Raw genomic sequence first — 144,179 nt, 5'->3', positions numbered from 1 at the left:
AACAAATGCTACGGTCAGCGAAGGACAAGAGGGATCCTCTCTCTTCTGCAGGAGTCTACCGGATACCATGCAGCTGTGGACAAGTCTACATAGGGACCACCAAACGCAGCGCCCAAACAAGAGTCAAAGAACATGAAAGGCACTGCAGACTAATTCAACCAGAGAAATCAGCCATAGCAGAGCATTTGATGAACCAGCCTGGACACAGAATACTATTTGAGAACACAAAAATGCTGGACCATTCTAACAACTATCATGTCAGACTACACAGAGAAGCCATTGAAATCCACAAGCATGTGGACAACTTCAACAGAAAGGAAGAAACCATGAAAATGAACAAAATCTGGCTACCAGTATTACAAAACTCCAAAATCAAAACAGTAGATGGGAACCAACACAATGAGGACTTGACTGAACAAAGGATGCCCCCAGGCAAGGGACAAAACATTTCCAGTGCCAATTAGGGTGATTAACTGAAACATTAATGCTGGCTCCCAGTGACAAAGAACTCTTGCCACACCTTGGACTCTACACAGATATATATTCTTTCCTTTCCTGACTTAGTTTATCCATACCTCACAACCTCTGAGGATGCCTGCCATAGATGTGGGCGAAACGTCAGGAGAGAATGCTTCTGGAACATGGCCACACAGCCCGAAAGACATACAACAACCCTGTGATTCTGGCCATGAAAGCCTTCGACAACACAAAGTTATGTTCATTTATTCGTATGGACTTTTAAAGTAATTGGATATGTCAATCAACATCAGGGCTGTTTAAACAAAGTGAGATGACTTTTAAAAAATGGGAACAAACAATATTACACTTGTAGTAGAGAAGTTAAGAAGATAGAATAGGCAGATACTTAATGCACCCATCAGTTTTATTGTGTTGGAACCAAGCATATAAAGAGAAAAAAAGCATGTAATGACTATAGCAATTACTTAGAGAAAAATAGATGTATCTATTTCAATATAAAATTTCGAATACATTTGTTCGCTTAGAAACATCACATTGTGTTTTGTTTCAGGAGGAAAAGGCATCTCTTTTGCATCGTACACAGGAGGAAAGACGGAAGCGAGAGGTATGGTATAACTAGAGCGTTATATTGTAGATGTTGCCATTTGACATTAATTCTGTGTGAGAAAAATTAAAATAAGAAACTTGCCTTAATGGAATTGCAGTGAAAAAGCAAACGAAGAATCTGAAGCTAATAGGAGCTCATGGTTTTAGATCCTGGTTAAACTAAAAACATGGCTAGTATTAACTGTGGGAAAGTTAGTGGTGACATTTCACATAATCACAACTTGGCTGCTAATGGTAGTAACGCTTAAACATCTCAGATGCCAGCACCTGAATACAAAGCATGTGTTCTCCTGCTGTACACGTGTTTAGTCTACTTTAGCTCAGGCAAACTACTGTGATTGTTCTGTCACGCGCTGGGCCTGTGACTGACTGTCTGTTATGTAGGACATATGCTTTACGCCCAGCGGGAAGCCAGGGGCCTAAAAGAAGGGTCGTTGAGGAGTTTTCCTGAAAAGATGGCCTTGAAGTCTTTAAAGAAATAACAAAGTCTTTATTGACGAACAAATAATAAATCTTCAAGGAGTCTTGTCCCACAGGACAGGCGATAAGCTTTGAACAACTGTGAAAACCCTCTTATAACCCCTCCCAGGCTATCTGTTATCTGGGCTTAGCTAGTCTGGGACCCACTACCAACTCCAAGTGCGTCTGGTTGTTGAGTGGACCTACCAGCTGAGGCTTTCAGATGTTTCTGTGCTGTTCTGTATCCTGGGACGGTCAATATCCCTGGTATTCTTTATCCCTGGAGGTCTTTATCCCTGGTATTCTTGAAATAGGAAGCCTTTTACGGGACGAGCTGGTCTATGTCCTACAGCTGAACTTCCCAAGAGAGACTAACTTAAAAATGGCTCCTTCCCTCCCAGAGCCCTGAACAGGGGGCGGAACCAAACTTAATGGTGACAGACAGGTGGCCTGTCCTATGGCTGCAAACATTTGCAGCAAGAAAGTAAAATAGAAGATTCTGGTACAGCTGTACCAGCACAGTGATACAGAAAGTTATAAAACAATTTGCTGGTTTCTTTTATCAGCCTGATGTCTTATAGTAGGGGCTCTTTAGTTAATCTGATTTTGAATTCTTTAATTTTTTTTTATTTCTGATTTACCATGAGAGAAGTTAATTACATCCCTGATTCACACACTTTGCTTACTAGGGTAGTGTGTACCATTATTATATTTTTGAGAATTTGTTGAATTATGCTTTATTACAATTTTCTGTCAGATATGTCTATTACTACTGTCTACATTTTAACTTATATATGTGGATTCAGTGATTGTGATTTTTTTGTTTTTGTTTTTGCTTACACTTTACGAACACTGTTATTGCAACTATAACTTGGCATTGTAACTTAATTAAATATCACTATGGGTGTTCTTTGTGTATTAGATCTAAGCAACTAAGCAACTATGACTAGCAAATAATTTGTTGCTGGGTTACTTACAAGGCTGTGATACAGAAAACGTGTCCCATTAATATAGCACTGTATGTGTGTAGGAATGTATCCTTTTACACAGATAATTATTTTGAAAAGGCAGCAACACTGTCAGGCTTCAAACAATTACAGATATGGGTCAGTTGCAGTATAGGTCACTAATTATCCCTTATCTGTTCTTGGATAAAACATCCACCCAATGAACAAAGAATAACTGTTGTCTGCTATCATTCAGATGTGTAATACGGAAAATGAATAATTATTTCTGATACCATTGTTGACTTTCTTTTTAAAAATAACAATCCAAACTGACTGGCAACTCTCTGTATTGGAGTCTGCTTCTTCCATTTGGTTTCTTTTTTCATTTGCTGCCAGAAGCTTTCTCATTCCCTCCCTTATCTCTCTTATTTGCTACTCTTTTCTTCACATAACTCTCTTAAGCAGATTCTGTCACAGTAGTATGTAAAAACATGAATTCTCCCACAATTAACATGGACTTTATTCTTGAAGCAACTTAAATATTGGAGGCCTATCTAACTAAATAGGCATTTTAGAATTCTGTCTTTTTCAAAGGAACAAAAAGAACATTTCCAAGTATGAAGGATTGTGCAGGAAATCACAGATCAAATTTTTGTCTCTGAATATACATATAATGAAAAAAACCCTAATAATAGCAGGGGAGAGTGATAGAGTAATATCTAAGGAAGTTATCTGCTCCTAGCAAGATTATGCATTTGTCATAGCACAGAAGATCTTGTGGATGCAATAGAAATTTTATACGTAATTAAATGTTTCCTGGTGAGTGAGTGTGACTTTATTTAAACTTTTGCCCTAACTAGCTAATACATAGTATTGACCAGGAGGTCTTTTGAAATGCCCAGAACTGGTCTGCCACAAAACGTACCACTAGTACTCTTCTGCAGTGCTAACGAAAAAATTAAATAATATTGCTTTTGGCGATACCAGTTTAGTCAATCGAATCAGCAATAGCTCTTTCATATTTTGTACTGTTGACTACAATGCAGCAAATTTTATTTTGACCTTTGCCTTATCTCCTTAGGAAGAAAGGAGAAGACTGAAAAATGCGATAATTATCCAGTCTTTTGTTCGAGGGTACAGGGACAGAAAACACCAAGTAGGCACTTTTTCCATGATTGACTTTTTTTAATTGCTTTTGAATGTGGATTACAATAAGATCAACCTAACAGTTGCTGATGTCACTATTCTAGCCTTCCTTCCATTGGGCAGGACATTGGATCAGATCCAACATTTGCTCAGTGTGTAGAGAATAAATTGAGCCTTGAGAAATTTTGCAATCAGAAGTTGTTGCTGTTTAGTGGAATAGGGAGAAAATATGTAGCAGCCATATGACAGACTGTGAAAGAAGTCACACTTCAGACACTCTGTCTCTTCTTGAGCAGACTCTTATTCTATGGACTGGCAGGATAAGTCACAGTTTTGGGCAGGAAAATCACAGTTACAGGTTCCATTTATATTATTATATTATTAAAACCTCATTATTAATGTCTTGTGCTGGGTAGCAATACAGGAAGAACCTGTTATAGGGAACAAAACATGACAGCAAGTTGAAAAATAAAAATGCAATAATTAAGGTTCACAATATTTTCTCTTAAACACCTTTGCCCTCTATATGTATATCAAGTTTTGCATCTCCTGGTCTTACATAAATTACTCCTTGGATTTGTTGCTTTGCTGTGGATCATGATTTTGGGAAGAGGCTTTATGAATACCTGATGTATGTGGGGTCATAGGCATCCAAAATCAAAGCTGGTCTGTAAAAATGTATGCATTATTTTAATATTGAGCATTTTTCTGGTTTTGTTCTTTATTTTAAGTATGCCATTCAGAGGAGTGAATTTGATCGCTATGCTAATTTAACACAGTCTGGAGGAAGCTTCTCCACTGCCAATGGATCAAATCTAACTCTCCTAGTTCGTCAGCTTCTATTTTTCTATAGGCACAATGAGGATTCTAAACGTTTAGTAAGTACTGGGATTTATTAAGATGTTTTTGAAGTCTCCTCAATATTTTTATTATTTTAATTCTTAATTGTTGAAGTAATCTGTATGTGCTTCGTACAATGTTTACACAAAGTCCAGCATTGCACAAATGTACCTCTTGGTGAACAAAGTAGCTTTTAAATAAAGGGTTGATTTTCTGTATGCAAATGAATTTTGAAGGGTAGTATGTTAGACAGTGACTTGATTCATGATTGAATCATATTGGCTATTGGGTTATACCTTCCTTTCTTTGTGCACACTCACGGTTTTCCACTGCCGCTTCCTGATTTGGTCAGACTGTTTTTGACACAACTAAATTGATTTGTCATTACCCAACGATAGTTTGCCCAGTTTAGTTCTTCCTTCTGAATCAAGAAGCAACAGAGGGAATTGTAGAGTGTCCAAAGAGGATGTCTAAGCTGGGTCTCAGAAGTGAGATCATTATTAGGTAATCTGAGACAGTAATATTTCCTTGTGAAGTGGATCATATCGCAAATCAAGCATTTTTTATTCTTTCCTGAAGAGCTGAGACTAGATGCTTGTTTATTCCAAAGATTGTTGTAGACCAGCATGTAGAGTAAACTGGAAATCCCTTGCTACAAATTACGGGTGCACATACTCACTTCTTATAGATATGGATATGCCATTTGTTATTTTCCCTTTTATTTTTGAAGCTAAACTTAATTTCTGAGGAGATTTTTTCAGCATTTGCCTGCAGATGGACAGATAATGATTGTTTGAATGAAAGTGTAGATCTCTCAGTTGTATTGGCAACTTGTTTAATATGTTGCAAAGAGAGTAGAAGAAGCAGGCTTTGTCTTTATTTCATTTGTATCTTATTTCTTTCTATGGATTTAGCATTAAGGTTGCAAAAGACAGGGATATTTATAAATCATTTTAAAACATGTGTCTAATATTTTTCCTTTCCTGCAGATATGGATATGTCAGAACTTGATTAAACAAAATGCTCAGTTTGTGAAGCAGCTTGATGGCCCGGACAAACTTACATGCCTCTTCCAGATAAAAAGACTACTGGGCTTATGCTGCAGGTAAAATACAAAATAGGAGACAAAAATAAAAGCAGTTTACTGCAGAATATGATTGGTTTACTCAAGGCTCAAGGCGATGTCGACATTTGCAGACAGAGAAGTTCTCAAAGTCTTAGTTTGGTAGAACCAGCCAGAGTTGGCATTCAGTTGGTTTACCTTTGAGAACTCGCGCCATGCAGTGTTGGGACAATGGGAGCATTACTAATCATCTATCATGTAAAGAGTGCCATGTTATTTTAGAAAATAAACTGAGAATATGAAATAGTCTGAAATTGTGCAAAATATCCTCTAAAACAATGTTTAGGAAAAACAAATGTTCTTTCTTATGTTGAATCTCACAGTGTAACAAGACAAGTTATTTTATTAAAAAAGGCACTGTTATTCTCCTGTTTATTGAAAAAAGTAGCATGTTGTTGTTAACATTAGTTGTGATATGTTACCCTCATGCTATCCATATCCTATAAAATGTGGGTATTAATATGTCTGAAAGGAAGGAAACACCTACATTTCATTTGTACATATTAACTCACATATTAACTCTATGTTTCGTAGTCATTTTCTTTGACATTTTCTTTACCACCCTGAAATCTGAAAGTTAATTTTTCTGCTTGTAAGTTAGAATTATATTTCTTGTTATATGGCAGAGAAAAAAGCCTCTCTTCTATTTGAGTAAAAATTTTCATTTTGTCAGATTGCTACAGAACTGCAATGATGACAGTCTGAATGTTGCACTTCCTATGAGGATGCTTGAAGTATTTTCATCTGAGAATACCTATTTGCCTGTTTTACAAGATGTTAACAAGGTAGCATCAGTAATTGAACAAATCTTGCACTACGTGATTCAGAAAGGTTAGTGTGAAAATGGCATTGATTGAAGTCTGAATGTGTAACTCCAATCAGTTATATTTTTCAGGCTCATTGAGAATTATCATTATGGATATCAGAATAATATTTAAATCTAGGAAAGCTTGCCATCTGTTTCTAGTTATGTTGCAACTTTATAAGATTACATGTTTTCACAATAATTGGATATTTATACATTGTATAGTAAATGTTTTAAAAATAATTCCTTCTACATTACATATTTCTGTTCTTCCCTCCCCCTTTTTGTAGTTTCTTTTTGTAGATAGAGAGAGCTAATTATTAATATAAGGCTTGCAGTCTAAAATATGCTAAGAAATACACATGAAGCTGAGGAGGATTTGTGATTAAGTATGCATATTGATTACATTGATAGTCACTTTTCAGTTCCTATATTTAAAGATGCATTTGATAAACTCAAATCAAAATATATTCTTTCTCATGCTGGAAGACTTATTTTACTCACTGTTATAGGCGATGTACCCGTGGTTCTGAAATACATTAAAATGTTTATCATTAAGTGTATGATTTAAAATAAATTAAATTTTATCTTCTTTTCAGGATACTATAGATCGCTTTATTTGCTAATAAATAACAAGCTTCCATCAAGTATTGAGTATTCCGATGTGTCTCGGGTTCCTATTGCAAAAATATTGCTAGAAAATGTTCTGAAGCCATTGCACTTTAATTATATCTCCTGTCCTGAAGATGCCAGGTAAGCATTTGAATAGCATTATTTGCTCATGCTAGATTATTGTGTCTACTTAATATAGTGATCCATAGATAGGCCATACTGCTTTAAGTAAAACAAACAAAACGCTCAATAGGATTATTAGATCAGCTTTTCCTAATTTTATTTATTATTGCTAAAGACTTTTAAGCTGTTCTAGTTTGTGTTTTACTTGTTTAACCACTTTATATTTCAATATGTATATATTAATATGTAAAGGATTTTGAATATATTCAGCTGCATTTCCCATGAAAGTAAGGGGGTAAATCGAGATGCAAATTTTAAAACAAATAAATGGGAAAAATTGACTATGAATAAAATAATCAGCAACATATTTTTGGAAGAATGAGGGAAATATATTCAAGACTTGTAAATTGATTATATTGTGAATGTACTATTGGAAAACTGCTGACATTTTTTGTATACGGAAATATCTCTTTACCTGCTGCAGGCAACAGATCTTTGCTGCTTTTACAGATGAGTTTCTGGCAGCACCTTTTACAGACCAGATATTCCATTTCATCATTCCAGCACTTGCAGATGTGCAGACTTGCTTCCCTTATGAACTTTTTCTGAATGCACTATTGTTAACAGAAAGCAGGCGTTCAAGGAAAAGTGAGAGAGCTCCTTGGCTTTTTTACTTTGTCCTGACAGCTGGTGAAACATACTTAGGTAAACAAAATATGTTTATAGGTATCAGTTTGTTGGATATTGCGTTTCAGACAATGAAGTTGTTTGATATTATTATATTTGAACCTTGCTTTTTTCCCTTGAGATCTAAAGTGTTGGTAATGTTAGTGCTTTACCATTATGAAACATGATTCCTATTATGGTCCTTTGGCCCATGTTTCAGAGGACTCATAGCAGTGTATATAGATGTTATATTTAATGGAGATAGACTGGTCATAGGGCACCCAGAAACCTTTAATTTTTTTTAGTTAATTTGAAAATATAGGCTTTCCTGATTTTGAACCCATTTTGTCATAACTTTTATCACAGCAGGAAGATTACAACCTGAAGACCTCACTGAATTAAAGAACTTGAAAAACACACAAACTTAAATGTAATATTCTCTGGGCAGTAGTGTAATTATTTTCACACATACAACCCCCCCCCCCCCCCCCTGGCATCACTTTCAGATGCTTAGAACATGATCCAGGGGTGTGTTTTTCTTTAGCATATTGTTTAGACCTGGAAAGGTCAGTTGCATATCCATATTCCACTTACAATGAGTTCTGTTCCCTTGTGTGAGTCCTATGTTTAGAAACAACCAATAGTAATAATAGTATTTGCTGTATTATAGTTCCCTTGATGAAATGTGTGTTCTGACTTCTGAGTCCAGCATTATTGTTTAGTTCTTTAGTAGCAATAGTGAGTTCTTGAGGCATTTTATAAAGATATCTTTGATGCTAGAAGGTTTGAAAATTGAGTATGTCATGCATCCTTGCAACCATATTCTTTTTACAGCTCTCACATATTTTCCCATATACAGTAGAGTCTCACTTATCCAAGATAAATGGGCCGGCAGAACATTGGATAAGCAAAAATGTTTGATAATAAGGAGGGATTAAGAAAAAAGCCTACTAAACATGAAATTAGGTTATGATTTTACAAATTAAGCAACAAAATATCATATTTTACAAGAAATTGACAGAAAAAGCAGTTCAATACACAGTAATGTTATGTAGTAATTACTGTATTTACCAATTTAGCACCGAAACATTGCAACATTTACTACAAAAACAATGACTACTAAAAGGCAGACTGCCTTGGATAATACAGAACCTTGGATAAGTGAAGCTTGGATCAGTGAGACCCTACTGTACATATATCAAGCAGGATATCAATATTGAAATCATTGGGATTTGATCTAAGTTGTCAAGAACTTGCCCTATTGATTTTAGTGGGATCTAATGTTAGATACGATTATCTGGATGCAACATGTATTTTATAATTTGGGATGTTATGTTGAACATTGGATTTGTTCATTTTCTTAAAAAAGAAAGGATAAACTTTTTAAAAATCATGATAAAGTAATTTATAGGTGATCTTTGTTCAGTGCTTCATTGCTATGTATTTACCTTTTCCTATATAGGATCTCTTTCTGAAGAAGGGCTACTAGTGTATTTGCGGGTACTCCAGATGTTTCTTTCTCAGTTACCCGTATCTACATCAGGTTCAGATTGTCAGGATTCAACTAGTGACTCTGAAGATGAAGAAATTAATAAGACAACTTCCATGCCTGTGAGTATTTATTACAAGCATTTTAAATATGATTTCTAGGGGTACATCCTCCAAAGTGAAATATGGAAAAAAATCAAGGGAGGAGGTTATATTTTGGAGGAGATCTCATATGAAGCTGCTTTTCATCCACAAGTTGGTATGCTGTCAGTCATTGAAAACCTTGAAAAGGAAGTTCATTGAGATTCACTTAAATGTTAGAGTAGTAGTTAGAGGGGGCATAACTCTTTTGAAAGTGAGTTCCAAAGTCTCAGGGCTGCTACTAGGAAAGCTCTTGCATACAAGTGGGACTATTCTCAACACCACATATTAGAGAGGCCATGAAAAATTATCTGTATTAAAATGGGTTTTTCAGAACCCAGTCACCGGCTGTGATTACAAAAAATTAAAAGCATGACTTTTGAATTGGACTCAGAAACTGGTAACTAGAACAATTAATGCCATTTATTCAGATTTTCTTATCCACACGAGCATCTGGTAGCTGCATGTTGTATCAGTTCTACTGCCACCAAAAAGCAGTGAATCAGGAGCTCCACAAGTGATGCAGCTGATACTTTAAGGCCTGTCCAATTCCATCCAGGATAGTTGTATACATTTAAACCAGATCAGCTGGCTTCCCATCCTGCAGAGCCTTTTCTGATTGTTCTCCCACTTCATCCGTTAATGTAATTCAGTACTTGTTCCAAGCCTTCTTAATACTCTTGGTGGGGAAAAGAAGTTGAACTTCCTGCCTTCAGTAGATTAATGATGTCAAACCTGAAGTTCTAGATGACTTCTCTCAACAGATGTTGAAAACTTACAGATACAATAGAACCATATGTTACTCTGTACATTGCAGGCAATAAGATAGAGGTGAAATCACCAATAGTATCTTCTGAAATCATCCTTTTAGGAAAGAGACCACTCGCTAGAATTATGCCTTCTAAGTCTAGGCTAGACAGATAGTGCAGGCACCATTAGTGAAACACTTAATGAGTAGTTTTATATCATCACACGCACATCATCCAGTTATTGATACACAGCAATGGCCAGAATTCTTGTGATATGTAATCCAGAATTGAACACAGCATTTTAAAGAGAACACAGTCCATGGTCTGTCTCAAGTAGACTTTAAGCTCCATGTCTTCAAACATGTCCATTTACTATTATCAGGATATTAAAGAAATCCTATAATGACAACAGTGAAATTAGAGCAGGTATCTTGTGCTATAACTCTGCATTTTTTTATCAATGAAATATATTACCCAATAGACTCTTAATTTAAGTTTACTTTGGCTCTGTTCACAGGTGGTCTGTTTACAGGTATATCTGCATTCAGTGAAGAGCACAAAAGATTAGCCCTGTGTGTTTGAATAGTGTAGATATAGGCCTCATTGCACAGTTTCCAGGTGTTTTGTTGCAGGTTGCTTACAAAAGGTTTTATATGGGCTAGGCACCTCAGTGGCAGTCAAGTAGAACATTACACAGGTGGCTACATAATGTATTGTGATTTATTATGGAAGAGAATGGAATTCTAATGGGGGCTCAGAATGTTATGGCTGTTCAAAAGGATCAGCAGTGAGGTTGTATTTGAAAGCCTTCCTTTTCTTTGTATAGATTTATAAATTGGAATTCTGATTTATCAGTCATATGATAGTTTCATATCATCATGTAGTATTTTTTAAATGAATGTTTAGGAGCATGTAGACTGAAATGTTGAAAATTGATTATTTTTAAAATGTGAAAGTTATTTTTATTACAGGGAGATGGAAGAATATCAGTCCAGTATATAACTGACGAATGTCTTTCCAAGTTGGATACTAAACAGCAGACAAACACCCTGCTAAATATGGTTTGGAGGGATTCAGCTAGTGAAGAGGTCTTCACCCTAATGGCTTCCATCTGCCACACACTAATGGTGCAACACCGAATGATGGTGCCAAAAGTCAGGCAAGTGCAAAAGATTTGTGAATTCTTCACAGTAATATCAGTCCTAGCTAATATGGCAAGTGCTAAAGGGTATTGTAGGTTGAAGCTGAAAACACACACACACACACACACACACACACATACACATGTATGTGTAGTGCTTTGTTAGTGATAGCTGGCCAATAATAACAACAACAACAACAACAACAACTTTATTTGTATTCCGCCCTATCTCCTGAAGGGACTCAGTGCGGATATTGGTTTCATTTTATTTTGATGTTAGTTTAAAGCTTGCTGCCTAGAAACTTAAAGATTGAACCCTCAAGTGAGTCTTTTCTTATACCAGAAACTCAAGTGTCTAATGCATTATCATGAAAAAAACTATCCCAGAACATTTAAAGTATAAAATGTATCTCACTGTTTTACCAAATTGTATTAGTAACATATAATGAAAGTATATGTCTGTTAGATAAAGGCCATGCTTGCTTTGGACTGGACTGTTCATATTCAGTTCAAAATGAAATGCCACAAGCTTTCTGAAAATTTCAAGTTGCACTGTTTATATAATAGGAAGATGAAGATTTACAGATATTTTAGCCAGAGTACACATAATTATGCAATTTTTGTGAGCTTAAGCAGACAGTAGATAACAAAGAGCAACCATATGCACATAATTTAAAGGTTGTAAATAGTATTGATAACTGCATTTCAAGAGAGGTGATGGATGTTCACAGAAAACTATAAAATCACAGCCTTCATATATAAGAGGCTAGTGAATAAGAGATTTATTAGGAGGATTGAAGTTATAAATTAAAATGTGAGTTTCCATAAAATAGTAAATGCATAAGAGATAAAGTGGTGGTGGGTTAGCATGTAAACATGTGACTTAAAATGTCTCGATATGATGCCTCATGAACTTGAATGAATACTGTAGTTGTTTTCTTAATCTGTTTATCCTATTATGCTTATATTATTGATGTACTCTGATTTTTGTCTGTGTGATTTTAATATGTTGTAAGCCGCTTTGGGTCCCTTGAGGGAGAAAAGCGGGATATAAATAAAGATTTATTAGTTTTAATTAAAAATGTGCATGTTGCAGCTGTGGCCTGATAATTTTGAACACCTTATAACTGGCTTTTAAATTCTAAATGTGTATGATTGTTTCAGTGGTATTATGTTTATGTTTTATAATGGTTATTCTGTACAATTTTGTGTTGGTAATTGAATGCTACACCTATGTTGGAAACCGCTTTGAGTCCCCTCGGGGAGATAAAGCAGTGTACAAATAAAGTTTTAGTATTATTATATAACTGGTAATTGCAGAGTGAATAATGCCAAGTTGCTGGGAAGAAATGTATCTGGTATTTTTGGAATGCTGTAAACCACAATTAGTTCAAACTGCTTTGTAAACAGTGGTAAAGAAAACTAATTGGCAGTGCCTTGTTTAACCTACTGGTGTTTATGGCTTTTCAAGGAAGTAAGATGTCAGTGAAATGGTGATCACTTGATTAGGGTAATTAGTTCTTTGTCACCTAATTGCATTAGAGCAGGATGTGAGATCTGGAGATCATAGTAGAAGCTGAATTGTATACCTTTCTTTATTGCAAAGGGTCTGTTGCTTTGAATAGCAATTACGGGATTTAAATGCACCATTGCTTTGACTTTTGGTTTATTGGTGAATGGTATAGAAAAGGTGCTTAATTAGTGAATGCTCTATAGCCTTAATTGTATTACACTTCCTATTTCCTCCAAGGAGATGTTCTTAACTTTTTGCAGTGCTTAGTAGTAATTTACTGGTTTGCTTCCAGATTATGCAGATGGTTAACTGAATTGATATTGTGAATGTGTGTGTATTAAATTGGCAGTCTTTATCTATGACTCACTCTAACTCAACCCTACAACCAGGGATCTACTTCTCTATTTTTCTCACCTTGGTAGGATAACAAAGGGAAGAATTCTGGAAGGTTCATCTGTACCTTATTGCCTTGTGTCAGCATAGGTATGGGATATAAGGAGGGCAGGGAATATCAGGCTTAAAATCTAAAATGAGAATTGACTACTTCATCTGTAAAGTATACCTTTTGAGTGCATGTGTAATGAAAAGGTATGAAACCTCAAGGGCGTTCAGCAAAAATGGCGAGCATCTTTTCTTTGCTTTTTTGTTACCATGCTACGATTTGGTTGTGCAGGTTGCCTGTTGCCCCAAGGGAAGACATTTTGTTTTCTTAAATAAATTGATCTTTAATACAGTTTGGTACATGTGAAAGCTGTTTCTACTCTGCTCATGTGTTACAATGCCTATTTTTATCTAGAAACAGATATCTATAAGCAACAGTATTCTCATGAGAGCCATACACTGCCAATTGTTCGCTGTAATTCCCGCTCTACCTTCGCTGTCTCCTTACTGTGTCCACAATGAATGAGATGGGTGCCCAGTTCCCTTTTCAACTCTTAATAATTGTGCCCTGTTGCAACTATGAGTTACCTACTTTGTAATGTTCTTTGTATCATTTAATGATGTTACCAGTTTAACTAGTCCAGGAGACTGAATGTTCTTTCTTCCCCTGACTATTAAGATTTTGCACCTTTACCAACATCAGGCACTTCCTTGGTGGGTAGGGGAAGGGGGTGGGATGGGATGGGATTGGAGAGCATGAGGAGGGATGCTCTCCAATCTCTCCTGCAGGAACTTCACACCTCTTGCCCAGGTGAGTGAGGGAACTCTGTGCCCAGCCATCCCACCAGTACAAGTATTAGTGTGATGTGTAAAATATTGCAGGGTGGCTAGAGATATTCACAGTTTTTCTACTTTCATGAGACTCTCAACCCGCGAGAAAATGGAGGGGCTGATTAATTAAATTTGGGTCTGTCTGAAGCTTGATAATAAACTTGTAATCCTGTTATCCTTCTGTTGTGTAATAGACACATTATTATTATTATTATTATTACAATGGGAAGATAGGACTCTAGAATATAAAGCATCTCTGGGGACATAAGTAAATAATAATAATAATCATCATCATAATAGCAACAACTTTATTTTTATACCCCGCCTCCATCTCCCCGAAGGGACTCGGGGCGACTTACATGGGGTCAAGCCCAGGTAAAAACAATAACAACATAAAACACATCAAATGGCAAAACCACACATAATTATAAAATTTTAAACATTAATATATAAGGATAAAATGATAAGCATTAATAAAACATGATCTAAACACAAAAATAAAAATCATAAAAATGAACTGGGCAAAGTGCGCCAAGTGTATTTTGTAAACATGAGGTAGTTGATAAAATGCTGCAAATTCGTGAGATAACAGCTTCATGCAAAATGATTTTCACCTTGTAAAAGCATTTCAAAATGTGTCATGAAATTATTATTCATACCAGGAAAGAAAGTCCTTCTTGTTAAAATCTGCATGGTATAGTAATTAAATATTTAGAGAGATGTTTATGCCTGTTCAGAGAAGAAATCCCAGAGGGCCATTAGAATAAAAGCTACAATCATTTACAATTGTATACCAGTAGCTAACTTAATCTCTTGTAATTGCAGTCACATCTGTTACCTTCTACCTGTGGCACCTTCCAGTTTAAAGGAAGTGTCAAAATATGCTGCCCTGCTGTAGTGACCTTTATCCAACTGTATGCATCTGTCTCATTCTATTGTATTCTCTTCATTAACTTAAATGGTCTCAGTGGGAAACTGGACCCGATTTATAACCTAGACTGAAAATCTTCCCTTTAACTAATTAACTTATAGCGGTGCTTCAGCTAAATAAAGCTTAATGGGTCATTTAATTTCCCTCCTTGCACCAGAAAGAATTTGGCAAAATACCCTTCTGCCAAATAAATATAAATCATGTACCCTTTGTGAACAATTAGATGGCTGCTTAGAGAAGCTGTAGAGCTCACATAAATGACTTCTGTATAAAGGGACAGAGCTACATGATCTTTTGATTTTAAAATTGTAAAATAGATATGTCATACTATGAAGAGGGTTGCTGCAACCCTAGCAGTGATGAGTGATACTTCATCACCCACCATTCTGTGTTTTATTTTTTTAGAAAACGTGTTAGATATTTTTATTCTCTTGCAGTTGGTGAGTCTGAAGGTTTAAAATATTAGCTAAATTTAAATTTCAAACAAGAAATACTTCTAATAATACTAAAACAGACCTAGTATCCAGTGATGTTCATTTTTTATTGAAGTCTTTATTGTAAAGTACAAATAATACAAGTGGGGAACTATTATTTACAAACTGGGGTAATGCCATTTTAGGATAATATGTGTTGAGAAAGATTATCTTATTTATTAAATTATCACACATTTATAGGAAATGATACAGTAATAGATTTTCCTTTGTTAAGGGTGTTAAACCTTTTTTTTATAGAAGAATTGTAAACTTACAAGTATCCTCAAGGGCACTCTAGTCAGAACCAACATTAAATATGCCACTAGAAACAGATTCGTGGATTTTGTGGACCCTTCTTTTTTGGAGGTACATGCTTTGTAAAGTTTAGGTGGGCAGCTGTCTGGAAAAACCACAATCCCCAACATCCCATGTGGAGTAGTGCTAAAATATATGAATGAAAAGGAATTTACAAGCAGAATATTAACAGTTTTTACATGTTTGAATCCTAAAAATATTTAGGAGGTGTTTCCACAACCTTGGTTTTCATCTAGTATTTAGTTCATAATTGAAAGTATTCTACTTTCTTAAAATAACCCTAGGTTTATATATCATCAAATTTGGAATGGCTCAGTTATGATTGGTGAAACACCGAGGAACAGGTTAATTAAGCAGATCACCTCTGATTAGTTTTGGTATGACAAATGAGCACTTTCATTTTTTAAAACAGTCTGTTTTAGTGCATAACAAGACTAGTTGACTAATTTTGAAAATAATATTTCATAAATATTGCTTCTCAATAAATATTGACAGAAAAGTTAAAAGACTTGTGTCATGTTTTGTGTGTTGGGATTTTTTCTTCTGAGTGCTCTTTTTCTTTTTCTACTTTAGACTTTTATATAGCTTAGCTTTTAATGCCAGGTTCCTGAGGCATCTTTGGTATTTAATCTCCTCAATGACAACACGAATGATTACTGGGTAAGTATTGCTCTCTTTAAAAATCGAAATATATATAGAGACGTGTTACTATGCAGAGAGAAATAATGTCATGGGAGAGAAAAACTGTACTATTACCTCACACTAAGTTGTGAATTATCAGTTAATAGAGCTGCAGCATTTGAAAAGCATTCTGATTGACTAAAAGGTACTTGGCATTTAAATAAACTACAAGTCTATTTTAAAATTACTTTTTATTTAAGTATCCATGCACACTGAATATGCCAAGTACTCTCTTGAGATATATTCCTTCTGCCTTGTATGACAGAATTCTGTTTTTTTTCCTTTAGAATTGTGTGTGCACAGTTCCAAAAGTTCTTAATATTATTTTAGTACATGCAAATTGTCAACAACAGTTTTTGAGGGATGGGATGGGACTGTGCGACATTTTTCAGGCCAGCATTGTCCTCTTGGCTCGTTCTCTTTCCTCTCTCTGTGCGGTCATGCTTGCTTGGCCTTGCTGATTGGTAAATGTGGTCTTCCCAATTATTTACTGGGTATGATTGTTTTTTGATTGGTTGCTGAAGACAAATGGAGACTGTCCACAGCTTGATATCCATGGTTTCACCCATACTCCAAGAAAAAATTTCTTCTGCCTCCACTGGGTCTTTCAGTGTGGTTATATGGTATGTTTCCAGCTCAAGTGTAGTCAAGATATAGGGTTCACTATTATCCTGTGAGGGAGCTTGGAATATACCACAATGGATAAGGAAATTATACTGTGCTTTTTTGTTTGTTTGTTTGCTTGCTTTGCTGTTCTACTTTTTTGGAATCTTTCAGTCTTAATTTTAAAACATATTATGCTGTAAAATATATGTGTCTGATTTTTTTTGGTAAAACTACTTTAAAGATTTTCATATTCCTCAGCTATTTCTTATATATGTAATTTTTCTTTTTCTCTCATTTGGATGGGCATGGTGACATTTACTTTGTGGATCTTTTGTTGAATGAAAGAAGGGATGTAATTATATATTTTCTTTTCTTTGTTGATGTTGTATGGATGTAGATTTGTAGAGGATGTTAGGATAGCTTGATACCTTAAGAAGGATTATATGCTTGTCACTTTGACTTTTGCCACAGCTAGGGGACCAAGAGATGCTGGGAAATCACACCCACTGTTTTACAGGAAGAACAGAATAGTAAAGTAAAGGGAAGGCCAACCTCGCTCCATCTGCCTGCCAGAGTGAGAGCTGCTACTCTGGTGCATACTTTTCCATCCTCATTATTTCTTTTGTATGATATTTCTTAGATTGTGAACTTGTGAGCTAGAGCTGTGTTATCTTTCAGTATCTGTATAGTGCTTAGAAAATTTTGGCTCTTCATCAATGTCGAATAGTTATATGGACATTCAAAAATCTTTCTCCTTGATCAGTCAAAGTTTATTTAACTGGTGACAGTCCTTTTTCCCTTGGTAGAATTTCAGCTGTAAATTAGCAACAGCATATTTTGGCAGAAATTAACTTGAACAAGTGGAATTATATTTGTTACTTTCTCAACATATTTTGGCTTAATAAATGCTGATTAGTAGTTCTCTCCGTTAGACCTACATAACTACCATTGTGCTCTGAAATCAGCATCATAATCTATTTTCTATTTTGGCTCAACTTCAACATATTCCCCTTTTCCAATTAGAAAGTGGTAGTTAAGACCAAGATCCTTATGAATTGTTACACTAGTTACACTAGCTTTTGACAGTTTTAATACTTTAGTAGTAAGTCTTGCTTCCAGATAAAGTTGCATACTAACTGACTTGAGAACAATCGATAAAATATAAATAGACATGTAAAATATCAGCATTGTTTCAATTGAGTCAGTTCTGCAGGATAAATTATTGGCAAATATATCTTGTATCCTTTTGAAATAATTTGAATTTTTTTTCTAATGGAAAATATTCCATTGGGGCCGGGCTGTGGCGCAGCTGTTGAGCAGCTGCCTTAAATCACTCTGACCATGAGGTCATGAGTTCGAAGCCAGCCCGTGGCGGGGTGAGCACCCGTCAATTAAAAATAAAAAATAGCCCCTGCTCGTTGCTGACCTAGCAACCCGAAAGATAGTTGCATCTATCAAGTAGGAGATAAGGTACCACTTATAAAGTGGGGAGGCAAGATTAACTAATTTACGACCTGGAATGAGGAAGTGCCGTCAGTGTGGATGATGAAGCAGCTGCTCCCCCCTGTGGCCAGAATCGAACATCCCCTCAGAAGAAGGTTAACTTGCCTCTGCGTGTGTCTCTCAGTCTCTGTTTGATGTGTTTATGGGCATTGAATGTTTGCCCTATGTGTGTTATAATGTGATCCGCCCTGAGTCCCCTTCGGGGTGAGAAGGGCGGAATATAAATACTGTAAATAAAAAATAAATAAATATTCCATCAATTTTCAGTTCTTGCATACTGGAATATAAAATAGAATCTTCCAAAGTCTCTTTCCCAGTTATATGTCTAAATTGATCACAGATCTGTGTCTTTTGTTCTGTTAAGGTCGATGGTGCCCCTCCTTCAGGTGATATCACGTGGCTCACCTATGTCTTTAGAAGATTCTAGTCGGATCATCCCTCTCTTTTACCTTTTCAGCTCCTTGTTTAGTCACTCGCTTATCTCTATACATGATACTGAATTCTTTGGTGATCCCATAGACGGTAAGAGCATCATCTTATGTAAACATATTTTTACCGTATGACATACTGAGTGACTATGCTAGAATAATTATATAGTCTTTTTGCTCTCCAAGAATTATTTAGATTAAAAAACCCTCACTTTTATACTGTTTTGAAAGATTCCCTCCACCTGTGTTTTTCCTCTTTGATTTATGTTACTGCTTGAAAATGAAGGAACAATTATTGTTATTTGTGTCTAGATTTAGATTTTAAAAAGCCTTATATAACTTATGACTTAACAAGTCACAGTTAGACCACTCAACGAGGGATAAGCATGAGCCAGAGTCTGTAGTATGGTTTGGTGAGCAAAATTTAAACTCTAGCCTAATTCTAGTCAAATAGCATACCTAATTCTGAACTGCACTGAAAAAAAGATGCAAACATGTATCTTAATTAACATAGATTCAAATTATGAGATTTCCTAGGTTGAGACCAAGAGGGCAAGAATGATTTCCTGTATGTGTTTTGTGTTTTGCATAGTTGTAGGCCAAAGACAATCATCAATGATGCCTTTTACATTGGAAGAACTGGTAATACTATCACGATGTCTTCGAGATGCTTGCTTAGGAATAATTAAATTGGCATACCCAGAAACAAAACCAGAAGTTCGAGAAGAATACATTGCAGCTTTCAGAAGTGTTGGTGTTACCACAAATACAGAAATGCAACAGTGCATCCAGACAGAACAGAAGCGGTGGATTCAACTCTTTAAGGTACCTATAGTGTTTGTTTCTATGTAAGTCAAAAGAAAATTGCAGGGTTTCCTTTTTCTTGCACTTGGAGAATCATAGATAACGGATGTTGAAAATCCAAGTAAGAATAAAGTTCTTTGATTTATTTATTTATTTACAGTATTTATATCCCGCCCTTCTCACCCCGAAGGGGACTCATGGTAAAATAGCAGTATTTTAAAAATAATAGTTTTAAATTATAATACTTACTACAAAACATGCTAGTTTGGCCAGTTCTGATTGTTCGATTGTGTGATGAAGAATGCAGTCATAGCTTTGAGGAGGTATTTCATACTTTAAAAATGAATTGTCTTGTTTAGTTCTCCATTTCTTAAATACGCATTCATTTCTTTTGGTTTTTGACTTCACAGGATTACTGTTTGTTACTTTTTCTGAACATTCTCATTTCTCTTAAACATGATTTGTTTTTCTGAAAGAAGTGCATGTCTACTGTAATTGAGTTCTTATACAGCTAGATTTGGAGTGTAATCCAAACCTAGGCAATATTCTATTGGCTTCATTTCTTGCTTACTGAATTCCTTATTGTTTGGGGTATTGTTTGGAATGTGTTTAACTTTAGGAACTGCTATATAGATTTTTAAAATACCTGTCTATAGTCATAAAAGAACTCTTGCCTGTTTGGCATAGTATGTCAGAAGAGTGTTCACAGCTAAGTTTGTTCAGCAATGTGATCTTTCAGACGTTTCCAAGTAATCACTAGCTTTCTACCCACTTGGATTTCCCCATGGTATCATAAGGTTGGAGAACACTAAAGAGGTGGGGTAGGACCCATCAAGAGTATAACTATTGCGCAAGAAAGTGCTTGACTTGCCATGAAATTTCTGCAGCAAACATATATAGTCAGCTAAAATTACTCATTAAAGGAGTGGAAGCAGAAGAAATACATTTTCCAAATTGAATGCTAGATTTACAGTCCGTTTAATACCGGCGACCTCTCGCACACTAATGTTCAGTTCGAGTCATCAGCTGTCCCTTCAGGTCTTTTATCACTGCTTTTGTCAAGCTATCTATTTAATTGAAAGAAGTTAATTGAATGAAAATGATCAACTAAGCTTGTATTAATATTGCTAATGGAACTTTCTTCTTGGCCATGTTTGGAGAAAGATGTCATGCTAGACTTTAGGAAAGGCCCATTAATGCTTGCACTTAACCTGATGGGCTAATTAAGGAATGCTTATTCATTCTACAAGTCTACAACAGTGGCTATTCTGCCCATTTTACCCGATTTTTACAACACATTTCACTTATGAGCATGAACATTATGGACATTACTAGTGATGAGAGTTTTGATTGTGTTGAATATTGTTCTAATGCATGGCAAAACTGAAGAGTTTATACAAATGTAGCATGTAATTGTAATATTTTATTGAATTGCATGTCTCTTCATTTGCATTTTGTAAGATGCAAAAGAGGTGTATTCTTTCTGTATGTTGAGGAAACATCTTATGTTTTTGTGATGTGCATTATCATATCCATCTAGCTAGCAATTTAGTGATGAAACACTACCACTCAGCATTGGAGGTGGGGGCGGTTTGGTCTCCATTGACATTTTTTATGATGTGAATGTCAAAATTTGGCAGATTCCATATATGATTTTATTATCATGTGATTATCTTTGAAATCCATGATAAATGCAATTCATACCTTGAAAATTCATGATTTAAGGAATTTTTATACAGGCAGTTTCCAAGTTACAAGCAAGCTAGATTCTGTAGAATTGTTCTTAAGTTAATTTGTTTGTAAGTTGGAACAGGTACATGTTTAAAGTGGAGCTCCAGCCAAAAATATATACACTTTCTTTGGATAGCATAACACCCTGTGGTGTTTGTTTTGCTGTTTGTGCCCCTGTTCAGAAGATTTCCTTCCCTTCATTTTCTGTCCCTGTGATACTTGGATTTTGAAAAATTTGGCTTATTGTGGAAACAAGGATTGGTGAGAAAGCATCAGCGGAGACCCCTTTTCCCCATGATAATAACTCTTTCAGGAGTGAATTTCTCTTCCTAGAGGACGGTTTCTCTCACTTTCTGTTGTCTTACCCCCATTCTTAACTATGAGTCACTTGTTAGTTGTATGTTTGTAATTCAGAGACTGCCTGTACATTGATACAGATAATTGTTACTGGACAATGCTGTTGTCTTCATTGTTATCTTTGACAAATTCATCACTTGTTCTATGAAGCTCCTGAAAGACAAACCACCCATGAAAATACCAGCCAAGTGATACTGTCACATTCCTTCTCTTTTTCCCCCTTCACATATTGCCTCTGGAAGAGGGGAGAACTCAGTGTTTTGTGATGAGTATTATCTACTTTGAAGAGTTAACAGGCATTTATAATCCTTTCCTCCTTCCTTTTATGCCCAAGAACTATTGAGAGAGGCAGTAATCATATATCCTCTGAGCAATGTTTGCAGCCTATCAAATAGATAATTCTCTTTCCAATACTTGGTTTTAAATATATTTCAAAGTTATAAAATAGTATTAAACCAGCAAGCTATAAAAAGCCAAATACACAATAAACCCATTCAAGGTATACAATTTCAACAGTTAAATTGATACTAATTTCAGCTATAGAGCTCCCTGTTGTACTACAGCCCTGAAACACCCTTTCACAACACACCTCAATCTGTCCAGGTAATCCAGTAAGTAGAAGTTTATTAAGAGAAGAATAAACATAAGCAAATCTAAAAAAGAGAATCAAAGTCCAAAAGGTTATTTTCAAGATAGCCAAGATTCCAAAATCCTTTCAAATACAGTCTCAAAAGCCAATCCACAGATATATCCATAAACACATTAGCATGAATCCAAGGCAGGCAACCTATGCCACACATGAAACTAAAAACAGGAACAAACTTAGAAACTTGAATATATGAATCCAAAAATGTAGGACCAGGAACCGAGAGCTGTTCACCTGAATATAACATTGCTCTCACAAAGGATTGTCCTGCAGAAACCCACTTAAAAGGCCTCGGTCTCCTCATGACATCATTCCTCACACACCTGCTTTTCCTCTCCTTATCTCTAAGCCGCTGGGAAAAGCAAGTCAGGTGCCTTGACCTGGACAAATATTTTTCTCCCACATTTCTCTTAGCCTGCACTTCTGACAGATTCTCATGAGAACTGATATCACTTTCTCCAGTCTCATGGGAACTGCCGTGAGATTTCAAAACAACTCTCCCCTGGCCACTTCTATCCTCCTCTGGGCCCTCTGCATCTATTCCAGCATCCCCTTCCTAATCTTCTGAACACTCAGAATCTGACCAGGCTACAACACTCCCTTTACAAAGATTTTCCATTTCCTTTATTATAATGTATCTGAGGAGGTTTGCAGATAAGTTTGTCTACATGCTTTAAAGTAGTGACCCTATATATTTAAAAGGGGTTTCTTAAGGAATACTCAAAAGTGGTTTTACCAATTCTAAAACATTCTAAACCTCACCTTAATTTCTTTGAATGTCTTTCAGATTACTTCCCACAGTGTTTGAAACCTTTTACATGCCATGCCTCTCTCAATATATGTAGCTGTAGTCTGACGGAATTGGTCCTTTGATGAACAATAACGTTAACCTGTATCAAATTTTATAAGAGGCTAGATGGTGAAAGAAGTTCAGTATGGTCATACAGATCTGCTAATGGAATCCGTTAAAATGTTTTTTTTCTTGGCAACTGCCCACTAATGCACCAATTCACACACTAAAGTAACTACATACTAGGAAAAAAAACCCATGGGTAACATACTGCCATCATTCTGTCATATTGCTTTGAGACTTGATATAACTTCAGGAAGAAAGTGGATATCTAGTTCAATCTTGTAATCAATAAAAATCCTGGGTCATTACAGGTCTTTTTGAACCTTGTGGAAAGTCTTAGGAAAGGAAACTCTGTAGCATCCCTTCTCTGGCCCTACTTCTTTATCTAAGTCCAATATACACCTGTGAACTAATACAGGTAAATCACCAACACCCTGAAACCAGGACTCATTTAAGAAGGTACTTGATATGTGTGCACTTCTGATTCGTTGGATAATTTTAAATTAAAATCCACATCCTAGTCAGTTGATTTGTCACTGTTGTTAGTTGCTTCCTATTTAACCATGTCCACATTTTAATGTTATTTTATAAAAATAGCTATTGTCCCTTTAGGGCTTAATGTCTTATTTTAAAAAGTCCTCATTCCAGAATATTTCAAACTAAAAGCTGAAGCAAATAAATTTACATTTATATAGAAATTTCACATTTATATAGTTCTTAATAACATTGCATTATAGTATATAAAGAAAATCCACTCTGTTTTTCTAGGAAATAAAAAGCATATTTTAAAATCAATTGTAAATATCAGTGTTAAAAATGTTGTAAAATATTTGCTCATTGTTTAACAATATGTGACTAGGGAACTTGATTGTGACCTAAATCCGAGTGCTTGTTTTAGTTCAAGTAGATTCATGGAGTCATTAGAATCTACATACATACATATATGTTTTGCAGGTTCCCATTGAGTTATTGGAATTGGCCCCACATCTTTTTTTGACTGATCAACATTAAACTTTAATATTACCAGGTCTTAAAGAGGTTACAGGTTAAACTTCCTAAGTTCTATGTAGGTTTTTAAGTACAGAGATATAGGCATCTAATCTGAGTAGATTCTGGCTTCCTTTGGAAGGAATGTTAAACCGTGGTTTTGTCTTAGAAGAATGAGCCACAGTGAGTTTCTGGCTCCCTCTTCTGGTGAGGTGACAAGGAACAGTTTGAAAAGGCTTTTTCCTGTTTGTCCTGACATCAAATGTGAGCAAAGTGGTTATCCTTAACTATGTAAAGCTGACTTCTTTAAACAAACCATAGTTAACCAAAGTTTACGGTTGGGATGCTATACTCAATGGCAGTTATTCTGGTATCTGGGAGCATCTGATCTCTATCTTGCAGCTTTTGACATGGCTAAGGCTTGCTGTAGCTGATTCTCCATGGTTTAGCATCGACGCAAAATGGAGCCATTATATAGGCCTCCATTCTAGATTATTGTAATGAAAACAATCATTTTAGTTATTCTTGTTCTCCTTATTTTTTGCTAATATTTTTATGTTGTAGCATTGTTCTAGTAATGCATATATACAAGTATTGTACGCAAACATACTTCCTTTATACTTTAATGTACTTTTCTGTTTTTTTGTACAGTACCCTATCACATTATTTCTTTCTACAGGTAATCACTAATTTAGTGAAAATGTTGAAATCGAGAGACACAAGAAGGAATTTTTGTCCACCAAATCACTGGCTATCAGAACAGGAAAACATTAGAGCAGATAAGGTAAGACCAGGATGTTTCCTTGTTTTAAAAATTATGGCTGGCATTATGTTTAGCATTTCAAGATTATAAGATGGACTTACAATCTCTTAACTGAAAATTCACATTTACAGTTTCTTAAGCCAGGCAGTGCCCCTAAGTGAAAGGTTTCCAAGGTGTTTCTGATTGGGGCAGTAGAAACTAGGCAGTGTAGCAGATTTCAAAATATATTGTCCTTATCTTTTATAATCTTAAATTCTAAGTGCCTGTATAGGTATAACAATGAATCAGACTTTATGGATTGGGAAGGAAGTATTTTTCTCTGTAAAATAAACCAGAATAGATTTCAGTTAGCCTTTCTGAAGAAAACAAATGGACTTCAAAAAGACTGAATATAGTATTCCTCCAAATAAAAAAAAAGTGATGTTACTTTAATACCCTAAGTTGTCTAAAGAAACATCTCATCCTAAATCATCTCCTGAAGTCATTATGATCTTGAGTGGAGGATTTGTTGTGTGTACCCTAGCTTGCAGATTTCTGTTTTGTCATAGCACAGAAATAGGCCTTCCGTACAGCGGCAGCCACCTTGTGGAATAATCTTCCTCCAGCAGCACATCAGTCCTCACAATATGTTTTAGCTATTCATTGAAAACTTATATTTTACCTTAATAATTTTCTTATTGTGTCTGAGAACTCTTTTTCTCATAAACTATGTAAATTGTATTTTCTGTTGTTTTTTTATTGTTAGTGTAAAACTATTTCAGGTTTTCTATGATGGTGATGTGTTTCCCAAGAAAATATTTTTGGTGATTTAATATATTTCAGTGGTGTTTCAAAATCTATTTCTATCAGGTTACACAGCTTTATGTGCCCTCAGCCAGACATGTATGGCGAGTGAGACGAATGGGAAGAATAGGACCATTACAATCTACTTTGGATGGTAAGATAATGTATTTTTCACTTTGCCTTGGAGATTGAATATGTTTCACCCTATCTATACATTGAGAGCAGATAACCAGAACTTTAAGTTTTCCCAATTTTTTGTAAAGAACATGACCCAGGTAACTTGTTGCTTTCCGGATGTGTTTAATCTACGGCTTCATTCAGTTGTAGCTAGCATAGTTTATGTTGGATAGCAGTGGGAATTGCAGCCAGAACACATCTGTAGGACCATAAGGTTTTCATATGTGGTATAAAATTGCAATCTAACTGTAATTATTGTTTACAATTATGATAGACATAGTACAATGTGAGCATATGTTTGCTTCTAAACAAAATTTCAGACAGTAAGCCACCATTTATTTATTTTGACCACTATATAAACTGAGATTTTAGATACTGAGCCAGAAGGTTCCCCGTTTTTTTTTTAATTACACTTTCACATTGTGTGCCAAACTTAAACTGTTGTTAACCATAATTATGGTTTGTTGAAACAAGCCAGCTTCCTAACCCTTAGATTGAAGCTGGCTTTGTTTCAAACAAATCATACTTAAGATTAATCATGTTGTGGAAGCTAGATGATAATGACCGCAACAACAGTATCTGCCATAACTTCCAATCTCCTCCTTGTAGGGCACAGGCAATGGGTATGCAGGCCTGCATCATGTTGTGATAATCTGTGCTTTTTGATAACAAACTGCATCTTAGAATGTCCAAAACATTTTAAAAGCAAAAGCCAGGCAGTGCCCCAAGTGAAAGGTTTTCCTAGGTGCCTCTGATTGGGGTGCTAGAAACCTGGCAGTGCAGCGGATTTAAAACGGTATTTTCCTTATCTTCTATAATCATACGAAATTCTGTGTGCAAAACAGAAGTGTAAAAACCACACATTGTAAATTAACACCAACTCAAAAGTTTTCATTTATTTATTTTGAATTAATTTTTAGTATACAAAGTAAGGCCTTCAGTTACACATCATGTTCAAACATTACAGCAATAAAAAGGATAGAAAAAAGAGAAACCTTTACTGATAACTTCCAATAAAACATACATATCAGAAGATACCACTGAATCAGGAGGGTGCACCTTCAAAATATTGTGTCATTACAGAGAGACTGCCATTTCAAGACATTGTAGAAAATGGAAAGCATCTTTGTCTAGATTAGGTTTTTTTTTTTTTTTTTTTGGTCAGGAGCAACCGGAGTTGCTTCTGGAGTGAGAGAATTGGCCATCTGCAAGGATGTTGCCCAGGGGACGTCCAGATGTTTTGATGTTTTACCATCCTTGTGGGAGGCTTCTCTCATGTCCCCGTGTGGAGCTGGAGCTGATAGAGGGAGCTCTCCCCGGGTGGGATTTGAACCTGGCAGCCTTCAGGTCAGCAACCCAACCTTCAAGTCACAAGGCTTTTATCCCCTAGGCCACCGGAGGCTCCGTCTATATTAGTGAACTCCCATAAAGTGAAAAAAGATGTGATCAACATGATTGTGAGAAGACAGGCAGTGTGCTTATGATTTGTTTAATCTCACTTGACTCCATGGGGGCTAAACCCAATTAGCGTGAAAGAGCCACTGTCTCACATATGGTCATGTTTATTTGTGCATTTTAATTTACCTAAATAGCAGGCTCTTGAGTTCTAAATGTTCTGTGTATTGATGATTCTATCCCATATTTCTCCTTAAAGATGGAAACGTTGATGGGGCAATGTAGATAAAATTGACTAATTGACCAGAATAATTGAGTTGCTGAAGTTAGATAGTGGTTTACCTTTGCTGTACATGCATTTCCTGTTTTTAAAATGCTTTTAACCATTAGTTTAATTGATAGTATGTATCAAGTGTAGTTAAAAATGTTGACCATAAGATAACCAGTCACTCAGATTGCAAGGGTTTATAATTACGGCATTTGCCAAAACTCTAAGCTCAAGAGAAACATTTTAAAATAGTTCTTGTAAATAATATTAAGCCTAAAAGTGTAACAGCTGTTGCTTTTGATGGTCAGCTATTGCTGCTACTATAAAAACAAATGCCAAAGGATTGCCACTCTGAAAATTGCTTCTTTAATCACACATACCAGCTCTTCCCATTTTTACTTTTATTTTGTTGTTTCTGGAGATATTGTTTAAGCTTGTGAATTGATATTTCATTATATAGCAAGGTACTAGAGATTATGTTCCTTTTGGTGTAGGACATTTTCATTTCCACTATATCAGTTAGATTTTGGCTTCATGAAAACAATATAAAAGTATACATTTTTCTTCAGCCCACATTTTCCTTGTTATGAATATGAGGCCATGACAACTTTATCAGCAGCTCAGAGATGGATGTGCCTTCAAATATCTTTCTGCATATGATGCAAGGCATTCTCCAGATTCCTTTACTTACTGAAACTCTTTGCATTGTAGGTAGTTCCTGGTATCCAGCTTTCAGTTGTACTATGTGAAGTAGAGGTTAAAGTAGATAGGAAAGCCAAATTTGATTATGTGAACTGGAACCCTACAGATCAACATTTAAAATTCTCCTTGATGCTCAGTAACTCATTGAATTCCCTTGATTTAGTCTCTGTGTAGCCAAAGTGTGTCCTGTACTATGTTGTGGCACTGTAGTTTCTAGCATCCTTTCTCATGTGTCTTTTAGTGAGTTCTAACGAAAGTGGCATTTCAGTAATATCTGGAAAGGCTTCACTTTGCACACAGCCTCCACTGTATGATATACAGAGATGAATGGAAGCAATATTATACTGTATTGCACATTAATACTGAGAACACTTCTTTAAATTTCATGTTTAAAGTGGGCTTGGATCCAGCACCTCTTTCTGTGTCAGAGGAACGACAACTTGCAATATTGACTGAGTTACCTTTTGTGGTTCCCTTTGAAGAACGAGTAAAGGTACTTCACCCTTTTAACTCTTGTAGTTTTGGCAGTAATTATGAAGCCTGTGTTTACAGAAGAGATGTTCGTACTGCATGCTTGTGAAACAATTTATTTTTGCCCAGATGAATACAGTACAGTATTCTGCCTGATTTTTTTTATCAGACAGAATATTCATAATTTTAATATTTGAAAATTATACAAGAGAGTAGTGGTAGTATTCAAATGTTCTTCAAATGCATTCTGCTAATTTTCAAGGCGCTGGGCTTTATGCAGTTGGAATATTCTTAGTTTTCTTTCCTCAAACTATATTGTTCTGTTAGTTGCAGGGGACAAGTTGTATTTGAAAAGCAGAAGTCAAAAGCTCTGTTAAGTTTCCAGAGTGTTAGAGCATTTTTATCCTGATCTCAAGTTTGTTATAACTTTGAAAATCTATCAGCACTGTGATATATACGAGAGTATCAGTTTTATGCATTTTTCATCTAAAAACATTAACAAAAAATAAATGTCTAAGGTTCTTTTGTTAGCTTTGCAGTTTTTCAAATATTCCTTGTCTTAATTCTTCAGTATACTGTCATTGTGTAACACAAATCTTAATGCAAGTTGAAATACTGTGGTGTTGTTGCATGTTGAAAATCCATGCTTAAATGGGGTTGCTTTTCTTCTCCCATCCCATTTCATTACTCACTTAATATCAGATCTTTCAAAGACTGATCTATGCTGATAAACAGGAGGTTCAAGGAGAAGGTCCATTTCTGGATGGAATCAATGTCACCATCAGAAGAAATTATATTTATGAAGATGCATATGACAAACTTTCCCCTGAAAACGGTACAGTTTTTATAAAAAAAACCCTAATATACATTTACTGTAATAAAAATGCTTTTCTGGGGAATCCCAGTAAAATCCTAATTATCTTTGTTTCTTAGACTATGAGCCAATTTGATCAGTACATCAAACTGCGTCTTGTATGTTGCAAAGAACTGTACAATGAGTGTCCTAAACCAGAACCAGACTTTTAAAAGTTATTATTCTTTACTGGGACTCCATTCTTTTTAAGGGTTTGTTTTAAAAGCATTGTTTTATTATAAAGCTTTAAACTATTGCATGTTAATTTCTCCTGGGTTTCTGCTATGTGAAAGGATTGGGGTGTTATGTAGAAATAAGAACCATCAAGAGGAAATTTTGCCAATGCACAGTTCATTGTGTGATTCTCTTCAAATAATCTTTAAAAATGTATGCATGTAAGAAGGTGTGTGTTTCCTCATTCGTATGTGACTTGTTTTTCCTTTCTCCAGAACCTGATTTGAAAAAAAGAATCCGTGTTCATTTACTCAATGCACATGGTCTAGATGAAGCTGGTATTGATGGTGGTGGGATATTTCGGGAATTTCTGAACGAACTACTTAAATCAGGATTTAACCCAAACCAGGGTTTTTTTAAGACCACTAATGAAGGACTGCTTTATCCTAATCCTGCTGCACAGATGCTTGTGGGAGACTCATACGCAAGGCATTACTACTTCCTTGGTCGGATGCTTGGAAAGGTAAATAAAAGTGCACATGTATACGTAAAGATTGAGTATTAAAAAACACATGGAATTCAAGTGGAGATTTTTATGGGATGTTCAGAAACAATTTTGTATATGTTCTCTTACTTTTTTTAGATGAACATGTTCATTTTGAGACTGTTTGGACACTATATCTAGTGTAGGCATCTATATAGTGGCATTCTTCATGCTTGACACTCTTGAGTTGTGAGAATTATTTAAAGTGCCATTTATAAGTGGAAGAAATGCACAGTTGAGACCATTAAAGCATTGGGGATGTTTAGTTTAATACAGTTTAACATACCTTTATAGGTGGAATTCACTGAAATAAATCTAAGCAGTTACATCAATCTAAGTAGTTACATAAACAATACCAAGAGACTTTGTGTGGTAAATGATCAGAAATGGTACGAAATTAAAGTTAAACCTAAAATCCATTTAAACAACTTACACATACATGCGTGTAAGTTTTTACATAACAATGCATGAGGGAAGTGTGCTTCAGTAGGCCAAATATAGCAGCAAAAATGAAAAAGAAGCTGTTCCACTTAGAAAATACATTTCAACAGTAGCAAAATTCATAAGCTGTTAATTGTTGTCTAGACCCCGAATACTGAGAAATATATTTACTTGACTTCTGCTTGAGAAAAGCTGAATAAAACCCCTGTAAATTTTGAAATGAAAAAGAACCCAATTGGTAGTCATTTTGAAAGCAGCAAAATATTGTGTGCATTCCATGTTTACACTAGGCACAAAATGACTGTGTTATTTAATAATTAGCTGTAGCCAGGTGCAAAAACACCTTTTAACTGACATGTCTTGAAAAGTGATGAATTCAATGGCGAGATAAGGCACGACTTTTCTATTCAGGGCTTGCCTTCATATTCAGTCCCTTCCAAAATTGTGGTTTTAGCTGGAAACCTCATTGAATGCTTATTCATCCATTTACAAAAATGCTTCCATTTTATCTGTTTGCAAATAATTCCTAAAATGCACCACTGTGTTAATAAAAGCCTTTGTGTAAATAAATTGCAAGTCTAGCAAGGGAAGCAGTCTAGCACCCAGAGCAATTTCTTATTTGTATAAACCCAAAGTCAAAGAGTGTTGCTGCTGAGAATGCTGCTTATATGTTACAGTGTTATCAGAAAACAAATACATTAAAATCGAATAATTGACATATCTTCCCTGTTTAGATAGCTATTTGATGGAGATGGTCCAGTAAATTTTGTTTAGAGTTGATTCTTTCAGCACTAAAAATACTTTTCTAGTTCTTGCTCTGCTTTGAAGAAATTCCATTTAAACATTTCCAATAATTAAAAAGAAAAAACCCTAAAAAGTCTTGTAGTGCTTAACATTTTGAAAAAAGTGTTCTTAACTTCCTAATAATTATTTATAGACAAGATGCAATGATATTTTACTTAGAGTACATCCATTAAATGGTCGTGGCTTGTTAGTCACAGCTAGCATTATTTCCATTAATTTCAGCAGGTGTGCTTTAAATGTGACTAACGTTGGATTTATTTCTTTAGCACCTGTCCCTATTCCCTAATATATCTCTGAGTAGTTGAGATGCCTTAATTGATACCGTGTTTCCCCGAAAATAAGACAGTGCCTTATATTAATATTTGCTCGCAAAGATGCTCTAGGTCTTATTTTCAGGGGATGTCTTATTTTTCCATGAAGAAGAATTCACATTTATTGTTGAACAAAAAAATGAACATTTATTATGTACTGTATAGTAGTTGTCATCACAAACCAGCATAACCAGACAAACTGAATCCTATCAAGAATTTCTTGTTACTACCAATATTTCCATGTACAACACTTTATGGTACGTACATTTACCGATCCTGCATGCTCTGGTGTTCTGTTCGGCGGGCAGGCTTCCAAACAAAAACTTTGCTAGGTCTTACTTTCAGGGGAGGCCTTATATTTAGCAATTCAGAAAACCTCTACTAGGTCTTATTTTCTGGGGATGTCTTATTTTAGGGGAAACAGGGTAGGATTGCCATCAGGATTGCGACAGTGAAACAGTAATCCCATTGAGTTCATTGGAATTTACCTCCATGTGAACAAGTATAGAACTTCATCCTTTATGGATGAATTGATTCAGTTAGTCAACATAAGATTAACAAGATTCTTGGCTGATTGGCTGATTCAGATAAATGTGTCTGAATCAAATCTGCTCCTCAATCAGTCAAGAATCTTGTTAGTCTTATGTCGATTAATCGAATATATAGGACTTGTTCTGATACCTGCAGGTGCCAAGTGCCATCCTAAAAAGGGCATTATGCCTTCTCTCACACATAGGAAAGAGTGCCCTTTGAGGTGCTACAGACCGTATAACACAAATCATCTTTTTTTTAAAAAAATTGTTTCAAGGGGACCAGATAGTCAGTGTGATGTAGTGGTTTGTGCATTGGACTGTGACTCTGGAGACTAGTGTTGGCAAGTCCCCACTTAGCTGTGGAAGCCCTTGGGTGATCTTGGGCAAGTCACTTTATCTTAGCCTCGCAAGAAGACAAAAGCAAACCTTCTCTGAACAAATCTCCAAGAAAACCATGTGATAGGTTTGCCTTAGGGTCAATCATGCCAGAAATGACTTGAAGGTACACAAAAACAAATAATGGAGTCCAGAGTTTGCTACAAAAAAAAAGTAATGAGACTTGAAAATGTGGAGCAAGTTAAGATTTGGAGGCTGCATTGTGCTTTTTCATTTGAGAGCAGTATCAAATAAAAAAAACCCTAGAAATTGTTGTAGGATTTTTGTTTCTTTTAATGAGCATTTTTTTTCTTTTTAGAATCTTCGTCTTTTTATTAAACATTTTCAGTGTTTTTAAATGAGCATTTTTGATGGCATTTGGCAAATTGACCACTCTAGTCCTGTTGATTTAAGAACCTCCATATTGCTGATAACACAAAGAAATTCACACTCTGTAATACAGATAAATAAAATCTAATTCTGAAATTATAGAATTCATTATTATTCAATAATTTTAACCACTAGGTTGAAATTATTTGTATATGGTTATCACAGCCAGTAGCCTTCTATACTAGTTTCTTTTACATAGCCAATTATCTCTTCATTACAAATGACTGAACTTAGGGCTAGCATTTGTACAAATGTTTCCAGCACTGAAAGACTACTAAAAGTGGTGTATTTTAACACTAAATCTTTGAGAGGGAAAAGATTCTATTGATTGTGATATTTATTGGGCCATAATGTATTTAAATTTTCTTTAATGCATATGTTAGTGATTGTTTACTGTGATAAAGTGTAGAAAGGTCTCTGCAAGCTATTCTACATGGAAAGAATTACCTCATGTCAATGGTCACTTCTCAATTAAAAGTTCCATTAGCAGATGATTCCAGCTTCTGGTTTGTGTACTGATTGCATTTTATGGCTCCTAAATCAGACTTCCTAGACAGGGAATAAATAAACAGTTAAAGTATGTGGTAATGGCATCCTGATCTTTTTTTGCCTTTGGAAACACCTAGGTCCATTTAAGTCAATTAAGTTCAGAGTATTTACTGAAATAAATTGTTGTGCTTGAACTCTTATTGAAAATGAGTACTTTGCTGATTTGAAAGTATTGATTTGTCTTGATACATGTCTCCATTGGCTGGATTAATAATAGTTACCTTGGCACAGTTTTTTAATGATTCATTTAACTAAGGTATACTTTCTGCTGGTAATCTTCTCCTAAGAGCACATATTCATTTCTGCAGGAGCTTAAAGGAGTGGTATTTTGTGAATACAAGAATGTTCATGATCTCTGAACATCAGAGTTGTCTGAAGTGCATAAAATATGCCCCCCTCTTATGCCATTTCAGTTATTGGGACTGTTATATGCACAATAACGGATGTTTGAAATATGACTATTGAGCCTGCTTGGAAGTTGAACATATAAATTGAGCAACAGTCTTGAGTCCGCTCAGATCTCTTGTAGTTCTCTAATTAAAAAGCAGTCTTCCCAGTCTGATGCTTTCCATATGTATAGGATTACATCGCCCACCATTTCTATCTGGGATCATTGTACTTGTAGTTGGATCTATCCAAAGCAGTGGTTCTCAACCTGGAGCCCCCCAGATGTTTTTGGCCTACAACTCCCAGAAATCTCAGCCAGTTTACCAGCTGTTAGGATTTCTGGGAGCTGAAGGCCAAAACCATCTGGAGACTGCAGGTTAAGAACCATAGATCTAGAGGACCGAAGAAGACATGGAATGCCTACACATGCTGTTGGGAGATAAAAACAGCAAAATATAGTAGTGGTTTCCATTGTTTCAATCTTTATTGTATAATATTTTTCAATGGTATGGAAAGGAGACGTTGAATGAACATAGGTTGTCTTATTTGTATGTCTGCAATATTAGATCTACAGAAGTATATTTCTATTTATGAGTAATAATTTGTTTGGCATAAAGAGAACAAATGGAAAAATATGTAGCTAAATCTCAGATTTATCAATGAGACAAGAAATGCAGGGTTGATACATTATTTTCTTATGTGGTCAAATTTTACTGTTCACATCCCTGGATCAGACCAGATAAATTCAGGTATTGCTGTTCTGCAGCACAACGGAATTGGGCCAATATTATCCAATCTGTATCTGACATGAATCAGATTACATTCCCCTGTCTGGTTTAACATTTCACTGAATCAGTTGCACAGCCCTGTAGTGAGTATGTGCCTTCAAGTTACCTGTCAACCTATGATTTCATAGGGTTTTTAAAGGCCAGGAACATGCAGAGATGGTTTTGCAGTTCCTTTGTCTAAAATACAGCCTACAGCACCTGGTATTTGTTGGTAGTCTTCCATACAAGTACTAACTAGGGCTGACCCTGCTTAACTTCCAAAATCAGACAAGATCTGATGCCTTTCAAGTAGGGTTCTTGGGACTACTTTTGTACAGGACAGCCTGAATGTGTAGCCCTGATGCAGAATCCCCTCAAATCCCAAATCTGAGAGCAGGCACTAGCCACATTTCTACCAGACTGTGGAGCAAACAGGCCTTACATACTCAGTGCTGGGTTGTCACTTGGCATCTTCTCTATTCATGATAGTGAAGACAATAGACTGCCACAGCAAATTTTGCAGGGATTTGTGAGTTCCTTTAAGTTCTGAAATCTTGCAGGACCCTTCAATCCTGGAAAAAGGCCTTCCTCTTATGAAACACCAGGTATCCTTGACTCTTCAGGAAACCTGGCAACCCTGTGTTTCTGGCAAGTCATAGATGCTGTGTGATTCAGTTTCCCGTCAGGAACTACAGCCTATGCTTACTTTTCCTCATGGAGTAGCAGTGTTGTTCCTATCAGTATTTGTAAACTTGATTCCCCTTTTCTCAAGAGTTTTTCTAAAGTTCTCAGCTTGAAAATGGGAAGGATCAAGGTGAGCTTGACCTGGCTAGGCACACTCCAGAGGAATGAACTTGTGTTTAATGTACGTGCATATTGCATTTTGCCACCTGGAAAGAGTGGTGCTCAACTGTGATTAAATTAACATAGACTTATTGTACATTTGAGAGATGTTAATTGCAAAACTTAGCTTTTACTGTAATTGGAATATTAACTATTTGTCTTAACCTTGTTTCTTTTGCCTTTTTATTTGGAAGAACTTGGCTACAGATTCCCTGTTTAATTAAAACGATAATCAAGATTGCACAATCAAGGTGGCCTAAAAATGTTTTATATAGTTTTTAGATTAAGTTATAAATGTTTTCTGTGGAGTTACCTGAAGATTGATAGAGATGCATTTGAAAAGCATTATTTTTTATTGATTCTTAATGTAGTAAATTACTAAAGTTATTTGGCAGCAAACAGAAATGGCCTATGATGTTGTTCACATTTATTCTCCTGATAGCACCACAATTTGCATTAATTGCATTGCTAGTGCACTCACTTATATTAAAAGGCTTCTACTATAATTAATCCTTTTTATTTCAAATCATTTTGGCACAATTTCCAGCAATAAACACTCATAAAAGACAGACTGTTGAAAAATAACATGCAGGTTCCTTCAATACACCTATTGCTATTTTCCCCTGACATGAAGTTATTGATAGGCTTCTAGGAGCCAGTGTTATATCTGGCTAAGAATTAAGGCCCCTGTGAAAAATGGTAAGTGGATTATTTTGCATAAAAAGTAGACAGTTTCTGAATCTGTGTAATTAACCTGTGTTTAGAAAAAACCTTGATTTATGCCTACATTTGTGTTTCTGTTGCATACATTATGGAAATTTAGTTTATAATCCATTTAGCTGATGTGATCATAGTGTTTAAGGCCATCATTTATTAGTGCTTGTATATTAAATGCTTTAAAGGCTTCAACTTGACTTGTGTTTTAAAAACGAGGGGAAGGGGAATAGTATACAAATGCAGAAGTGTTCAGTAAATCATAGCAGAAATTCCATTTTAATTTCAGGTAGTTTTGACATAGTTAACAAAGGAGCTGTGTTCATGGGTTACTGTTTCATAGCAGCCAGAGAATAAAGGGATACTAGGCTACTTCTGCTATACAGTGGTTAGAAACGTTTATTCTTTAAAAAAAAAAACCCAATTCATTTCAGCCTTATTACAAACTGGCCTTCATCAGGGGCTATGCAATCTTCAAAACTTTCTGGAGCTACAGTATGCACGTTCTGTACAAGTGGGCCATTAAATATTAATAGAAAAACTTTTGACCAACGTTTGTTGGACTCCCTTCTCTTTCTTTTAAAATGCACATTTCAAATCTCAGCCTTCTGTACTCTAAATCATAGCAGACCTTGACTAGTTGCTTGTATGGAAGATATCATACAACAGAGAATGGACAAACGAGGTAGTGTCTTCAGTGAAAAAAACGAGTGGATGTTTTTGAAATGAAAGAATGTGTAGAATACTTCGGTTCTGCCTACATATGAAAATAAGTGAATTAATTTACAATTCTTTTTTAATATCTTTTAAAGGCTTTATATGAAAACATGCTTGTTGAGCTTCCATTCGCCAGTTTTTTCCTTTCTAAGTTGTTGGGGACGAGTGCAGATGTGGACATTCATCACTTGGCTTCACTGGATCCTGAAATGTACAAGAACCTGCTTTTCCTTAAGAGTTATGAAGGAGATGTCGAAGAACTCGGACTGAACTTTACTGTGGTGAATAATGACTTAGGAGAAGCACAGGTAAAGGAACCATTCTTTTCACACTGAATGGGGCTAGTTAACTATTAATTTCACAGTGACATTTGTATTCACTTGCCATTGTGATAAGGCATGTGTGCCACAACTGTTAACCAAAGAGTCAAAGCATGTAGGCTCTGACCATTAGATCCTGTTTGCTTATCACCAAACAAAAAATAGTCTTTTCATATTAGTGCTTGAATATTTGAAAGGGAGAAACTATCATATGATGGCAATCCTGAGAGAAATAAGGTTCAGTAAAAATGCTTTGAATTGATGTTAGCACGTATTTACTTGGATGTGCAGAAAATACTTCTTTATCAATTGTTTCATCACCTGATGACTAATCTTCACAAAGCTAAGATTGGATTTGATTACTTCAAAATGCTGGTATGAGTGACAGAGAATAAGGAATTCTGGTATGCATTCTAGCAATTTCTCTGTGTATGTTCCTTCACATCCCTTGTTGACTCGTGACAATCCAGTGAATTTATTTGGGTTTTCTTAGGCAATGGTGGGGCCAAAGCAAAGTATGGCAGGGCCAGATTTCTTTCTTTCAGTGTTGAAATTTTCCTTCCAGACATAATTAGCATATTTTAATTCTGTAGATGCTTGTTTGTAACTTCTAGTGTCAAAGGTTTCCATAGGTCAAAGCACAATTCAGTCCCATGCAAGATATTCTCTGCCTTCAAAGCACTGTTAGGTTCCAGGCCTTTCTGTCTGCAGAACCCTGCATAGTTCAGTTCTATACAGGGTATTTTAAATTCCCTTCCATGCATCAGCATGAGAAGCCATATCTACCCTACAGATTGAGGTTCCGCGCTCTTAGTACAGAATATAACATTTGTCAATATTCTAGGCAACAAGCTGTAGTTCTAAGTGGTAAAGTAGCCTTTTCCAACCTGGCATTAACCAGATCCTTGAGACCAGAGTTTCTCCAGTTATGGATAACTAGCATTTAAAAAATGAGCCAGGGACCAGTATATGTGTTCCTATTAGCTACAATTGTTTGTTTCTTTTCTTGATATTTTTTTTGTGATCTAGCAGTAGTACATGGACCACACTTCAAGTAGTGATTTAGATCATGCTTTCCAGCATCCTCTTCTCCCATAAGCAGTGGATAAGAGGGATGAGAGTTGCACGTTAATCTACATAATCCAAGTGCAGACCGTAGTAGATAATTGTCAGAATGAAAAAATATCTTACAAATGTAATGAATTTATGGCTTGAAGAAACACTATTGAGCTAAAAATGGACAAAATTTGAATTATGAGATATACTAAAGATAAATTTAGTGTCTCTCATAATTTATCACTTGACTATAGTGTAAATTACAAGATGTGGTAAGTGTTTTTGAAGCTTAATGAAACCAAGTATTTAAATATGTACATTTTTATCTGTGGTCCAGATTATATTAGGTAAACATAAATTATGACTAGTCCCGTTCATTTTGGTGGGGCCTGCATTCATTGAATTCAGGACTGACTCCATCTCATCACAAGTTTGTAATACACAGAAATCCCAGCCATCTTACCAGCCATTAGGAATTGTGGGAGTTAAAGTCCCAAAACAACTGGAGGAGCAGAGTTTGAGAAACACTGCAGTAATGTATAGATTGAGTTGTGCCTCTGATTTGCGGTTTAGTTTGCAAAGATTGGCCTGCATTGAAAAAATGTGTCATGATTTTGTGATTCCATCTTCTGAATAGAAGATTCTTTTGTATAGCTGTTCCTAAGAGTTAGAAGTTGCTGAGACTTTAAAAGTCATCTTTTGACTTAGCAAAAGGTTTTGCCCAAGCCTTGGGTAAACTCAGAGAATATCTTTGGATCCTTGCCATTGCAACTGCACCTAGTGTGTGGTTCTAATAATGTCTTTTGGGAAATAATTTTTAAGAAAGACTATTTCATATCTTAATTGACTGTCTTCATGAGGAAGCAGTTCAGTTGTCAATAAAGAAAAGCTGCTGTAATTTGAAGATTTCCCTCTAGAATAGTGATATTTGTTTTATAAAAGGGCAGAGGGTTATGATAGTGTTTTAGTCTAGCCATGCCAATCCTAATATCGTCTGGCTCTGCTCCAGAAATAGTTCACAACCAATACTTTTTTCAGTTTATTCAAGCCTCTGTTGCTTGGGTCCTATTTGGAACAATGTTTATTTAATGTCTAATTAATTTATGTTAAAATATATAGTACAAAAATAGTTGTGGCCATAAGTATTTTTAACATTGGCTGTTAATATACTTTAATTCCACCTTATTGATAAAGCCGCTGAGAATAATAGTTTTGGAGTAAGTTATTAAATTAATAAATAAATAAATATACTAAGAATAAAAAGAAAGTATTGTATTACAAATAACAGTGAGCCGTTTAAACAGGTATTGAACTTTGTCCTGCATAACTGAGGTCAGACTCCACAGTTTTGTTTTGCCACCTAGTGGTAGATATTGTGAGCGGTTATATCATCTCTCACTGGCAAAATTCAGACTGTATGCTCTTTTAGGCACCAGCTTTTGATCATTGTTACTCTGTAATTTGTATTGATGGTGTTAAATGTTTTAAATTGTTTGCATGCATGCACAATTAATGCATTAATTACTGATTAACAGTAGAGTTGGGGCAGTTTGGATTGCGAAATATTATGAAAAATAGTTCATTGACAAAGAAGCATTGCATTCATTTCATAGAAAATATGTGCATTTTACAGGTGGTTGAACTGAAGCCCGGTGGGAAGGACATTCCTGTCACTAGTGCCAACCGAATTGCATACATCCATCTTGTGGCTGACTACAGGTTAAACAAACAGATCAGACAGCATTGCCTTGCATTTAGACAAGGTCTGGCTAATGTTGTTAATCTTGAGTGGCTTAGAATGTTTGATCAACAAGAAATCCAGGTACGGCTGCATAAGTCTCTTAAGTATTTCATTTAGCAAGATTTTAAAAATTACAAAGGTATGAAATCTTTGTCTGCAACTAGAGAATGTATTTCTTTCCCATCCAATGTAGGTTTTGATATCTGGTGCACAAGTTCCTATTTGTCTAGATGACCTGAGAAATTTCACCAACTATTCAGGCAAGTATACTATGTAATTCAATGAGCTATTTCAACTTGATACAAATAGCACTAATGAAAAGCTTTTCGCATAGTTAATTCTTAGTTATTTCACATTCAGTTTATTTTTTCAAACTGAAATCAATTAATCTTAATTTTCCCTGAATGTACAATATAGAAATTTTCAAATGAAGCATGATTGCAGTTCAGTTTAGTTGTAATAGTTTTATTTCCTTTCGAAAAAATGCAGGTGGTTATTCTGCCGATCATCCAGTGATCAAAATCTTTTGGAGAGTTGTAGAAAGCTTCACTGATGACGAAAAACGTAAATTATTAAAGTTTGTGACAAGCTGCTCACGACCTCCACTCTTGGGGTTCAAGGTATGATGTTTCCTGAATGTTGCTTACAGTTCATAGCAGATTAGTCTGGTTTATTGCAGTCATGATCAAGATATTAAGAACATTTTGTTAATTCCAGGCTGTATTGATATGAATGGAATATTGGGCCCATAAGTATGAAAGCCATTAGTGTCTTGGTCCAAAGCTGAACTTGTAGATTTTTTTTATCAAGTGTTAGAAATATTTAGTACCCAAACATTTAATACTCATCAGTAATGATTATATTTGAGGGAAGGCATTTTATATTAGTATTAAAAAGCTATCAGTAATAATTGTTCTGTTGAGCACTTTGATTCTGTATCAACATGGGAGTGTGTGTTTTATGCCTCATGTGTTTGTTGCAGAGAGACAGTCTACAATAGAATATAGTTTCCTGAAAAGAATGTCCCTAGAATAATACGGTTACCAAATAAATAAGAGGTGGGGTACTGCTGATGTTTTACATAGCCAGCTGTTCTTTTATCAATCAGAGTATCTGTTACATAAGGGTACACAAACTTTGGGTTAATTCATCCAAATTCTACAGATAGTTCGACTCCATTCCACCTGAACATCAGGAAGAACTTCCTCACTGTGAGGGCTGTTCGACAGTGGAACTCTCTTCCCCGGGCTGTGGTGGAGGCTCCTTCCTTGGAGGCTTTTAAGCAGAGGCTGGATGGCCATCTGTCGGGGGTGCTTTGAATGCGATTTCCTGCTTCTTGGCAGGGGGTTGGACTGGATGGCCCATGAGGTCTCTTCCAACTCTACTATTCTATGATTCTATGATTCTATGATTTAATGTATTACATTTAGAGAATGACTTAACTATTTCTACATCAGTGGTGGGATCAAAGCTTGTTGAAGGTACTTTTGACTATACCATAGTAAATCCCAGAGTACACCATACAATATGGCCACTGCAAATGGGGCTTCAAAAATAACTTTCCTTAGTGCTCCGGTGGGATTCTGTATTATTCCATGGATACATGTTTCAAAGCTTTGGCATCAGCAATAAAGTAAATTTGATCAAACTTTTTATGCCATTCATATTTACTTTTTGTTCCTGGTAGTATATGGCTCTACAACATAACAGAATATTAAGAATGATACAACTTGGTTACCCATTTATGGACAAAGTGCCTACTGGGTGACATCTTTTGCATATATTATTTGACATAAAGCTGCAGATGAAAAAGATTGACTTCCTTCATGTATGAGTAAAGACTCTAAAAATGTAAATTGATATCTTAGGTTAATGAATTCTCTTTTATCTAATGCCAAGTGTAGTCATTGTTGGTTCCCCCCACTGTGCAAGATGTACTATTACCATGTTTTGCCCTGGCAGTAGAGAAGGGACCTTCAGAAAAATAGTATAATTCTGGGTGTATAATAAATGTTGCTGCAGTACGTTGAAGATAAAGAACACCATGTACTGTAAGTAGTAATTAGTATTTGCCATGCCATAAGTGGTATCATTTAAGGAAAATATATATATTGGGGGCAGCAATTAGAGCACAGTGTATTCTGTAATTAATTGTGATAGCTGTATTAGAATAGAAGATAATTGGATGTTGCTGTTAAGAACATAACTTTCTAATAGCTTGGCTTCAAAATCTTGTCCATACTACATTATGGCACCTTCACCTCTTCGCTAAAGTTAGTTCAGACTCATTTAGAAGGATGCAGTATGTCTTGAAGTACTTTACTTATAAATAGCACAGTCAAGACTTGCAGTATTTTTTTAAAAATGGGAATCTTCACTGCCAGCAGCTTGAGCTCACAATAACATATGCTAAAGCTAATTAAACTTTAATAAGTTTAATAAATGAGATTGTTACAGACAAAAAAAATCATTAAAGTGCAGTTGGAAACTGTTAAGTTCCAATCAGGTCACACAATAAATTGATGGTGCTTCTCCCTCCCCTTGCATTGCTGATTCCCGTTGCACAGCATTTAATTATGAAACAAATGGCACCCTTGGTTTGACTTTTCCATATAGAACTTCATTTTTAACATTTTTAAAGCTTAAAGTAGGAAAATTCAATTAGCATTTTGAAAGGAACACTAAAAATATAGCATTTTAGCGATGACATACATTTAAAGGCCTCCATTTAAACAATAATTTAACTTAAAATCTCATTAACCTCCCAGCTTTGGTGTTAAGAGTTTTTCTTTCTTTTTTGGCAGTTTCTAAAATGAGACAATCTATTTTCACTCACCAAAGCATTTGGTGATATTAGTGCACTATTACTAAGGAAAGCAAAACTTGGGAAGTGAAGTGCAATGCTTTCTGTAGTTCTGTTGGCAGGACAGATTTTATTCCCAGAAAGGCCTCTTCAGCCAACCTGGTTGGGGCAGAATTGCCTCCAAACACACACTGCCTTAATTTTTTTAATGTCTGCATTGCCAACCACTTGTGTGTTTCTTCCCCTTTCTTTCTTTCTTTGATTAAATGTAACATAGATTAATTACAACTTTTAAGTTAAGCTTTAGGTAATACTTTGTTAGATAAAGGTATGTAAAAAGCAGGAACAAAAACATACGGTTCAGCTAACGTGTGTCAAGGCACTTTCATGCAATTTTACTTTCTCATATTTTCTGGGTATAACACAGATGGGCAGCCTCTTTACAAAAATGAAGCTTTAGTATACATTGGAAAATGTAAAGAATATAAATATAAACGTTTTGTTTAAGCATATCCAAAAAGATTATGATGGCCCACTGGAATATCTTCTGTTTAGTACAAAGTCTTTCTGCTGTGTCACAAAATGCTTCTGCAGTTGTTCTCAGTTTCCAAAGTTATTTCCACTACCGTGAATCAGGAAAGGAAAGTGTTAATGCCTTCAGAACTCCTGGAATTACTCTTTGGGAGGCTGTCTATAATCTTAAACCTGCTGCATGTTAAGGATTACATTGTGAAGTAGTTGATAGGGGAGAAAATGGTGTTTCTTGTTATCCATGCTTTAGGATTTTTCATGTTAATTCCACAGCGAGGAGTGATTTCATTTCCAGAAATTAAGGCTATGTCTTTTTAAAAAATAGTTCTGTTCTGGCCTTTGGAGCATCAAGTATGTACTTGGAAATGCTGAGATGTTCTTCTTTGTGGAAAATTTGTTCTGATTGTTACTCATTCTTTATGGGGTTTTTTTTTGGTCTCCCCAGGAGTTATATCCTGCTTTTTGCGTACACAATGGAGGCTCTGATTTAGAGCGACTTCCCACTGCCAGTACTTGCATGAATTTATTGAAGCTTCCAGAGTTCTATGATGAAAACCTTATGAGGAGTAAGCTGCTTTATGCCATTGAATGTGCTGCTGGATTTGAGCTGAGTTGAACGGAAGTTTTAACCAAACGCTCTGTTGAGGAATTCGAATCAGTGCCTACTCCACGTGCAGCACCCATGCCGGGCAGGTTAAGGGAAACCCACGTAGGTTTGTGCAGCTCATTTTACCTGTCAATATTCGTTAAGTAAGTTTCAGTTTTTACACAAGACATTAATTTGCCATTGTTCATTAGCATTTATATGCATTGACGCTACCTTGTTTGGATCGAGAATAACGAACGCTGTGTGCAATATGGTAGGCTTTCTGAGAAGGAACATATATGGGCACAGTAACATCTGAGTGAATATAACCAAAGATGAAGCTTTGGCTTTGTGCTGTTCGAATACAAATAATACCACAAGCTGGCAATAAAGCAACGTAACAAAGCAACACAAGGGGAAGAGACAGTGTCCTTGGAGCAGGAAGAAAATGGCTAACAAGTGACCTGGAACTTTGAGAGTCTAGAATACGGTTATTCCACCTCTTTTGAAGTGGCAGAAATTGTTTACAAGTGTTTCTGCAACTGCAGTCTGTTGTGACTCGGAAAAAATGCATTTATATTATTACCATGGTAGTCAGTGGTAGGTGTTGAGAGAGAAATTTGTCACTTGTGTTTTTCTTTTTAAATACTTTCAGTAATCTGAATGGGCATGCTTGTTCTTCAGTTACTATCTTAAAAGTGTGTCATGATCAATTGGACATTGTTTAAAAACTGTGTGACTGTCCTTGGTTTTTTTTTACCCCATGACTTCCTTTTCTGTGCCTGTAGAATATTTTTTAATGTGTCAGAATTTTTTGGCATATAGAATATCCACAGTGCTTCTGACTGGAGAGAGCAAATCCTTGTAATAACAATTAAAACATGTTTGAACTGAAGCATCAGGCTTTTATCCTTTCTATTTGAAAATTTGCACATGGTCCCATGTCCTCTTTAGCTTCCTCCCCTGGATTAGCCAGTTGATGTAAAAACAGAGCTGTCCTCTATTGTCATGAATAAGCAATGCGTCTGTTTGCTCAGTTCAGGGATTGGCTTCAATGTTGTGGTGGATTGCCAAGGGAAACATTGTACTCTCATCACAAAAGAGGCCTTTCAGAAATGGTCACAACACTGGGTCAACCTGTGTCTTCATGTGCAATTCTCACTAAATTATTTTATAATATAATTGGAAATAGAAATCATTAGCTGGCAAAATCAAGTGCACCCTTTAACGTCAACTGAAAGAGACCGAAGAACTTTACATTTGGGGGCTGCTCTGTTGGGGGTCCTCTTGACTGAAAACCTATTTTACTGCTGAAGAAGCTCCTGGATTTCACATTTAATTAGCAGTGAACAGCAATATATTTTAAATGTGCAGAACAGCTCTTGGGTGATTTTAAGGTGTTTACTAGTGTTAGTACAAAAATGTATAATTTCACGATCTGGATAAGAAATGAAGTGTTGAAAAATACTATTTGTAGTCTCCATGTACAGAAATAAAGGAATTGTTTTCTTTTTAGTTCTTCTCTAAGCTGTTTTATTTATGGTAACTGTTAAAATGCTCAGCCTCTTCTGTTCTCCATGGTTTGCTGCCTGCCTTGGGTTTCTAAACAATTATGGAACTTAAAACCAGAAGGATGTGTAGAAACCCTTCACCAGGATGTCGGCCTTTTCTTAAGCAAAAACATGGACATCTTCTTTTCGAAAAACATTATTTATGTTATAATTCAAAGTATTAAATATTTTTGAAATTATTTTTCAGCTGAATTCATTTGTTTGATTGCACCTGTCATGTTTGTAAGTTGTAAATGAAAATTAAACTTTCTATTGAATTTCCGCAATATTTCCAAGATTGCGTTGGGGTTGTGCCAAATTATTATAATGTCTGGAAACAGCATTTGTTCTTACTGTGCAAATATAAAGCACAGTGTCTAAAATATTGTCAAGAGACCAAATTGAGTAGAAACAATGAAAAGATTTTACATAATGGGGCAGGACAAGATTCAGGGAGCTTCTTTCAATGCACTCACACTTGAAATGGTTTTATTTCTCCTCTTTGCCCCTATTGGAAATTTCAGAGTTATTTTGAAATGTGGCACCAGGAGCTAGTATACAATAAGAGTACTGAAAAGGATGTTGGATTGACTTTCTAATTCTCTGAATCCATACCATAACTTTTAAACAAGAATAGCTTCTCGCAAACATTCAACTTCGCTGTTACGTTCAGAGACAATTTACTTACTGCCTTGTTACCAGTGTTACAAAGTTTATACTAGTTTCTGGAGAATCTTTAAAGGTAACATTCACATAGAATAATAATGTATTAGAGTGGTCCAACTCATGTGGTGCTTATTAAAGCTGTAATGCCTATGTATATTTACTTATATTCATCTGCACAGATACAAACATAACTTATATCTGCTCATGTATAAGTTGATCTCATGTATTAGGTGAGGGCAAGTCTTTTGGCTCAAAATTATAAATTTTAATATGACCCATGGGTAAGTCGAAGGTCATTCCACAGTGGGAAGCACTAAAAATGTTCTAGGGGAAGTTACCCCTGTGCTGGTACGGCTGTACCAGAACCTTCAACTTTATTTTCTTGCTGCAAATGTTTGCAATCATAGGACAGACCGCCTGTCAATCATCATTAAGTTTGATTCCGCCCCTTGTTCAGGGCTCTAGGAGGGAAGGAGCCATTTTTAAGTCTGTCTCTCTTAAGGAAGCTAAGCTATAGGACGTAGACCAGCTCGTCCTGTAGAAAAGCTTCATATTTCAAGAACATCCAGGGATATAGAATATCCGAGGAATCAGAAACAGAAATTCCAAGAGAAAAGTCCCAAAAGCTCTGGCTGAGAGCTTACAGCCTCTCAGCCTCACAGCTCCTGAGGGAAACAGCCCTAAGTTTCTAAAGACTCAAAGAGAGAACAGCATCACAGATCCACGGAACCCCAGCTGAAACATCTGCAAGCCTTGGCTGGTAGGTCCACTCGATACCCAGACACATTTGGAGTCGGCAGTGGGTCTCACATCAGCTAAGCCCATATTGATAGACAGCCTGGGAGAGGTTATAAGAGGGTCTTCACAGTTATCCAAAGCCAATCGCCTGTCCCTTGGGGACAAGACTCAAAGGGCCAACAGTTTATTAAGGAAACCTTGAAGTGTTATTTGTCTCCTTGAAGATTTATTATTTGTTCATCAATAAAGACTTTGTTATTTCATTAAAGACTCAAAAGGCCATCCTTTCAGGGAAATCCTCAACAACCTTTCTTTAGGTACCCTGGCTTCCCGCTGGGCATAAAGTATACGTCCTATACAAAAGACAATCAGTTATAGGCCCAGCGTGTGACAGAACAACCCCCTTTTTTGCTGCCCTGGCATCCAAAAAGATTATCATGAAGAGAGTTTCTTTTGGGATGGACTATGTTCTTGCCTTTTGCCACTCTATTCAGAGAAGAGAATGGTTCTCTTTGATAAGAGTTAAGGCACAGTCTTCACATTGACCACTGCTCTTCGCTTTGTTATGAATGTTGTATCAATTGGACAGAGGTCTGAGCAACACTCCACATTCACAATGCCTCACAAAACATAGGGGCCCAAACCTATGAAAGGCTGGCTTTTATAATGTTGCTTTCCAGCCTTCCAATGCCACAAGGCGTGGTATGGCACTTGTAGCAGGAATCTACACAAGATGTAGCAGCAATTTAATAGTCCTTTGCTTGTTAGGCATTTGGCGGTTTGTGGCATTAATAAACTTGTGACAGCGTTTTAAGAGAAACCACTGCTAAACCATGGCACTGTTACAGTAATTGTGCAGACCTAGAGTTTATAATGTATGCAAAAATGCAGCAACGTATTCATAGAGATCTAGAGTTTTAATGGCCACTTTTGCATATTGTATTAAGTATAGCGTTATCTGCATTCCCTATACGTTTATCAGGATAATATAAAAGCAGTTTTGTGATACACATACTGGCTGGGTTTCACACCAGTATATTACACAAACTGAGTTTCACAGTGATGTAGTACAGTATTATGACAGCATATACGTGATAACTGCAGGGAAGGGAAATTCCAAGTGTATTAGTACTACTATACCAATTCCCTTCATGTTAATGAAACTGGGAGACATCTACTCTTGCAAAATAATACAGCAACTGCACCCAGGTCATAGCCTAGGTTGGGTGAATCCCTTGCTCTGCATACAATTAGCATATCTACACTATAATATAGTTTGGTATCACTAACTGCCATGGCTCAATGCTATCGAATCCTGGGAGTTGTAGTTTGGAAAAGCACCAGCATAGAGGTAAAAAATCTTGTGAAGCTACCATTCCCATAGTACTGGCGAATGGCAATTAAAGTAATGTCAGATTGTGTTGTCAGATTGCATTAATTCTATAGTATAGATGCACCTAATCAAATTACTAGAGAAAGTTGTGAACTTTGGAATAACCAGTTTTACACATAGGTTACTTTCTGTGAGGGTGCTTAAGAACTACATGATAAATGCATTTGGGGAGGTTGAGATCGGATTACAGGGTACTAACAGGAATCCATGAGAAGGTTAAGAGAAGAACAACCGCTGTGGTTCAAAGACAAATGTGGCCTCAGCTCCATTGTGTCTATTTTTATAGACCAAGGTAAGATGTACTGAATCCACTCAGCCAATGAAAAAGCCGTTTCTGCAGCTGAGGGGAATAAGAGTAGTACCTAGCAGTAACATTTGATTTTCACAGTTTGATTGCCTTTTGGCCCTCCCCTCTCAAATTGTGCGACTGGCTGCTTATCGCTGCACACTGGCACAGCAATCCTAAGGACACAGACCTGCTTCTCTTTATCTTTCCGATCTGCAGTTCCAAAACAGCTGTCTATGGTTGAGTGATATTAGCAAAGATATGTAATAAAGCAATACAGATATACATTTGGTTGGGACTCAGACATTGCCATAAGCAGATTGAAAACTGCACTGACTCGTCTCGCTTACAACAGCACCATCTGTGTAATAGTTGAGGAAAGTAGCAGAGAAGGAAGGAATGTTCATACATCCTATAACTAGCATGAAGAGAAAGTACAACAAACCTTGGGGTGCATCTACATTGTAGAATTAATGCAGTTTGACACCGCTTTAACTGCCATAGCTCAATGTTATGGAATCAAGAAAATGGTAGTTTGGTGATGCACCAGCACTTTGGGAGAGAAAACTAAATACCTGGTAAAATTACAACTCCCATGATTTCGTAATATTGCACCATGGCAGTAAAAGTGGTGTCAGACTGCATTAATTCTACAGTGTAGATGCACCTGAAGTCTTTTTGTGCCGTCCCAGTCCCCATTTCTCCTCGTCCTTTGTCCAGCTAGACTTTTTGGCACCATCTGCTAAAGAAGGATGAAGTACAGCTGGAAAAACATACACCTCTGACATTGGGTTGCAGAGGCATGTCTGTAGTCACCACGCAATAACACTTGAGCAGGAAAAAGGGCAATATTTAGCCAATCCCACTATAGCCTTGTATGCCTCTTACAACTGAGAAGATAAGCAGCCTTTGGAATCCCTTACTCAGCAAATATGGTGAGCAAAACAGACGTTTCCCTCGATTAAATTGGTTTCCTGTAATCAGAATGAACACACACTTGATTGCCATGCTATCACCGTGTTGACATATCTACAAGGATATCTTTTGACTCTGCCAATTAAAAGGCCCCTTTCTGGAGCATTTCCTCCTCCCTGGCAGATCAACACATTCAAGTAATGTCTGAGTGCACTTAAGGACACATTTTGATTTGGAAGGCTGCATCAATCCAAATATTTTGGTTTCAGTTGTGCAAAAGAGAAGGGACACCCCTAACCCTTTCTTCAAAGAACTAGACCGGTTCCCTTTGTTTTAACCTCATCTTAGGTCCATTTTTTGAGCATCACGCCCCTTTAGATGTTACAATAGCCGGGAGAGATGAACTGGGCTATTATTGTTTTGAGAGACATACATGCCCAAGTCACCACATCTAAGCAGGGTCAAACCCGGTCAGTACTAGGATGTGGGGTGGCCCAGGTACACCAGGTACTGTGGGCTATATTTCAGGGGAAGGAACTGGTAAAACCACTTCTGAGTATTTCTTGCCTAAGAAACCACTATTAGATCCATGAGGTCATCATAGGTGAACATCCAACTTGAAGACACAAACACAAAGTACCAAAGGCCAACCATATAATTTCCGCACATAATGGAGAAAAGATCTAGCTATCTCTCTCCAGCTTGGGCAGTGAAAGAGAACAATAAAAAAAGAAAGGAACTGCAGTTAACTTCACATTTATAGGTTTGGGTTTTGCAGAATTGATCAAAGTCTTCTCTAGGTGCAACTCTGCAGCTAATGTGATTCTACGCCAGACTATTTTAATAGAATCTGAAAAGCAACCATAAGCTACATTCATCAGGCATCTAGCAATCCTCATGGGTGTCGGTTAACACTGAGTCTCTTTGGAATTATTGGACTCTTTTATGTTAGAGTTGCACTGAGATCTTGGTCCTCTAAATGAAAACTAGGTAGCAGCTTTTATTTAGTGGTTCGAACCCTCTGGGTCCCCAGGTGTTTTGGCCTACATCTTCCAGAAATCCCAGCCAGTTTACCAGCTGTTAGGATTTCTGGGAGTTGAAGGCCAAAACATCTGGGGACCCACAGGTTGAGAACCACTGGTTTAAAGGATCTGTGCGCTATACAATCAAAACAACTCTTATGGGAAAAATATCTGCCATCCATAAAATCAACTTTCCCCAAAGTAGGTTCTATTCTAGGTCCATGTGGTGTTGCACTCGTGTCCCTGAGATGTAAGACTAATACTGTACATCCCCCATTTAAGAAAGTTTTTTCCATGGAAGGCATTAGTTAAATATACATTGAGATGGTTTGAAATGACTAATGGAATGGCCTTGGATTTGGCTCTGGATGACGAGATTTTAATACTGTATATACTCGAGTATAAGCCGACCCGAATATAAGACGAGGCACCTAATTTTACCACAAACAACTGGGAAAACATTGACTCCAGTATAAGCCGAGGGTGGTAAATTTCAGAAATAAAAATAGATACCAATAAAATTACATTAATTGAGACATCAGTAGGTTAAATGTTTTTGAATATTTACATAAAGCCCTAATTTAAAATAAGATTGCCCAACTGTGATCAAATCATTATTCTCATCTTCTTCAATGTAAATGTGCTTATGTATCCTTTTAATAATAATAGAGTAAAATAATACATGTAATAATAATAATAATAATTAATACAGGAAAATAATACAAGTATAGTAGAGTCTCACTTATCCAACACTCGCTTATCCAACGTTCTGGATTATCCAATGCATTTTTGTAGTCAATGTTTTTAATACATCGTGATATTTTGGTGCTAAATTCGTAAATACAGTAATTACTACATAGTATTACTGAGTATTTAACAACTTTTTCTGTCAAATTTTGTGTTTAACGTGTTTTGGTGCTTCATTTGTAAAATCATAACCTAATTTGATGTTTAATAGGCTTTTCCTTAATCTCTCCTTATTATCCAACATATTCGCTTATCCAACATTCTGCCGGCCCGTTTATGTTGGATAAGTGAGACTCTACTGTAATAATAAATAGAGTAAAATAATAAATGCAATAATAAAAAGATCAGAGTGAAATAATAGGTGTATTAATAATAATTAAAAAATAAAGTAAAATAAATGTAATACATAGTAGCAACAATAATAGAGAAAAAGAATAAATGCAATAATGCCAATAATAATAGAGAAAAATAATAAACGTACCATATATTCTCGAGTATAAGCTGACCCAAATATAAGCCAAGCAGGACCCTCACACAAGTATAAGCCGAGGGGGGCTTTTTCAGTCTTAAAAAAAGGGGTGAAAAACTAGGCTTATACTCGAGTATATAAATTAATTGCTTTCAATATTGCTGCTGGTTTTTGGTTTTAATGTATATGCGTATTTTTACTGCATGTCTGTATGTTCATGGCATCAAATGGCAACCTTTTTGTAAGGCCGCTCTGAGCCCCCCTCTTGGGGTGAAAAGGGCGGGATATAAATGGAGTAAATAAATAAATAAATATTGGAGTAGGGATACATCTACACCAGGCACGGGCAAACTTTGGCCCTCCAGGTGTTTTGGACTTTAACTCCCACAATTCCTGACAGCCAAAGTTTGCCCATGCCTGGTGTAGATGTATCCCTACTCCAATATTGAATGCAGTTTGACACCACTTTAACTCCCCTAGCTCAATGCTATGTGATCCTGGGATTTGTTGTTTGATTAGACACCAAGCAAGCACACTTTAACAGGGAAGGCTAAAGAGCCTGTAAAACTACAACTCCCAAGATTGAGCCGTGGCAGTTCAAAAGTGTCAAAGTGCATTTTCTATGCAGATACCCTCACTGATTTTTTTTTATCGTGTCAGAAGCGACTTGAGAACATACTGCAAGTTGCTTCTGGTGTGAGAGAATTACCATCCATAGAGACCTTGTCCAGGGGATGCCTGGATGTGTTACCATCCTGCTGCGAGGCTTCTCTCATGTCCCCGCAAGCTAGAGCTGACACACAGGAGCTCACCCTGTCTCACAGATTCGAACCGACAACCTTCAGGTCAGCAACCCAACCTTAAGGTCAGCAGTCCAGCCAGCATAAGGGTTTAACCCATTGCGCCACTGTGGCTCCACTCCCTCACTGATTGACTTTGCAGCTTCATGGCTATTCAATGCTATTCAAGCTGCTAATTTACAACATTCACACTTGCTTTACACAGACAAGGGTTCTTTCTCCCACCCTGGACATCCCACAGATATATATATATATACTCCACTTACCTAATCTCCAACAGACTTCTGAAGATGCTAGCCACAGACACAGGCAAAACATCAGGAGGGAATGCTACTGGGATATGACCATACAGCTCAACAAACTCATAGTAACCCGGTACATTGATTCTACATTGTAGAGCACATGTGTCAAGCTGAATGTGGCCCTCCATGTCATTTTACGTGACCCTCCAGATGCTTGCCTACAATTAATGTGTTCCTTATTAGACATCATGACTATTGCTGATGGGGGTTGTGATACAGGAACATTTGGAAGGCTGAAGTTTGTTTCGTTTAGTCAGGATATTGTGGTTTGAATTTAGACACAAGACTTGTGGATATGATGCCTGGAGTTGAAATGTCCTTTACCCTTTCCGCATCATCAGAGCCACAAGGGCTGTTGGGTTGCAATTCTGCCTAGTCTGCATGGAAGATAATAATAAGTGCCAAGAATTGGCTTTCAGTAACATCTGGGACTCAAAATGGTAAAACTAAAGAGCACCAACCCCTATGTAAAGAAATTATAGTTGGCCCTCTGTATCCATGGATTCGCTGTCCATGGATCCAATGGCCCTTTGAAGGCAACCATAAAGCTGATGTGGCCCTGGATGAAAATGAGTTGGACACCCCTGGTGTAGATGCACCCTAAGATTCCAAGAGACCAGAGTTCGAATCCTTGCTCAGTTATGGAAATCCCCTGGGTCATCTTGGCCAACTCTCAATCAGCCTCAGAGGAAGGCAATTGCAAAACCTCTTCTGAACACATCTTGCCAAGAAAGCCCCATGATATGGCCTTAGGGTCGTCTTAAGTCAGAAGTGACTTGAAGGCACACTATGATAAGCAGTACTGGTTAAACCTGTTTTTTCAAGTCTCCTGATAGTGCTGCAATTTTCTGTTTCGGTATCTAATTATAACCCCTCCTTGCCTGCTTATCACATTGGAAACGTTTCTAGTTGCAGATTCAGCACCTTCTCCAACAGGTTTCTTGCCTCTTTCAAATGACATTAAGCAAATACTTTTCTCCACCATCCAGGTGTTTATCTACTTCATGGACATGTCACATGTCACGGACTCTTCAACCATCACCATTAAAATGTGCACCTGTCACCCCATCATCACGTTTTGCATTTATATTAACATTTCATACCAACCAGCCCTTCCAAGGAGGCAGAATCCCATGAATGTTAATGGAGCCTTACGGCTGTTGTGACCAAGTCATTTCCGATGTATGCTGACCCTAAAACGAACCTATTGGGGTTTTCTTGGCAGAATTTAAGGAAGGTTGCCAATGCCCTCCTCTGAAGCAGAATGTGTGTGATTTGCAAAAGGCTACTAGATGGGGATTTGAACCTTGATTTCCCAGTCCAGCATTCAAACACAAGTTTTCGAATAAAACATACAGTCCATAGCCTGCCTACTTATACCAATGCCATACATTTCACAGGGTTCTTTTAAGCAAGGAATACTCAAGTTGGTTTGGCCAATCTCTTTCTCTGAAATACAGTTCCTGGTACTTTATTGGTCTCCCATCCAAGGACCAACCAGGGCTGAACCTGCTTAGCTTTCAAGATTTTTTTTTTTCCGTGTCAGGAGCGACTTGAGAAACTTGTCACTTGAAGGTTGGGTTGCTGATCTGAAAGCTGCCAGGTTCAAATCCCAACCGGGGAGAGCGCGGATGAGCTCCCTTTATCAGCTCCAGCTCCATGCGGGGACATGAGAGAAGCCTCCCACAAGGATGGTAAAAACATCAAAACATCTGCGCGTCCCCTGGGCAACGTCCTTGCAGACAGCCAATTCTCTCACACCAGAAGCGACTTGCTTCCAAGATCAAACAGGATCTTAGTGTATTTCAGCCCTTTCCCAGGAAAGCTTACTCAGAAATAAATGTGTTAGTTGTGATGCCATGAGACTCACTATTATACTGAAACAAGAGTGCATCCACACTGTAGAATTCATGCAGTTTGGTACCACTTTAACTGTCTTGTCTCTATGCTATGGAATCCTGGAGGTTCCAGTTCTACAAGGTCTTGAGCCTTCTCTGCCAAAGAGGGCTGGTGCCAAACTACAAATCCCATTGTATTATTTGTGTCAAATTACATGAATTCTACCCTGTGCATGATGCACCCTAATTGAACCTATGCATGCAATACCACCTTGCGGTCACCAGGTGGCGCGCTGGGCCCAACCCTTTTTCCTTGCGGCAGCGGAAGAGAGCAAGGAGAGACAAGGGGAGGGGAAGAGGACAGAGTTGTATTCCAGAAACTTCCGGAATGTCGTCGCCTCGAGAACTGGGGCAGCCTCCTCTCGCGATAGTTCTGCTCAAACGCGATAGTTCACTCCAGGATGTGGCCACAGAGATAATAAATATAAGAGTGACGCGCCCCTCTTTTGCACAAGTAAATGAAGTCTAAAAGCAGGAAATCAGTACATAACTGTATCCTTTAAGTATCTTTGTATTGCATTATATCTATATCTATTACATCTATATACTGTATAATAATCCCATCGTGGCTCCTGCGACATCACTTGGGAGCCCCTCAACATAGACAATATAATAATAGATAGAAACAATAACATTGTAATGTAATTCAGTAGAGTCTCACTTATCCAACGTAAACGGGCCAGCAGAACTTTGGATAAGCGAATATGTTGGATAATAAGGAGAGATTAAGGAGAAGCCTATTAAACACCAAACTAGGTTATGATTTTACAAATTAAGCACCAAAACATCATGTTATACAACAAATTTGACAGAAAAAGTAGTTCAAGACGCAGTAATGTTACGTAGTAATTACTGTATTTACTAATTTAGCACCAAAATATCACGATGTATTGAAAACATTGACTACAAAAATGCGTTGGATAATCCAGAATGTTGGAAAAGCGAATGTTGGAAAAGTGAGACTCTACTGTATATCTATATCTATTACATCTATATATAATAATCCCATCGTGGCTCCTGAGACATCACTAGGGAGCCCCTCAACATAGACAATATAATAATAGATAGAAACAATAACATTGTAATGTAATATTGCTAATATATACAATAATAACAATGTAATATAATGTATTACAGTAGAGTCTCACTTATCCAAGCTAAACAGGCTGGCAGAAGCTTTGATAGGCGAATATCTTGGATAATAAGGAGGGATTAAGGAAAAGCCTACTAAACATCAAATTAGGTTATGATTTTACAAATTAAGCACCAAAACGTCATGTTATACAACAAATTGGACAGAAAAGGTAGTTCAATACGCAGTAATGTTATGTTGTACAGTAGAGTCTCACTTATCCAACATAAACGGGCCAGCAGAACGTTGGATAAGTGAATATATTGGATAATAAGGAGGGATTAAGGAAAAGCCTATTACAAATCAAATTAAGTTATGATTTTACAAATTAAGCACTAAAATATAATGTTTAACAACAAATTTGTCAGAAAAAGTAGTTCAATATGCAGTAATGCTATGTAGTAATTACTGTATTTACGAATTTAGCACCAAAATATCACGATGTATTGAAAACATTGATTACAAAAATGTGTTGGATAATCCAGAATGTTGGATAAGCAAGTGTTGGATAAGTGAGACTCTACTGTAATTACTGTATTTACAAATTTAGCACCAAAATATCACAATATATTGAAAACATTGACTACAAAAATGGCTTGGAGATAGTCATTAATTAATCAGCCCAGTGGGTTTTTAATAATTTATCCTGTTTTTATTACGGTCTTACCATTTATGTGTTTTAAATGATATTTTTATCTTGTATTGTTGTTTATATTGATATATTGTATTATTGTTTTATCTTTTTATATTGTGATTGTATTGTGTTGCTTATATTTTGTTCTTATGTTGTTTGGGCCACTGCCCCATGTAAGCCGCCCCGAGTCCCTGTGGGGAGATGGTGGCGGGATATAAATAAAGTTTTATTATTATTATTATTGGATAATCCAGAGGCTTGGATATGCGAGGCTTGGATAAGTGAGACTCTACTGTATATACAGTATACTGCAATTTATGATATAGTATAGTATATTATATATTACTAATAGTATTTATTCATTTAAAAATAAATAGAACTAATAATATAATATACTGGTATAGTACAATATAATAATAATAATATGTAATACTAATATTGTGCTATGCTAATAATATAATATATTAGCAATAATATTATAATGTACTTTATATCTTCTATATCTTCTACTTCTATCTACACACATAATAAAAGTGAAAAATGTGTATGTGTGTATGTGGCAGAGATGTCCACTTGCATAGACAGCCTCCCACCTCCACAAACAGCTGTAGTTCCCACTGAGCAGAAGACACCTGTGGCCCTCCCTCCACTGACATGCAGGTTATAGTGAGTGCCATGAACATGTTGCCCAAACCCTGCCCGTGTCCTCCAGAAACACCATTCTGCCCCCCACCCAAGTGAAAACTTTCATATGGGGACAATTTCATTCTAGTTGTTCTGTTTTTCCTCCAGAATAGACATCCCAGGGTTCCTTAATTTGCATGACCCCGCCCACTGCCTCTACCTTAACCCTTTCCTACACTTTCCTACATCATACAGCAAACAAAGAAATTGATCAGCAACTGAACAAGAGGTTTGGGGTGAATTCACCATGATTTACAAGAGTTGTACTTGAACTACATCCAGAGAGCACTGTTTACCCAACCAACAATTGATCTGGACCAAACTTGCCAAGGATGATGGGACTTGGAGTATCTTCACTGATACTGTGATCCCCACCAACAATGGACTGGGACCAAACTGGACACAGAGAAGCCCCATGACCAACTGAACATACTGCAGGGTAGTGAGCTATAGTTCACCTACATCCAGGAAGCACTGAACCTAGCTGACATCAGATCTGGACCAAACTTGGCACACAGACCCAACATGGCCAATGTGCACACAGGCCTGGTTTGGGGATGATTGATCTCAGATCTGCGAGCTGCAATTCACCCTTATCAAGAGAGCCCTGAAGCCAACTACAGATCTGGACTACACTTGGCACACAGACCCAACATGGCCAACTGCAAATACTGGCAGAATTTGGGGGGAGGGGTGTTTGCCCTGGGAGTCTGGGATTTGTAGTTTATCCTTATCCAGGCTGCACTGAACCCAGCCAACAATGGATCTGGACCAAACTTCAGTGATATTACCTAACATCCAAAAACAAACAACAAACTGCCAGGTCCCCAAGCTAGTACACACAATTAAAGTGAAAATCTATATGTGTGTATGTGGCATAAGTGCCCATTTACACAGACAGGCAAGCAGCTACAACTCCTAGTACTGAGGAGCCACCAATGGCCCTCCTTCCAAGGAACACTGCAGGTTATAGCGGGCGCCATGAACATGTCCAAGAGCCCTGCCAATGTCCCCCACAAAACCCACCGCCCAAGTGAAGGCTTTCAAACGGGGACAATATCATCCTAGATGTTCTGTTTCTCCTTCACCAAAGACATTTCCCAGTGTTCCTTTCTCTCTCCATTGTGAAATTTGCATGATCCCGCCCACTGCCTCTCCCTTAACACTTTCCTACCCTTTCTCATGACACATAGCAAACAGAGCGGAATTGATCTGCAACTGAACAACTAAACGTACTGGAGGGGTTTGAGGGACTGACTCAATATGATGGAAGTTGTAGTTGACCCTGCAATGTGACTCCCACCAATAATGGACCTGGACTACATTTGGCACACAGAACCCCATGACTAACAGAGCATATTGGAGGGATTTGGGGTAACTGGCCTTCACATTTGTGAGATGTAGGTACTGGGTTTTATAGTTCACATGCAATCAAACAGTACTCTGATTCCTATTAACAATGGATCTGGACCTAACTTGGCACCCAGAACCCACATGACAAACTGAACCTACTGGAGGGAATTGAGGTGGACTGACCCACAATGGTAGGAGTTGTAGTTCACCGTATAGCCAGAGAGCACACCGAACCCCACCAATGATGCATCTAGAAAGCAAACGTGCCTAACATGACAAACTTTAACCACAGATGGAGTTTCAGGGGGTTAACCTGGCATGATGTGAGTTGTAGTTCACCCACAACCTCATGCAGTTTGAACAATTCAAATTGACTTTTCAAATAATCCGAGCAACGCCGGATACCCAAGCTAGTACAATATAATTTTATTTTATGTCAAAAGTATTGCATATATAAACAAGTATAAAACGGATACAAAGGCTAAATAATTTTAGACCAAAAATGGGCAACAGCGACTGCATTGTCTATAGATTTAAACAGTTCTTCCTCTGTGCATGAGAAAAGGCACTGTTGGCAAGCATACAGATGCTGAGTTGTTTGTTCTGCTCCACAGTTGCACAAGGTGGAGGATTCTTCTAGGTAGTGCCATTTTGCCAGGTTGTCTTTTGATCTGCCAATTTCACTTCTGAGTCTGTTCAGGGACTTCCAAGTTGCCCATTTTTGGTTTGCTCCTGGAGGAAGACCCTTGTGGGGGGGGGGGGGGGGAAGCACCCAGTTGTGATTGTGTGGTTTCGCTGCCCACAGGGATACTCTTGCTGTTGCTGGAGGTACATTAAGCAGAGAGGTGGTTCTCATGAAGCTTTCTCTTGATTTAAGTCTACTGGGAGGAGGCTGATAGCCATGCAGTGGGTGGCTTTCACTGTGTTCAACCTTATTTCTCTCTCAGTTGGCAGCAACTTCCCGTTGCACACAAGCTAGCTTATAAAGTCTATCAACAGGTATAGGTTTGAGACATCCTGTGATTATTCTACATGTCTCATTCAGTGCTATATTATTCACCTTTGCGTGGGTAGATTTATGCCAGACAGGGCAAGCATATTCAGCAGTTGAATAAGACAAGGCCAGGGCTGATGTTCTTATTAGTTTTGGGTCTGCACCCCATGCACGACCAGTAACTTTCCGCAGGATGTTGTTGCATGCAGCTACTTTGTACTAATAATAACAACACAATATTACAATATAGAATAATAATAATATTTAATAATATACTACATTTTATAATATAGTACAATATATTATATAATACTAATCATATAATATACTGGTAGTGTATTATATATTTTGTCATATAATAATACAGTACAATATAATAATATGTAATCTATATATATAAAAGAGTGATGGCATCACGGCAATTCACAAAACAACAAAAGTACAGGCCCCCAACCTCAAAATTTGACAACACAACCCATCATCCACGCCTCAAGGTTGATACAACAAAAAGAAAAGAAAAATAAAGTCCTAATTAGAGGGAGAGCAATAATTTTTTTTATCCAATTGCTGCCAGTTTAGAGGGCTAATCTCTGCCCACTTGGTTGCCTAGCAACCAAGGGACAACCAGGTTTCAGTTAGGGGACAGGCAGATTTAGGCCTCACTTAGACTTCTTCCACAGATTATCTAATTTGCACTGGATTATATGGCAGTGTAGATTCAAGGCCCTTCAACACAGCTATATAACCCATTTATAATCTTATATTATCTGCTTTGCACTGGATTATCTTGACTCCACACTACCATATAATCCACTTCAGCGTGCATTTTATACAGCTGTGAAGAAGGAGCCTCATATAATCCAGTTCTGAGCAGAGAATATAAGATTATCAATATACAGTAGAGTCTCACTTATCCAACGTAAACAGGCCGGCAGGATAAGTGAATATGTTGGATAATAAGAAGGGATTCAGGAAAAGCCAATTAAACATCAAATTAGGTAATCGTTATACAAATTAAGCACCAAAACATCATATTATACAACAAATTTGACAGAAAAAGTAGTTCCATGCGCAGTAATGCTATGTAGTATTTACAGTAGAGTCTCACTTATCCAACACTCGCTTATCCAACATTCTGGATTATCCAACGCATTTTTGTAGTCAATGCTTTCAATATATCATGATATTTTGGTGCTAAATTCATAAATACAGTAATTACTATATAGCATTACTGTGTACTGAACTACTTTTTCTGACAAATTTGTTGTCTAACATGATGTTTTGGTGCTTAATTTGTAAAATCATAACTTAATTTGATGTTTAATAGGGTTATCCTTAATTCCTCATTATCCAACATATTCGCTTATCCAACGTTCTGCCGGCCCGTTTATGTTGGATAAGTGAGACTCTACTGTACTGTATTTACAAATTTACCACTAAAATATCACAATGAATTTAAAACACTGACTACAAAAACATTGATTATGAAAAGGCAGACTGCGTTGGATAATCCAGAACATTGTATAAGCGAATGTTGGATAAGTGAGATTCTTCTTTAATATGAAATAATTACTGGGATAGAATAATGCAGAACAATATAATCTCTAAAACCAGGACAGTAAATAAACAGGGGAATTCCACACAGGAAACAATCAGGGCCAGCCAACACCTCCCAACAAAGTATTCCCATCATCAAAGTCTGGCAAATCCTGTTTTCTCAGGGCCACAGACAGTAGAAGCACATAAAATATCGCAAACAACACCACTCTGAAAACAAGGGAATTCCAGACAGGAAACAATCAGGGCCAGCTAACACCTCCCAACAAAAAATTCACCCAGGGAGGAAACAGCCAGGCTTTAAAGCTGCAAGGCCATTACATCCTAATCATTTTTCCTAATTGCAGCATTCATACTTGCCTCCAACAAACATAAAAAACCAATCAGAAATATTGTATATTCACAAGCTTTAGGAAATAATATCCCCTGATGGCGCAGCGTGTTAAAGCGCTGAGCTGCTGAACTTCTGGACCGAAAGGCCACAGGTTTGAATTGGGGGAACGGAGAGAGCCCCCACTGTTAGCCCCAGCTTCTGCCAACCCAGAAGTTCAAAAACATGCAAATGTGAGTGCATCAATAGGTACTGCTCCGGCGGGAAGGTAACGCCGCTCCATGCAGTCATCCCACATGACTTTGGAGGAGTCTACGGACAACGCCGGCTCTTCGACTTAGAAATGGAGATGAGCACCAACCTCCAGAGTCAGACACGACTGGACTTAATGTCTGGGGAAAACCTTTACCCTTTACCTTAACTACCACCAATTCCTCAATACTTTATTTCCCATACCACCAGACTTCGCCACAGCAACGCGTGGCCGGGCACAGCTAGTAATATAATATAATGTAACAATTGTATATTATATGTTATATGTAATATTTACTAATAATGTTGCACTATAGTGGTATAGTGCAATATAGTAATATATAATACTAATATTGTGCTATTGTTTTGTTCTTGTGTATTTTAAGTTGTAATGTTTTTAATTTTGAGCCGCTTTGTGTCTCTGCATGGAGAGATAAAGTGGGAGACTATATATATAATAGGTAAAGGTGGATGTTGATTAAGAGTTTGCACGTGTGTATGCATAAGATGACGTTATCATATCCCTTTTTTTCCTCTGTATGTTTCCTGAAACCCAGAATTTCCCCACAGCTCTCACCTTGAGACAAAAAGGAGTGAACCTGGAATTTCCACAATGACGTATCACTCTTCCCTTTGTCTAGGCTAGATCTATGGTTAAGGGGGCGGAGCTTACGGCGGTTGAATCGGCCGCTTCCGGCGCATGACGCACTTCCTCTCCGCGGCCCTCAAAGAAGAGAGTGACGGTCGTTGCCGTCAGTCACGGTTTGTCTCCGTTGTGGTCGTTGCTTCTCAGCGAAGGCACGCGGGCCGTGAGGGGAGAGGAAACGAAAAGCGGAGCGACGCCGAAAGGGAATCTCGCGGGTGAGCGTCCATTTTTCATTTTCTCGGTCGAGAGAGCGATTCGGCCTCTTTCCATCCCCCTGAACCGTTCGGGTCTCCTGATTGGCCGTGGGGCACTGCAGGGGGCGGGAGGGGGGCACCAGAGCTGATGCCCCATTGGCTGCTGCGGGCTTCGTTTCCCCCTCGTGACGCTCTTGTCGTCAGGCAGATTCTTTTCATCTGTTGAGGTCCCTTGTTCACCTTCTTACAGGGACTTCAGCTTGGGCTGTCGCTCCTGAACCTCAGATTTGAGGCGTTTGATAAACTTGTTAACTTGTTAGCCTTTCCCCCCTCTTATAGATAGCTTTATGCCAATGTGTGACCACCCCATGAATATACAGTAGAGTCTCACTTATCCAACACTCGCTTATCCAACATTCTGGATTATCCAACGCATTTTTGAAGTCAACGTTTTCAATACATCATGATATTTTGGTGCTAAATTTGTAAATACAGTAATTGCTATGTAACATTACTGTGTATTGAACTACTTTTTCTGTAAAATTTGTTGTATAACCTGATGTTTTGGTGCTTAATCTGTAAAATCATATCCTAATTTGATGTTTAATAGGCTTTTCCTTAATCTCTCCTTCTTATCCAACATATTCGCTTATCCAACGTTCTGCTGGCCCGTTTACGTTGGATAAGCGAGACTACTGTAATAATGTTTTCTAAGGCGAGGAATACTCAGAGGTGGGTTTTTTAAATGACCTACATCGCCTGATGTTCATTGGCAGCCCTTCTGAACTCAGGGAAGGTTCATCTTTTTGAGCTGCCACTCCCAGAATCCTCCAACCAGCCATTTTATGGGTACAACAGCCCAAAAGGACATCTTTTTAAAAATACTTTGGCCTTCCAGGTGTTTTGGACTCTAGTTCCCAGAATCCCTGATCATTCACCAAGGCAGCAGAAGCTTCTGGGAGTTGAGGAAGAAGAAAAGTTAACAGTTTTGGATTGTTTCCAGGGATTTTTATTGAATTGTTTGTTCAATTCTATTTTAATGCTTTATTTATTGTTTTATTTGAGTCGATTTTTACCCTGCTTTTCTCCCACACCAAGGCGAGACTCAAAGTTGCTAACAATACAGTAAGGACATACAAAGTAAAAATGACAACAGATTATAACCCAATAGATTCCTTATAGCAACTTGTTTATCTAAGACTGTCAGTGATAAAGCCCTATTTACAAATAATAATAATGTTATTTATACCCTGCCCCATCTCCCCAAGGGGACTCGGAGCAGCTTACAACAGTGTAAATAACAACAATAATCAAAGTAAAATGATGATAATAAAACAGTAAACCAATAACCAATTTAAATATAATCAACACAAGTAACTAAATAATCCATAAAAGTGAAAAAGTAAACCAAAAATAATAAATTAACAACAGATATCATCCTTTGAAGCAAGAATTAAATATAACATATTTATTAAGATATTTTTACCTTGCCTTTTTCCACAAGCGGACTCAAGGCGGCTTGCAACAGAAGAAAACTATACAAAACAAAGTTAAAACATGGTTAAAATCATATATTTAATACATATTTAAAACCTTTAATTAACTCAATTAACAGCCAAAGTCCCATACTCCTGGATCTAGAGAACTGTGGATCATCTACAATTTTAATTTCCACTGAAGGCCTGTTCAGACATAAAAGTTTTCACTCCTTTCCTAAATGATAAAAGAGTGGGGTCAGCCTGAATTCTCTAGGGAGGATGTTCCACGTAGCTGGAGCCTTCCCAGAAAAGGTTCCTTCTCAAGTATCTTTAAGACACTTTTGGGATGGGTGTAGAGTTGTCAGTAGTCTCTCCACTCGATCAAAGTTGCCTTCCAAGTATAAAGTAGGAAATACACTTTGAATTTTAAACTCTTTTTTTTATTTGTGAGCCATTTTGCATCTCAGCTGAAATGAAAGCAGATATAGATATAACAACATAATAATGATGTTGATGATATTCAAAACACCTGGAAAACTAGAGTCTGGGAATCACTGGGTTATGTATTTTCCTTTAATAGCTTTATAGATTGGTGTGTTTGTGCCTTCCCGTCTATTATGACCCCATGAATTTCATAGGATTTTCTTAGATGTGTTGTTACTGTTATTGTTATTCGTATATTTATTTAAATCCAAGGTAGGTAATGACACTAAAAACAATACATGTACAACACTTAAATAGGATTAAACATTGACATGATTAAAATAAATAGTTAAAACTATTAACATGCCTAAAACCTTATACACCAGTTCTTGATATTCATTATCAGGCCTTCTGGACTTGGGAAAGGTTCATCCTTTTTGACTGCGACTCCCAGAATCTCCCATCCAACTATTTTGTGTTGATTGGTGGATTCTGGGAATCACAGTCCAAAAAGGCATCTTATCCACTTGCTGTGGAAGCTTTTTGGGGAAAACTAACCAAGTCCAGACTCTGTGTGTGTGTGTGTGTGCATGCGCCTTCAAGTTGCCTGTTCACTTATGACGACTGCACGAATTTCAGAGGGTTTTCTATAGCAAGGAACATTCAGAGGTGGTTTTTCAGTTCTTTCTTCCAAAATAATGACGAAGGCTGAGTTTGCTTAGCTTTCAAGATGAGACGAGTTTGTGCCATTTTGGTATGTAGACAGTGGTCTCCTATTAATATACTTTAACACGTGCTGTAGTGTATTGGGTTGTTAGGATTTAGGGTTTTTTTGGGGGGGTGCCTCTTTTTCTTTGCACATTTCAGACAAACAGGAAGGCCTTCTGCCTCAGGAGAGGAAGTACTAAAACTGGAAGATTTGCACCCCTTGGCTCTGTTTGGTAGGCAGGCTAATTTGACTTCTTCAGGAAGACAACAAGGGGTTAATTTTCTAAATCAGAAGTTTCAGCTTAGAAAAGATGGGGACGGGACAGGGGACTAATCTTGGAATGGAAGAAGAAATTTTGTACTTGCTTAGGAGGACTTCAGGGGTGTTTCAGAATGTTAGGCCTTAGAATATGAAAGACAGTGCTTCCCATGGAAGGCAAGTGTTTTCTTACCTTCATCTTTCATTAGGTGTGATTACACACTTTGAGAGATTTGGTATGTTTGTAGCTTAAACCAAAAATGTAAAGCCATGTCTTTAAAATCTATGTCTTTATTATTTTTTATTTTTAAAAGCTGCTTAGAAGTCTTTTGTATAAGGTTCAGTTTCGGTAAAGTGGCAATTATCCCTGTGTAAGTATGTTAGGATTCCTGCAGCCAGTTCTAAAATGTATATTTTTCCAAACAGATGCAACTGAAAACATTTTGGTGATTAAAAATTAATGACTGCCTATATTGTTTGATTTTGTTAGCCTTAAAATTCAAGGACAAGAGATTTAAACAAATAATTATTAAGGTAAGATGGGTGCATAGAATAATGAGGCTATTAGATCTTTTAATCTACAAGTACTACAAATGAATGCAAAACATGTTCTGTACCACTGATGTTAACAAACTATGTTTCTCGATTGGCATTGAGGAAGCAGGAAAAGATTCAGTTGCATAGAGAAATATTCTTCCTGTAATCTGAAGCTCTGAAATCATTTCTGATTAACCATTTTTTCCCTTTTGGCTGTTTGACTAACTTTTGTAGCTATTGATTTTTTTTGTAAGGAAGTCAATTGATGTAACCTTAACTAGTTAAATTACTTCAATGTTTATTGTAAGGAATTAATTTTCCAATTTATATTACTTTTAGCATTTTATAATTAATTTTCAAGTCTAATGTTCCAAACTTTGGGCTAACTGTAGTCGTGGAATTTATGCATGTGTTAACTCAATTGAGCTGAGCAGTGTTGGTAGTTAGATCTGTCCAAGCAAAAGTAAACCCTATCAGAACAACAAAAAGCGGGTTTTGGAGGGTGTATAATGATGCTTTGGAATGCACTGTGGTCCTGATGACATTGAAGGAAAGTTCCTCTCAGATTGAGGAATATATTCATACATTGTTGCTATATTAAGGGCAAAGAAGTTGGTTCTTATAGACAATAGGAAATCTAACTTGGTTCTCTTCAAAGAAATCTAAATCATCAAGTGGAGTAAAACATGGGTTAACAATTAAAAAGGGTCCATATTTATTGCACATATTTGTTGGGGATAAGTGTTCATGGTCTCTATAAAAGAGAAGCTCTGATCCACAAAAGCTTATTCTGCAAAATGTTTGTCTTAAGTGCCATGACATTTCGTTTTAATAATATACACATCTCAAGAGGCATAAATACTGCAGGTCAGCCCTGTTTAATACTTGGATGGGAAATTGCCTACAAATGCCAGGTGCATTATTTCAGAGACTGGAACTGGCAAAACAACCTTTATGTTTTTCTACTCTCAGAAAACCCTATGGGACTCAAGGGGTTGTCACAAATCTATAAATGATAGCAGTCTTCCTCCTTTTTGACATTGCCCTTTTAACATGCAAATGAAAAATTTTGACATTGCTCTGTATACTGCCCCTCCCTCATTTCTGTACTGTTACAGGAAATGACCTTGTTTTTCAAACGAAAAAAATGTTTCAGTTGTTTCTCCCAAAATGGTTTTATAATGATTTTTATTTTTCTGAAAAACTTAAGAGTGTAGCTCATAAATTTTCTCTTGAAATTGGTAAATGTGAGTCATGGTTTAAACTGAGGCCAAAAACTCATTTGAAAACAACATGAATTTTACCTGCTCTTCCTAGGAAATAAGGACTACGAAATATACTGTAGTTAAAATTGCAGAGGAAGATGTTTAAAGAGCAATATGTAATTGATATCAGAGATTTCTTGGAAAAATATTTTGAATGTAGGCCCCTCTGTCTTAAATTAACTAGATTAATACTTGGCAGTTATAAATAATTGGTTGAGATTTTTCAGCGGGAAGTGCAGGTTCTAAATAATGGAGTAAAAAGAAGAAGAGGATAGGCCTTGAATCCCTCAAATTTCTTTTTATGTCAACAAAGCTCTTTCCAGCAGCAGTCTTTCTTCTCTTTTGTGATCTTTTTGGCTCCATTCTCTCTGTTTTCCACCTTCCCTCCATTGCCATAGCTTTCCATTATCCCCTTATCCTCCTCTGCACTTGCCTCCTATGGCCCTTTTTGTTCTATTTTCTACAACCCCCCTTCTTTTTCAGTCTTTGGCATATAGCTATATCTCAGCTGTTGCTTCTTTCTTTCCAGCCCAACAACTTTCCGTCCAGTCAGAAAGAAGTGGCAGTGCTCTGTAGAGGCCTAGTAAGGTGCAGCAAGAGGGCAGAAGGATAACTTAGGTTGAGGAAAATGTATGTTTTAACTTTTTTTTTCTTTTCGTGTCAGGATTGAGCAGTCTGGTCCAATTTAGCAGTAGAGGTGTGCAATTTGCCCAAAAGGCGTGCCATTTCAGGGTCCATTTTCGGCCAACCCCTCGTTTTGTTTACAGGGAAGTTACTTGGATCGGGAGGGGTGTTTCATTCAGCAAAGATTGAGCCCATTGGCTACAATGGGAAACTTTAAATGCTCAATCCTTAGTCATTTTAATGTCTATCTGTGTGAAACCTACCTCAGTTTAAGATCCCATTTACAACTGCAGGCCTGTCAAGTTTCAAAACAATTCACCAATCTACTGGTTTTTTAGAAGTATTTTAAGTTTTTAAAATAAGACAAATCATAAGAGAGGGTTCTGAATTTTAGTTGCTGGTTGTGCCCGTTCTCAGCCAATCAGAGCATGGACATAACCAGGCTTTTTATTGGCTGAAAAACAGAGCGAGAGAAAAACTTCACTTCCCACCATTCTCCGAGAGGAACTCGGAGACTTTTCAATGCTCGCCCTATGAAAGTGCTGCTGGGAAAGCGAGGTCCCAGCAGGGCCTGGGCCCTCTCTGGAGGAGGAGCCTAGGAAACTTTCCAAAAAGAAATGGAGGATGCTGCTGCCTCTGGGGGAGGGAGAAAAGGATGCTGCAATAATCCCATCTTCTCCAGGAGCCTGGCGGCAGACCCCTGCCTCAGGTATATTGCAGGCTTAACTCCTTTCTGTCCAGTGGCCGATAAAATCCGGCACCCTTAATAAGTTTCAGTCAGCTTTTTGGTGCCCTCCTCCCTGTTCTGTATTCGGAGATTAAACGAAACGGACCACCAAATATTAAAAATCATTTCTATTAAAACTGATTCGGGCCCAAGTCTATTTAGAAGTTGGTGTTACTCTGCTAGTATAGGGCTCCTATATTTACTGCCATAATATCTACTCTTTATTCCACATTACTCAGTAGGAAAGAGGGCACAGATGCAGAAACTGTGAGGGAAGGAAGTCATTGTAGAAATAGACTTTCAGAACTGGAAGATTTTGCCCTTCAATCCTCACTACTGTGTGGCTTTGGAAAGAGTGCAACTACTAGTATGGTGTACCAGCAGGATTCTGGCATTTGCAGCTCAGCAATAAATTAACCACAGCAGACCAAACATAGGTGGAGGTTCAAAGAGAAGTTAGATATTGAGGCTAGGGCAATTTTTCCTTCATTAATTTCCACAGAATGATCACGACTCCTTGTTTTATTCAGCGCTAACTACATTAAATTTAGATGTAGTGCTTTCCATGAAAAACTTTTTCTGAGAATATATTGACTATAGTTCTCAGTGCTTTGGCCATCCAGGGATCTGATGTCAACGTATAGATACCAAAAGGATGGTATTTGGGTTAGCAGATAGTAAGCTGAAGTTTACAAAAATGATCAGGTTCATGTTCAAAAGGTCTGAGCAGCACTGAGATACATTGAAAAGAAAAGAAAAATCAAACTTACTAATGAACTGTCCCCAAACTATGTTTGCATGTCATAGTATTCAGTATTGTTGTTACTTAATAATTTTATCCTAGATGAAATATGCCAGAGCTTTACCATAATTGAAGTGACCCTTGTATGAACTGCCCGGGTGAATTCATGTTATAGTATTTAAACTAATTTGTTGTTCCAGAATAAATATTTATTTTTAAGTGAATGACTATCTGTAGAGGGACTGAAAGCAGTTAATGACTACCATTGTTTTTGGTGTCATGAGATTTTTCCAGTCCTTCAAGAAATGGATGAAGTAATTATTTATTACTCTTAAGCAAATGAAGGAATAATAGAGTTATACATTTTTCTCTCAGAATAAATGTTAAGATACTGCATATTTCACAGTAGAAATTCCTGTATGTCCTGTCTGTACTCCATGTCACATTGCAGAATTTTTCTTCCATTTTACAGTGACTAAAGGTCTGAGCTAGATGAAGAAATATACAAACTGTTTCTCCTGGAACTAACTTCTATGTTAAAAGCAGTTGCTGCAACTAAATGTAAAATCAATCATTGGGCTTAATTTGAAAGCTCAAAAGTGATGGTTTGACACATTTTCATTATCTAAACCTTTATAGTCATGATTGTGCCCTTTTTCTTTTGACTGTTCCTTTATTTTGCATTCCTGAATATAATTCATCTTGGGATGAATGTACAAAGTTATTTCATGCAAAATTGCCCATTGGTCTATCGCCATCTCATTTGCCACATGGGTATCTCAGATGCTTGCCAGGTCCAGAATTGAACATACTGGACTTTATGTAGTAACACCAGCATACCACTCCTCATCTCAGATTTGGTAACTACATTATAGAAGAGTATAGAAAGTAATTAAAAATAAAATTACTGAAGGCAGAATTAGATGGATAATGCTTCAGCATAAAAAAATAATGACTACAAATGGAGGAATGATGTTTTCAGAGGAAACACTTACCTTCTCTTGACAATTCCAAGCATAGTATTTTCCAAATGGGGTAGATGGAAAGGCTGCACAGAGTAGAGTGATGTGGTAGAAAAAATGGCATAGAGTACTGCTGAGATCAGGAGTAGGTATTTTGTTGCCCAGCAACTATTGTCTCAGTACACAGTCAGGAAAAAGGCTTTTTCTATTTCACCCTAACCAGTAAAAGTGCAGGAACTGTGGTGGCCATCTTAATTCTGCAGATTCCCACAGCTGAGCTCAAAATATGAATGGCTTTCAGGGTACCCAGAATCCTCATAAATGCCAGTTTACTTGGTTGTAATTATGCTGTAGTTTCAGTATTTGAACTTTTCTCCTATTAATAGAAAGCTGTATGAAATCTATGTGTAGGTGTACTACATGAAAATAATGCTACATATATGTACATTATATTTTGTGATTTCATTCTCTGGGGATGACATTGTGCTCTTGAGTTATTGACTCAGTACTTGTAGTTCTTGCTTTGTGTTTGTGGCACATGATACCAGTCTGGCATAGTATGGTAGATTGAAGCCTAAGCTTCATTATTTGTGAAGGCCTTTTTGTCCTGAAGCAATCTCTTATGCATTCCAAAAGCCATAAGTACATCTTTTGCTATTGTATGCCTACTTTAAGATTAATGTCTTCTGCAAGTAATGGCTGCTAAATTAGTGCTGCAAATTGTATTTACAATTGTGAAAAATTCCAATAGCTTCCAGGTCTTGCATGCTTTATTACTGTGCAAGTCTTCTGAAACAGCTTAATTAAACTGTCAGTACTTCTGCTCATATTTGATGCAGTGTGTATGGTTTCATTTTTGTTAATTTTAGTATGCGTGGAAGCACTATTTGATGGTTTCTTACAGACTGTTATTTAACTTAACTATATCCCCAGCAACTATGCAGAGTTTCAGATACTGGTACTGTAAATTTCTGGTATTGATGAAATAAGATTGAAATTATACATGGGATGCTTGCCTTACCATGCTGTTTCATTCTTTTGGAGGATAGAGCCTTCATAGATACCCTTTGCTTAAATAATAGAACTTACTTTCTATTCTTAATCATGATGTGGAACTTCATTGGTCAAGATATCAATTAGAAACTCCTTCCTTTCTGGCAAAATTGAAGGAGTGTCCTTATATTTACTTTTATAAAATCAGGGTCTAGTAGATACATTTTACTTAGAAATAATCACAGTATACACTTATGTATAGGTTAAGGGCAGGTTTTTGGGCCAAGAATATGGGATTAATATGATCTGTGGATCCTTCTGCAGAGAGGGGAATTGCTAGTGTTGTCTCTGGGCTGCCATCACCATTTTCCCACCCAGGCATTTAAAAGCCAAAAGTGGCACCACAGTAGAGGGAGTTGGTATTTTATTTTGGTTTTCCTGGAATGTCCTAAGCTGTTGCCTTTTACCACTCAGCTCAGAGATGGTTCCTCTTTCTTTCTTTCTTTCTTTCTTTCTTTCTTTCTTTCTTTCTTTCTTTCTTTCTTTCTTTTTTGGTGAAGTGCATTATTTACATTGACTTGTGGATAAGTTGACGAAAGTTTTATGGCTTCTCGGCCTTTTGGCTAAGATCAAGTGTAGTATATATTACTGTATACACAGTACTCTTCTGTTTTTGCGTGGATTACATGAAGCTGGAATTTCTAAGATTCAGTTCTGCAATGTCAAAAGGTTGTTTATAGAGGTATTAAACATGTACAAAATAAATCCAGTTGGCTTATGTGAATCAATATTGACAGTTTGTGTGGCTGTTTCCATCACCTCTTTGAATACAATGCCATATTGATCATCAGTCTTAATTTGTGGAGGTCTTGGCTATACATATAACAATTATCTCTGTTGATTGTAATGGAAAGTTCTGAATTTCTTTAATCATCCTTGTGTTAAGCTTTTCATTTTTCTAAACTTGCTTGAGTGTGTATGTGCGCACACATAATTTTCTGAGATCCAGAATAGTATAACGGTTTGAGTGTTGTACTAGAAATTTGTAGACCAGAGTTCAAATTCCCATTTGGCCATGGAAACTCATTAGGTAACCACACTCAGTCTCATACGAGTGCAAAGGCAGATCCTCTCCAAACAAATTTTGCCACGAAAACCCATTGATAGAGTGGGATGAATTGAAGGCACACAACAATGAATTTTTCAGTCTACACATTCCTTGTTATGCTTTTCCCTCTAATTTCTGGAGTTATTTTTGATTAGTTTTCTAGTTTGTGTCCCAACTCAAATTTCTAGACACAGTATATAATGCTATGCAATACTAGGATAAAATATTGGATAGTTCGTAGATAAAATATTTGATCAATATTCTTTTTATATGTGTACTGTTGACATAATATTTTGATTTATGCCTGTAGTAAATGTTTTCATTAAAACTGTAGGTAAGGTATTATTACTATCAGCCCAATTGTGGTTTCTAGCTTGGAAAATTAGAAACAAGTGAGACAGATACTTGCTCTCATATTACACTTTGAATATAAGTGTAAGAATCACCTGAACAATACGGAACTGCAGATTTTTCCAGTTATGAAGATAGGTAACCCCTCTCTAATACAGAAGAAATCATCTATGTAGGAAAAACAAAGCTTTTGTCACTCTAGCCTTCCATTGCTTTAGATAGACGGAAATACCTCTTTCTATGAAAGTAGCAGGAAAAATAATCAAGACCAGGGTTAGCATTGTTGTTAGATTATACACTGTTATTAGAACTAAGGTGGAGTGAGGATTAAATAAAGAATCATAATATTTTATTTTCTAAAATTTACTACAGGCATAAATTCCACAATTAAAAATCTGGGGGGAAAGGCTTCAGAGAAAGCGAGGAAAAATGTTTTCCCTGAATTGCTTTTTGTTTTCATCAGGCCTTCACATCTCTATTTATAACACACCTCTCAGCCTGGATGGTTCCCTGCTTCGAGCTCAAGTTCATTTATAGTTGACATCATTAATATACAAACTTTCTTCAGATTCATGTTGTCATTATAACAGTATTAAGATCATTGCAAACAAGGAATGCTCTCTTATTTTAACTAGACGTAGAGCAGCATGCCATAGCTGCTGTTTTGTTAGAAATTTTCGAGTCTTATTCATTCTTTAGTTGTCTAGAAGCAATCTCTGTGATTGTTGCAGGAAAAGATTTGGGTCCATTGCATCCGTTTAGCTGAGAAACCAGCTCTGTTTTGCTCTTCCTTTTCTAGAAATGCTTTCATTTAAGATGATTGTTACATTATTACATAATCGTTGACTATTGAGTACTGCCCTTGAATTGCTTGATGGGATTTCCTGAATATGCATTTTTCAGTGTTGAGTGATTTTGAAACAGTCTTCATGACAAAATGTTCTTGTCCAATTATCCTTTATGGTTAAAAGTCAATTATAGAATAGTTTGAGAACTCTTAATTTTGTAAATATCAGTAAAGCCTACATAGACAGTTTTATACATTGTATAAAACATGACATCTAGTATTGCATGACCAGATTTCTTCTTATTCATGGAGGGAAAGGAACTTTCCTGTAACCTCTCTACAGGTCCCTACATATTCAAGGATGAGCAATTGCATGATTTCCCTGGAACACATTCACAAAGGGAGAATTCCGTCCTCAAATTATGTTTATTTTATGGCAAGTTGATTGCAACATTCTATATCAACATGGCAAGCATAAGCTTACCAGTGCCAATATTGTTTCATTTATTGTCAGGAAGCCAGGCATTTCTCTATAATGGGTTGTAAAGGGCATGTCAGTTTGCAAGGTGTTTGAAGCTGAATTCTCCTTTTAGTTTCCCTTTTGCTTTATGTTCATTCTTGTAAAATAATATGGGTTGTGAGGAAACTGAATAACAAAAATTATCTATTTTTTTAATCTGTGATCCTAGTGAGAGCTGGAAATACATTGGTATAAGATGAATAATACTCAAAAGAATCAATTCACTGTGTAGCATGTGGAAATATTTTTCAAGCCCATCTTCACAGTTTCCTCTTTCCATATCCTCCTCCCAGCTTTCCCTCCTCTGCCCTTTTTCCCCCCTTCCTTGCGACAAAAATCTTTTTTCTTCACCTCCCTCACCTCCAAAAGCATTTTTCCCTTGCCTTCTTTACTTCCAAAGCCCCCTTTCCCTCGCCACTCAGGGGGTGCTTTGATTGTGCTTTTCCTGCATGGCAGAAGGGAGTTGAACTGGATGGCCCCTGGGGATTCTGCTCCCCTTCTTCTTTTCTTCCTCTTTTCTCCTCCCCCTCCCCCTCCCCCCCTCCTCCTCTTCCTCTGTACACAGGCTGGGTGGCCATCTGTTTGAGGAGCTTTGATTGTGTTTTTCCTGCATGGCAGAAGGGGGTTGTACTGGATGGTCCCTGGGGTTGTTGCTGTTACTATTATTATCATTATTATAATGCTGGGTGACCATCTAATTTGGGGTATTTTGTGCTTTTCCTTGCACTATATAGTACAGTATAATGTATAAATATTTCTTGGGGCTTCATGAGAAACTTGCTTTAGAAGGGGCTCCACTGCTGAAAGTTTGAGAATCCCTGCTTTAGAGAACCCCTGCTTTAGAGAAAGGAGATATTATAGGAACAGTTCCTGGGGTATGTGAATGAAAGTGGATCTATTTCATTTCTCCTCAGTTCCCCGAGCCTAAAATGGAAAGGACTTCTTGAGACTAGATCTTGCTATGCCTTGTTCATCTTTCTGATTTCATTAACTGATAACTATAAGTTTGGTTGGGGTTTACATGGTTTGAGCCTAGAGCTTTCTTTGTCAAGGTAATTTGTGGATATAAATATTAAAATAAGGCCTTGTTTTTACAGGACTCTCCTACCAAAACTTCATAAAATATGGTGGATTATTACGAAGTCCTAGGTGTACACAAACATGCCTCACCGGAAGATATTAAAAAAGCGTAAGTATTACTCTCAAAAAGATCAACAACTCTTCAGTAATCCCATAATTCTTCATCACTGGCAACACTATGATGGGATTGTAGGTGAAAATCACCAGCACGGTCACATCGCCCACCCCTGCTTTTAGCATTGTGTTGTAGATTTGTTCTGCTTATTTCAATTTATTTAACTTACTTCATAAAATCTGTCTTCTACTCGCTTAAAAAGGCAAACATGATATAGATAACTTGGCAAAAGAGATGAGATCATGGTAGACCAGAGCAACTCCACCCTTTTCCCTCACCATCCCATTTTATCTGCTGTTACACAGAAAAGTTTGCTGGATAGAGCTGAAAGTTACAGGAAGATAAATGGCACAGGGTTGATCCAACCAAGTCTCAGTAATACATTCCAGGTTGCTATGCTCATCGAGGATCATGTCCTGTGTGGCTGCTTTGTCATTGACCAACCTGGTATTCAGTAATAGCAGGTTTGACCTGAGGCTTTGTTGCCAAGGCTAGCCAGTCTACCTAAAGTGTAGGACAGTGTGAGGATAACCAGTAGCCTGTTGAACTTTGTATCATTCTAGCAGGTTAGCTAATAAAATCTGATAACTCTCGCATACAAAAAATTAAACAAGCCACTATGTAGAATGTGAGTATTTAGAGAAACGGACTATCTCTTGCATCCTCTGAAGTGGACATGGGCAAACTTTAGTGCTCTAGGTGTTTTGGACTTCAACTCCCAGAAATCCCAGCCAGCTTACTGGCCATTTGGAATTGTGGGAGTTGATGTCCAAAAAAAGGAGGGTCAAAGTTTGCTCATGCCTGCCCTAAAGGAATAACCCCCTTTGATCTCATTTCCCTCAGTAGAAGCCCTGCAGCCAATAGTATTGCCCCTACAGAAGTTCCACTATTATTTTTTTGTCCCCAGGGATGTTATAGCTGGGAAGGGTGGCATTTCCCAGGCCTCAGTTTGCAAGGAAGCCATTTCAGAAATCTCATAAGAAAGATACATTTCAGCAAATATGGCAGCAGCTAGATAAAGCAACCTGCATGCCCTGTGGAGTTTCCCCTTCCAAAATGTTCTGGTGTTGCTAATAGATCAGTGCTCTAATTCATATAGATAAGTTCATTGTTGCTTTGTTTTGATTGTAAGATTGTGATCGATACCCAGTCTAACTTGTAAAACATAGTTTTAAAAAGATTGAGAGCAAATATGATGTGATTGAAATGTTGCATTGGGAGGTAAGCTGTTTAAAGGAAAAGAAAACTATAAATACAACTATGTAGTAGTACTACAAACAATCCATGTCTCTTCCCCCCCCCCCCCCCCCCCAGAAAAAAATCAATTCTCCAATTGCAGGCCTTCACCTCATTTGTCTTTTCAAAGGATATCTGCCCGGGTTGGGGGTTGAGGGGGCAATTCCATTTGTATGAGCAATGTTACAGTGATATTTAAGGCAAATGTTGACTGTACATTTCATGAACTTTGTTTAGGTGGGTCATTCCTGTCGTTCTATATACAATGCTTGTCTTGACTGAAGTAATTACTAAGGTCAATAACTTTTCAATTTTACTTCAGGTACCGTAAACTAGCTTTAAAGTGGCATCCTGACAAAAATCCAGATAATAAGGATGAAGCAGAGAGGCAATTTAAGCAAGTAGCTGAGGCTTATGAAGTTCTGTCGGATGGTGAGTTATATAATGTTTAACTGTATATCATCTATTCGTCTTGGGAGTAGCTTTGGGAAAGATTCTTTTACCACAGATAAATACAACTGTCATATGTATTTATTGGTTATAGTCTCACCTTCAGAATGTCAGATATTGGGATTTACAGTAGCTGCCAGGGTCAAGCATTAACTAGGATGTTAGAACCCCTTTTGGTTTAAGAGCAGCAGCCATTTGGAAGCACTTTTATTTTCACAGCACTGTTTTGCACCAGATACTTTCATATGGGTCTTCCATTAATTTCTACCTCAGCCTTCTATAGTATGATAAAAGGTGGTTGTGTTTTTTCTGTAGCATACATTGCAGTGTCCTGTTACTATATTGCTGAATTGGGTTTTGTTTTTGTGTAGAAACAGCATTTGAAATTATCATTGCTCTCCATTTTGGTTTGTACATAAACTAGATATAAACTAGATATGCTCTTTTCTAATACATTTTACTCTAAATGTAAAAGTTCTGTGTATTACTTAAAATGTTTATAAGACATCATGTAGTTAATCCATTAGATTTTGAAGGGACTTCAATCTGATTGTAAACTTCATGATGTAAGATTACCTGATTCACCTGCTTTGTTTTTGAAGACAAATGACTAGCCCTTAAACCAAGCTATAGTTGAGCAGCAGAAGAGGCTGTGCCAAATTAGTATAGTGTATTAGAAAAAGCAACTTGCACTTCCAGTTTTTATATCTACACAGTGCAACTTGAGGCCTTCAGTATTAACAATTAAAGGGAAAACATTAGAACTTTGAAGTCTTCATATTTGTGGCAAATGGGTAAGTGTGCCCAAAGAAGAACAGAAAGAGCTAGCATCACCTCTTGCTTTGTTGTCCATGCATCTTTCGAGGGCAAAAGGATCCTGCTGAATGGACCCTATTGGGTTGAGATCAGAACAGCACACATTCTACATTGAGAAACTGCAGCTTATTCTGCAACCATTTGGTAGTATCAAAATCCATAGAAGTAAACGTAAGATAAATGTCTAAGACAGATATGTCAGGATACATCTCATGACAAAATTGATTGCATTTTAACAATCCCTTGTTCTTTGTAGCTAAAAAACGTGACATCTATGACAAATATGGAAAAGAAGGCTTAAATGGAGGAGGAGGTATGTATGCATTGAATACTGTTTTCGCCTATTCATATATATAGTTTTGAATTCCATCTAACTTAAAACATTAACTAGAACATTAGATTAGGACAGTGGCTAGCTAGGTTCCAAACCATATGCAATCATGATATTCAATTGGCATGGAATTTTCTTTGTCTAGCCTTTTAAAAAAATGTAATAGGAGATAAAATGCGAGAACTGTGCATGTTGCCTTTTGACAGGATGATAGTGTAAATGTGTACAGTGTGACTCCTGTATCCACAAGGGATATGGAGGTATACGATAGAATTACACTAGAGGATCTAGTGAGGTCCACAAACACTTCATGGGAAAATATTTTCTGGAGCATGCATAAGTGCATGAATAAAGGGGATGCACTATAGAAAAACACATACATGTTTACACCCCTATATTCATGGGGGATATTTCCCAGGACTTCCTGTGGATACATAAAACTGTGGATAATATGGAACACTTTATTTTTACAATCTGAGCAAAAATAGTTTTTATTCCCCCTCCCCACAGCTTGTCTCCTACAAGTGTATATATCTTTATGTATATATACAGAAATAGTTAGTCTTATCTGAATTTTGAAATCCTGTAAATGTGAAGTTATTCGGGATTTTTTAAATATTTAAATAACAATGGTTGTCTAGCTTAAATATGCCCTTTAAAGAGTGTTAGAAAAGCTTAGAATTATTGACATTTTTATGTTTCAATTTTAAATATTTTAATTAACAAGAATTAATCTGCAGTTACTATCCCGGAAAGGTTTTTTACATGGAGATATTGCTGAGAGCATATACATGATAATGTTTGAAATGTTAATGCATTAATGTCTTTACGAATTTGAAATAAAGAGATTGAATTTGTTTTGTAGGTGGAAGTCATTTCGATAGTCCATTTGAATATGGTTTTACATTCCGGAACCCAGATGATGTCTTCAGGGAGTTTTTTGGTGGAAGAGACCCATTTTCATTTGATTTCTTTGGTATGTACACAGTGGTTAAATATGGGTGTATAAGATTCTGAAATTTGTGTGGTTAATATAAGGTGCTGCACATTTTATTTTATTACTTCTAAAATTCTTCATAAGGTTGTGGTGCCACACCATGTGTATCCTTTTGGTTGTTGCCAAAAGGATATTATATTGTTAAACATCTTAAAATCTGACTTCATTTTATTGTATATCTCTGGACTAGTGTTGGTTTGATTAAATAGGACGTAGTTTATATAAATAGTACTTTAGCGTGTTTCAAAAGTGGTTTACTTTTACCTTTTTTCATTTAAATTAGCTATTATAGTTGGCCCTCTGTTTTCGCTAAGCACCCTTCAACCTGAAAGGGACCATATCAGACACTATTTTTTCATTGCAAATCTTTCTTTGTTTTGATTGAAAAATAATTTGTTCATTTTGGTTTTTGTTAACATGTGTTTCTGCAGGAATTTATGATCTTTAAATTCCCAGTTTCTTAGCATCACAAAGTCACAAAAGGCATATCTGTGTACAAAGCTATGTACCATTTAATATTCTGTGATCAACATTCTGTTGTTTTATATTGAGATTTGCTTACTTTGTTGTTCAGAAGAAGTTTCACTTTGCTGCTGTTGGTTAATTTTTCATTTGATGTGTCACAGACTTTCACTTGCAAATGTAATCAAAATTGGCTAAACAGATTGGTTACTAGGGCTCTTTTAAGCTGGCAAGGAGTTGGTGTTGGCTCACTTACCCTCCACCCTTGGTTTCGATTTAAATGCTAAAGTGTGTAGAACAAGTGCAGACAGATTTGAAATAATCAAACATAAATATTCAGATTCCTCATGCATATACATAAAATCTCAAAACATGAAAGATCTCCTTAATAGATGAGGGGCATGGGGTATGACAATTATGCATTGCCTTTCCCAGATAGAACTATTTCTATTTCTTCTGATTGAGCTACGATTATTTTGTCAGTCATGTATAGCTTGAATCCTGACTGGTCATATTATATTGCATGGTTTTCAGCTTGTGCAACTTGAGGATGTGGACAAGTTGGTTGGACAATTGAGGCCCATGGCTTGCTCTTTCCCTTCCTTCCTGACTCCAGATGTGAGCTGACTTAATGAACATTAGAAGTTAATGCCATTAGAGCTGGTCAGCAATTGAATTGATTGCCTGAGATAGTGGACTCTGCTTCTTTGGGGATCTTTAAACAGGTTGTACTGGTATCATTTTGGAGTGTTTTAGTTGTGTATTCTTGCATGGCAGATTGGACTAGATGGCCATTGTGGTCCCTTCTCCTTGTTTTAAACAGAGGCTACACATCCATCTGCCTAAGTGCTTTGATTATGTCTTTCTGCATGGCAGTAGGTGGGACTGGATGGTCCCTGAGGTCTCTTCCAACTCTGTGATTCTTTGAAAAGTTTTCTTTCACGTTATTTTTTTATTGGTTTTCTTAAGATACATCAATACATCAGGACCATCAATACTCTTATATTTCACACTTATTTCTTTGCATCAACTATATATATGTATATATATTTTGTGTGCTGTTTTATTCCCCTCTGTCCCCCCCCCCCCCCCCCGAGCCACTTCAATTTACATTCTCTTTCCAAAATACCATTTCTTCTTGTGGAGGTAATTTCCCGTCTACTTCTTTTAAACCCTTCTCAATAAATTTCCCCCAAACCTCATCAAAGTCATTTTCCTTCCATACCCCTTTCCTAACTCTTAACCTACAGGTCAACATATCGTTTATTGCTAATTTCCATACTTCTTTATACCATTCTTTGATTTGTATGTTTATTTTACCTTTCCAGTTCCTTGCTATCAACAACCTTGCTACCGTTAACATGTTGTTTATTGCATCCTTCTCTGTTTTTTTATTTTATTTTCTTGACATTAAATAATAACAACAATGCAATACTTGCACTTTTTCCCATCTTCATATCCATTATGGCTTCTATTTCACTAAATACCTTCCCCCAAAATTCATTTACATATTTACATTGCCACCACATATGTACATATGTACCCACCTCCTGGCAACCTCTCCAACAATTTTTATGGTATTTTTATTGATGTTTGCTATCTTTACTGGTGTTAAATACCATTTCCAAACCAATTTATAATAATTTTCTTTAACACATATTGATAAGTTCCTTAAATGTCTTTGATTCCATAACTATCCATTCCACTTCCCTTATCTTAATCCCTAAATCTTCCTCCCATATCTCTCTTAATAATGCATCCTTTATTTTTCCCCCCCTTAATTTCAATTATTATCTTGTACGTTTTGCTGGTTATTCCTTTCATCCTGTGGTATTCTCCCATAACTCTTTCCTTTTGTATCATTTGTTCAAATTGTGTAGGTTTGCTTCCTTTCCCATTATTTTTTATCCAGTTCTTGAACTATTGCTCTAACAGTAAGCAGTGGGACCATGAGAGTTTAATATCTCTAATTCTCTCAGTGTAGTTTCTTTCTTCATGTCCGCTTTTTATCCAATTTCCAATTTTAATTTTTTATCCAAAATATTTTTTAGATTTTTTGGGAATTTCCTATCCATTATTATGGGTGTTAATGTTGAACTTTCTGACAATAATGTTTTCTTGTATCTATTCCAAATTTCTAGCACATTTCTCAACATTGGGTTTTTTATTCCCTTAATTTTTTTCCTCTTTAAATCCGTAAAGAATATTTTTTCCCCTCTACTTCTTCTGAACCTTCCTCCAACCATTCCAACCTCCTTATTTGTTATCCCTTCTATAATTAATCTCATCCTATTTGCTTCATAGTATTTTTTTAATATTGGGGAGTGCTAGTCCTCCTACCTTCTGAGACTTATACCAAAGTTGTTTACTTAACCTGTTTTTCTTGTGAAAAGTTCTCTTTGATTTGGAGGTACAATGCCAACTAAGAGATATGAAAAAATAAGACTTACATCATATGGTACAAAGACTATGCTCATATGTATAATATACTTCACTAGACTTGATTCTACCCATGGTCTTTAAATAGCAACATGTACATGAAGCCTCTTGGGGAGGTTATCTTAATGTTTCAGCTACAGTTTGTTCAGTAACACACGTCTTCTTTTTCTTTCTATTGAGTTCCACATTTGTTAATGATCTTACTAGAAATATAGGTGTTGCCTTAGTTATTCATGTTGTGGTTCTGTCAAGGCTTAGCTACTTTATGGGGCTGTGTTTGGAGACAATTCTCAAGCTTCAGTTATATGCAGAGTACATCAAGCCTGAATGCTTGTGGAAACAAATTGGAATCGACCATCTATGTACCATCTATTTCTTGCCAAGTTCATTGACTACTTGTTCATTGCTAGATTCAAATCCAGTTCAGTTGACGAGTGTCCTACACATAGATAACATGTCTGAGCTTTAAAAGCTGATGATGGTGTAACATTTGTTTGCATAACATTAGTGAGCATTACATTTTTGGACTCAAAGCTTAGGGTCATCTCAGTCCTAGCCTCTCATTTGAGAAATTCCTGGCTTTGGTATTTATGGCTAGCCTCTTGTTCATTTTTAAGCGGCCCTTTAAGTCTTTTACTTGAGATTCCCTTTTACTGAAGGAAAAGTTAGTCTATTACACTCATGTTTTACTTTTGAAACAAAAATACTTTAAGAAGTAGCTTAATAACAATAAATAAGAACTGTTTCCTTTCCTGTTGCAAGGACTTGTCTCTGATGAAACATAAAGTCCAGCTTCTGTTTGGTTCTGCATTACAGATATATGTAGAAAAAACATTTAAAAGCTAAAGTTTACTTGATAAGTAATCTTAAGAAGAATTGCCATATTCTGTGGCTTTCTTTTTGACATCACACTTACAAAAAAAAGACATTTAAGATAACAGATCTGAAAAACTTGCTACTGTTGTTGCTTGCTTTCCTTTGACATGGAAAATTTGTCATAAGCCATAGAATAATTTGAAGGTATTGCAACTCAACATGGCTTGCATTATTAAATATCAACTTTATTTGAAAAATTGACTTAAATACAATTGATACTTTTCTTAGATACCTACGCAGTGATTATCACTTGGCTGCCAGAGGATTCTAATGAAGGATCAGAAGAAAGGTCTATAGAGGAATTGGAGGAAGAGTATAGATATGAGTCAGGCGAAATAGCAGAGGAGCTGGAGGAAGTGTTAGAAGATCTATATGAAGAATATGGTGAAGATTACATTGAGGCCTTTGAAGAATATGATGAAGGATCTATTGAAGTAGAAGAAGTACTAGTAATGGAGGAGGAGGAGGATTCTGAAGGATTAGCAGAAGAATCATTAGAGGAGGACTTATGTTTAGTTTCAGAAGAGTGGGCCGATGAGCCCAGCAGTATAACCTTGGAGGAACTGGAAGAAGATATAAGTATAGGATCAGAATTGGAAGAATTCTACTGAAGCTTTTTAATAAATTTATTTTAAATAAACACAGAAGTATCCTTCCCTCTCTGAAGGTGACTTGGGTGTCTTGTGGTGTAAAGAAATTGATCTAGGCTATACATACATACTGTTAATGCTGGCTTTTGCTACAGCCTAATCTGCGAGATAAGGGAAAGCTAGGTCCTGAAACATACTGGAAATGAAGATTGGGCTTTTTCTAAATTAGTAGTGGCTGTCTGTTTTGAAAACATTTTGCAACTATTTAATACCAGCTAGCTGTTCCCCAAAATGTGGATAAGGTTAAAAAGTTCGAAGATACTGGTTGCTATCCATGAAGTTGAAGTTTTATGTTAATATTACTAATTCAGGTAGCCCAGTCAAGCATAAACTGACCTTTTTGTCAAAAATGTTGAAGTGCAGGTATAGTAATAATCACTAAATTGTCCACTTGAGGTTCTAGAGCAGGAATAGTGTTTTTTTGGTTTTCCAAATGCTATCTGACTCCAGTTTGCATCACTCCTAGCCATGTTCATGCAAGCTAGGACTGAATTAAATGACAACCGAATCCAGTAGTCTCCCCAGTTCTACTATAGAGATTTCCACATGTACTTTTGTATGGCGTCAGCAACTCAAAGTAACTGCAGGTTAACATCTAATGTCTTCAATAATGCACAGAGAATGGAAAAATATTCCCTAAGTAATCTGAAGACCATGTCTGTGCTTAGTTATTTATGTTTTACAAATTTCAGTGTGTCCAAAAATACTTATAATAAGGTTAAGAATTTATAATTTGAAGTTCAGTACTGTATGCAGATGCAGGATGACATTACAGTACTAATTGAACAGGTTTGATATTTGAACATGTTGATCTGCATAATTTAAGAATCCCAATTCTTAACAGCAAAAAGAAAAAAAAGGTAAATTAACAGAAGTTGCTGGTCATCGACTGTAATAAATATGTATATAACAGTTTAGCCATTCTATAGAAGTGTGTTATGAGAGTAATGAGGAATTATGTTTCTGTATCACATAATAATTTGCTTATGCCTTGAGCTGGTATAAATGTTTGAAGTAATGGGAGTGAATACATGGGGTTTTAAAAAAAAGGAATTCAAAACAAAAACATGACGCTGGTAAATCTTTCGAGAACACAGTGTTACTGAATGTTTGGTAGAAAGTAAAGTTTCTATGGGGATGAAGTCCATGTCTTTCAAGTTAGCTTTCTAAAAAATAGGGGTGATCTATAGTTTTCCACAGTGCTTTTGTGCTCCTCTAAGTACATGTTCATTGTGACTTAATGTTTTTAATAATACATTCCATATGTTTTGAAAAACAACTATGCATAGATGCAGAATAGTAGGGAGTAATGTAATATAATGTAATATAGCTCATATGTACACAACTGACCTTCATAGCTTGCTTGTGACTCAGCCTCTTAACTAGCAGTAAGAATTTAGACTGCTACATTAGTGGCTTACCTGACAATATGCCAAGTTAAAGGTGCATGTATTCAAGCATTTTTATACAAGAACAATACTTTAGTTGTAAGTTTATTTTCTGTAGTTGGAAAAAATGTTGAAACACCTATTCTTGTTAAATGAGAGCTCAGCTAATTGCCTTAAAATTATGTTTCATAGTTTTGGGACTATGGGACTTGAAATTCATTTCTTACAGCTGGGTATTACATGTCCTGGATTCACATTTGATTTATCAATTGTGTTATTGGTCTATATAATTTGGTAGCAGAAGGATATCTCAAGAAATGCTCCCAACTTTCATCCATCTGTGTGTGACAGTGAAACAGATATGGTCTCTTTTTATTTCCTCTCTGAACTGTGAGTTAATTAAAATGAAAGCCAGTGTGATATAGTGAAGCGCTGCAGGCTAGATGTCGAGCGGCCCAGGATCAAATATCCACTCAGCTGTGGTGCTTTCTAGGTAACCTTTTATAATTGTAAGGGTAAAATTGGGGCAGTGATATTGAACCATGTATGCCTTCTTTAAGCTCTTAGCAGAAAAGGTGAAATAAAAAGGTAATAAAAACTTTTGATTTTCTTAGGTGTTAAAAGCATAGCATGTCAGCAGCCTTCCCTTATTCTCCTGGGTGTGTAAACCTAGAAATAGCTTGGTTTACATAGATAGGCTTAAGTTCACATCATCTATATTTTATTCATATACCTGGTATGTATAGTCTTCATATAATTCCTAATTAAATTCATTAAGAGACTGTTCTAGTTCATATTTACATTGATCTCTGTATTGCTCTACATTGATCCATAAAGAATGTTGGTCCAAAGCACACATTTATTCCTGCCAAATGCACATGTCTAGTGTTGGCTGTGTACAGTCTATCCAGTACAAGACTGGTTTGTACGCTTTAGAAATTGTTCACTTAAGTCTTCTTCGAAATAGGTTGTTGGCCAAAAGGTTTTTATCTTAACTTGAAATGCTTACACTCTATTATATGGTTGTTTCTAAAACCCACTGTGATGAAGATTTATAAAATTGAAATAGCTCCCTGTCATATTGTGTTGTACTAATGGGAACAACCCCTACAGAATGGTAGCTTGAACGTTTCCAAAAAATGATCTGGATTAATTTACATAAAAATGGACTGATTTGTTCATGTTTTTACCAATAGATTGTCTTACCCTTCTCCTTTTCACCAATCATACATGTTTTAAGGAGCAGGGGAGTGACATGAACTCCTGGGGAATCTAGAAATGATCTTTTTCAGAGGTCACAGTTTTGCTGATTTTATGAAGCTGTTCATCTCTTGTCAGAGTGTAGGTGGGAGAGGAAAAGACAATAAAATAAACCTGCTTCCACAAAAGTATAATAGCCCTCAGGAAAAAAGCAAACATTCCCTATGCTATTAAATAATCTAGGCCAATCACTATTTATTTATTTATTTATTTATTACTTACATCATTTCTACCCCGCCCTTCTCACCCATCAGGGGACTCAGGGCGGCTTACAATATACATCAGAAACACAGCTAAAAATCATCCAAGATTAAAAATTACAATAAAAATTAAAATATAAATTAAAAACCAGCATAATTATACATCTAAATATACATTTCAGGCGCACTTTTCTTTACAACCAAATTCTTATCACATATGGTTTAGCTGACCAGTTTCAGGAAGCAAGTGCTGAACAAATGCAGCCACATTTGGAATCCCAATTTGTGAACTGGTATAATAAAGTTGTTATATATATATTATGTGTTCCTTGAAATTGTCTGTGTAATATGATAAACATGAATTATGATCCAGACCTCCCATGATCAGTGTTTCACTTATAAAGTGGTCTATTGAAAAGAGGCAGTATATATTCCTTCTTCCTTCAGCCGCAAGTGCAACTTCCTTTGTTGTTCTAAAGGGCGTCCTCAAATCTGGAAGAGCATCAAAAACAATTGAGGGTTAAGGGTAACTTTTTCTAGTGGCAGCTTCCTCTAGACTAGGTAATGATTACCCTTCACAAGGAGTCTTTTTCTTTTTGACTCCTGTGTCTAAATCCATCCCACTTTGTTAGAACAAATCTTACCTTCAACAGCACAGTGCATGGAATTAGTTTCTTATTTACATTCTAGTACATTTAGACATGATAGGTACTTTTGAAGCTAATGTATTTGAAGAGGTAAACACGTCATACTGGAAAATGCTGGACTTTAATTTGGTGATGTATGGCTTCTGTTTATATTGTATGCCTCAGGGATTGAGTTGACCTTATACTCCTTTCATATATGATGTTGTAGATGTATGCTTGGCACTATTTAAGTTTGAATACTATATACTTTGTGTATCATCCAGTATACTTTGTAAAATGAAACTTAAGTTCTAGTCATCCACATTCAAATATTCATCTTCATAAAAAGCAGTTATAATTGTATTGGCTAATCTGTCTTCTGTTAGCCATAGTAAAATTATTTTAAATGTTTAAATATATTTTTCTGGACCATATCTTTGAATTTTTTGGTTTTAAATGTCTGCTGAGAGTAAAATTATTTGTGTTTTTGCACAATTAACTTGCACCATACTTGAAGAAATGTTCAGAAGAAAACCTATTTTAGTTCGGTATTCAAGTAGATACAGTGGGGAGAAAAATATTTAGTCAGATTCCAATTGTACAAGTTCTCCCATTTAAAAAGATGAGAGAGGCCTGTAATTGACATCATAGGTAGATCTCAATTATGCGAGACAACATGAGAAAACACATCCAGAAAATAACATTGTCTGATTTTTCACAAATTTATTTGCAAATTATGGTGGAAAATAAGTATTTGATCCATAACAAAAGTTCATCTCAATACTTTGTTATATATCCTTTATTGGCAATGCAGAGGTCAAACGTTTTCTGTACGTCCTCACAAGGTTGGCACACACTGTTGCTGGTATGTTGGCCCATTCTTCCATGCAGATCTCCTCAAGAGCAGTGATGTTTTGTGGCTGTCACTGGGGCAACACAGACTTCCAACTCCCTCCAAAGGTTTTCTGTAGGGCTGAGGTCTAGAGTCTGGCTAGGTCACTCCAGGACCATGAAATGCTTCTTATGAAGCCATTTCTTTGTTGCCCTGGCGGTGTGCTTGGGATCATTGTCATGCTGAAAGACCCAGCCACGTTTCATCTTCAGTGCCCTTACTGATGGAAGGAGATTTGCATTCAAAAATCTCACAATACATGGCCCCATTCATTCTTTCATGTACTGTATACAGATGAGTCACGCTGGTCCCTTTGCAGAGAAACAGCCCCAAAGAATGATTTTGCCACCCCCATGCTTCACAGTAGGCATGGTATTTTTTGGATGCAACTCAGCATTCTTTCTCCTCCAAACACGACGAGTTGTGTTTCTGCTAGACAGTTCTACTTTGATTTCATCTGACCATATGATAATTCTCCCAATACTCTTCTGGATCATCCAAATGCTCTCTAGCAAACTTCTGTCGGGCCCAGATATGTACTGGCTTAAGCAGGGGGACACGTCTGGCACTGCAGGATCTGAGTCCCTGGCAGCGTAGTGTGTTACTGATGGTAGCCTTTGTTACGTTGGTCCCAGCTCTCTGCAGGTCATTCATTAAGTCCCCCCGTGTGGTTCTCAGATTTTTGCTCACCGTTCTTGTGATCATTTTGACCCCATGGGGTGAGATCTTGTGTGGAGCCCCAGATCGAGGGAGATTATAAGTGGTCTTGTATCTCTTCCATTTTCTAATTATTGCTCCCACAGTTGATTCCTTCCCCCCCATCTGCTTGCCTATTTCCAACATTTCCAACATTTATATCCCGCCCTTCTCACCCGAAGGGACTCAGGGCGGCGTGATTGCAGATTCAGTCTTCCCAGTCTGGTGCAGGGCTACAATTTTGTTTCTGGTGTCCTTCGACAACTCTTTGGTCTTCACCATAGTGGAGTTTGGAGTGTGACTGCTTGAGGTTGTGGACAAATGTTTTTTATAGTGATAACAAGTTCAAATAGGTGTCATTACTACATGTAATGAGTTGAGGACAGGGGAGCCTCTTAAAAAAGAAGTTACAGGTCTGTGAGTCCCAGAAATCTTGCTTGTTTGTAGGTGACCAAATACTTATTTTCCATCATAATTTGCAAATAAATTAGTGAAAAATCAGGCAATGTGATTTTCTGGATGTGTTTTCTCATGTTGTCTCTCCTAGTTGAGGTCTACCTATGATATCAATTACAGGCCTCTCTCATAAGTGGGAGAACTTTTACAATTGGTATCTGACTAAATACTTTTTTCCCCACTGTATGCTTCCAAATGTGTGTATGAAGCATGTCTCATATACGTTTCCTGAAAGAAAAGATGACTTTTCTTCTATGCTACATCTAAGGGGAATGAGTTTAGCACCAGATTTTAACTTATAAAACAAAAAGCAATGTTAAATAATTTCCAAAAACCAGGTATTTTTTTTAATTCATAATGCTAGAAAGTTTTAATTTAATAATAAATCGTATTCATTATCTGCCTTTCCTTGTGGCTCGGGGTCTTGAATGTCCTTAAAACTATATTTTTGAACTTTATTCAAAGAAATGTGGTTGAAAGATTAGATACCAGATTATTCTGTTAATATTCTTATTAAAATACTTATTTTATAATTAGGGTTAAACACTAATATTTTAAGAATTGAGATAATATTTTAATTTTAACCCTATGAACTTTATAAACATAGTGCCACTATTACCAAGTTTATAAATCTGTAAAAAGATACAACTAAAATGATACTGAACCACTAAGAACTAACATTATGCCTGTCAACGGTTGGCTCCTTCTGCTCTGGACTGAAACTTCTGTCAGCACTAACCAACATGGTGAGAGAGAATTAGCATTGCCATGAAGTGTCTCTAGAGCCACATTTTCTGCTCCAGCTGAAAATTGGTGACTGAAGCTGAAATTCCATTCCCCCCCCCCCCCCCGAAAGTGAGATCTGCTGAATGCACTTGATCTTAAGTAGATAATTAAATCTTAGTATGTCCACCTGGTAAAGGCCTCATCTTTGTTAAAGGGAATTATAACTCGAAACATGTAAAACACATTACTTGTCTTTTAGTCTTTAAACTTATATGGTGTAAACAAATGGACACATGAGATAGCGAATATGAGAATACAAAACCCAAGTCATTTCATAAACTTTAAATTGTTTTCCCAGAAGATCCATTTGAAGACTTCTTTGGTAATAGACGGGGGCCACGTGGAAACAGAAACAGAGGCGGAGGATCCTTTTTCTCTGCCTTTGGTGGATTTCCTGCCTTTGGCAGTGGCTTTTCTTCATTTGATACAGGTAGGTAAATTTGCACTGAAAATGTAGTCATTTTTTCCTTGAATAATATTCAGTTATTTTTAGAATGAAGATCAAACTATGCAGATGTGCAAACACAGAGATCTCCTTTGAGTAACCTAGAATACGTGAGTCAGGACTAAGATTATAGAGATAAATAGCTAAGACTGAATCCAGAAAACTATTTAGTGGTATCTACTTTTTCAAAAGACTTATAGCATTGGCTAAATCTGTTTTACAGAGGATAAGCCATAAGTATTTCTTTACGTGTTGTGTTGGAAAAATTAAGGATTCACACCTCACCTTAAGTAGGTTAATGAAAACCGAAGAAAGTAATGGTTGGACTTAGTAGCATCGTTCATATTTTGAATTGCCAAAATTTAATGTTATAAACTGGTACTGTAGTTTGTAAACATGCATTTAGTAGTAATCTGATCCATAGCATGTATCTTATTCTAAAAAAGAAAGCATATGTAAGAAACTTCATTCCTCATTTCTTCTGAATAAATAAGGTGCTCTTTGTCTCGAATCCAGGACCTATATTCACTTCTCTTCCTTTACAGGTTTTACTTCTTTCGGCTCTTTGGGACACGGGGGTCTTACTTCATTCTCCTCCACGTCATTTGGTGGCAGTGGGATGGGTAACTTCAAATCAGTATCGACTTCAACCAAAATGGTCAATGGCAGAAAAATTACTACAAAGAGGTATAGTGATTTAAAATGTTTATTTTGTTATCCACCTATTTTGTCTGCTTAATTCATGTGTATATATTGGAAGTAAGAGTTCCTTCTCTTACTGTTGGGTACTTAAGAAAATTAGGAAGCTAGAGCTCTTCTTATTCAAAACATGCTTGAAAAGATAAGAACAAACTATCAGCTTTGGTTTTCTGGTTTTGTGTTACCAAGTTTGATTTCCCTCCCTTGTTCTGGGTATTAGGCTTGAATTTTCTGGATATTCTTACGATAAAGGTGCCTAAATTCAACATAATAGATTCTAAATGTAGTAATTATGGAAAAATTTGTATCTGATAGAAGTTGGGATTAGGGTTTCTTTTAAATTTTGCTAAACTAGTAATGTTCAAAGACTGTTAATTGTTCCAAGCTTTTGTAGGAAGCCAAGCTTTCAAGTTTAGCTCCTTCTGCTTGGAACCAGTTGATTGTAACTCACTTTATAGGCGGAAGATCTAGATGCAACTTGATAGCTATTCAGAAAACTTCAAAAATACAATTAAAATGGATTTTTATCCTACAGAATTGTTGAGAATGGACAAGAGAGAGTAGAAGTTGAAGAAGATGGTCTGCTAAAGTCTTTAACAATAAATGGTAAGGAGCAGCCGCTACGCTTGGATAACAAGTAATTCAACGCACGCATTTAAAAGAGATTTTAAGCTATAACAAGCACCCTTTGAGGATTAACAGGAACATTTTTTGAAGATTCCAAACGAACTCTTTCATTATACTATATGTAATCTAAAGTATTTATAAACAGCTCATTGGAGCTCATATGTCAGACTTTTGCGTTTAATTGCTGGGACCACATGAACAGGACCATTTTTTGTCCTTAAAATTGTTGTAAATTTCTGTATGCACTTTGCTTTTTATTAAACATGATTCTAGTTTAGCAGTTACCCTGCATTAGTGCTAGGGCCAAATTGTACGTGATAATTAGCATGAAACTTGCTTTTGCGTTTTTCCCCCTTTCTTTTTTGTTTTGACATGTGAGCCAACTAGTCATTTTACATCTACTGTGAATTTAACATTTCTGAGGCAAATTTAATTTCAAGCTTTCAGTATTTAGTAGTGAATAATGTTAGTATGTTACTGATGGTGCATTTTTGGTTTAAACAATTCAAGGATGTTTTCTAGCTGTGCATGAATGCTGACAATTTAATGTGTAATGTTTAAGCCTAAGCTAACACAAGTTAAATCTGGTGAGCTCGGGTATCTTGTCATTTTTGCTAAAACGTTAAAAATGAATAAATGCTGATATTTGTGGTGCATTCTTTCATGGGTAACATTTGTAGCCTTTGTGTGCTTTTGGAACCTTGATAACCATACCATGCTTTCAGTGCCCATTTTCTTCAAAACTTTTCCTAGCAAATATTTGCCCGTATAAGCATTTGTTGCTTCTAATATGTTAGCAGTGACATTCTCAACTAGCAAGAAATAACACATGTGGACTGGATAAGAAGAATAATTATAACATGACAGTATTCTGAATTAAATTTTGTGAATTGACAGAAATGATTCAGCATCACACTTTCAGGGCAGTTCCTAACGAGTTTAGTTTCAAATGCCTGGTGCCAATGGACACAAGACCTAGTAGACACTGAAGTGGCAAATGTCTCATTTACAAAACAACAGGCTTCTTTTGGTTCATTGACTATTCTCTTGTCTTCCTCTTCATGCAGCTGCATTATTAAATACATATACCTCTTAATCCAAAACTCTTGAACAGCATACATAAATAAACCATTAAATTGTACACAAATGTACATAATATACAATACACAAATAACGTACTTTCTCAGGGGATCCAAGAAACAGATGCCAGGTTGGATTAAATAGGAAAGGCATGCTGAATTAAGTAAGATTTTAACTTAATTGAAAAATAATGTTTTCACTGCAGGTTCTGAGGCTTGGCCTATTGATGCCTGCTCAAATTAAATGTCTGTAATGGATCACATTGGGAATGGGGGAGGAAAAGGAAAGCAAACAGCTCATTAAACACCGCTGCTTATAAGCCTTAATGACTGTTGTTGTAACTAAGGCCTACTATTGCTCTAATTTTAAGGTGAACTTAATTGCTGATCATTTGAGTGCAGATAAGCATTATGGAATTAGATATTCACAAAGGCTATATAACTTTGGGAAGGAGAAAAAAAACATGCCTTGATTTGAAGCTAGAGATAACCAAAACTGTTTCAGATGTCTGAAATACTTGAACTTTGAAACAAACTTTTACAGTTGTTCATGGGTCAAGTCAATGAATGAAGAATAAAAGATAAAATGAATTTGATTAGTGAGCTCTTACAAGCTATATTGCATATTTGATTTCTGTGCTGTTCAATACAGCAAAAATAAATGTAATAGTTCAAGTAATTGCCACAAAGAGCAAAATAGCACTTTGCATTTTACATTGATACTTCTCAATGAAACATAAATCAGCAGCCCTGTGTGCCTTTCCATTTCAATCATCAAGTCCCTCCAAATTGCAAAAGGAGAGCATTAGCATATAAACAGGTTATTTCCATTAAATAACCAAACCCTTATTAACCTTACTAGTCATATCAAATGAACTATTTCCAATGCTAGTTCTTCCTCATATGCAATTAAATTCCTGTACTTTACTAGTCAGCCAGATTTAACAAGAGTCAGAAGAATAGCTCACCAGCTTCTAAACTTTATTTCATCACTGAATATACTATTGAAAAAATGTCACAAAAACATTGTTGAGCTTAGAGTTCTCTATGCAAGTAAACTCAGGGTGGTTAAAATATCAGAACTGTGTGCAAAAGAAATGGCAAATTCTACAATCCTGCCTTTACTAATACTATTGTATGTATTTTCTTGCTTTGAAACTCCCTTCTATGTCACCTGAAATCTCATGCAGCATCATTAGGCATGGGTTAGGTGAAATATATTCAGCATTGAATTTTTAGTGAGGGTGTAACCTTAATGGGAGTTCTGACAAACATATTACTGTCATCACTACCTCATACACTTATTGGGCATTCAACTGAATTCTGTGCCAGATTTACCCATTTCCATAGTGTGAATGCACACAGCTCTGGTATACAATTTGGCTGGCAATTCTGTCTTGATCCAAATGCATTGCATCCTGCTTGTAGGTTTCCAGTCATTTGGATCTCAAATCTAACTGTGCAAGCTAACCTTTCCAGTAACATTAGCAAAATTGTACATCATATTATTTGTCTGTATTCAGGGCATTTAGTTTACTCTAGCTAAATTCAGCCAGTCCCTGGTTATTTTATATAAGAATAAATATACTCCTGGGGGTGGGGGAAAGAGACTAACTGGTTCATACATTCACCGTTTCTACAAACTGAATGTATGTGTTGCTTAAGCACTGCTTGCCTGCTGTTTGCATGCACACTAGTGCAATTCTCTCCAGTGTTTGTGGAAATTGACACAATCGGTGTTTGGATATGGCCTATACAGTGTCAAGAGTGTGCAATGAAGGCAACTGAAGACTGCTTACTATTACATGTTTTGCTATATGAGAAATAACAAGTTGGGTCAGAACGTTGAACTGCTCAAATGTTACTTGGATCTAGAGCAGTAATTCTCAAGATGAACCTTTAACTGTGCCTCCTGGCCAAGCTACAGAACGTGCACGAAGCCTTCAGGTTGTCTCCCACCTGTTTTTCTAAATAAATAAATGAAATTTGACTTTTATGTCATGAGGGAAATTATTTTAAAGGTCAGGGAAACCCGAAAACAGGGCACAGTTTTCTCTTCCATAAAATAACTCTGTACCAAGATGTGAATGTAGCCTAGGCATGGGCTGGATGCTGCCCCTTGGGCTCTTTCTTCTAGCCTTGATCTCCCTTAGCCCTCCTCTCAGCCTCCAGAGAGCTCTCGGCAGCCTCATGTCTCCCTGTCGTCTCAGCTGGGGTATGTGGCAGGCTGCCACGTCCCTAAGCTGAGAGTTGGGCTGCGGCAGTCATACATAGCCGCCCGGTTCAGGATTCTTTCCCAAGAGCCTTGAACAGTCGCGTGTGAAACTCTCCTCTCGGCAGGAAGACACGGCTTGCTGCTGCATCCTCCTGCAACCCTACAGTCACACCCATCTGTGCAGGGTTCCCCCAAGAGCCTCACACAGCCGCGTATAAAACCCTCTCCCCACGCCAACCATTCCCACTCCAACCACCCTCTGGCCTGCCTCTCTCCCCCCCATATCAACTGCTTCCCCCCTCCCTCCGTCCAACCCACCCAATCCGGCACGTGGCACCCATCCAAAAAAGTTTGCCTATGCTTGGTGTAGCCCTTATCAGTGATTGCAACCCTTCCTGCAGCTGCTATCTTGTATCTGCACTCCTTCTGATTGTCCCTTCATCTTTCATGTTTTGATCGCAATGAAATCTTAGATGATTTTGTTTGACAAGCCATGAGCAAAGATTTATTAATTGAAAATAGACATAGCTACATTGCCATTTGAGAGTGAACAAACATTCCTTGCCACGGCGTTGTAGTTCAAATACGGGAAATGTTGGCTAACGAATGATCTTAGATTGCAGTTCCCATAATTGGCACTGTGGTGGTTAGGGCACATGGAAATTGCCATCTTGCAACATTACCATTACCCTAAACATAACTGATCTAACCTGCTTTTGAAGCTAAATGTGGCTAGTCTTAGTACTTGAATGATACACCACTAGGGAATTGAAGTGATCTCTGGATAGGATCTCCTAGGATAATTTTCTGGCTGAAACCATGTAACTAACAATACTGGCCAGGTGAAGCAAGACTTTGATTCAGTGCAAGGTAGCTTCCTATGTTTTTCCTGTTCCTCGCACCTGTTATAGTAATCGCTAAATCCTGAGATGAGTGAACAATTTGTGGGCTTTCCCTTATTGCCAGCAATGTCATAATTTCCCAAATTCTGTCAGCTGTAGTCAACATAGCTGAAAGGTAAGGGATGACGGACTTTTATGTCAATACCTGGAAGGCTGGTTTCCTATTCCTGCCAGAGGAGTTCCTATTCAGGCTCCAGAAATCCTAGAACAAGCGCCTTGTAATGATGTTCAGCCTGAAGGAGGGGAATGGTAGTTTCAGTGCTAGAGAAGGAAGAAAGAACTCTTTTCCCATTGCCTAAAGACCTTCTCTTGTACTATGTAGCAATCGAAAGTTTTCAAACCTAGCATTAAGTAGCTACACAGATGTAGGGAAAGGATAGACCTGCTGTTTTGGAGAGCTGGGAAAGGGAAAATTAGTCTTTTCCTTTCCTTCTACATGTCAGCATCATTTATAGTGTAAGATATGTACATACCTTATCTCAGCATTGCCCTGTTTCTCTTTCAGACTGATATAAAAAGTCAGCCATCTGAGTTCACTCAAGGGTGGAACAAGTAGAAGCAGCAATAAAATGTTGCACTTTATGAAGGTCCTGTGGAGTGTGCAGGCCATGCTGTCTTCTAGGATGACCATTTCATCCACTATCACCCTCCCTGGGTAGCATTCTCTGTCCACTGAACATGTTCAGTCTTTATTTTCTTTAATATACTTACCTGCTTCTCAAAATGAATGGAGATCACTTAAGCATGCTGACACAATCTTCTATCTCAATGTCCCATTGTGCAAGCTTCCTGTGTGCTCTCACCGGCAACACTAACTGTTAGGGTGATAGTAGATAATAAGGTTGCTATTTAAGTTACTACCCAAATCATCTTTTTAGTCATGTGGAAGAGTTATTATGGTAAATCAGACCTAAATTAGTAGGAAATACTTTTGAATAGTGGTCATATCTTTTCTCTGATGGAACTTATTTAATCTTGGGAGAATATGGTGGACTAAGTTGCACAGTTTTTATTGGAGGGCTTGAAGGTCATGGATGGATCTATGCAAAGTAATATGTAGATGCCGTTGAAAAGCTACTTTTTCTTCCATTATTCCAATGGAAGCTGAATACAACTAACTTCTAAGTCCAGTTTATGATGTTTATCATGTTTTTAATTCCATTGGTAAGTGACTATGTTCTCTAACTTTATGCACTGCTTTTGCATGATACAAATGCTACACTTTTTCTGTATGAACCTTGGATAAGCCTCCAAAATTTTCCCAAGGGTTAGTTAACGGCATTGTTTTTCTTTTAGTATTTTGTTTTAATCAGAGGTGGGTTACAATGATTGCAATCTTCTCCAGCATCAGTATGAAGCTTTTAAATGTTGATTGAAATTTGGTTAAGTTATGGTAACATTAATGTATAAGGTTTGCCAATATTTTTATAAATTGTGAAAAATTGCAGTTTTATCATAAGTAAATATTGTATTAACCTGTCTTCTGTCTAGTCACTAGATTGAATGCTGTCATTTGTACCTTGGGATTGATTTCCAACAAGGTATTGCTAAACTGTCTGTTTTTAAGTGGTGTGTTTGTGAAGGAAACATGATAATACCATTTTCCCTAGTGTCTAAATTAGAAATATTTGACATTCACTTGCCATTTTCACATCTGGGCATTTGTCTGATTGTGTTGTGCATTATGTCCCAGTATTTGTTGCAGTGTTCCTTGTCACTGTTCATATTTGCAGGGTCATTTTAAATCTAAATTCTCAAACATGAAGTCTGCTAAATTCCATTATGTTGTAATTATATGAGTCACTTAAGCTCAGTTTCTCCATGTGTAAAATGAAAACTTTGTAAATCTTGCAATTTAATATGAGCTTGAGAAAAATTAATAGGGTTTCAAAGCTTGATAAATGGTTATGTAGGTGTGTATCTGAGGTGCAGTGTACAGTATTCAACTTGTGCCCTCATGGTGATGTGAAATGAGACAGTGATAAAAGATTCTGATTTAATTGAAAGGATTTATTGCTGGGTGCTGTGTCAAAGCTTTGATCTAATGTCCTGCAGGGTTTGTGTTCTTGTGTGCATTAATGCATATGCACAACTCAGTATTTTGAGGCATAAAAAGCCAAATTCTGTATTCATTTGCATGACCTCTATGTATTTTTGCAAAACATTTAAGGGAATAGATCTACATATGGAAGGCATTGAACTTGCAAGCCTAGCTTAATGAAAATCCTAGTTAATGTTGTACTCCGTATTTGTCATTTACATTCAAACCTATCTTCACAACCATAAAGACAAGAAATCTAGATTTCTCAAAGCAAGAAACAAACTTGATTCTCAGGTGGCTAAATTTTAAACTTTACAGCCATGGGTTTTCTATGCTGGATTAAATGACTGTTTGTTTTTGTGTGTAACTTGATTAAGATGCTTAGTTACATTGATTGGTTTCTGTTCCTACGTAGTAAAAATATTGCTTTGTAGTAAACCAATGTGTGGATATTGTAAGATGTATGGTTTTGTGATTTTCCTTGAATAGTGCTGCCACAGATCCCAAAGTTTAGGAGTTTATGCTAAAGTTTGTGTTTTCCTTTGAACAGCTGGTTCCCAGAGCTTTTTGTATATAGGACAGGGAACTGCTTTTTCAGGAAACCTTTTCATGGAACCTTTTAGTCTTCTGAATGCACTCTTTACATTTTATCATGAAGAGGCCATTATAACTTACCCATGTAGCATAGCAGGAAAAATCCATTTGTTCTGTAACTAAGGAAGTACAAATTTGCCTTTAACAAACAAAGGCCATTTTGATTAATAATTTAGCCATTCAATCGTTCAAGTATATAGCATACAGAGTACTAGTTCACAAATGTATATTAATCTTCATGGACACTTGGTGTATTACTAATGCGTCAGTGGCCTTGAGACAAAATCTTTTAAAATGTAATCTTGAGTGGTGACTTGGCAAAGATCATCACTGCTTGAGGGGAGAGGCTTTGTATAATACGTTTTTCCTGTGTTTGTCTCAGGCCAACTTATTCCACCCGATCTTTTTGTTTTTATTTGAAGAGAATGCCTGACACAGACAGTTGTCCCTTTGTGGTGCTTTTTTTGTCACAGTGGTGGTTCAGGAAACAAAATGCTGTTTCTTGCAATGTTTAATAGGAGCTACTGCAAATGCTTGACATAATGGCATCGTTGTAGTTTACATCATTGCTTTCTTGAGTAGTTATTTTCATTATCTTTAGTTTGTACTGCTATCCATTCTTATACATAAAATATAAGAAGTAGATTTATTTTGCATGAGAAAGACTGCATTTCATCTGGCTTCTGTGGCAAAGCTAAATTGTGTCCTTTACATATGCAATGTCAAGTCCCCCAGCTTAGTTTTGCTCATGAAGAGATCTTGCTTGTTACTGATAGAACTCCTTATAACCAATAGAGTGCTAATATCTTTATATTTGCTCTTTTGTCAGTGAGTTATTGTAGGAAAAGGGAGATTATATTTTAATTTTATGATTTGTTTAAGTTTTAGATTTATGATGGATAATGAGCTGGGGATGTAGAATAATTTTTCATTCTTTGCTATATGTTGAGGGTGTATAGGGCAGGATGCAGTCTTAAATCTATCTGTTTCCTTCTTGCTGTGAATGTCATTTCTAAAGTTGAATTGAAGTTTATCTTACAAGGTGCCTTTCTCCATAATGTTGTGCATTGGGATTCTAACTGTGGTCACATGAATGGCCTTGTGTGACTCGGACCACTGCTTCATTCAACTTAGTAGTTTTTATTCTGATTGGCTTTCCAGTGTCATCTGCAGATATGCCCTCCCTCCCCACAGCTATTATATATATTCAATTATATATATATAAGTGCTGTATTTCTGGATTACTTTTCTCACACACATCCCATAAACTCTAAAACGTGCTACAGTAGACTGATAAGCCTTCTGGAACAGGTTTTTGGTATCCATCAGGGTTCAGCCTCATGGCTATAATGAGAAGAAAATCCCTTAACAAACTTCTGAGAGCAGTGGAATCTTGTAAAAGTGTACCTGGTCAGATCCTGGCCAACATTAGAAAATGTATTAAAATGGCTGTGCATGTTGACAGTAAGAAACTCAAGGCGCAATTGACTGGGTAATTGCCTTTACTAGAAGAAAAGGTGAATCTGTGATGTGTTCCAGATGTGAGAAAGGAGCAAGACTTTGTGGCATTCCATAGCAGCTGAAATAAGGTCCATGATATGGGGCATTTGATAATAGACACAGAAATCAAGTCCAGTTTATATATATTTTGGTTTAAGGTATCCCTAAGAACATTTGACTTAACTTTTGAATGCCGTTTCATTACACAGTGAGCACATTCACAAATGTACACTAATCACTCAAATGTAGAACTTGTAGATCAGCATTTTGTGAAACCTACATCAGCTGAGTTTCTTGTTTTTACCCCACGCCTTCTGACTGTCAAATTGTCTTCCACAAAATTATGTTCCATCTCGGATATAGCTACTAACCAAATATCTGTGAAAATTGCTGAGTAAGACTCTCTGCTGTTTGAGAAGTTTATTTCAATGTGCTTTTATGATGAGGTGTTGCTTTAAGATTGTGTTGACTAAATTTTTAAGTATCAGAAGCCTTGTAGAAATTATTTTTCCAGTTAAGTCACCTTACCCTTAGGATAAAAATAAAAACTCTAATATGTCTCTAGAAACTTAGCTAGAGACATATTAGAGTCTGTTTCATACTTAAAAGGGCAGACAAACGTGTTTTCAGTTGTGTGTCCTCCCTGGAAAGTTTGCATAAGATTGGATCCATGGTAACACTGTTTTTCTTCCATAAGTCACTGCTGGTAGATGCACAAATACATCTATGCAAGCATATAACTTCTGTTGTGTCAGCTTTGGAAAAGTCCATGCACATTTGATTTTTGATACGAATTCAGCACTAAACTGTCAAGTCACTTGGCCCTGGATGGAGATCAAAGTTTGTTGTTGGGTGTGGTAGTGAAAATTCCCTTAATCGTTGTCTCCAATACTTCAGGTTTGGGCCTGTTAATGGCTAGCAGCCAGAATTAAGAGTTTGAACAGACAGTTTGTTTAAAGCAGCTGACAATATAGGTTACAGTTTGCTAACTAGACAGCTTCATAGGTCAAGGAAGGTAGCATGAGGCCATTTCTAACAGTGTAGCTGACTTGAATGCAAAAGGCACGTTGCCAGACGACTCCGGAAATGTGGGTGGCACCAAACAATTAATCAATCAATCACTGCAGAATATGCATGACTTACTGTGATGGACATGGAAGCCCATTAGTGATAACAATCATCCTGTTACTGTTACTCTTATGCTAGTGCCTAAATACTTCCTTACAAAAAGCAGGAAGAATGTGTTCTTTCATCACAAAATGGAGAGGATTCAGCGTGCCAACATGGCCAAATTCTACTTATCAAGCTTGTATAGGCAGAAATATAGTTCTGAGAAGCAGCAAAGGTGTATAGACTTGCTTCTGTTGGAAACTGTTGAAAATGACTTTATGGAAACTGTCTAAGCAGTAAACGACTTCGTACGTTTTGAACACAAAGAAGTATTTGAAGGTACACATTTGCTTTTCCTTTAATAACTGGATTACACGTGCTCCCCACTCATTCATTCCAATCTGACTTTTCTTCTCAGAGCTTTCTGATATAATCCACATTCTGTGTGACAGATAACCATCTAATCTGACTATAGTCAAACAAAAAAGAGACTTGAATTAAAGTTGATAAGTGTTAAAGTTCTTACATTACTCAATTGATGGCTTAATTGTGTGAAGCAACAATCCAGATACAATGATGATGGAATCTTATCTATAAACATGCAATACCTCCAGGAACCATGGAAAATACCTTAAACTTAGTCTGACCAGTGGCCAATTTAGTCCAGTATCCATTGCTGATAGTCCTGTTCTTAGCATTCTGCCTACAACCAGCCCTCCATATTTGAGGGGCTGACCTTTGCAGATTTGATCATTTGTAGATGTGATTAAAATGTGCTCTCTAGAAATCACTAGATCCTCCAATACAATTCTGTGATCAATGTCCTATGGAATTTGATCACAGGATTGTGTTGGAGACCTAGAGAGATGTTCTCTCAGATTTAAAAAAACCCCACATTTTTTTATATTTCCCCACTTTCACAGGGGTCTTGCAACCATATCCTCAACAAATGGAGAGTGTCTACATTTCACTCATGAGTGCATAGGGTACAAAATGGAAATGCATTTAGCAGAGGGGCTCGACAGTAGGAGCCAATGTATCAGTCTATTTCTGGTATATGTTAATTTACTATGTACATTATTCAATCGCAAACCTGTTCTATATGTTTCATTATTAGATTCAATTTTGCTTTTAAGAAACCCTTCAAAAATATACAGTATCCCCTAATAGAGGCATTTTTACACACAGCCTTCTCTTATGTATACATTTTTTATTGCTGTTTTGGACTTGAAAACTGTTTTTTAAATTTAGCATTAAATTATAAGAAAGTTAATTGGAGTTTCTGATCTCGGTAAAAGATAGCCCAAAGTATAATGCATTGCAGAAGTCCCCCCTTGAGGTTGTCAATGCACACACTACTATCTTTAGGTCCTCTAGATTTAGATAGCTATCACACCCATCTTGCAAATTGCAAAAGGATGTAAAGAATTTGCATCTGTCCATATTTTTGTTTTTCCCTGAGCTTGTGGAATACTTAAGGATATGTATGTAGTTGGAGTGAGTGACCTAGGATAATTGGTGCAAGCTAAGACTTGATGCCTTGTCAGCTGGTGTCTGGGTTAAATTAAAATACTTTTTTTCTAGCTTAGATGACATGCTGTCTGTACATTTTCTGAGAGATCAAGTAAGAGCTCAGTTTTACCACAGATACCTTGTTTTCCCTCAAATTATGATAGCTTTCTGGAAAGAAAACAATTCATTCCCAAGGAAGAAAACAAAGAAACCCTAGAAGATTATATAAAATTATATAACCCCAGATGTATCTTCCTTAGAGTGAAAACACTCTAATAGTTATCTTCACAATGTGCTTTATAATAGCTACCTGTACTTTGTAGGTAATATTATTTACAAATTCAAAGCTTGTTTGTTCATAATAGTAGCTATAAATGTAAAGGCAACCAAGATAATCATTCATGTAGGAGGATGTTTTAAAAATGTTAGTATTGCGGCTAAGAAGCATTTTCAAATTGTTTATGTGAAATCTAAAGCATTAAATAAAGGCTGATAAGTCAGAAATAAAGTAGTGGAAGAGTTGCTCCTGCAGTTAAAGCATGCTCTTGCTAGTTTTCCCTGTTCTTCCCCCAGCAAATTACCACAGTTAAACACATATACGTTAAAATTCTTAGCACATAAAAGCTAAAAATAATCCCTCTTAAAATTTGTGACTAGTTAAATTAAAACAACAGCAACAAATAAAAGCCCTGCACATTATTTTTCTTGAAAAATCATTTTCTTAAATGGCCTTCTGAAATAACATGGCACCTTCCTTATTATCATTCTGCAAGTAGATAAGGAAGGTGCCACTCCAGCCTGGCAAGGGAGTCTCAGAGCCTTGGAGCATCCTCTGAGAAGGACTTCTCCCATGTTCGTCCTAAATGTACCTTTGAGGGTGATGGGACAGAGATGGGATCTCAGGGGATCTCAAAACATGGGTAGGTTTGTATGGGAGAGTACAGTCCTTTAAATAATATAAACCCAAGTCATATATGGCTTTATAGGTAATCACCAGCCCTTTGAATTCTGGCCAGAAATGGCCAGGAAGCCAGTGTTGCAACAACTTCATTGATCACCTGTCTGTTTCCAGACGGAATTGTATGTTCTCTATAGCCAGTCCCAGTTGACAATCTGCTTACGTTTCTTTGGACAAGTTGAAGCTTCTGAACACTTGCCAAAAGCAGCCCTGTGTAGAGTGCATAAGAGTAATCCAAACAAGATACAATGAAGGGATGTGTGCCACAGTGGCTGCCAGGTATCATGTCTCAAGGAATGGGTGCAGTATGAGATAATGTTTCATACATGAGGCAGCTATAAATTGTCAATGCAAGCTTCTAAAAAGATTAGAATACTAAAACATCCTATAAGGTCCTAAGAATTCACACTTAGTGTATTTCCCTAGAAAGAGCATTCCTTAAAAATGGCGTAGTCAGACTGCCTGCTCAGCTGATTTCATAAGCACAAGAGTTCAATGTACGGGCAGGTATATGTGGTAGGGGTGATCCTTCAGATAGATGAATGTTGAATATATCTTCCACCCCTGGGGAGGAACAAATACTCATTGAATACAAGGTTGTGAAGCATGCTAGGGTTAAGGAAGTATATGCTGTTAAAAACCAAGCTGCTTCCTTTTCTGCCATTCAGGGAATGTGTCAAACGGTGTGTCATTATTTGAAGTGGAGGTGGGGAACATTTTAAATTGAAGTTCACTTTCCAGATGATGTGGCTGGAAGCTCCAGGTTCAGTGAGTTGAACCAAATGCAAATGGAGGCACCAACTCTATTGATGTACATCTATAAACCTTTCAGTGAGGAGTGGGCATAGAAAGAGAAACTGGCATGTTACAGGGGTAGGCCTTGTCTTCTGGTTTTGGTCAATAGGCTGGATATTGCTTTATCTTTTTGTAGTTCTATAGACATCAATTTGAACTGGATCTGTGAGTTCTGTTTTTCATAGTCTTTGCCAGATGCTGGCAAGGCTTGTTATAGTGATAAAAGGAATCAAAAGGATTGATACTGTTTCTCTCACTTAAATTTTTCCTTTTGTGCTGTAAACATTTTCAGTTTTGAAAGGGCTCAGTGCCGTTTTCCCACCTTGTATTTCTCCCCCCTCCCGTTTGAGTATGATCTTATCTGTGTTTTCTTGAGAAACCAATCTTTCTTCTAAAATAATTGAAGAATTTCTGTTGCACAATACAAATGGTACTTGTGGCCTTGATGTTTCAACATAGGTGTTTTTGGAATTTGCATGAGCTTTTGCAAAACTACGAATTCCTAACCACTAGACTTTGCAATCTGCAGAGTAAACATAGAAAACATGTTTGGGCACCTTGGCATGGCACTGAGTACTCCTTTGAGTGCCAAATACCAATAATGCAAACAATTAAACATAACACAGAGATTCACATAAAAGGCAGTGTTTCTCAGACCGGCTTACTGCTGATAACAGGGAGCATTTATACCATACATTCCAAGTGTTCAAAGCCTTTTGTAAACATCATCCCTCTAGTAATCCTGCAACAGATGGCAGGCCACATTGTCATTGCCATTTTACAAATGGGCGAGCAGAAAATGAGAGATCAGTGGATTTCTTATGGCTTGTGCATTGAGCATGTAGGTGTAGAAAAATCTGGCTTGCAGATTTTGCTCTGAATAGTACCAGATTCCCATTTTGGGAAAGGTTGCTGATCCTACACTTTTGCTCAGGCAACTACTGCTGGCTGAAGTACAATCATAATTGCCTGAACTAAAGTGTAGGGTCAGCAAGCTGTTGGTGTCATGTCCTACCTGATCAATTGATATCCTATTTATTATACTCTTGACATACCGAGTGTGGAGGGACCCCCTGCATGAATGTTGAGATATTCAATTTGTTTGGTTATGACTTTTTTGTTTTACTACTCAGAGGAGTAGTTGCCATTTTGTGGCCTCCCAGCTGTTTTGGGCTTCAGCTCCCAGAAATCAATACCAGCAATCAGTAATGGTGAAGGATGCTGCGTGTTTGTAGTCCGAAACATTTGGAGAGATGGAGGTTAAAAACCACTGACTTAGATGTTCACTGCTTTGTCACAAGACTGAGGAATCTGTTCTCATTATATGTCTTGGCAGAAAGAAAGTTAATTGGAGCTCAGGCAACTGCTGTGTGCCAAGGCTTGTGAGGTGGGGTGAGGACAAGGGAAGGCAGATAAACATATTACGACTCTAACCCCATTGAGTGGCTCATCAGGGCTGTGCAGAGATGTTCTGGACAGTGCCTTTTTAAGTGTCTAAAGTGCAAGGACATTTTTTGGTCTTGGTCCAGTAGGGAGGTTCCTACCTAACCTTACCGTGGTCCATTCCTTACCACACCAGGCACCTTCTGGATCCCTAAACTAGGATTCTCAGAGGTTTTCTACAGTCATAGCCTGGTAGAGTATACAGCTGACACATGGTGAGAGAATAGAGTACAAGGCTACATTCTATACAGGTCATGCACCATGACATTAGATAGTACAGAGCCTCAAGAATACATTAATTCCTAAATTGACAGACTCTATACTTTGTTTCCTTTGTGTTGTTGCAATCATTTCAGCATCTGAAAAAAACTGCGTTAAGATAGACGAATTGAAACAAAACTTGCTGTGTTCAGACAGTGACCTTTGACATGTGAAGGACAAACTGGAGGATTCTTCAACAGACAAACAAAAGCTCTTCAGAAACAATGAAGGGGTATCGCCATTGTTCCTGCAGTGCTTTTGTTTGACTGTTGAAGAATCCTTTGCAGTTTGCCAGGGTTATCTTGGTTTTAAAAATAGTTTGAGGTGTAGCCTTGCCAGATGAAACCTTCTAAAAATAGAGGTCTATAACAGAGTGCTACAGGAGAATGATCAGAAAGGCCATCCTACGGAGAGCTGAAATGTTGGGTATTAAAGGGGCAACTCTTACTAAAATCTTACTAAAATCTACAAAACAACAATACCAATTCAAAATAACCCCACTTGCCTAGTTTCCAACAAACATCACAACCTCTGAGGATGCCTGCCTGTGAAACATCAGGAGAGAATGCTTCTGGAACATGGCCATACAGCCCGGAAAACCTGCAGCAACCAAACAATACCATTATTAGGTCAACCAAGCATACATCATGCATGCTTTCAAAGCTCCACTGGCTTCTTCATCAGGCAACGGGCTTGAAAATCATATAGGAGAAGAAGAAAAAATAACATGTCATAGACCTACATTTTGCTGAGATGTTGCTTTTGTCAGTGTCAGTTAAGATCAGGGGTCCCCAAACTTTTTAAACAGTGGGCCAGTTCACAATCCTTCTGACCGTTGGAGGGCCGGTCTATAGTTGGCCACCAAGCAATAATAATAATAATAACAACAACAACAAAAGGGTTGGAAGAGACACTTTGGGCCATTGAGTCCAACCCCCTTCTGCCTTTGTGCACCGAAAGCACAAGCAAAGCACCCCTGACAGATGGCCACCCAGCCTCAATGTTAATAATTACTACTACTACTACTACTACTACTACTACTACTAATAATAATAATAATAATAATAATAATAATAATAATAATAAGGGTTGGAAGAGAACCTTAGGGCCATTTAGTCCAACCCCCTTCTGCCTTTGTGCACCAAAAGCACAAGCAAAGAACCCCTGACAGATGGCCACCCAGCCTCAATGTTAATGTTAATAATAATAATAATCATCATCATCACCATATAAAGAGGGTTGGAAGAGACCCCTTGGGCCATTTAGTCCAATCCCCTTCTGCCTTTGCGCACCAAAAGCACAAGCAAAGCACCCCTAACAGATGGCCACTCAGCCTCAATGTTAATAATAATAATAATAATAATAACAATAATAATAATAATAATAATAATAATAAGGGTTGGAAGAGAAGAAGAGACCCCTTGGGTCATTTAGCCCAACCCCCTTCTGCCCTTGTGCCGTGGGGGCCGGATAAATGGCTTCGATGGGCCGCATCTGGCCCCCGGGCCTTAGTTTGGGGACCCCTGGTTAAGATGGTCTGAAAGGATATCTATGCAGGCGGAGGCCACTCCTCTTTGGCTGGCTCTGGGAGATTTATTGTTGCCATGAACTGGTACCTAGTTTTTGTAACTATGACCTACTGCTCCTCATTAACTGTTGTACTATAATAATGATATAGTCCTATAATAATAGTAATTAATCAAAGCAATTTTTAGAATCACTCTTTCAAAACCACATTTCTCATGAGGAGTGAAACACTATGGGAAGAATGGGAATTTCCCAGTTTATCTTCCCAGTGTTGCGCAGGCATATTTGGAACACAGTGAACTTACATAAAAATAGATTAGAAGTCACAGAGAAGGAAGAGTGAGGTCAACAAGATTTGTCATGCCAGGAAATAATTGCCCCAAAGTATCAACTATTCCCATCTGGCACAGAGACTAATGCATTTTTTCATCTTGCTTGGCCCCTTAACCATCCACAATTTTCTTGGTTGCGTGTCTCACCTTTATTTCTCTTATCACATGATGTTGTTCTTTTGTTGTCTGCATGCTGTCTTCGGATTATCACTGGCATCTATCATCCAGTCTGACATTTCCCCAGCCCTTATTTCAGAGTTCTTGAACCCTACAAACAAGCAAAAATGGGACCTGGCAGCCTGGAACTCTTTGGGTGACTTTTGATCATTTCAACACAACTTTTTAATTTATTATGCAAATAAACAGTTGGGACATAATGGAAGGGATACAACAACCTAAGTAATCAATTAAAAATGAAAATAAAATTAAACTTTAGATAGCATTGAAAGTTAGTATGTTAGATCTTTGACATCTTCAGTAAGTAATATGAATATTTTTCATCTAATGAACATAGAATTTAAGAGTTTTAATTACTGTGTAGAAATGCAAATGGGAATAGAATGAGTTGCAGTTACTGTAAGTATCTGGAAAACGTATAAAAAGGTATTGGAGTGCTGAACTTTAAAAAAAAAGACAGAAATCCCAGGTGTGATGGATACATAAATTGGAAACACAACCCACACATCTCTCTTTTGTGTCCACAATCATGCTTAGTTTGTATTGGTATCACTTGTCAACACTCCAATGGAATTAGGCTTCTTTAAACTTGTGTGTGTGTGTGTGTGTGTGTTGCCTACTAACCTGTTTGTGTGTTTTAAAAATGCTGTGAAATTCAAGTAATCTGATTATTTACATCACAACCCCATGTATTTCATAGTACTTTTGTAGACAAGGAGTACTCAAAGGTAGTTTATGAGTTCCCTTTTCTGATATATAGCCTACAATCCCTGTACCCTATATAAATTTAGTACCCTTTGCGCTGTGGCTTATATCTGTAACTCAAAATGGTTTCTTTTTTCCAATCATGATCTCTCACAGAGCCCTTAGGAACCTCTCATGAAACCCTAGTATAAACTCAAGAAACTTGTTTACATGTTATATATAATAATTAAGGCAGCAGCTCAATAGGGCTTCTGATGAAGCATATTTACAATTATGCACTAAATTTGCATCCCAGCCCGCTTCCCTGGCTTTTAAAAATACAGTTTAAATGGCACTGACTCAGCAGCTGCTCTCTCATTCCATAACTGATTACTGGATGATTTCATCCTCCTGTCAGCATGTTTTTGTTAGGAAATTGTAAAATGATGATTTTTCACAGAATCTTAAATGCTGGAATGCTATTTGGTTAGCATGACATATGTAGACTGACGTGCTTGTAAAAATAATACCATGAATTATAGCGATTTATTGGCAGTGGAGCTTTCTTTTTTAAAAAAGGAAATGGATTTTTATAACTTTGCCTTATTTGGGCTTGCAGCAAGTTGTGAGTTTTCTTGGAATTTCAAACATTAGCTAGAGAGAAATAGTAATATTCAGAAGTGTTCGAACAAACAATGCAGCTGGCTGTATTATAGACTCTACGGGTAGTCTTACATTGAAAACTGAGAGTAGCTGGAGGTGGAGGGGGCAAACAATAATGTGAAGCAAAGAGGCAAAAGATTTCTTGTAGAGAAAAAGGTTGCTTTCTCTGCTCTGGTCTTAAGGCTGACAGTTTTTGTCAAAACCCTTCCCTGTCATTTTCTTTCTGTCGCACCTGAAGCTGGGACCACTGATATGAGTGGAAATAAAACAGAAAAAGCAAAACCAGAATATCTGGGAACGAAACCAAGCCAGGGTCTACTTTGGTTGGCATGCATCAGCAAGGTTTAAGATTTGGCAATCTTATCTGTTCTGGATCTTGCCCATCCTACATTTATAGCATATCCAGGATTTTTATAATTTGTGTTCATGAAAGATACTGAAAAGGAAATCCCGCAACACACAGTCCTTAAAGTCTATCCCTCATTCAGCCAAAAGCAATGCTGAAGCATAACATTTGGGAACGGCTGTTTATGGGACTGACTACTGCTTTAGCACTTAACGTAAGAAGTAGGTTTCCCCCAATTACCTCCCATCTTAATAAACACTGTGTGCTCCTAAATCCCTAACTATATTTAAACAGCTGATCACATCCCATGATTTAGGAATGCATGTTGCTATAGTTGGCTCCAAAAATGAGGCCCATGGCACAGAACATCATGATTTGGAGGCACAGACTGTGTCTTAGTACAGGCTGTGACCTACATAAACTGTGGGCAAGAACGTGGAAGCATTGGCAGTTTTTAATACTTGGAGCTTTGGCTTCTTGTTATGTAGTAGCTTTCATTTAACATGATTCTCTATGCTTAGATGTGTGTTTCCTCTGTGGATATTTTTCATACTTGTGACCATTCTGTCCAGTGTTTTCCTTCTCTGATGGTCACTTGTTCTGAATTATTGCTGGAAGCAAATCTTCTCTAGCCCATAGGTTTCAGTCATGCCATTTTTTCTGAGTTACATCCATTAGTTTGACAAAGCTATGTTGGTTGTGGGCCATAATATGACAGTTTCTATTGGACTAACATGAAGCATGCTACTAGCTGAAGGCTAATCAGTTCCCGAATATGTCAATTCATTGTACCTTATCTTGGATTTTATGGAGGAGAAACAGGATCATTAGCTAAACTATAGCTGGGAATGTTGCAGTGAGGTGTGTGAAAAGTGTTTTGCGGGAAGTGGTATTAGCTATCTTTTTATTGATTTGTACTTCTGGTGAAGTCCGTGGCATAGGTTCACAAAATCCAGCATATGCATTTGAAAGTCCATTTTCAAAACATCACAGCAGGTTTTTTCAGTTGTACTGATATCTGCTGTGAAGTCTTAATGTAGCAATGAGGGAAACAACAGAGCAGTCAGGACTGGTTTTGTAAATTGAAAGCATTGTAAGTTACCTGTATGGTAGCATTTCTACATTAGTCCTGTATTCTTGAAAATCAAAATAACTGCTGTACTCCTGCCTTTGAAATGATAACACATCAAACATGCTTTTTATACAAATGAAAGTAGATCTGTTTCCCATTGGGTGCACATTAATTTTGAAACCATAACCCAGTGTAGACTAAGCAACCACGCCTTTCACACACACATTACCACCAGCCATTGAGGTGCAGCCTCAGGTCAAGGTGTGGTTGAGGAAGCTGTGTGCCACCTTGTGAAAATGTCAAACCCTCCACACACACCCCTGATGATCTCTTGCTTCCGTCATGACTTATGCGGGAATAGGTTTATTGCTGTTTCACCCTAAGATTTGCAAGCTCAGTCCTGCTTTGCCAAAGTACACCCTCTTTCTTAACTTGGGAAATGCCTTGTGAGAAGCTTGAAGCAAACGTAGTTCTAAAATTCATTATTTTAGTGACACCAAACTACACGAAGCTACCGCTCTCCGAGTAATGTTGACGGGAACTCTGTTTTGAAAGTCAGTTCCTGCCTGTGCTAAAAATAATCCAGGGAGTGTGAGCTTGGCAGTTGGATAATATCTTCTCTGTAAGCCGTTAGTATACACACAGAGAAATAAGTAGCATCTGTTTTGTGAAATGGATTCCAGACTTGATCCTGTACGATGTTGATTACATCAGGCTTATGTCCAAAGAGGCATAGGATACCATTAGCATACTGCAGTATTTGTGCATTAAAACCAAACATACACATCAAGATTTCCTCGTTTTGTGGCTTGCTTCCATTTAGAAAGGGAAGTCTGTTCTCTATCATGCCAAGCATGCACAGTTTTTATAGCCTTAACATCCATAGTAAACATTTTACAGATACAGACTGTAAGAGATACATTTACCCAAGACAACTTTATTGGCTTATATGTGTTAACTACAGACTTGATCCACTTTGGTGTCATCATTTGAGAAGTATTAGCACTTGGATAGAACATGAGGATAGCATATGCTCCTTGGAGCAAGAGGCATCTAGTCCCACATTCTTTGTCTTCAGCAATGATATGAAACAAATCAGAAGTGGAGCTGATGACAGTTGTTTCATTTGTCTAGTAGCCTTTCTCAATATCAAGAAGCCACAGGTGCATAATGTGGAGATTTCATATGACCATAAACTGTAGTGTCCACTGATAGATCTATGATAGATGAAGTCCTTTCTTCATGCCATCCACCATGGGGCCATTGATGGCAATGTTGGTGCTGAAACAGCCCTCTTAACATATACCTGTTTTGATTGCCCTTCGAGGACACACTTTATTACAAAATAAAGATAGGTTGCTAACTGCCTTTTGGGCTTTCAAAAGTATATAAAGTAGAATTTATGTGTACACAGTTTTGCTTATGAGAGTGGAGGATTCCCAATAGTATTGAAAGTGGCATCCTCAGCAATTGTACTGCCGTGTCAACACTCCTTTTATCCTTTTATTAGACATACCTTAAAAAAACCCCTATGTTCCTATTAAAGTGTTGAAAGATGGCTTCACTGTTGGTCTTTCTCATTGTACACTACTGCTCTCTACCGGCTGGAATATATATTTCATTTTTAAAAACCCTCTTCTGCACATACACACACATTATGCCTACTTCTCAAGATAAGAGGATTGTGTTCAAACAGAATAACATAAGGAGATTTGGATTTTGCGCTTGTGTGTTTGCTTTTCATGCTGCAATGGAATAGAACACCAAGCTAATTCACATTCTTGTGATTCTACAAAATATTACAATTCACTTCGGTGATTTAGGCTGCTTCATAAAATATGAATTAAAAACTTAAGGGCACACCTTTGGTAGCACTAACTTTTGTTTAATATAAATTTCAGTAAATTATCCTGAGTAAAATACCTTGCAAATGCTTCTGCAGCTCTGGCCCTCAGGCAGCATTAGGCATCTAGGCATTAAGAGAAAGATGACGGCTGTGTTGCTCTGTCCCTCTTCAGCTTAGTTGGCTGCTCCTCCTGGGGATGGGTACAAAAAGTGCAGTATTGGTGTCATCTTCACTTAGAGCAGATTTCCCTCCAGCTGTATTGGACTGCAAATCTCATCATCTCTGACCAGCCTGGCTATTACTCTTGCTTAGGGATGACAACACACAGAAAATGCATGAGGTTGGAGAAATCTGACATAATCTAGTGTTCCAGCGCCATTGGGAATAGAATAAGGTTTGGTTTCTTTCTCCATGAAACACGGATCCTGCGACTATTCCAGTTCCACACTTTATACAATAGGAATAACCATATCTTTGTACAATTTTTGGTCACACATTTGTCATTGCTAGTTGCTGTCAAATTAGCTTCAGTTAATGGTAACCCTATAAATAAGAGACCTCCATGATATCCTGCAATCAGCAGCCTTGAATCTGGCACACTTAGGGTTATGATTTCTTTAAGTCTACATCCACCTATAATGTACTCCTTTTTCTTTTGCCTCAAACATTTGTCTTTTCTAATGAGTAATGCTGTCTTATGATACAGTCAAATTATAACAACTCTCCTTGAAAGAGTTCAGACTTGGTTTGTCCTAGGACCTGTTTTTAGAATCTAAAATTGGCTAGCATGGTATATAGAAGCAACAGTTCCCTGCCAGAATGATCTTTGCACCTATCTTGCTTAATTTTCTAAGCAAGCGGAAATCCCCTGAATTCCCACTTTTGTTTAGGATTACAGCACAATGACTTGACCGATCATGATGGGCTTACATTGCAACACATTGTAATCCACAAACTAATAAAGAATGACATTTATTGTGTATTTTCTTTCTTTAAGACAAGGACTTCTTGAACCATCTAAACAACTAACGTAAATATTTCTTGGTCAAGTCAGTGAATTAATATATAAACCGATTGCATCAATAGTCAATCAAATTAACAGAAAAAAATGTCAAAGCAGTATACAAAACCCATAAAAATACCAAAATTGTTAAAATTAAAAGATTTTAACATTTAAAGACAAAAGTTCACAATACAAATTTCAGACTAGGCAACACAGTCAGGGAAAACCTAAGAGGTGAGTCTTTAAAGGGATTTTTATAGGGTTTTCCTAGGCAAAAAACAGTAAGAAGTTGTTTTGCGAATTCCTTCCTCTGAAAGCTAGCATGTAGCACCTGGTCTTCATTAGTGGTTTCCCGTCGAGGCATGAACACCAGGACTGACCCTGCTTAACTTCCAAAATCAGACAGGATCTGGCACCTTTAGCATACTGGCCATAATGCCTAGATTTTCTGTGAGTGGAAGTCTAAACTATCTGGAGGCCAAAGATTAAGAAACACTCTCATAAATTAAGGTTGAGAAAGAAATAGCAGATCAAGTTGTTCCATCCTAGGAAACTAAAAGGGAGAATTTTCTCACAGTGACCTTCGCCTTTGCTCCTTTTTAGGAAGTCTTGGGCAGCGGAGCAAGAAATACAAGCCATTCTTAAAATTCATTTGAGCCCCGTGTTCATGTTTTGTACTGTGGAAAAATTCTCTTGGAAAGGGCCCCATTGTCTCTGGTCATCCTTGTTTAGTGGATGTATTATTTCCATAACTAACAAACAGGGTGAAGGAAGGTGGCTTAATGATTCAAGCTATATCTCAGATCCTGAACATAGTTTTGAGCTAGCATGCACCAATTTTGCATATCAGTGCTTTAAGATGCCATCTCTCCTCATGCTGTGGTGTGAATGTATTCTAGAAGGCTTTCTATAGGTAGTAGTACTATGGACTCCTCATCCCATTGAGCTGCCTCTTAATGCCGGTTCACAGTGCTCTTCCCTGCAATACTTCCCAGTCATGAATTGTGTTAAGTCTTCTTGTCATTCTAACCAACTCATGCATGAACCAATTGGGAAAACATGCACAGAATGAGCACCACCTTGGATGACACCATGCTTAATAACTATCCATTAAACATAATTAACAATGTGTAAGAAGTTCCAATGCCTCTTTCATTTTCTTTTGATGTTTATCTCTTGGTAAAGTTTTATAGGATTCACACATAAAAACTAGAGTTGTCATTCAAGTGGAGGCACTTGTGTTCAGGGCAATCTTCATGTTCTTTAATCTTATGGCTTGTCCCTTGCTAATTTTATACCTAATAGTAGTAACCTCTTGAGTTTATTTTGTTTATAATTCGTGGTGTCCTGCTATCTTGGAGCTATGGGAAAATTTAGGCCCAATTATTTATTTGATGTTTGGCATCTCACACAAGGGAAATTTCTGGTTGGATCTTGAAATATATAAGCCCCATCTACACTGCTATATAATGCAGTTTCAAACTGCATTATATGGTCAGTGTAGACTCATATAATGCTGTTCAGTACAGTTAAAACATGAGTTTCCCTCAAAGCCATTTTGCAACCCCCCTAACCCTCAGGGTTTTGGAAAACTTACCCATTATCTTCCTCTGAGATCTGTTAAAGGCCCTTGAAACTTGGGTTGTTGCTTACTCCTGGATATGTGTCCACTGAACACAGAAGCTCTTCAAATTTGCATTCAGACATGAATTTGGTGAGTTTATGTAATTCTCTTTGTTGATATCAATCTTAATGGCATCTTTAAAATTGGAACTTGGTTAAGAAAGGAGTGCAGGAGTGCTTTTATTTGCTTTTGTTCTTCAGATTTTTGCACTCCTTCACAGAAGGAACTTTGAACACACCTATTAGAAATCTGGTTTTTATCATGCCTGCATGAATAATCATTTTTCACTTCTGCTCTCAAAGTTGCTTGCCTCTGCTAGTTTACTGAATGACAGGAATGTACTGAGATAGCAGTTATTTCAGGATTTCAGTCTTACTCATCACTTTGGGTGCGATATCCTCATTTAGAGGGCTACTGCCTCCCACCAGTTTTTATGTTCCTGCAGTGCACAATCACATCTTGTAACTGGTTTTTGGAAGAAAATCAAAAGCATTTTCCTCACTACTAAGTATTGCCTGCACACTTCCTTTATTCTTTGCAACTAAAAATCTGAATATATAGGGATTTATAAATGGAAGCTTATGTTTCCTACATAAAGCATGCAGCATCCAACTTACCATGTTGCCTCATAGAATCATAGAGTTGGGAGAGACCTCATGGGCCAACCAGTCCAACCCCCTGCCAAGAAGCAGGAAAATTGCATTCAGAGCACCCCTGACAGATGGCCATCCAGCCTCTACTTAAAAGCCTCCAAAGAAGGAGCCTCCACCACACTCCGGGCAGAGAGTTCCACTGCTGAAGAGCTCTTACAGTGAGAAAGTTCTTCCTAATGTTCAGGTGGAATCTCCTTTCCTGTAGTTTGAAGCCCTTGTTCCATTGCGTCCTAGTCTCCAGGGCAGCCTCATGACTTGTGTCCAGCAAATCTGGTTTTCCCATTGCATGCTTTCCTTATTAATCTTTACTCTTAACAATCATCATATTTTCTTTTGCACCATAGTTAGCTCTTCAATATTACCAAAGTACTTTTGCTGTCTCCTGTTAATTGCGTTCTTTAGGAGCCTGCAGTTAGCTCAACAATTAAATGACTGATTTGTTGATATGGTTCTTGACATTCAAGACGGTAGGTCAGTTGATCAAATCTTGCTGTGAACTTTGTGTGGCAGAATTTCCCTGAGGAATTCTTGCAGAAACTTGATGCTTCCAGTATATTATTCAGACTGTGGAACATATGAAATGTCATACCTGTTTCTGCTCAAATATGACCTAAATGGAAGAGCAAGCACGCACTTGTATAAATTCCTTGAAAATGGAGGACATGGTAGTTCCTTTATGCAGATTGTGCTGCTTTTGACTTGATTTATATGTAGATTAGTAGCTGTTTTTCTTAGCTCACTATAGTAGGTAGCAATGTAGTTCTGAAGATGTAGTTGTTTGTTGATACAGGAAGACACAGATATGCCCATAAAATGGAGAACCTACTGACATGTTACATATGGAGAAATGGAGAAATCAAGAGCTTAAGTGACTTGCCCAAAACAACAACTAAGATTGGTTTACAGACTTGGTTGCTTCTGACTTTTCACTTTTCCATTGAACGTGAAGCTTGAGTTATCCACTCGTTTCTTTCTTGAATAGTCTGCTTTTTCCCCTCTTCAGGTGTAGCTGACGATGAAGCTTTTGCAGAGGAATGCAGACGCAGAGGACAGAATGCCTTGCCTTTCCAGCCTACTAGTGTCCGCTCTCCAAAGTCCCTGAAGCCTACTGCCTATCCCAAGCATGTCTTCCACTGTAATAGTGATGAGGACGATGACTTGGTTATGACCGGCTGGGAGAGTCCCCATTATTCCTCAGGTGTGCACAAGCGGGTGAATGAGGAGCCAGTAGAAAAGAAGGAACTGGTAAAGAACCAGAAAAATGTCAAAGAGAAGGAGACAGTAGAAAAGAAGGAACTGGTAAAGAACCAGGAAAATGTCAAAGAGAAGGTGACAGTGGTAAAGCAAGCACCAGTAGAAAAAAGAGATACACCAGTTAGCCAAAAGCCTAAGACAAAGAGCCGAATGAGATCATGGTGCTGCGTTCTGATTTGACGCTAGCATTTCGCACGCTTCTCTTTTCTCTCTGCATTTAAACTAGCTTCAGAGTTCTCTGGGGGACTTCACCCTCCCAGCTTCAGAAGCTGTCGGAATAAAATCCATGCCTTATGCCCAAAAGGTCACCAAACCTACTGCAGATTGCAGTACTTTCTTTAATTGATGATGTCTTGCTTCCTTTTCCTTGTTCTGGATTCCATTATTCAAGCAAATTTCTAGTAGCCCCATTGGATTTATTTATTGACCTTGCCCTACTAGCTTAGAGTATTTAGTGCTGAGATCTGATGGAGTCCTCTCCACCAATGCTGACAACATGCCCTTCCATTTTCTTTTGAAAATACCAGCAACTTAGCTGAAGACTGGGAGCAAGCAGCCCACTCCACATTTTTCATTCGTTTCAATCAGTGCCAGATCTAAAGCGTCTAATATGCAGATTAATGCTGCAAAATCCCCTCTCCCTTTGATATCCAATATTAACAAGCACCTTAACATAAATAATCCATTATTTACACTCATTTTTGTTTTACTGGCTGCCCCCATTGAAAAGGCAAGTACAGTAGGTTGCCGATCTGGTTTGTTTCATGTGCATGCTAAAATGGGAAATTGTGGTACTTAGTGCTTGTCTGAATCTGTTTTCTTCATAGTACAACCTAGGATACTTCTTTGAAAACATTTTGTGTGTGTTTTTTAAAAAACACTTTCATATTTCTTACGCCTGGCTTTTATTCCCTGCCTTCTCTGTTTCCACAACTGTTTGAGAAGCTGGAGAAAGTACCAAAATTATTATGTTTCCCAGTTCAGCAAGCAACAATAATTCAAACTGAGCAGAATATGAGGGACATTTCACACATCATTATGGTGCGTGGGAATCTATAAATATAGAGTGGGTTGAATCCAAAAGCAATTTCTTTAATGGAAAGAGAAAAGACTACTTTGATCTAAAGGAAGGTATCTTTGGATCCAACCCACAGTATAAATATAGACAACAGGTATTCCTGAGAAGCCAGACTTGATAAATGCGTTGCATAAAACCAGAAGGTGCTGCAAACAAAACAGCGTTTTGGTGCTTATATGTCTCTATCATAGGAAGGGGAGCATGCATGTCTGGTCTTTCCCTCTCACATAGGACTGAACTGCTATCTCACATGTTCCTCCTTTGATCATTCCTTATCTGCAGTCACTCCTGGCTTCATGCATCTTGTTCGGTCTCTGTGTTTATGGTGTTGTGCAATCTGAGTATTGAAATTTTAATCTGTAGGGAGGGGAGACTGTGTATATACAGAGGTGGAATGAACTTTCACTGCTCCTGCCAGCCCCTGTGACCCAGGGAGGCTAGAGCAAAGGATGGCGATCTTCAAATTTACAAATGCCAAAATAAGTAAGAGGAAACCCATTTAGTTCAAATTAAATTTGAGAGCCCCTTGTGTAAATAGCTGGTCCATAAGTTGTATTGGGTCCTTCAAACTTCTGCCTATTTCCTTCTGGTAGCTCTTTATATTTGTGGAGGCCATCAGTCCTCTAATTCATGCTTTCCTCTTGACTTTTGATACTACACAGACCCAGAACTTGGAAATGGGATATTTGGGGGATACAGCTATCAGGAGCCCCCTGCCAGCATGTGCTTTTTGCTCAGCAACTTAAAAAGTAGTTGTCAAAATTTGCCCCACAGCCTAGTGCACCTCTTTTTTAAACACTAGAGAAATCATTAGAACGTGAGCCAAGAGAGTGCATGTGACAACAGGATAAATGGGAATCACGTCCTTACTATGGCTACGGAGAAACAAGCCGATAGTGTTTATATAACTGTGTTCATATTCTAACAGCAAGGTCATGACAAAGGGATCCCTTAATGTTATAAATTCTGTCTTTTAAAGTAGGAATGAGTAACTTATGGTGCTTTGGGTGTTGTTAGTCACATCAGCCCTGGGCCAGTACAGATATTGGAGAGGGCTGATTTGTGGAGTAAACAAACAAAATCTGGCGGGTCATAAGTTGTCTATTTCCTTTTAAAAGAGCTCACGGGCCATCAACTACGGCTTCAAAAATCTTAATGTTTGATCATTTAGATTCTTGAATCCTTAAGGATTTTGCTTTCTCAGGTAAGTATCACTTTGTATGATAGAGATTACTTTCAGTTAAGAAAGCTACCAATATTTGGAAAAGAAGAATGGATGAAGACAGTGAAGTCAGCTTTTCTGGAGATACTAGTTCTGAAAATGGGGTGAGGACATCTCCCTTACATCCAGAAAAGGCCTGCACAACCTGTGGCCCTTCAGGTGTTTTGGACTTCAGCTCCCAGAATTCCTGAACATTGAACAAGCTGACTAGGGCTTCTAGGAATTGGAGACCCAAACACCTGGAAGGCCACAAGTTGTGCAGGTCTGATCCAGAGATCGGGATTCAATGCCTGGCCTATTCAGGTAAAACACCTGTCAGGAAAGATTTATATAACACTAATAGCCAGTGTTGGCCAAGATGAACTGATGGTCTGATTCCATATGAGGTAGCATTACATATATTCTATCTTCATGGCACAGACCTCCAGTGCTGCTTGCCCAGGTGGGTTCCTCACCCTTCACTGAGACAAATATCAGTGAAGTTTTGCCTTCCTTATGAGGACGAACTTTCACTTCCAGCGGAGCAACTGTTATTACATTGTTATCTCTGCTAGTAGTTTGGGTGACCTACTTTAGAAAGCTCTTGAATCCCGATTATCCTTTTGAACCATGATTTAGAGGTTTTGCTCTATCATTCGATCCCTGGAGCCTCCTAATAGCATCACATCTTATTTAGTGACAGCTGTAGCTGTGATGGCTGACATTCTACCTATGATAAATGTACTACCTTACAAATTGGCTTCCCTTATTGGGTGACTGACAGAATTGGGTGGCTAGAATCCTGAAGGAATGACTTGAACAGCTTCTTTATTTTTTAGGGGACCAAAACTTAAATTATCACTTCCAAAACATAGAAGATTGTTTCACTCTTGAATGCAAGAAAACAAAATGCTTGATGGCATGTAGTAAGGAGTAGCTGTATGCAATCTCTACAGGAAAAAGGAATAACTTTGCAAGTACAGTTGTTTCCCCCAAATGAAGTCTTGGCTTTTGATTGTCACAAAACTGGGTTCAGCTTAAACTGCTATGAATATGCTATAGCACATGAGTTATAGGTTAACCTGACATCCAGTTCAGTCTGGACACATAGTGCTTGGAATGTAATTGCTTAAAAGACTTATACCATGCACTACATTTGCAGCATATATGTACTGTATTATACAATAACAAATACTGTTTAGGACCATTTAAAGGTATCTCACATACAGCTATTTTGTGCACATGCATGTACAGAGAGATGCTTGTGTCTGATGTTTTAGTCATTTTATTGGAAAAGGGGGTAATTCAGAATGGCTTGAAGTAATCCTGGAAATACTTCCTTAACAACTTCAAAGGGATACTTTTTAGGAATCAAAGAGTGTGTGGGTGACCATCTTAAGGGAGCTTTAATAAAACTGGTAGTAACAGTTAAATTGAATTAACCAGAGAAGAGTTTTTAAACAAATGTTTTCAAATTTCCATAAATCATTTGCAGCCGTGCCCTGAACTAGGACCGAGTAGCTCACAGATGAAAGGAGGGAGCAAATCCATGGGTAATAGCTTCTGAGATCCGAGATCTAACAGAAGCAGAAATATGCGTTCTAGGAGTACTCAAAAGCATACAAAGTCCACGTAGCTGAAAATATATTGCACTGACATAGGACAAGACTAAAAAACAGCTACATGCCATGGAGGATCTCTGTGAGCTAGATGTGATATTTAGAGAGCTGTACTCCAAATGGTTGGTAGGACTTTTCTAACAGGAAGGCTAGAAACCTCAATACAGTTAGTAGCTGTAAAGGTCTTGCATTAGTGGCTTCCATGTGGAGAAGCCAATGTGGTATACCAGAAATTGAGAAAAGAATGAATGATAAGGGAGATACTTACATTTGCTTAAAGCAGGCCTCTTCAGCCTGCGGCTCTCCAGCTGTTTAGCCTTCCAACTTCCAGAAGCCCTAGCCCAGGTGTGGGCAAACTTCTTCCCTCCATATGTTTTGGTCTTCAACTCATACAATTCCTAACAGCCTACTAGCTGTGCAATATTCAAGAATTCTGGGAGCTGAAGTCCCAGAACACCTGGAGGGCTGCAGGTTGAAGAGCAGTGCTTAAAGCAACGTGCCTAGGCTTCCTTTGACCTGCCTCACATTAGGAGAATGTGGGATACATCTGCTTTAATGAAGGGGAATCTACTGTATGAACAATGTTTTACAAGCCATGTCTCCTCAGGACACAAAGAAGTCAGCAAGAGGAAGAAGCAGAAGCTGAGAGAGGAGCAGAAGAAGAAGAAGACGGCCAAGACACCCTATTAAAACGGACTCGGATGCCCCAAAACACGATGCCCCGTACCATTTGACCCCTCCCCAGATTCCTGGTGTATATCTTTCGTATAGCTGTTCTCACGTAGCAAGAGAAAGACTCTTGGTTAAAATTACACTGAACTTGCACTATTATGCTTGAGCATCACACAGATTTGCTTATGTTTCTGTAAGACACCCAGTCGGAAGCCTGCTCTGTAGAGATCATTTCCATTGGATTCAGTGGATTTTGAAGTCTGAGTGGGAGTTTAGGATCAGGATGTTCGATACGTCACATAAGTAGATTTCGGGGCTAGAAATGTGTATTTTTGAAGTTCAGAAATTGTAATGTGGAATCTTTTGAACTCTTCCTTTACTAGAGGATCTAGCTACTGTAGTTTAGTGTGTTTCTTCTCAGACTTAATGAAGTTGTAAAGAATGTCTTTAGTTTTTGAAATGACCATTTTGATCGAGGCGTTTTCTGTTGTTTCGGAATAACCTACCTTTAACAGTCATGCATTTCTCATTTAAATGTCTCTCGGAAAAGAGCTCAAAGTTTGGGGAATGCCTGAGCAACTATGACTGATTTTCTCTATTTTCTCTATTGGAAAAGGTTCTTGGATTTTCCTTGGCTAAAAGTAACCTTATTTATGTACTATTGCCCTATAATGGAGTGAGAGAACAAATCCCAATGATCTGCTTTATGAAATTGGTCCTTCTTCGTTCTTTATGATCCCTGGAACACAAATAATGACACCTGCATTGTTGAAATAGCGGACTGCTTCCATTAACGCTAAGGGTCACAATACCAATTTGGCCTCCCAGTTTCACCTTCCTTCTCTTGTCTAACATTTGAAGCTCAAATTGAGTCTTGACTTGCCAGAAATTGCTAAGGCCTTATATTCCTAGATCCGTTCTGCTGTTTTTGTTCATTAGGTATACACAGTATGTGTTGATTCTCGTTTGGGCTAAATCGGGGGATGAAGGCATGTGCATACCTGGAAAAATACGGATTTGAATATAGCAAGATAACTTCATTCCCCTCTACCGAAGCGTTTAATCCGCATGGTACGTAGCTTCAGTTAACCTCATAACTAAATACTAAGTTGGAGCTTTCCATTGCTTTTAACTTTTTCCTAGCATGGTTCCTCTAAGTAAGTTGCCTTCTTGCTGCTAAATCCATGCACTGAAGTTGTCAGCTGCTTTGGTCCTCGTAGTTTTCTTCTTTTTCTTCATCTTTTGCCAATGAATTATGTGGCATTCTCCTTGGCCCTGTTTGAAATCCCAAATTTCCTGGAGAAATCTTTAATCAGGACCTAATATCGCTTAGGTGGGGGAGATGGTAATGTGAGAAGATTTGAGGTACTTATTGGGATTCGTCTTTAATGCTTGTATAATGAAAATGTAATCTGAATGCAAATCATTTGGGTATTTAAAATACAATACGTCTGAAGTAAGGTGCACAGCCATTCTTTCTTTTTGTTACATAAATACCACTGAAGTGTGTCATGCAGTGTTACTAATATTTAAATAAAAGTACCTTCCCTTATTCCTTGGCTTTTTTTAAACCTGAAAAGCACAAAAATGGAACATCAGAATAAACTGTATCAAACTACTTGAAACCTCTGCTTAAACAGGGAATATTTTCATTTCACTGATAATAGTAGGTAGTTTTATGATTCAGAGTCAAGAAAAAAGGATGTTATTTGCAACTGTTGTGGAGGAGATAACAACAAGCATGGGAAGCTACTGTGCGGACAAGAGCAGATAGTTTAAAATGACTATTTTGTTTTCGCTGATGATGAGATGTTCAAAGATTCGGATTCTAACCAAATTTCCTTAAGAATATTTGTGGGAACAGGAAAATTTCACTAGTGTCAAGTCAGAGTTGGATAAATTATGAAAGGGTGGTTTTATCCTACTGTTTAGCCGAAAAGCTTCTCATGGTGGCTGACAAAGAACAATGATAATAAAGTCGCGCTCTCAGAAGTTAAAATGATGTATCCCAAGGGAGAAAGCATGGATCGGGAAAAGGAAAAATAGCAAGTTTAAGCAGAGGTTTTTAAAGTCACAGTTTTTACCACAATCAGGTAACATGTAAACACTATCTAATGCAGGCATGGGCAAATTTGGGTCCTCCAGGTGTTTTGGACTGCAACTCTCACCATTCCTAACAGCCTCAGGCCCTTTCCTTTTCCCCCTCGGCCGCTTAAGCGGCCGAGGGGGAAAAGGAAGGGGCCTGAGGCTGTTAGGAATGGTGGGAGTTGCAGTCCAAAACACCTCGAGGGCCAAAGTTTGCCCATGCCTGATCTAATGGAACAGCTGCAAATTAGATGAGAAGAACCAAAAAGGTAGTGGGACATCTCTTTTCTCCCTCTGCTCTGAAGCCTTATGAATGGCTGCCACATATTATATATAGACTATATAGGCAGACCCTGAGTTACAAACATCTGTCTTAAGCAACTCATAGTTAAGAATGGGGATGAGACACCAGCAAGTGGGAAAAAATCTATCTCTCAAGGGAAATTCACTACTGCAAGAGTTCTTATCATGGGGAAAAAGGGTCTCAACTGAAGCTTTCTCACCAAGCCTTGTTTCCAGAAAAAGCCACATTTATATAAAACAGAATAATATGAATACTTTGCCCAGTGTGGGCAATGTAACACCTGGTCTTGATCACCTGTTACGAGTCCATTTTGGGACCCAGGGGTGCAGGCATTGATGCTGCTACTGCTGGCTTCCATAAACTGCTAGAAAATGGGATCCCCCCTAATAGTATTTATTTACAGTATTTATATTCCGCCCTTCTCACTCCGAAGAGGACTCAGGGCGGATTACAATGAACACATATATGGCAAACATTCAATGCCAACAGACAAACAACATTCAGTTTAGACAGACACAGAGGCATTTAACATCTTTCCAGCTTCACGATTCCGGCCACAGGGGGAGCTGTTGCTTCACCGTCCACTGGTAGCTGTTCTTCCTCATTCTTTTCCTCGTGTTTTGCTGGCAGTTTTATGGTGTTGTAAATTAGTCTCCCGCATAAAGCGTACCTAAATTTTCCCTACTTGATAGATTTAACTGTCTTTCGGGGCTGCATAGGTCAACAGCAAGCCGGGGCTATTTTTTTTAATGGTCGGAGGCTTAACCCGACCCGGGCTTCGAACTCGTGACCTCTCGGTCAGTAGTGATCTATAGCAGCTGGTCACTAGCCAGCTGCGCCACAGCTCGGCCCCTAATCAGAAAACATATGGAGACTTTTAACCATTTATATCTACAATATTTCATCTTTGGAAAACATACGTAACATTCACATTTTTTTCATCGAACAGGTTCAGTATCCATGTGCAAATAGTATTTTACTAGTGTTCTGAACAGCAGAATGTGTTTACATGTGATGTTCTTTTGGATCAGATATACAAAGCAAACAGTGAGGCCCAGCTTGTTTCAAGTGAGCTGTAAAAGACGTTAAAAGCCAATTTACAAATACCTGATGGGAGCCGCAGCACTTCAGGTCAGGGGCTGATGGGAGTTGCAGTCAGCAAGATCTGAGGATAATGGGAATTTCAGTTTGACCAGGTTTTGGACTGATAGGAGATCCAGGTGTAGGGCTCATGGGAGTCCAACCTCCATCAGCCAGATGTGAGCACCTGAGGAAGAAAAAACTACTGATTTATGTTTCAGTGTGGTGAATGATTGTGCCTTTTTTATCAAGCGAGAAGGCTGTAGAATGCCTTAATAAATCCCAAGGGGCAAGTCCCCCCAAAAGCAAAGCTGTGAGCAGATGAGAGAAGCAAACCAGTTGATGAAGAATGAGTGGGAAAGATCCAGCTGCAAAGACAAGAGGCCACTCAAGGAGACCTCAATCAGCCAGGTGTGGTCAGCACCTGAGGGAGAAAAAATTGCATTGCCCTTCAGCTTGGTGAATATTATTGTGCATCTTTTATCAAGTGATGTGACTTCAGAATGCCTATAAAATGAACCTCCACAGAGCATGTATTCTGAAAGCCACCCAGATCTAAGGCTAATGGGAGTGCAAGACTGGGCCAATCTATGGCACCGCACCAGAACCGGAGGCCATGAGAGTTGCAGCTGGCCAGATTTGGACCTAATGACAGTTTCAGCCTGACCAGGTAAGTAACTATTTTTCTACCTTGCCACCATCTCCTGACAAGGACTCGGGGCGGCTAACAGAACAAATACAACAGTTAAGACATATTACAATAAATAAAACACAATAAAATTGACATTATAAAAACAATGTGTTACATTGATAATAAAAACTCATTAAAACCATAACATGAGTAAAAACAAAACCAAATGAAATGAACCACCAGGTTGATGGAGGGGGATGGTGTGGAGGGGACATTTAAACTAAAGTGCAGTAATATACAGTAGAGTCTCACTTATCCAACGTAAACGGGCTGGCAGAATGTTGGATAAGCGAATATGTTGGATAATAAGGAGGGATTAAGGAAAAGCCCATTAAACAAATTAGGTTATGATTTTAAAAATTAAGCACCAAAACATGTTATACAACAAATTTGAAAGAAAAAGTAGTTCAATACGCAGTAATGTTATGTTGTAATTACTGTATTTACGAATTTAGCACCAAAATATCACGATGTATTGAAAACATAGACTACAAAAATGTGTTGGATAATCCAGAACGTTGGATAAGCGAGTGTTGGATGAGTGAGACTCTACTGTAGTTATAAAGTGCTGTGGGGCAAACGACAAGATGGAATTTTTTTTAACCATTTGAAGGGGATGGATGTTGCACTCTTATCAGCTGTACGAATCTGTAAATGTTTCAGTTGTAAAGTTATGTATTTTAAAATTTAATTCTTCAAATTTAAAACCAAAATATGATTAATTCTAATAAATAGCATTACAAAATACCTAACCAGGGAAATCTAGTTCTAAATAAATACAAAATTGAAGTTTCATCCAGCTAAACCACTAAAAGCGTTACATCAAAAGTGATACTTCCTATATCTGTCAAGGGAGACAGGTGGACAAAGGACCCCAGGAAGCCCCTTTCCGATTACGTCAGAGCTTCTAAAGAAGGCCTGGGCAAATTTAAGCCCTCCAGGTGTTTTGGACTTCAACTCCCACATTCCTATCGGCTGTTAGGAATTGTGGGAGTTGAAGTTCAAAACACCTGGAGGGCCCAAGTTTGCCCATGCCTGTTCTAAAGAGATAAACAGCATACTTGGTTTTACCTTTAATTATAGATCTGGCACATCCTCCAAGATTGAGGAAAGTCAAGATTGATTTCCTCAGGCTTCAGAAACATCTATCTGTATACTTGTTTGCTGGAAGCACCATCTTCTCATTCCTGATGTGTCTTCTGCTGAGAACATTCCACATTAGTACAATACAATCTGTCGGAAACAAGTTGTCCGATGCTAGTAGCCAAGGGGCTTCCATAATTCGATCAGATACCTGTTTTCTTGACCTACTTCCTTAGCGTTGACTGACCAGTGGAAGATCTTTCGAAACTGCTAAATTCTATGGAGACTCCGAACAAGTGTTTCCTGTTAACCAAAGGTAAGTCAAGTGGGGGAAACACTTCTGGTAAACTTGTCTGTACAAGTGATCAACGGTTCCCATAATGTGCTGACTAACCAGTATTGCTTGTTTTTACTAGTCAAGTACATCATAAGTTAAGGAAATACTTGGTGCATTTAGGATAAAGCAAGAAACCCAGCCTTCCTTTCCTGTAAGGACCTACATGCATATATTGCCTTTGCATTTGTATAGGAAAAGATTTAATGTTCCAAGCAGTTAGTACAGTTTGTCCATTTCAAGTGTGTAAATAAGTAACAGAGGGAAAGATCTAGGTAGACTGTTGTTTTAGCAAGATTCTCAGCAACCCAATACCTTCTGCTGGGGTTGTATTTATGAATGTAATTTTCAATTTCAGGTCTATGCATTCTAACTGTTGCTACATTAACGTTAACACAAGTCGTTGTTTTCCCCTCTTATTAAACACTGAGAATACTTTTTGTTGTTAATCGTTACTGTCCTAAGGTTCTTCTCCACTGTAGAATTAACACAGTTTGACATCACCTTAACTGCAATTGCTGAATGCTATGGAATTCTGGGATTTTTAGTTTGGTGAGGCACCAGCACTCACTGGCAGCCACGGCTAACGACCTTGTAAAGCTACAGCTCCTATTATTCCATAGTATTGAGCCATGGCAGTTAAAGTGGTATCAAACTTCATTAATTCTACAGTGCAGATTGGCTTATAGTTAATATAACTGCCCTGCTTTTGAGTGATAATTCCATTTGATAATGCAAGTGATAATTGACTGATAATGCAAGAAGGAAATTGCATACTTCCTGTAATTTCTCTTTTGCATTAAGTTTCCACTGGGCTGTGAAAGAACAAGCAAATGAATCAGAATAGAATCACACCATGAAAGGGAAGAAGAAATGGGTGTATTCTTGTAACCAACTGTATACTTCTTGGGGTGGAAATTTCCTGCAATATTTTATTAAGCCTGCCCCTCCTACCTGTGGTTTAGTGGGTTGCTAAAATGGAAAATCACCTGAGAATGATTCAGTGCATTTGGGTCCAGCTGGGTATTGAGCCAAGGATCACAGGCTCACTGACGCTGCCGAGCCATCTGAGCTGAACTAAAGCCATGCCGCCTTGAATGCTATCATTCGTGGACTATATTCTTCTGAATAGGATCACTATTTGTTAAGCAATTTGTAACATTCTGGTTTGCTTTTGTTGTCTCCAAAATTTGTAAAACCATCTTAAAATAGGAAGAACACTGGAAGGCCTAAATACAATGTTAACTTGAACTAAAGTAAATAACACTATGCAACAAAATTTTTATTCCTGGGTTATACATTTCATTTGCCAATTGGTTCTACCATAAAAACCTTGAAAAGGTGTATTAAACTGCAAAAACTTTGTTTCTGAGGGACATCCTGCAGCACATTTTGCTATAGTTTTTCAATGAATATCCGATAAGAGTCTCAACCAATTCAACATACTGCAACCCAGCAATTCAACATAGTTTGTGGCAGCCACAAATACAAAGTTCCTGGTGTATAAAAACTACCGTAGAGTCTCGCTTATCCAACATTCACTTATCCAATGTTCTGGATTATCCAACGCATTTTTGTAGTCAATGTTTTCAATACATCGTGATATTTTGGTGCTAAATTCATAAATACAGTAATTACTACATAGCATTGCTGTGTATTGAACTACTTTTTCTGACAAAATTGTTGTATAACATGATGTTTTGGTGCTTAATTTGTAAAATCATAACCTAATTTGATGTTTAATAGACTTTTCCTTGATCCCTCCTTATTATCCAACATATTCACTTATCCAACGTTCTGCCGGCCCGTTTATGTTGAATAAGTGAGACTCTACTGTACTTTCAAAGTAAATACTGTACAATTCAACATGAATAATACTTCCAAACCAGGAGCAGAAAACATTTCAAATTTTGTTATTTAGTGTAATCAGAACCACACTCAGGGGGCTTCCTTATAACTACATGTATATATTGGTTGCCATTTTATGCTCTGTAAATCTCCATTAGATGATGAAATCTCCATTAGATAACAGATAAAATGTGACTTGTACAGATAACCCAGGTTGTTCCTGGCACCAGGTTAGGAAAATATGCATTTATCTGTGATTAAAAGGTTTTCTTTGTTTGTTTGTGTGCAAATGCGCCCCCATGTGGCAATCATGCACAAGAAAAATGCACGAGAAACTGTGATCTTGCTAGAGGAAAAGGCTGCTGTAAAATGTAGATTCTGTACTATATTACTCACACAGACTACAATTCTTCTGATATTAGTCTCCTAACAATAATAAACTTGTGATTTGCTGGTTTGAGTTTCATTCTCCCCAGATCTTGAAAAAAAGGAGGTCTGTTGTGAACTAGGCTAGTGGGATTTATATATCTGTGGAAGGTCCAGGGTGGGAGAAAGAACTCTTGTCTGTCTGAGGGAAGTGTAAATGTTGCCATTGGCCACCTTGATTAGTAGCATCGAATAGCCTTACATCCTGGTTTTGAAGCTGCAAGGCTATTCAATGCTAATCAAGGTGGCCAATTACAACATTCACACTTGCCTCAAGCAAACAAGAGTTCTTTCTCTCACCCTGGACCTTCCACAGATATATAAACCCCACTTGCCTAGTTTCCAACAGACCTCACAACCTCTGAGAATGCCTGCCATCGATGTGGGTGAGATCAGGAGAGAATGCTTCTGGAACATGACCATTCAGCCTGGAAAACTCACAGCAACTCAACGGAAATTCTCTAGTTCAGACCAACAATTAAACTTTGGGTTCTAAAACAATACAGTGGGCTTGATTCATGTTGACATTCTTCTTCCTTTCTGCCATGGAAATATCCAAACAGGAAAGATCTATTTAAATCCTTGCTGACTTCTAGGCAATAATTCATCATTGTATTTCTAGTTTTTAATCATATTTGCTGATTACTGTTTTCTTTTTAAATAACAGCATACTCATTTGTAACTTTTAAGCATCTCGAGCACAACAGCGTAAAGTTTATACTTTCTCTTAAAAGCTTTAAAAATAGAATAGGAATGATAAAGATCTCATAGTTATAATGGGCACAAACATCACAGGCCTCGGGTTAGATTTCTTACTGCTGAAGGTTCCAATCAGTTGGCATAAAACATTCCTCCCCCTTTTCTCTTGGAAGAGGAAAGTCTGCTTCTTGGCAGGGTAAAAGCAGTGGCATTCTCCCAATCTTGTTTTTACCGGCAGCAAATAAAACAAACTGGAACGGCAGCCTTGAAGAAAGCACCACTTATCTTTTCTGAGATCTGCTCCAAATGTCCCAGACCATATGCTGCTTCCGTCCATTCTTCATGCAGGTCTAAGATCTACAGCTCTCTTTAAAAGATTGGGCCAAATTTGCAAAACTTGAAGGGATGAAACTGGCTCAGTATTTTGAATCCCATCTGAAAGTACAGACAGGGAGAGAAAGAATCTTGCCAGGTAAGTTTTCTGTCACATCTGCTCAGGCAGGGATGAGAAATACACCTTTCTTGTTTCCCCCCTTTATAACATTGCCAAAATCAGAGCGTTTCATTTCCCATCTTGATTATTGCAAACTTCTTTCGACTGGTCTTTCGTTATCTCACCTTAATCCTCTGGTTTCCATTCGACATTCTGGTGCTAGGATTATCTTTTTTTTGTCCCATCATTTTGATCATGTTATCCTATTGTTGATATCTCTTCATTGGTTACCCATTTCTTCTAGGATTCAGTATAAGCTTCTTGTTTTAACATCCAAAGCCCTACACAACCTGGCTTCAGCCCTTATTTCTTTTAATCAACTCACTTCAAATCTGTGTTCTAGAAATACTAGGCTTCTCACCCAACCAAGGTCTTCCTGTTCCTTGGCTCAGCTTCATCCTTTCCCACTTGTCATCTCATAATGCAATTCCTCTATTGCACCATTTACCAACCGCTATCTGGCAAAACTACTTGTGAGTATTGCTTGCCCAGTAAAACCCTATCAAGTTAATGCCATAAATCTACAAGTGACTCAAAGGCACATACAGACCTACCATAGAGCTGCTGACCTTCACAGACCAGCAATTCTATATCTGTGAACAGCTGAGTGTTGAATTGTCTGTCTATGTCCTTGTTGCCAGATGTGAAATTATTACATCATCTGCTGAAGTCTTCAGGGGTCGTTTGGAGATATCCATACTGATCTAATTATTTTATGTCTAGCAACAGGGACACAGCCAGATACTTCTGGATCTTGCATCGTCCTGGTAGATTAGTGGACACTGGAGCAGTTGAGTGATAGGTTTGGTTGGGGATAGAAAGGAATACCAATCTCTGCAGCAAATATAAATAGACATGTACAGGAATAAGGTTAAATTTGGCCTGTGCTTGCTGCTTAGAGGATGCCAGCTTGGGATTCCCAGCAGGTGAAGCATGCTGGGCATTGCACGTCTGAAAAGCTCCATGATTCCCATCACTTCTAGTAGTGCTAGATCAGGACTCATTCTTCAAGGTATGTGTCTTCAGAATAGAGGTGACCCAGATCCAGGCAATTTGCCAACTGCCTTTACTAAACTGTACTTTGTCAGTTCTTTACCACTGATGTGAGTTTCTGGTTTTCGGTGAGCTGCGTAGTCCTTTCTAACTCAGAGGAGTGTACTAGAAGTTGTAAAAAGGGAAGCGAAGGGAGGCAGTACTTTCTTCTGCAGCAGCTTTTCAACTTTGGACTACAAATGATGGTTTGATTCTGCGTATTTTCCACTCGTATGCCGTAAATAACGCAGATATTGCAAAGGTTCTTTCTGTTTCCACTGCTCTTGCATCTAGAGGAAATATCACCTTGCAGAAGTTCTCCTGGGATGTCACAGCAGCAAATTGGAGAGCCTATACGTCTAGCGACCATTTCGTCTCATCGTTCTCCCAGTTGCAGAAGAAAGGAAAGTAACTTAGGCTTGTCTGATTTCTACAGTATTTTGTACTCTGACTGCTGTTGAATGACAAGGGTGATTTTTCTCCAGTCTGATGTCCTTCACATAGTAGACTATATCATCATTTTGACTGGAGATGATGAGAGCTGCAGTTATTAACATCAGGAATCACGTTTGGAAAAATACTTCTCAGTCTCTGCTTTTCAATGCAGTAGTTACCAGATCACCTGGTGGTGAAGTGGGTTACACTCTTGTGCCTGCAGTACTGCTGACCAACAGGTTGGCGGTTTGAATCCAGGGAGAGCGGGTGAGCTTCCTCTGTCAGCTCCAGCTGCCCATGCAGGGACATGATAGAAGCCTCCCACAAGGATGGTAGAACATCAAACATCTGGGCATCCCCTGGGCAATGTCCTTGCAGACGGCCAATTCTCTCACACCAGAAGCGACTTGCAATTCCTCAAGTTGCCTCTGACATAGAAAAAAAAACTAGATCACAATATTTAGGATGGCAGCTCACATCAATCCCAGCCAGCATGGGCAATGATATCCGATGGAATTGTAGCTCAACACCTCGAGGGCTACAAGATGATAGGGATATATATTTTTTTAATCAAGGAAGACATGTAATCTTCAGTCTTTGAGATATGGTCCTTTCCTAGAATGGTACCAAGACCACAAAAAGGAATAGCTGAAGTTGCCCATTGTAGTCTCCTTCTTTGAGCTAAGTTTCAATTGTTCTCATAGCCAGAATTTTTTAGTATTAATCCAAGCAATATTGTGATGCTCTCATAGAAAACAAGTTAGGCTATGAGTTTTGCAGTTACAGCAGCCAAATTATGAGAAACGACCTTCACTAGATAACATACTTGCTAGCAAAAGGAAGAAGTTGTTATCTGGCCCTTTCATGTTCTGAACTATTCATTAAGGTTACACAATTATTTAATCATGGCTTTATAAAAACCTTCTTAAAATTAGAATTAAGCAGAATGATTAAAAATTCAATTTCTCTGCTGCCTTAAATTGAAGCATTCTCTTTTTGTCGATTAACATTGCAAAGTGCATCCTCCTGATTGTAGGATACAGACGGCTGCCCTCTGAAATCACATTTGCTTTCTGGATGAGAAACCGCACCAACTAAAAATAGGAGCAAGATACAGAAACAGTGGATTGTGGTAGCATGAAAAAAATGGAATTGCTCAGGTGCAAGATGGGAAACCCAGGACTATGTGGGAAAGAAGACAGTGGCAGCAATTTGGCATCCTGACCTCTGCTATTAATTTGGCTTTTAAGAATGAGACCCTAGCATTTTTACAGTTCATGTACACTGTAGAATTAACACAGTTTGACAGCACTTTAACTGCCATAGCTCAATGCTATGGAACCATAGGAGATGCATCTTTAGTCAGGTAGAATCATGTTGCCCATTGGTACTAATGCAGGTAATTGCAGAGTTACATTGGGGCAGCTGAAGGAGGACCATTTTGCATGATCTTGGAATGTCAGCAAGTCTAATTCTCCAAATCTTTTTTTGGAAATAGGCAATGCAATTTACTCAGCTAATTCCCTGTCTAACTGAGCTTGTGGTTGAGTCTGACATTATATGCTCTAACCGTCCTCTTTTGATAGTCCCAATCAATCTTCAAACTTTTCCAGATGCCCAGTTTCTCTCTCCACTCTCTCCTACTTCCCCATTTTGACCTCAGCCTACTTCAATTATAGTAGGTCCATGGTATCTATTGGAGTTTGATTCCAGGATTATCCCATGGATACCAAAATCTGTGGATGCCGACATCCCATTATATACAATGGCACAGTAAAATGGTATCACTTATATAAAATGTGGAAATCAAGCTTTGCTTTCGGAAATCTTTCTTTGTGAATATTTTCAAGCCGTGGATGGTGGAAATTGTGGATGAAGAACCGATATTGAGAGTCGACTGTAATGCAAACTGAGACTCCTTCCACACAGGTGTATAAAATCCATATTGAACTGGATGATATGGCAGTGTGGACTAGGATAACCTAGCTCAAAGCAGATATTGTGAATTACGGTATCTGTCTTCATATTCTGGGTTATATGGCTGTGTGGAAGGGCCCTAGGTTTTCAGGACAAAAGTAGCCTGCACTCAGTTAACTCTGCAGTGAGGAGAAGAGAGGATGAGTGGACTCCTGTCCTTCCCAGTAGAATATGGCAAAAGCAAACTGTTGCAGCATCATCTGCATGTTGGTTGGGGGAGAGATGGGATGAAATAGTTTCCAGACAGAATTGCTATGAATATGAGGAAGGACAAAAGCTGGATTATTCTCATTGTGAGAAGCACATATCAAGATACAAAGGCAACAACCACCTTCCACTTTTGTTGGGCTCTGGATCAAAACGCACTCCTTGCAGCTCCTTCTGCGAAAGCTGTTTTTGTTGGGAACCATTTGCGGCAATACATCAGTCAAGGTCTAGCACAGCAAGGCTGCCCCAACTAAAGCATGCCGTTAAGATGCACAAAATACATTGGAGTTGAAATGAAAAACCGAGGAACCCAAACAAAAGCAACATTTAATGGAATTGTGTGGCTTATCTAAATGAGTAAAAAGCTAAAGTGAAGGAAGGGGGAGAGCGATTGCTCATAGCATGGAGGCTGATCCTCTGAGATTTCCCCAGAGACAAATTCAGCAAATAAAAAAGACCGAGAACCTTCCTTCCATAAAACCAAAGGGAATTGTCAGTTCTAAGGCAGAAATTGGAGAGCCTACTCAGGCAAGAAGTGGATTAGGCGATCTCCTATCACACAATATGTGCCTGGCTTGTTACAATGTCTTGAAAGGGCTTTCTGCTCCGTTCACCCCCTCCCCATCCATTTCCAGCTGTTGGAAAGATTAAAAGAATAAAAGAATACATATTTCTGGAATCCTTAATGCAAGGCATTCCAGATGGGGCCACGCCTGATATTAAGAGCTGGCAACCTTTACTGTTAACAATACTTTGTTACAATGCTTTGTGGGCACATAGAGATCAATGTTGGATGAGTCACATCCTCGCTCTGGTTAATTCCCTTGGTTTTGTGGGGGCTTTATGTGATATCATCTTCCATTTGTAACCTTCTCTTGTTTGTTGATTATTTTGTCCATATCTTCCTGGAGAAAATGTGTTAAAGAGAACACGGTGAAATAATTGCATTGTGCCATATGTTTCCCCAAAAGTAAGATCTACCCCGAAATTAAGACGTATCATGATTTTTCAGGATTTTTGAGGATTCTCAAAATATAAGCCCTATTTCAAAAATAAGCCCTAGATATAGTTCATTTAAAAAGTCAATTTGGAAAAACAAGACAGCCTCTGAAAACAAACCCTAATGCATCTTTTGGAGCAAAAATTAATATAAAACTCTGCCTTATTTGGGGGGAAACTGGTATTGCCATGGATTTCCACCTAGAGATGCCTTTTGTCCTTTAAAAGTCTAGATAGGACCCACTACAGGTAACTCCCAGTGATGTATCAATGTGAGTCCTGGGCAAGAGAAATATTTTTATGTGTGGCAATATCTTTCCCAATCTCATTTCTACCTCTCGCAAATAGGTTTTGCAAGATTTTGAAGTGGCATAAGCACTCCTATTTACCATGACTGTGGAACAAAGAGAATATATGCATATATTATAGGATGTGAAGCATCTCTCAACCCACTTTCCGTGCTTTTTCTTCCTCCAGAATATACCTAAGTTAGCATCCTTGGGAACTTTTAAAGAAAAGTTTGCAATCATCGCATCTTTGTTGCTTGTTTGAAGGTTGATGTTTGAGTGACAGAATCACAGCAACCCAAGAGTGCGTACTTTAGAACATAGAGAAACAAGAACTCTATCCCATCATTCACCTTCATAACAGAAGACTAATATTTCAGTGACAGGATCATAATAGCCCCTGAACCAGGAGTGTGTACTAGTGAGAAAATGGGGAAGAATACATTCAGCCACCACTTCTTGTTCAATGGATTTTGGCGATAGGACCCCCAACATTTCACAGATAAAAATTAGGACACATATGGGTAAACTACATCAGTGGTTAAGATGGCAAAAGTATTAATGAGGGAGGATATCATAGCTAGAAGAAGTTGCAGAAGTTTGCTTTTGCCTAAGCCTACTGGGAAGGACAAGATTCGGCCTCCTCCCATTCTCTCTCTATTGGTTCTCAACCTATGGGTCCCCAGGTGTTTTGGCCTACTCCCAGCCAGTTTGCCAGCTGTTAGGATTTCTGGGAGTTGAAGGCCAAAACATCTGGGGACCCACAGGTTATGAACCACTGCCCTATTCAATGCAGTTTGCAGCAGCTGAAGGAGGCTGAGGACGAAGAGGGAAAATGTTTTGCAAGCTGGTAAAACAGTAGGAGGGCATCAGGATTTCCCCTGCCATATTGGGACTAATAGAAGGTATGGGGCCATGTTGATTTTAAAAAGCAGGTCCTTTATATTTGGTTGTAGCAACTAGCTAAAACACTATATTCACTTCAAAATTAGAAGTTTGAATCAAAACATTTTGATTTTCAAACCAAGAATGTGAAGTATCTATAATGCTGTCTTCATGATCTCTCTGCAGCTGATTATTGATGCCTGAATGCAAAAACTCAATGGGAATCGTGAACAGTCAAATGCAACTTTTTAATGTTGCTAAATATGTGATGATTCATGTGTGCAGGATCATCAACAGGTATTACATTGATCAAAATGGAAGTAGAAAACAAGACCTGAGACAGACTGGCAAAAGGAGATTTCTCAAAGTATGAAAGGTTTATGCTAATCTTCATTTAATTGTCTCCCTACTATGTAAAAACCATAGACAGCATGTTGAGATAACCTCCCTAGAATAGATGTTTAGGATTGTGGCCTTAAAACGCAATCCCATACAGATGTGCTTCAGAGCAACTTCTACTAGAACTCAATGCTTTGGAATAAACATCCTTGAAACATACTTCTGTGGCTACTCATTTAGTCTTGTTTTCAAGGTCCCTATTAATTATATATAGCAGAGACGGATCATATTATATAATTGGCTCATTCGGAGTCTGACATGACTTAAATTGAATTCATTGAGAGACCAGCCAAGCCCATTGATCTTGACTATGAATCCAAATTACATATTTCGTTAAGGACAATGAAACCATTCAAATAGTTGAAGTGATGCATCCTTCATACTTGCTAAATGTCATTATTTTCTGTAAAGCTAAAGCATTAGACAACAACATTCATAGAATTAGTGCAGCACTGCATGTGGGTGGACCAAAGGACAGGGGGTGGGTGTCGCCCATTCTAGTATCAACAGACAAGACAACTCGATATTTTGAGTTACGGTAATTCACCAGCTGAGCCCTTGAAATATCCTTCTCCTTTTAATGTAGGATTTCTTCCATTGCGGTGATTTGTTTGATGGTTCTTTCATAATAACATCTCTCCCCGCGCACAAGCATCATGAAGACAACATTTCCCCATAAGGACCACACTAGAGGCTTTTCATGGGACTATATATCGCAGGCATGGGCCAGCCTGGGATATATAGTTTAACCCAGTGGTTCTCAAACTTCCTAATGCTGTGACCCCTTAATACAGTTCCTCATCTTCTGGTGACCCCCAACCATATCATTATTTTTGTTGCTACTTTGTAACTGTAATTTTGCTCTTTTTATAACTTGTAATGTAAATATCTGATATGCAGAATGTATTTTCATTCACTGGACCAAATTTGGCACAAATACCTGATATGCCTATATTTGAAGACTGGTGGTATTGGTGGTGGTGGGGGATAGAGGGGATTGATTTTGTCATTTGGGAGTTGCTGTAGTTCCCAGGGGTCCCGACCCGCAGCTTGAGAAATACAGCTTTAAACTGAGATACCACAGTTTAGAATCTGAGACCATATTTTCTGAAATCGCTATTACCAGTATGTTCTCAGTGCTATTAACTCCAGCTACATTTCATGCTCTTACTATATATGCTTTTCTGTGCTTAGGATCAGAATTTGATATTCTTACGAAGCTGCCAAGAACTCTGGAAGGTGCATCTATCGCCCATCCCTACATCTCTTTGATTCCACTGCAACTGCCATGATTGCCTCTCCTGGGATTTGTGGTTTTATGAGATATGTAGAATTCTATGAACTCTCCGGCATTAGAGCATTCTGGAAGTACAATTCAACTTCCTTGTTCACAGGGGATATGTTTCTAGACTTAGCATGGATATGCAAAAAACACAGAAAATAGTGAATCCTATTGAAATGAAGGTTTTTCTGTCCAAAAATATGAAAGAGTTCTGTTGTAGGACCTAGAAGGGCTTGCATTGTGCTTCATTTTTTTATCATGTCAAAGTGACTTGAGAACATGCTGCAAGTCACTTCTGGTGTGAGAGAATTGGCCGTCTACAGAGGCGTTGCTAAGGGGATGCCTAGATGTGTTAGCTGGGAAGCTTCTCTCATGTCCCCACAAGCTAGAGCTGACAAATGGGAGCTCACCTCATCTAGTGGATTCGAACCGGTCAGCAACTCAACCTTTAGGTCAGCAGTTCAGCTGGCACAACTCATATCATCCCTCCATACAATATTTTGGCTGAGTCCTACTTATCAGAAACAACAAATCCCAGAATTCTATAGGGGAAAGTGGGAGAAGGAGAGAGAAACTAAGACATTTTAAAAGCAGCTGAAAAAGCAGAAAGGCAGAGGATTAATAGGGACTGTTCCTATCAAGTGGGACCAATTGGGAAGTTATTATACTGGGAGGGCTAATTCTAAGAAACAAATGAAGTTAAATCTTTTTCTAACATTTTTTTGAAGGTGCATACAGCCATATATCATTGAACTGTTGGGTCATATAATTGAATACCGCTCTCCATTTGAGTATACATATGTGTGCACACTTATATCCTTTGCCTTAGGGTCACAGTAATTTGGAAACCATTTGAAGGCACACAACAAGAACAAGAACAGAATGTTTGTTTTTATTGATTACATTCCAAGACGTTTCTCCTTAGTATTGTGTCCCATTAGGAAGATAAACTTCTTCTTTGTTCATGAGCCAGCAAGCCTGGATTTAAACAAACAGCAAAACAACAATCCCAAACTTACAGTTTGCAATGAAAAAAAGATCCATACTTGCCTTTCCTTCTTAAAGCAAAATAACCAGAAGCGTTCTTTTATGATGTAGTTTTTGAAGAGGCCACTGGAGGGACATGTTTACTGCAGAAAGGGAGAGATGGTGAACGGGAAGGCAGTGGCTCTGTCAGTTCTGTTTAAAAACTGAGAGCGTAACAATCTTGCTTATTAGCTGAACATATACACAAAGTCAAGAACAAAGGATAGCCAAATGTTTCTGCGATTATATTTTTTTTGTTAAGGCCTCAAGCTTCTTCATATCAATTTGCCACGGAAGGCAAAGCAATTAGTTTTCTTGTTTATCCCACCTAACACTGTTGGGTAAACATAGGTTAGGTACAATTATATTTAGTGGTTCAGTGGGTATTTCATTATTATCTTGACATGAACACTGTTATTGGTTCCAAAAACTTGGGTTCGGTTCAAATTAAAAACGGGTCTTAAATAGTCCCCACGAGGAAAGGAGACTCCCAATTTCAAAGATCTTTCCCGATTCTAGATGTTGGTATGGTACTTCCAGTTACTCATTGCTAAAGAACAGCAGTTTGTATTACAGAGTCCAATCTCTAATGTCCTTTTGTATTTTAATTGTACCATTGATGCCGGAAATTATATTACTCTTTGTAACATAAACCCCATGGAAACCAAGGGATGCCTGGCAAGCTTCGCTAACCGCAGATGTTCCGGATCGGGAATCAAGAATCTCACCTGTTTGAAGGCAAATGACAGAGACTTTATTCAATCTGCGCAAAAGGGACACTTGTACAGTAGTAGGTTCTCAAAAGATACAAGTGTAAAAGCATAATAAGAAGCAGGCATCTTTATACAGAAGTTTTCATGTATTAACATTGCTACATTTTGAACTTCCCTCTCTCTGTCCTGATTGGCTCGGGCCGACTGGCATTTTCTCAGCCTCCGATTGGCTGGAAGGCGGGCCTTAACCAGTGCACACCCCGATTGTGGAGGCGGCAATGACGTGGCCGAGGATCTTCTTCTCACAACTAAGCAAGGAGACCCTGGGACTTCCAATGAGCTGGCTGAGGTGGTCCCAGGGGCAGAGAGGTCTCCATGGGCTGTGTCGACCCCTGGGTGTGTAGTAATGGAATACCGGAGACAAGGAAGGCCAAAAATATTATTGATAGGATTATGCAGATACTTGGTACTGGCGGCAAAGACAATGAGTGTTGTTTTTCCAGGCATCTTCCCATGCTGGAAAGACAAAGAAAAGGTCTCAGAGATTTTTATTGGTGATGCAATCAAAGTTTCTTCCTAGACCTTTGTCTTGTGGATAGCCGAGATCCTCAAAGGGAAGTTTGGCTGGCGGCCGGATGGCCTCCTGCTGTTATCTAGGAAGATGCTTTCCCCCCACATATTATGTCTCATCTCTGGTTCTCACACAGGGTGTGGAAGGAGTATCTGGAATTACTCAAGAGGTTGCCCAAGAAGTTTACTGCAGTTCATGAGTTCCTGTACATTTGCCTTCAATTTCATATAAGTAAAGGTAAAGGTTTCCCCTGACGTTAAGTCCAGTCATGTCTGACTCTGGGGGTTGGTGCTCATCTCCATTTCTAAGCCAAAGAGCCGGCGTTGTCCGTAGACACCTCCAAGGTCATGTGGCCGGTATGACTGCATGGAGCGCCATTACCTTCCGGAGCGGTACCTATTGATCTACTCATATTGGCATGTTTTCGAACTGCTAGGTTGGCAGGAGCTGGAGCAACAACAGCGGGCGCTCACTCCGCTCCCGGGATTTGATAGTTCATGTGGTGTCTTGATATAGGTTTCTAGAGGGAAAGAGGGGTGAAGAGAGGGGGTCTCGCCATAGCTGAGTATAGGTTGGGAAAGGTTATTTGCCCCTTTGTTTTAATTCATTCCCCTGCACTTATGCACATAGTTGCATAGGAACAAGGGAAAAAAATCAATATGGAAGATACTTTGAAGCAGAAGGTCTGGGAATGGAGGTGCTTGATATGTTGTAGCTGTTTGGGTTGCAACTCATTTGAGAGAGAGTGAGGCCATGAGGCAAAGTTCTGGAGATTCGCTGTACAGTCAAGCCTGGGGCATGTATGTGGGCATGTGTTGGAGTTCGAGGGCCATGAAGTTGGTGTGGCTGCTGGTCCTGGGAAGCTCAAGGGAGGCTGTAGGGACGGTGGCCATTGACATTCATTTGGTCCCCTGTCCTTGGGAAACTATAACTCCTGTGGGGACTGAACTGTGTCTCTCTTTTATTAAAGGTGGGGTTGGGGGTGTTTGATAACACCATGAAGCCAAACGAGGCATCAACATCGGACATTAGATGTAGGGGTAACAGTTACTGTTCCTCCTAATGCATCTGGGATTTCCAGATGGAGGACAAAGAGGTCCATACCCATGAAGCTATCATATTGTTCTCATGGAGGACACTATGGTTTTCATCAGTGGGAAAAATTTGCTCCCAGTTCCATGTACCTCTGTACACCCTATAGTCCAATAACAAAACTTCATGTAGCAGTCAGTCCTAGTCCAACCAATGTTATTATGGGTGTATGAACATTATGTTCCCTGATGACTTGGGGCAATGTTTACAGGTGGCTTGTCATTGCCTTCTTCTGAAATATAGACTACAGCACCAGGTATTTCTATGCAATTCCTTGTCCAAGAAGTACATACCTTCCAGTGTTTCGTGGACAAAATTCAGTACACATATGGTCAAGCAACATCAGAGTGTGGTCAAGATGGCAAAACATCTTAATGGGAAAGAATATACAAGCCAAAGAAGAACACAGCTGTTTACTTTTGCCTGAGTCTACTGGAAAGGCCAAGATTCTCCCTGACTCCTTCCCTAAATTGAGTGCAAACTACTGCTTTCCAAGAGTGCATCTACATTGTAGAATTAATGCAGTTTGACACCATTGTAACTGCCATGGTTCAATTCTATGGGATCCTGGGAGTTGTAGTTTGGTGAGATACCAGCAGTCTTTGGCAGAGAAGGCTAAAGACCTAGTGAAGTTACAAGTCCCATAAGTCATGACCATTACACTGAAATCAAACTGTTAATTCTGTAGTGTAGATAAGTTTGACTGGTGTCTTTCCAGTGGCAAGGAAATGAGAGGTCTTTAGAAAGTGACTGCAACAGGCAAAGGCCTTTGAATAATGATCTTTTACTGAAAGTTCAAACGAGTCAGGAAATTGTAATATTTATTGTTAGTTCTGTTATTGTTATTGCTTTTTAAAAAATCTATACATAACTATTTTTTTGGCAAATCCTGGCATGAGCTGCAAGAATCTTAGTCCCAACTTTAAAAAGTTAATTTTTCAGAACTTCAATAAATACTCATTATTTTCTCTTCCTTTCTTTTATTAACACCATAATTCTTAGAATTTCTGTTTTTAAAGGACAGAGAAGAAAATGTCACCTTCAAACTATGGAGTGAGCTGTCATCTATACTTTTATAGCTTTTGACAGTCACCTTGAGTTCTAGAGCTGATAGATAAACAGTAAGTAGAGATAGATATTTTTCATCTTTGTTCCAAATGTGCTCATTTGTACACTGAGGCCCTCATAATTTAATTTTCATTGTTTTAAAAAAATACATTTTTTTAAAGCTGGAATATACTTCCAAATCTACAGGCGTCAAGACCAGGTTCCAAGCTGAGTCTTAACTCAAACCAAATCCTGGCCCTTAAGTGACAGTATTTCAGAGTAGTAGACTATTATTTTGGCAAACTAGTCATCTTTTAATAATGAAGCTGTATTTCTTGCAGATATATATGTCATTTTCTCTTCTTCTGTACCAATAACAAAGGCATATATCAAATTATATCCGAGTGTATTTGTTTCTTCTACACAGCGGAATGTATTTGCCAAATCTTCATCATCAATCCTATATGGCAAAAAATGTAATTTTCTTCATGCTGGAAAGCAGGAAACCTGCTACCATGATTCTCGAGCCCTTTTATGTTTAAAATAAGACAGTCCGTTAAATGTGAACATGTGAAGAGGCAGTAGTTTCTGTTTGCATTTACAGACACCTTTCCCAGAATACTACAGAAAATAACCTCCAAGGTTTATTGAGGGGCAACGAACTTGAGTTTGTTGTCGAAGGCTTTCATGGCAGGCATCACTGGGTTGCTGTGAGTTTTCTGGGCTGTATGGCCATGTTCCAGAAGCATTTTCTCCTGACGTTTCACCCACATCTATAGTAGGCATTCTCAAAGATTGTGAGGTCTGTTGGAAGCTAGGCAAGTGGGGTTTATATATCTGTGGAAAGTCCAGTTTGGGTGAAAGAACTTTTGTCTGTTTGAGGAAAATACTTCTGCTACTTTTCAAAAAAAGTACCATCTTCCATTAACAGCCTTTAATGCCAGAATGTAACATGTCTGATCTTCAGATCTCAACTTTACAAGATTGCCTGTAAGTAGGGCTGCCCATAATAGTCAACAAAGTTTGTGTATCACAAAAGAGCAGAAAATTGTTGTTTCGGTTTTTGTTATGGGATGAGGTGTTTG

The 144,179-nt window shown here is 37.7% G+C and overlaps 2 protein-coding genes across 5 annotated transcripts in view; both read left to right on the top strand.

Annotated features, from left to right (window-relative positions):
- ube3c (ubiquitin protein ligase E3C) overlaps window positions 1-45,879 on the top strand; it is a 61,753-nt gene extending 15,874 nt beyond the window's left edge. Inside the window, exons 2-23 of one of the 3 annotated variants that reach the window (XM_008112288.3) lie at window positions 1,031-1,084; window positions 3,574-3,648; window positions 4,370-4,516; window positions 5,468-5,583; window positions 6,275-6,432; window positions 7,006-7,159; window positions 7,626-7,846; window positions 9,270-9,418; window positions 11,157-11,344; window positions 16,344-16,430; window positions 19,018-19,082; window positions 19,581-19,813; window positions 25,046-25,150; window positions 25,979-26,066; window positions 28,850-28,947; window positions 29,628-29,760; window positions 30,228-30,475; window positions 37,423-37,635; window positions 40,337-40,525; window positions 40,638-40,704; window positions 40,934-41,064; window positions 44,224-45,879. In XM_008112288.3, the coding sequence (XP_008110495.1) occupies window positions 1,031-1,084; window positions 3,574-3,648; window positions 4,370-4,516; window positions 5,468-5,583; window positions 6,275-6,432; window positions 7,006-7,159; window positions 7,626-7,846; window positions 9,270-9,418; window positions 11,157-11,344; window positions 16,344-16,430; window positions 19,018-19,082; window positions 19,581-19,813; window positions 25,046-25,150; window positions 25,979-26,066; window positions 28,850-28,947; window positions 29,628-29,760; window positions 30,228-30,475; window positions 37,423-37,635; window positions 40,337-40,525; window positions 40,638-40,704; window positions 40,934-41,064; window positions 44,224-44,394 (3,090 nt within the window). In that variant the 3' untranslated portion in view covers window positions 44,395-45,879. Of the gene's footprint in view, window positions 1-1,030; window positions 1,085-3,573; window positions 3,649-4,369; window positions 4,517-5,467; window positions 5,584-6,274; window positions 6,433-7,005; window positions 7,160-7,625; window positions 7,847-9,269; window positions 9,419-11,156; window positions 11,345-16,343; window positions 16,431-18,924; window positions 19,083-19,580; window positions 19,814-25,045; window positions 25,151-25,978; window positions 26,067-28,849; window positions 28,948-29,627; window positions 29,761-30,227; window positions 30,476-37,422; window positions 37,636-40,336; window positions 40,526-40,637; window positions 40,705-40,933; window positions 41,065-44,223 lie in introns of all 3 variants that reach the window. The other 2 variants (XM_003221918.4, XM_016994235.2) reach the window with 2 other exon arrangements.
- Window positions 45,880-62,777: 16,898 nt separating this feature from the next.
- Window positions 62,778-123,651, top strand: dnajb6 (DnaJ heat shock protein family (Hsp40) member B6). 2 transcript variants are annotated; one of them, XM_008112289.3, is made up of 10 exons: window positions 62,778-62,948; window positions 75,509-75,600; window positions 77,165-77,274; window positions 78,365-78,421; window positions 79,305-79,415; window positions 90,469-90,597; window positions 91,158-91,299; window positions 91,847-91,917; window positions 117,279-117,473; window positions 122,035-123,651. In XM_008112289.3, the coding sequence occupies exons 2-10, from the start codon at window positions 75,536-75,538 to the stop codon at window positions 122,115-122,117; spliced, it is 963 nt and encodes a 320-aa protein (XP_008110496.1). In that variant the 5' UTR covers window positions 62,778-62,948; window positions 75,509-75,535; the 3' UTR covers window positions 122,118-123,651. The 2 variants fall into 2 exon arrangements, with proteins under 2 accessions (XP_008110496.1, XP_003221979.1); XM_003221931.4 differs by having other exon boundaries at window positions 62,779-62,948; window positions 90,466-90,597.
- The last annotated feature ends 20,528 nt before the right edge of the window (window positions 123,652-144,179 follow it).

The sequence above is a fragment of the Anolis carolinensis genome, chromosome 6, assembly GCF_035594765.1.
Source record: "Anolis carolinensis isolate JA03-04 chromosome 6, rAnoCar3.1.pri, whole genome shotgun sequence".
NCBI classification, from domain to species: Eukaryota; Metazoa; Chordata; class Lepidosauria; order Squamata; family Dactyloidae; genus Anolis; species Anolis carolinensis.
The sequence above is the reverse complement of the archived record's forward strand: the minus strand, read 5'-3'. Positions and strand labels throughout refer to the sequence as shown.

Coding starts and splice junctions, on each gene's coding strand:
- dnajb6 (XM_003221931.4), top strand. CDS start 75,536: ATGGTGGATTATTACGAAGTCCTAGGTGTACACAAACATGCCTCACCG. Junction 75,601..77,164: donor CCGGAAGATATTAAAAAAGC/GTAAGTATTACT, acceptor ATTTTACTTCAG/GTACCGTAAACTAGCTTTAA. Junction 91,300..91,846: donor AGAAAAATTACTACAAAGAG/GTATAGTGATTT, acceptor TTTATCCTACAG/AATTGTTGAGAATGGACAAG.